Raw genomic sequence first — 121,896 nt, forward strand, 5'->3', positions numbered from 1 at the left:
CCTTTCCAGAGCTATTTTTATGTTTCCATGACAACTCTTTTGCAGATACACTTTTTCATTGTATCAAGGCATCAGGGTACTCTAAGGTGACTCATGGAAGCAGTTTTTGGGGGTTTGACACTTAACGCCCACATGTGAATTGCTAATAACAGCTTTTCCCTAGACTGATCCTCCTATTAATTATTTGAGGGCACTTTCATATAAATCTGTCGTGAAACCATTTCCATCATATTTGCATCCTCCTGTTGAGATTCAGCCAAGGACGGAGTGACAGCAGTGAGATTGCATCCATGTTTACTAGGGCAGAGAGGAAAGAGTAACATTTCCTGTAGTCACTGCTAAAGGAAGTTCTTTTAAGCAAGATTTTCCAGCTGGAATTTGCCCAGGTATACCAGAGCTCACACCATTGCTTTTGTAAAAGCACCATTATAAGAAATGGCCAGAGAGAATTTGAATTTGCATTGCCTGGCCCAGATGGGACTGCACAGCTGCAGCCTGGGGAAGGGGTCTAAGGAGAGACTAGATGTAGTGCAGAACCAGTGCAGAAGATGACGCCAGTTTGAACATACTGGAAAGGAAACGAACGAAGAAGCTGCAAACCGTGAGATTGCAAATCAGCCTGGACTGCTAAAGAAGCACTCAATAAGCAAATATTCTGATTTTGCTAGGGAATGGGCTCTTACAAGAGATTTCCACAGCAACACTAACATAGAAGATGAAAACAGCTATCAAGTGACAGCAAGCTGGCGGCACAAGAGCGGAGGGTGAGGTCAGATACAGCAGGTGAGATGGGGGAAATTCATGTTGCCTTTTAGAGGCAAGCTTTAATTTTCCTCCCTAACTGGTATTCTACACCCTCCTTATGTAGCTGTAGGAAAATGTTAGTTAAACAGACTCTGGACTGTTACCCTGAGCAATCTCTTAACCAGCCTGGCAGGCAGCTTGGCAATTGCCTAGGATTCAAAAGCCTGGATGGAAAACTCTGAAACAGAAGCTCTTGCCATGAAGCACATTGGCATCCTGTCGAAAAGACCTTGGCCTGGGACCAGGTACTTCTGAGTAACAAAATGAACCCCTAGGACAAGCTAGCATGGAGATTTTTTAATTGTAATTTACACTCTGCTTAAAAAATGTTAGTCAGTGACAGATATACAAGAGTAATAAGACCACACACCTACACAGACATGAAGGCAGCAATTACAGAGTGATGTTACTCACCTGTTAAAAAAACAACCCCTTGCCTCTCCCTCCCTCCAAACTGCTTTTATTTATTTTTTTCCTTTTGTTGCACACCATCCCACTTCATTTTCACATGACATTCCCACAGGGCCAATCCAGGCCATGTGCCCACAGGGGGGATGTGCTGGTCCCCCAATATCTATCCAATGCCCCTTCACAGACCTTCTCTCCTGGAGGTGCAGCCAGCCATCGATAGTGAAAGCTGTGCCACGTGGGCCAGGCAAGGCATCTCACCCGTGGCTGGTCTTGTTAAACCAGAAGGCAACAGGAACATAACAAGGAGCTGGGCTAGATGCACATCCCGCTGGACTAGTATTTAAGTTGGGAATATATTGGTGTGCAGCTGCAGTGAGTGAGATCAAAGTGAGCTCTCATGCACAGAAGGAAATACAGAGTGGAGGCAGCTCTAGGTCAAAGTCATAGGAAAGGCGCTGTGATGCTTAATTGCATTTATAGCTGCCCTATACATTATATCATACATCGTGTTCTTCCTGCTCCTGCAGTCAACCAGCAACCCAGGACTAAGTTGCTGAGGAAATGGCCTTTAGTTCTTCCATCTGTCCCCTGTGTGGCTTATGGAGGGCCTCTCCATCCCTCTGGGAGCATGCAGGACACGGGCTGGGACAGCTGGCATTGCTGCACGTAGTCAACATATTTAACTGCTAAAAAACTCTTCTGGCATCCAAGTAAAATAAGGAAGGTGAAAACGCAATAGGTTAAAAGGAACTGCTGGGTCCTTCATAGCAGTGTGTGGAAATGAGATGAAGATGCATCACTTTTATTTTTATTATCATGCAATCCTTTCACCACATGGAACAACATCCAGGCAGCAGAAAGGGTTCTCTGACCGTGCTTCTCAGTATTACCAAGAGTGGATGATTCTAACTGTAACTCTAGCTCCTTCAGATTAAGTATCTGGTCTAAGGGATTTGTTTTGATTCCTTCTGTAGTCAACAGATATAGAAAGGCAGCTGCAAAGGGGTGATTCACCCTGCCCTAAAATGGATGGAATGAGTCATCCCCAGACAGGCTTATCTCCTTCCACTGATTAGGGAGAGGAACCAGACAAATAGCTTAGGTGAGATGCCATGGCTTTTAGATGGCTAAAATTAAATGAGTGATATCTCACTGTGTAATCACAAAGGTCTTTAGGTTTCCTGGACCAATGATTTTGCTAAGAGATAGAAGGGTTTCCCTCTTTCACTTATGATAAAATGATACTAAGCATTCTTGTCTATTTGGAAAAGTGTGGTCCAAAGAGAGGTCTCAGCTCCCAGCATGATTAACAGAAATTTCAGAGGAGGATAAAAAGGACTCCAGGCAGCTGGACCAAAAGAAAATCCAGGCTAAGTTATGAGTGCTCCATAGTCTCTTTAGAAAATGGCAAATGTTTATTATTAGAAAAATGCATTTTGTGGTCCCCTAGCACCGCTTACTCTCATGGTTAAACAAACACACCATGAGATGCTTTCTGCAGATACTGAACAAGGAACCTAACTGAAATGGTGGAAAATGAGAAGATGCCTAAATCCAAGCCTTCTTTTGCAGGCATGTTGTGTAGAGTCTGTACCCTAGCCACTCTCCTCTCGACAGCGCACATGTGAAGAAATCTCCTGACCTCCTGCCAGAGAAGAGGAGCAAGGTTTACCACAGCAGGTACTGTGTACCTTCTTAAAGATTCGACATATTTTACAGAAAAATAAATAATGGCCCATTGCCTAGCTCAGGGCAAAACTGCTAAAAACAAGTGAAGTCAGTTTTGCTGTATAAGGTATGGAACAGGACAGCTAGGAGGGCAAAATGTCACAGCCCAGAAAATATGGAGGTGGTGGGATGGAGGGAAAGAACAGAGCTCCTGGACCAAGTCAGAGAGCAGAACGATGTCTTCACACTGCCAAGCACATTTCCTGCAGCATCGGTATTTGCTTTGGTTGCATTTTCCACATGACATATGCCAAGCTGGCAGAGCTGCAGAAGGATAAAGCCTGTGGACAGTGGCGGTTTCTCTGAAGCCTGTCATGGAAATTGAAACATCCCAGTGTAAGCAAAAGGCCCGTGATTCATTTTGCAAGTGACACAGTGTGGATATAATAGACTAAGAACCCAGGTAACAAGGGTGAGCTGCTGATTGGGAGTGTCTGGAGCACAAACCAAAGCAAAACGATTTCAGCACAGATGTGTTGAAACTGGGGAGATCATATAGCTAAAATCTCTAACAGCTGCCAGGGCCTGATCATTTCTGGAACAGCTACAATGATTTAAAGGTGTTACCTCCTGTGATGAGGGAGGTCTCCATCCCTCTTAAGAAAAGGAAGAGTTAAATAACACCATCCCATGGTCCCAGAGCTACCTGACTTGGGCGGCTTAGACCACCTGGTAGGTAGTTACACAAGGGAGCAATCCACTGACCAGTTGCTAGTATGGAGTTAAAATCCTCACTTCCTCTTTCTTTAGACAAATAAATCTTTCTGTGGTTGCCTTGAAGGAAAAGCAGGCTGTGGTATGTGGACCTCTGGGAGAGATTCAGGCCACCCTTTGTGGCGGGGGAAGAGACCAGTGTGGTGAGGCTGCTGCAGGCCACCTCCCGCCCCATGCTTCTTGCTGGAGTTTGGCAGTGGCTGTTCAGCTGCCTGCTCCTGCTGTGGCTGCACTGGGATGCAATGTCCCCCAGCAGCCCACATCTGAGGGAGGTGGGCTTGTCCAAGCTAGGTTATTCTGTACTTACCTTCCTGTCCCTGAAGTCTGTGGCTTGCTGGGAAAATAGGTCACTGAAAAACCTCATGGAACAAGAATACAGGACCCATGAAAAAAACCCAGCAGAATAATGGAATGAGTGAGCTAATAGCTCTCGGGGTTCCCTTTCCAGCAATGCTGGGTGGTGCCTTCCTATTTATATTTGACAGTGTTTTTCTCACACCATAAGGACAAGTAGCACAGACTTTGCTCCGTGTGGACCCCAGCAGAGTCAGACCCCATGGAACTGCTTACAGGAGACCACACTTTCTGACAAGAGGTCCCCATCTGAGTGGTCTCCCTGTATGTCTCCTACCAAGTCTCCAGAGGCAAAGCAACAGAAGAACACTCTGTGCTAACTCTTCAATGCAGAGCTGTTCCGGAAACTGTTGTCCCTGCCAAGTGTAAAAAAAGGCATTTTACCTAAAGGAAATGACTCCTGCCAGACAATGAGCTATCAGATCCTTTCCAGATGGAATTTGTACTTTGAAGCAACACTGTGCTCTGAGGAACTACATTACGGAGCAGGAGGCACCGACCTTGGAGGAAGCAGAAAGATTTGTGTGGCTCCTGCACGCCTGCTGTGGATCAGACCTGAGGATTCTTTTAATGGATGCAAAAAAATTTCATGGACAGGGTCAATGGCAATACAATGATAGGTATGAAAAGATGCATGGGAGAAGGCACTGGAGAGCTCAGTGCTTTTGGAGGTCATCTGGTTTCTCCCAAGATGAAACAAGGCACACAGGGAGGAGTCCCAGATGCAGAGGCAACATATAACGGGGCAGTAACTGCAATTCCAAATGCAATGAAACCCAGAAATATCAAAGTGATGCCACAAATAGCTTTATGCAGCGGGCTGTGGCATTACATGGCCTGACTACCTCAGAGCTGGAGTCATGTCTGGCACTCATCCCTCTTCCCTGCAAAGAGCTAGAGCACAGCAGAACTGCCTGCATGCTATGGAGCCTCAGAGTGGGTTTATGCCGTTTTCAAGAGGGATGTAGGAAAAAAAGCCATCATACATGGTAAGCTGTGCTGTGGAGCAATAGTGCCAGGGACATGTCTTCATTTCCTAGGTAAATCATATCATAAGGGAGTGGAAGGCTTGTGACTGTCCAAGAGGCACAGATGCACAGCCATCCCTGACCCTTACTGCCTCTTTGTCAAAGACCGGTGGTATCACGCTACGAGGTGAATCATAGCAGTGGTTTCCCTTGTTTTTATGAAATATGTAAGTGGTATTGCCCATGGGTGTTACATGATCTGCTTCCTCTTTAAAATGTTCTTCCAAGAACAACATTCCTTCTCCATTATCTTCTCTTTTCTCTCCTCTCCCCTTCTTCCTAATCCCTTCTCTACAGACTGGTCATTTGTCATTGTTTTCTCAGACTAAATTCCTCATGAAAACCTCCTGCACCAGAGGTGGAGAAAAGGGGCTGCAAGTGTGCTGCATACCAGTCCTCAAGGCTTCGCAATGCTTGCACAGACCAGCCACAGCTGCCTGCTTCGAAACTTTCTGTAGTCCCTCCTGTCTTGAATGACATATCTCAGGGTATTAGGTGGGCAGTACAGTGACTTGTAAATGCCAAGAAAACTTAGTATGGGATGCTTGGGGAGCAGTGAAGGATCTTGTTCTGCTCTTCTCTGTCCGTCACTTACCCAGACTTGCCACACACTGAGCAGCTGGCAGCTTTTTAATCAAAGCAAACACCTCACAACCTCTATATGGTTTTGGTTTTGCAGGACTAAAATTACCAGCAGGATGCTGTGAATAGGCTCATGTAATTCTTACAGGAGGTCAGGTACATGGCCAACTAATTTTGACAAACTTGATCACACACATTTAATTCAAGCACTTTACTACAGGTTTTTATATAGGTGTTTTCAAACAGCTGAAGGCAGGGAGTTCAGGGGAGCCTCCTCTACCTGAGCTTCAGGTCAGCCTCAGGGTAGGGCAATTTGTCAAGGAAAAGAGCGCAGGGAGAGAAGGGAAACCAGACTGTACACAGTCTAGTCCTGCTGTGGTTTTGGTCTCTTAGGATTAATTAACTTCATTGAGAGCAGCCAAAAAAGAGCTCTAATGTACACTGCAGCTGCAAGCAATGCAGGCATAGCATGAGGAACAAGGAGTTGCCACTAGTTCTTGGTAGTCTCATGCCTGAAACCAGTTGCCATTGCTCATGGCTAATGTCTAGACTGTGCTTTCACTTGTCTCCCTCTGAAAACTGCCACCAGCAGCTAAGAACTGTCCTCGTGCAGGGCGTGGAGGAAAAAAGCCAAAGGCTCTTGCTTAAACCAGTTCTGTGCTTGCGATTGCTTCAGAGGAGTCACCCCAACCATTGCTCACAAACCAGAGAACAAAGTTTTAGACCCTCAGGACTGGATCCCATTTCCTGAGAAGTCAGTGACTAATCTCCCAGGAATGGCTGCGGTGGGGGATTGCTGCTGCCTCACAGCTTGCCCCATGGTGGGCTGAACTAGACTCTTGAGGAACAGCTGAGGAGCTCCACAATAAGCACACTTCTTTGTGCCACCCAGTAACTGCGCAAGCATCAATTGTTTCTCATACTGAACCTTCCCATCCACCCTTGCCAGCCTGAGCACCACACCTCTGGCTCAAATGATTAAGATGCTGGGTGAAGAATGGTCAGAGAGATGACGGAAAAAGATGGATTGAGCTCTCCCGGCAATTAAATTTGACATTTCCTTTTCAAGAGAGTCCTAACTTTATCCCGGGGGAGAACTGGCCATCAGGAGCTGCACACTTTCTGTGGTGGGAAGAGCTGAGACCCTGAACTGACCTGCTTTAAGGTATGAGAAATGAATGCAGAAAAGTGGGAAGACAAAACTTGCTTCATACTGTCTTTCATACTCTTCATACCCAAGGACCTAAATTAATCTAAACCAGGGATTTAAAGCTCACATTTCACCTCCTGGGAGAGGGTCAGGCTAAAACATCCACCCCTTTTAGCCTTCCTTCTGAGTCAGTGTCGGAAATAAAAGTCTGCATGACGGAAAGCCCCTTGTGCTCCAGCAGTGACAGCAAAATCTGAAAAACTTCCTCATTCCTGGAAATTCCCTGTCAGATCCATCAGCCCCAGGCTGAAGTGAGCCAGAAAAGACCAGCATTCCACTCCTGGAAAGCCCAACCAGGCTGAGGAGCCAGGCAGGGTCTGCAGAGACCGTTGCAGTCAGTGGGGCAGATTCATGCATCCTGCAAAACAGCAAGACTGGGTGCTATAGGGTAGTGAAGGACAGCAGGATAGGGTGGAGGAAAGGAACCTGGCCTTTTTCAGCCAGGCGTAATCCAGGAAGATGAGGATGACTGAGGAGATTTTTTCTTCCTCCCCCAGCCTCTGGTGTGTGACAGGAGTTACTAGGGGTCAGCTGAAACTTGGGCAGACAGACCATCATCTGCTTCCTCTGCATTTTCACCTTGTTTATATATACATATATATTATTTCCTGGAGGAAATGTCTTCAGCATTCCAGACAGGGATAATGAAGTCCATTCAGGGCATGGGGAATGGAGATGGCAGGTAAGGCATCCCAGGCAGCCCAAGACAAGGCCTTGGTTGCGCACAGACAAGAGTTCAGTGGTTCTACATGATTGCTGTACACCCTTTACACCCAGGCATCTGCTCTTCTTAGCCTCCTCCTCCTTCCTGCCACTGCCCCTTCTGTTCCCCGCCATCCGGTTCCTGAGGGAACAAAAGTGCACTTAGGAAGACGCAACTCATCAGCCTGGGACTTGCTCAGAAAATTCAAAATCTCGTTCTCTTTAGGGTTTTTCACATCACATTGGTTTGATAAACATTTTGACCTCTGCATACCACTTGATAAACTATGAAGGCTGCTCCCCTCCTCCTTCTACTCTTACTGTAAATATCTTGCAGATGCTCTGTTCGTTTTTCTTCTATTATAGCCAGCTGGCAACTATGTTGGCATGCCACAAAGAATTCTGGTCCTTGTAGCAAAGCAACCTTTTAGTCTTTAACTCTGGACATTTTCTCACCAATATGCCAATCAGTTGATATTCTTCAGATCTATCTAATTTTGCCATTAGACCACTGGACAGAAAGTGTCATCAAGAATGAGAATCTTCGGAAAATGTTGTCCATCAGAATGAGAATATTAAACAGATGCAGCTGAGAAGCATTATGGGAAGGGCCAAGTGAATTTCACAGAAATTTTTTGTACCTTTTTGTACAAAAGGTTTAAACCAGTCTATAGAAATTTATAATAAGGATATAATTTTCTATTCAATTCCTTAGGTGGGGCTAAACATTCACTGGAAGGTTCTCATTCAGTATTGAATTTTCATTTGTCCTTCACACGTTGACATCCTTGTCTCCAAACTGGAGAGACAAGGATTTGATGGATGGACCACTGTGAATACGGAATTGGCTGGATGGTCACGCTCAAAGGGTTGCTGTCAACAGCTCCATGTTCAAGTGGAGACTGGTGAGGAGCGGTGTTCCTCTGGAATTGATATTGGGACTGGTGCTGTCCAACATCTTTGTTGGTGACATGGACACTGGGATTGAGTGCACCATCAGCAAGTTTGCCAATGGCACCAAGCTGTGTGGTGCTGTTGACATGTTGGAGGGAAGGGGTGCCAGAGGGACCCCAACAAGCACTGAGAGGTGGGCCTGAGTGAACCTCATGAAGTTCAACAAGGCCAACCAAGGTCAGGGCAATCCCAAGCACAAATACAGGCTGGGCAGAGAATGGATTGAGAGCAGCCCTGAGGAGAAGGATTTGATGGTGCTGGTTGATGAGAAGCTCAGCATGAGCCAGCAAAGTGTACTTGAAGGCCAGAAAGCCAGCCATATCCTGGACTGCGTCAAAAGCAGTGTGGCCAGCAGGCTGAGGGAGGCGGTTCTGCCCCTCTACTCTGCTCTCATGAGACCTCACCTGGAGTTCAGCTCTGGAGCCCCGAGCATAAGGACATGGATCTGTTGGAGCAAGTCCATAGAAGGGCCACAAAGATGATCAGAGGCCTGGAGCACCTGTCCTGTGAAGACAGGCTGAGGTTGCTCAGCCATAAGAAGAGAAGGCTCCAGGGAGACCTTACTGCAGCCCTTCAGTACTTAAGGGGGACTTACAAGAAAGATGGGGACAGACTTTTTAGTAGGGACTGTTGTGATAGAATGAGGGTCAGTGGTTTTAAACTAGAAGAGGGTAGGTTTAGATTAGATATTAGGAAGAAATCATTCACTGTGAAGGTGGTGAGGCACTGGAACAGGTTACTCAGAGAAGCTGTGGATGCCCCATCCCTGGCAGTGGTCAAGGCCAGGCTGGATGGGGCTTTGAGCAACCTGGTCTGGTGGAAGGTGTCCCTGCCCATGGCAGGGGCGTTGGAACTAGACGATCTTTAAGATTCCTTCCAACTCAAACCATTCTATGATTCTGTAATTCTATGATTGTTAGGTATATCCCAGACATTTCCGACCTTGTTTCTATATAATACTGTTCTTTTCATCCCTATTAAATGCTAAATGCTTTTCCATAGAAGAAGAAGCAAAGCAGCTAGCAGAATCTGCTAGGTAGTAGCACTGTAGGCATCAGCATGCCCAAATTGCGTTAAGTCCATGAGGCTGACATCTGAGGAATGCACACAAAATCACAGGAAAAATGTGCTGGAGACAGTTGAGTTGGAGCCCCTGTGGTGCTGTGCACTGCGGAGGAAGAGAGCCAGCAAGAAATTCAGTTCTGTCCATGTCAGTGGTGAGAAGAACAGACAAAGTGCAGGGGAGGGGGGTTTGAGGATGATTCAGTATAACCTGTCTTTAATGGACCTCATTTGTTTGGACCCTGGGCCACACAAACCCAGTCACACACCCTGTGGGCAGCCCCAAGCACGGGCAAGGCTCACTCACGTACACCACACAGGCAGATGCCCAGAGCAACCAGCTTGTCTGAAAGAAGCCAAGTTAAGCCTGTGGTTTTCAAGCACTCCCAGCACTCATTCCTCTCCCATTGCCGCCCCCATGTAATTCCCACACAGCAGCCTGAGGAGCGATGAAGGGAATTGCAATGGGCAATACCTTTTTCTCCTTCTCCACACACACACTTTTATCTTACAGCAGTTTGTTGACCTGCTCCAACATGTAACATCAGATGTGGCACCATAAACAGTTGTTTTAGCATGAGTAACAGGGAGGCATGAAGATGACACAGCTGGGAGTGTGGGTACAAACTGGTTAGGCAGGTGTAGCTGTTGGGAAAAGCATCTGCAAAGTTTGGCTCAGAATTGGAGAGGCTTGTCTGTGGGTAAGTGGGGGAAAGACAGAAGGGGTAATAACATAAAGACCAGCCCAATACAGCACAGAAGTCAAAGACAGGAACCCACAGAACAAAAGTGGAAAATCAGGGAGGCTTGAGGAATGTCAGGAGAAGATGGAGCAGTGAAACTGAGGAAGAACAGCATTTTGAGGATTGGAGTGTATTTTGACAGTGGAGTGGAAGGAGCAGAAGCCAAGATTGATGGCATCTCAGACAGTCCTGCAAGAGACAAACCTGAAATGCAGTTACGGATTCTGCTTCTGAGCCAGAGGTGATTGATTTGTGCATCACCATTATTTTTATCCAGCCTACCAAATGAAAGGTTGATAGCTGTCACAGCATGATTCAAGCATTTTCAAGGATCGGATCTGGAAGACACATTTAAATACATTGAACATTTGTGCCTAACTCACTTGAACGGATGCACTGGTAGAAAATCCAACACTGTCTTAAAATATTTATGGATGCTCAAGTAACAACTTCTTGTGCCCCTGTTCCCTGCACTCATGATATTCCTCCTTCTCCTTTCCCCTCCAAATCCCCTCTTTTCCTTTGGCTTGTGTTCTGGATAAAGAGGCAATCACAGCCAGTCAGGAGACCGAGAGATACAGGAAATCTGACTGACCAGCTGCCTACTGACTCTTAGCAAGTAAGGTTAAACGAATGGATTCACAGGCCACGTGCAAAGTGGGACTGAAACACAGCCGAGTTACTTGCTTCCCCTAGCTAAGCCCCACCTCTGAACCACAGCCCAATTCATCAGCTCCTGACAATGGACAGACTACCTCTCAACACTCCTGGGATTAATCTGAGGCCTGCCCAGTGTTGGCATGCAGCCACCCTGCCTGTCCCCGCTAGCATCAGCCCTAACCCTTTGCAGGCCCTTGGGATGAGTCCCATCACAGTCTAATAAGCTTGATCAGACTTCCCCCTTCCCTTCACAACTACTGTCAAATACAGTCACGGTCTGCGAGCTTGAAGTTCAGAGCTCCACCATCACCTAACTTTGTCCATCAGACCATCCAGACTTTAATGCAGAGATGCCTTTCCCCCAGGTCTAATCACACAGCTCTGCCTTAGTCCTTTCCTATGCTCTCCTTCCAGACCCACTGCTAACTGGGTAATGGACTCTCAATCAGCTTGAACCTGAGTCCTTTGCAGTGACCTCTTCACCTGTGGTGCAGAGAAGTCCTGCAGCTCACAGCAAGCTGGGGCAGAGGCTGTTCAGTCAATGTGCCCAGTGGCCTGACCTGCCCTACGGGTGTGAGATCTCCCATAGCAGACCAAAACCACTGAACAAAATAGAAGTGTTTTACAGTGAATACACAGCACAATGAGAAGGATTCTCCCATGTATATTGTGCTGCCTGGAGAAGGAGGAGTTGGAGAAAAATGCAGCACAGTGGCCTTTCTAACTGGGAAGGACAGGCAGGACAGGAGCCAGGATCCCTACAGGACTTGAATACCACAGTCCTGATTAAGCCATGGACCTTTTCCATGGGCATGAAGAGGCCAACACAGCCAGGGCGCTGTAGCTGGCAGTGCAGAAGGGAAACTTGGGTGTCATTGGATCATCTAGTTGCAGAGGCAGGGGATGCCAGGCACGCATGCCCCAGCATCTGCAGGAAAAAGCAGGCCAGAGGAATCACAAGGGACAGGCCAGTGAAGCGTGAAGATTTCTTCTTTTGTTTACTTATTGGAACTTTGTTTCCAGCCTTGTAGTGCAAAGCCAGATCCTATTTCTTCCTGAGTAAATTCTTACTCTCACTTTATCCTTACATTGCTCTGCAGCTGGAGGTGGTCCAAGTGGGAGTCTTGGATTCAGTGGCTCTTTTTTGTTTAAGATAACTAATGCAAACAAAGCTTTGTGTACCATCCCTGTCTTGGGTGTTTGCACTGTGACATCTGTTTAGCTTCATAAAATACAAGGACCCTCCCCCTTGAAGCCTTCAAGCTGAGTGAAATGGAAGGTTGACGTCATGGCAAACAAGTTAGAGAAAACCATGACTGTATATACACATATATACCCAGTCAGAGGCCTCATGCATTGGGACTTGGTCCTTATCAGTCAATGGTCACAAAATCAGGAAGTCTGAGAAGTAGCTGGGACATAGACACACAACTGCAATACCTGCAAATGTTGTTTGGTGGTTACATGACTGTGAAATTGCACCTGTAGTTACTGAAAACCTGATTAGCAAATATGAGGTTCAGTTTGGCATAGATCTACAGTATGTGTATAAAAAAGCCTAACCTGCACACATATGTAAATCAGGCTCTCAGACCACATATTTGAGTCTGTAATACAGGTGTTACTATAGACAGCTTTAATCTTTTGACACTTTGCTCCACTATGTTGGGCCCAACAGTTAGTTCATTCCCAAAAGAAGGAGCTTTGTGTGGAGCAAGAGTTGAATTACTTCAGTGAATGATGGTCTGCATCTCTCTGCACTTCCCATGTTTCTTACCCCACCAGGTCCTCAGAAGCCAATGACAGATTTAACCTGTACTGGCCAGCAATGATCCCCACAAAGAAATTGAGGTGGTTGTGGAGACTGCTGATGCAGCTACCGTCCAGATATGCCTACTTGTCCCCAGTAAGGCAAAGCATAATAAAAGTCCTGTGAAAGTTATTCTGCTTTCATTTAGGCAACAGTCTTCAGAAAGAAATCCGTATCTCTTCTAAATCCCTGTAACTTACAAAGGGAAAAGGGAAGCTTAAAGCTAAGATACATTTAAATGACCTGGATATGGGCCTCATCAGGAAAATCTAAAATGCTTCTGTGGTCACAAGAACGATTTTCACTCCATGTTTCTGGACTTCATAACACACCACCAAAAGCACTCAGCATTGGGAAAGTAAGATCTCTTAGTGGAAATATTATAGACTTGTAATTTGCTTAGGCAGCAGTTTCTGTAAAAAGATTTCTTACTATTCTGAGGAAATGAAAAACGTATGTTTTGTGTTCATATAAAAAGCACAGCCATTAACAGAGAAACGCCAGTAAACAGCAAGAGTTACAGCAAAATTCTTGGTACAGTGCTATTTTAAGGACAGTTGGAAGCAAGTACAGACTGCTCTGCTGAAAAACTGTAACAGACCTTTATGGACAAGTTGTTTAGCTTGAAATGTAATGGACAGCATAAATAATATTAAATAAGTATTGAAACTGGTTTAATTTTAAGAAGGACTTCACTTTGGGCTTGAGTTCTGTTGCCATTTACGCAAAGGTAGTTTCGTTGTCATCAGAGTTTTAATTCAGAAGGTGCAAATCAGAACAAAATTTATCTTGGGCCATGCTCAATTGTTATGATACCATCAGACCAGCTGCAGAGGGACATTACCTTCACCCTACCCAGCTTGCCAGATGCTGCTGCAGGCCAAAGGAACATTTTACCAAAATGGTAAGTGGCTTGTTTTTTCCAGGACACCCTCTGGATTAGTAACCAAAGGCTCAGGCTGCCAGAATGTGGGGACAGCTACATGCTTATAGGATTTACTTAGTACATATTGAAGTCTAAAACCTCAGCAGACAATTCTGAGTGAATTATACAGTTTGTATTGCTGGCAAAGTTGTAAAGCAGAAGCATAGAGCTGTACACATTGAATTAGGTTTCCAAATACTTTGAAGTGTGCCAAATGAGCTAATATATACAGAATTGCCATTCTTCTGTTATTAAATCCATTAGTTATCTGTGAAACAATGACTTTCAAGCAGGTCCTGGCCAGCATTAAACAGTTCTATGGAAGAAAAGGTATTTAAACAGTGGTAAGTGATTTGAGGTATAGATCTTTCTAAAATAACTGGATGTTCAAAATGTTCTAAGCAACTATATTAAAAAAACCGAGATCATCGACTTCATCTCATATCCAACACCCCAAAACTGGAGTCACCCAAAGTCACTATGTTATAATGATAAACTTGGTTTCAGCTCTTTGCAAACTCAAGCTATGTTGTTAGACCTGAAACTGAACCCCTTTGCAGTTTTGGCATGTCCAGATCAAGGGTTTAGGTCTGGTCTTCTTTCTAGAAAGTGGCTCAGATGAACTGCTTTGGAAATAGTTGAAATATGCCCGAGGTCAAAGTGTTGGTGAGGATCCAGGTTTCTGATTCTGGCTCCTCTCTAATTTAAACCATCTATTTGATGAATTTGCTCAGAACAACAAAGGCTGAAGACTAAATGGGCCTGTTGTCGTGCCTGGAAAGCATAAGTTTTGGTGTTTTTTTTTTTCGTGAAGGATTTATATTCATCATACTGGGAATTTAGACTGACTTCCATCATTTTTAAGTACTACTGTGTCAAAGAAATGGAACAAGCTGAGAATTGTACTGTATGTCTAATAAAGGATATCTGACAACTGAAAATCAGCTTAAGCAGGGATTATCTGACTGTAATATTCTCAGTTAATAGTGAGTACAGTCATGTTAGACAGCTAATGGTTTTAAACAGCGACTCACTTGCACACCCACACAGCCCTAAGCAGTGTTTTGGCACACCTTCTGGCATGTCTGCAATCCTGCCAGGGCTTCACTGACAATGAGTTTCCCAGTTCACAAATGCATGGTGCCTGGCTGAAGCAATGCAGGACAAGCTGACCTGCTGTGTGAACTTACCACGGTTGTTTCTGTGATGTCTGGCCCCTGTGGAATGTGAAAGTTTCCTGTTTCATCAGTGTACCATGACTTGCATTTTAGGCAGAGAAACATGTAAACATAATTAAATGGCTGGCAGCTAAAATTCCCTTTGAAAATGCAATCAAGTTCTGTGGCTTTCATTTCTATTTTATTTGGGATGGATTAATCTGGTATTGCTTGAGACTAACTTGCCTATTGTCTTAAGAATTTGGGAGCTTTCCAGCACATGGTTTTATGGGTTGTGTGTGCCTGTCTGTCCAGAGTAAAGGCAAAGCAAAAACTGTTTGATTTTCTCAAGTCTGGCACTCTTGATTGTACACAATCAGAAGATGTGATGTCGCACCTAGCTTCTTTCTGGTTTTCTTCCCAAGTATCAAGATACACAGCTTTTAAATACTCACCAGCAGCAGGATCTAGGCTTTCATAACTCAAAAAACATGTGTATTTCCCAGCTGAGGGTGATGGGCTGAAAACAGTTACTAAGCTCCCAAAGCAGCCTTCTCCTCTGTCAGTGCTCCTGTTATCTGTGGTGAGGCTGAACTGAATCAATGTAAGGCCAATACATTATTGATCATCTACTGGGTAGGCGTGACAAGATGCAGAGCCTCAGGGGCTGTAGAAAAAAGAAAAAGGGACTGACAAAGGGCAAAGTCTGTAGCTGAAGGTCAGCAAATCCCTCCTGTAACTACGCAGACACATAAATAAATGATTTTTGCTAGAAACTACAGGCAAGGAACTCCCTTTTCACCCACCTCCCCCATGGTTGGGTAGGAAATGCAGACTCCTGGTGTCACTGCCTTTTACACCTCTCATGATATGAGGACACTGGAACTTGTAAGGTGTCTAAAAGCAGTTCTCCACTGCATGTCCCTGGAACCAAATCAGGATTAACTGCACTGTCTGTGATGGTGGAGGAGTATCACAGGCAGATTGATTTCAATGCATCAGGAATTTCTGTCTATTGGAGACTGTGATTGCATTGAATGGACAGAGACACTTTTCTAAATTGCTTTTCCAGGCCATCAAGAAAGACTGTTAAAAACTAATATGCACAATGAGGATATACTAATTTATCTTCAGTCTCTTGCAACACACCCACAGGTGAGCTCTAGAAGCCAGTCTGTGAGAACTGCTTGATGGCTGGTGCCAAGGATGTACATTGACACCCACACAACCCACAAAGAACAACCTTCTCAATTTTTTTCTTACAATGCATAACACTTTCCCTTTTTATGTCAATATATTCAGTAGAAATTCTGTGTCTACTGTTTTACTTAAACTTCAAAATCCATTTTCTTCTTTCCATTTGTCAATTCTGTATGCATATTATGTCTGCAATCCCTTTGTCTTAATGCTTACTATGGGTAATTGATCAGTTCCAGCCTGCTCATTAATTTGGGAATCTGTACAGTTACAGGCTATGGCCAAGGTTATTTGCTCAAGCAATTACTGAACACCAAGAAACACTTATGGGTGAAATAGCACTAAAAATCTTTTGACCTCATCAAGTATACATTACAGGAGTATGTTTAAGAAAAAAAAAACCAAACCAACCACAAACAAAACCAAAGCAGAAACTAGTTGCTCTAAAAAGTCTGTAACAAAGGTCTATGGCAGACTGTGCTCACCCTTATGCAGGCATCAGCATCAAGCGGCTACCACTGCCAGCCAGCAGCTTGGCCATTAGCTGTTTCGGGAATGAGAGAAATTAGAGGAGGAAAAGGAGAAAATTGGACAGTGTGTAAGAAAAATATGCAAGAAAGGGACAAGGAGCCAGAAAGAAAAGCCATGAAATATGATTAGGGAGAAAAAGAAGGAAAATTTTGAAAGGGACCATTTAAAAAAACAGAACAACAGCAACAAGAAGTAATAAATGCTGAATTTGTGTTCAATGCACACATATGAACTGAGATGTCCTTTATATTCAAGAGTAATATTCGTTCATTCACACCCAGTAAACAGTCTCCCACACCGACTTTGTAATATATTCTCAATGCTAGCTGGATATGGTTATACCCACAAACAGGCTGCAATAAATTTCTGTTTATGTATGCACATGAAAGAATTTTTTTTTTATATTGCTGTAAATTTTCTGATTTTGCTAACCTGCTTAAATGTTAAGGAGGTTAAAAACTATTAACACAAACTATACATTTACAGCCTTCTTTCCTGCCCCTTTCCTTTGCCCCAAAATTTGTGTTGCAAATTTTCATTTAAAGTTCAGGTTGACCATGCTCCGTTCATAAACCAGACATAACCACAACCCAAAAATACACAGGTTGATTTTTAGGGCACAGTTATACATCTTCCCTATTTTTCCTTGGTGGCAAGACCAGCATAAAAAGCCTCCATGCACACTCCACCCTGGGACATGGGCTTACATCTTCCCCAGCTAAGCTGATTATGATTCCTTGGGAGGCCACACTTGGCACATTTTTCCAGTATTTATGGAAGTGACCTAGGTAAAATCCTCCCTGCTTTTAAAAGGCAGAATGCTTTTCAGTCCAATGTGGCAGTTTTGCTGAGGTATGACCTCTGCATTTTTATTACTGATCCAGATCAGGGTTATCATTACCTTAAGGGTTTCCAAACACACTCTCCCACCCTCTTCTCCTCCTCCTAGGCCACTAGCAGTCTGCAGAACCTGCTAACAGCCACAGAGGGATCTTTTATTTGAGGCTGTGCAGGAGAATTTTGTGAAGCAGCCCCTAGCTAGTATCATACCCATTCTTCTTATCTACTCAGGATGATGACTTTAGGAAATCCCAGTCTAGACCTCAGTTCCTAAGAAACTTCTTTTTGTTGACAGAAAAAGAAACCACATTTGAGTGATGTCTTTATAGCAGTAAAAGAGGTTTTCCAGGGTTATCTGCTGTTACTTGCACACTTTTATTATTGCTTTTTAAAACATTTATAGAGCATTCAGACCATAATCACACACTTATCAAGTATTCTTATCTCCCTGATGGTTACTCCTCAGAGCCAGAGGAGGCTGGCGTGGAAGGATAGAGGCAGATCTCAGCCAAATGGAAAGGACCAGGAGTTGTACCTCACAGAGTAAGATAAACAGAGCACTTGTATAACAATGATTTTTATTAGTGACCTGAGTATGAGCATGAAATTTCTGTTCAAAATTGGCTTTGGAAACATCAGAGTTTATAAGTACAAAGCAAGGTTATAAAGCTCAAACTAACAATCTCTCACACAATTTTTCCTCCTATTAAAAACCTTATTCATGATTTTCTGTATGAAACCTGTTCAAAGCTAACAAGCAAACCAAGCAAAGAACATTACTTTATTCTTTATTCTCCTAGCTTTGCAAAAATGCTGTATCTTTTAGAGTTGTTTGCAAACAAACGGAAGATAAATATCTACAGAAAAGTATGTGTAGGTGGATGGGGTTTTATGATTATAAGTGATCACCATGACCATTCAGTCTCATCACAGGTGTAGCCTGTATCACAGGATTTCACTCAGTTAATCTTTCATCCAGTCCCTTAATCTGCAACAGCTAAAATTGAAAATTGCTTTCTGATTTTGTGCTGCATTCCAGAGGCCAGCAACCACTTTCTTCTAATGCCCCATCGCATCAGTCTGAGATGATGTAATTTACAGCCACTCAGAGGTCCCCTTTCATTGGCAGAGCAACATAAAGAATGTTTAATATGAATGCAACTGAGTTCCAAATGCAAGTGTACATGAGGTCAGCTATAGCTACTGGATGAGCTGGTGGGGAGGCCCAGTGGCAAACTGTTCTGTTCAGTCCTGGAAATCATGCCCACTTTGGCTTGATAGATAATGGGAATCTCTCATCACATTTGGGATTTTGTTCACATTTATTTGACTTTCAGGACATGTGTCCTTCTGCTTTCCTAGGTAATTAATGGTGGAAAGCAAGGAGATCTGGGCTCCAGGACAGTAGTACAGTCTGGGAAGGTCGTATGTTTTGAGCAGTGATAACTTGGATAATTAGTCAAATTTATTGATAGACAGAAGCCTTCTTTTTTTCTGGTTGTCTGCTTTGCAACATAATGATTCTCATTGTAGTACTCGGGCTTAGGTATAAATCTACATACATTGATTAAAACATCGTCTTTAAAAAGATCGATCCATGATCAGCAGCTGCAGTAAAACTGAATCTCACCACTAAGGCTGCCCTCTCTGACACAGTACCTGGAAAGAAAGGATGGGTGAAGGGAGAGAGAATGGGGGAGGAGAAAGACAGAGTGTTAAAAGAAGAGTGGGAGAAACAGACGCAAACAGAGGGAGGAGAACCACACAGGGAAAAGAAAACACAGGTTATGGAAGAAGGCAAAGGGGTGAAGGGGAGGTGTAAAGGAAAAAATCCAGACAAAGAGAGAGCAAATAGGCTGGAGATTGAAAGACAAAAGGTGTGGGGGAGGGGGAAGGGAGAGGAGGAACTAGAGGAAACTTATCAATTATTGTCACTACTAAAGGAAGTGTTAAAAAAAAAAAAAATATGGATGCTGGGTCTTCTGAAAAAATTACACATGTAGCATGGGAAGGTTTTGAATGGAGAGCATCTCTTTACATAGGTGACTATATAACCCAAATTGTCCTGTGATAGTGAAGGGAACTGTCAGTGTAAATGATGTTTAATAGCTGGTCTTGACATTAGTAAGGATTTCTTGCACACTTGATTTATAGCCCCAAGGAGATAAGTCTATGGAAGAATCTTATACACTGAATTTTCAATTTAATAGACACTGCTCCAATATTCAATAGAAGCATTTAATGTTCTCATTCTTTTTTTATGGATTTCAACTCATCTCAGAGCACTAAAATCATAGGATATGTTCCTACCAATTAAAATTTAAATTAAACATAAATTAATTTTATTGATTAGCTGATCTACAGAGTCTCAGCCTGCTGCTACCTGGAGATTTGATGAGAAGCATTCACTTTTCTTTGCACATCTTCAGATCACTTTTGTAACAGGGAGAGGAAAAGCTTAGACCGGTACATTTTAATGAAATAAGAAGATTGAAGAATACAACTATGTGTTGGAGTGCTTTCAGCTAGACATAATACACATACTACTACAGGGTTTAGCTATTTTTCTGACATTCATAAATTTAATCCCTTTCTTATATCTGTAATCTGTTTCATTTTAATAGAACTATTTGCGTGAGAAGAAAATATCTGAGTAAGTAAATGTTTCCAGGATTGGCCTGTAACTGCTTTTAGTACGGTTATCAACTCCAGCCATCTGTGTCTTTTCATTTTAATTCTGCAAATGAATCTTGCCTTTTGAGAATTTCAAGAACCAGGAAGCAGCAATAAACCTCTTCTGCAGCTCCAGACTGAATACTCCAACAACTATTAGTTGATGGGACATGCAGGGAAAAGAATTCATTTTGACAGTACAATTTATAAGCATAATGTCTTTTTGCTAGCAATTATTATAACTTTTCTGTGCAAAGATGTGGCTGGCTTAGCTGTGTGCTTAACCAGTTTGGAGCTGGTTTTGTGTGATGCAACCTAACCCAAAGAGCAAGTACATAATCAGCTAAGTAGTTCTGTGTTAATGGCACATCCTGATTTTGTATTTTTAGAGTTTCCACTTAATTTTATTTTGTTTTAGAGACTGTAAATTCCAAGGGTGTATTTTGCAGTTGGTAAGTAAGGAGAATTAAAAACCTACAACTAATGAAAAGAAGCAGTTCAATCTGCCATCTATACTGGTATGGCTGGAATGTTGGTAAAGGACATAGTCATGATCTTATGATTCAGAGCTTACTTAGCTTTTGTTAACACTACCATAATTCGTTTTAGTAATGACATAATACCTAAGGATCCAATCTTTATACTGGTTTAATGTTACTGGGAGCTGTAAGCATGTAGATGGAAGCAGATCTGGCTCCAGGACCAGGTGCCTACTTAATATTAACTGAAGGAAAGAACAGAGCATATGGATAGGTTCTTGTTTACACTAAGGCAAGTAAAACAGTGAAAATGTAATTGGATCCAATTTAAGGGAACTCAACATGCAATAAGCAACATAAATCGTCCTTATAAATGTAAATGAGAGGACAGTCTATTGTATTAGATTAAATTGGCACAAAATTAATATTTGCAATTTTTCAGAAAGTTATTTACTAATAAACATCCTCATGAAATAAAAAGGTTGATGTTAATAAATGCAGTTCCCACATACAGCAAGAGGCCCACAAAGCAGAACTTTATGCTAATGTTCTTACACTGAATCTGAGCACCAACTGACAGTAAACTGAAGAGACTGTTCTCTAACCACACACAACAGAAAAAAGTGCAACCCCCACCCCAAGCATAAAGAGTGATGAGTTGTAGCATTTTTTCTTACTGATTTTGGTATTAGTTGCAACATAGTTAAGGATTTTCTTAAGCAAATGATCCTATTAGCTCAATTACGCCTTTTATGAGGAACATCACATTCTTTGCTAACCTTCTGGACTAGTGAAGTATGAAGCCATTCCTGGTGGACAAATGCTTCTTTGGATACCAATTGTATGAGACAATACATGCTACTTTGTAGATCAGATTCTGCTAAATTCCGATGGCAATCTCATTCCTCCATGAATTGAACTGAGATTTAAAGGCCTATTGGCATGGCATGGATGCCATTTAATTTGATACAGCTTTCATACATAAATAGGTATCATGCAATCCTACCTCCTGACATGCAGAGAGGCAATTTGGACAGGCATTTGCTAGCATGTAGCAAGATAAAAGGGCTGTCCTGGTTCTGGTTCCTAAATCAAGTAAAAAAAATTTTAAAAAGTCAAGAAGCTTTGACTGTGAGACACATTAACATTTTGTTTTGGCCTGGCTTGAGAGTCAATCTCCCTTCATGTTTGTCTTGCAGGGCACCTTTGGTGCATATGAATTAGATTCAGAAGCTCCATCCCAGACACCCATTAAACATGCTCCAACTGCTTGGAGGGTGGGAATGTATATGGATCAACAATTTGCACTTTGGATATCTTTGATTGACCTGCCTTGTGGACACTTTGCTCAGAGAACAAGACTGAACATTGTCTGAAGGAAAAATTCACAACTGGGGTAGTGTAAATAAGGGGGCCTAAGCTCCAAATGGCTTGCTAAAGCAGTCATAGGCTGTCATCAGCCTGGCTTGAAAGACACCTTTCACCGAGCCCTTCTATTCACTTGTATAATATTCATTCCTTACTGAGAAAAAAGGTCTGATCTGATATATTCTGGAGGATGTTAGGTGGGACACTCAGGTTCCTGGAACTGACAGCAGAGTCTTGGAAAGGAATGATGCTAAGAAAGAGAGGTGAAGGGAAGTTCAAAAGTTGCATGAAAGCTCTGTCAGATATAAAAATGAAAATGAAATTCAAAGGCAAGACTGCCATTCCCAAGGGAATTTCTCATTCCATGAATTACATTGATAAAGACTCTCAAAGCAAATGGACCTCTTTGCTTTCTTCAGAAAATGCAGGGCTGTAAACAAATCTCATAACGTACTGAACATGTCGAAGGATGAAGTTGTTACCAGAGACTGTCTTCTTCACCAGTCAACATCTCATTGCAACCAGCTACCACCTCACTGCAGCCTTTGAAGAACACATTTCCAGACATAATCATTGTGAACATGATTGCAATTTCCTTTTACATACTAATTCATAAGCAAACTGGATTTAAAACATCCAGAGGAGCAAAGTGAAACATATACAGGATTCTGGAATAAATACCAAGGCTGAATTTAAGAGTGATCTAATGAAATTGTAAGTGATGTGCTTCGAGCTGAATTGAAACTTGTTGTAGACATAATGAGACAAAAAGAGGTATACAAAAGTTGTTCCAAAACTCAGAATAGCAGAGGCTAATGTTTTTGCCCAGCAGGAATTAAATTCTGTATAGAGAACAGGTACAGGCCCAGCTAATGACATAAAATACAAATACATCCAAATGCAAAAGTTTTGGCATCTTCATTTAAAATATTTACAATTAATAACTTTAATATACCATTTAGCAATCTGGTCACTCAGGGATATCTCAGAAAATGATGTTGTTGCAGAGTTTGGAATGCAAAACTGGCTCATTTGATAAAAGGGAGAAGGTGACCTAGTCCTTTTTGATAAAATGACATAAAATGATGGTTTACAAGCCATTCTGCGAGCCTCTGTATGCACAAATGTTCTCAGGATTCTTCCTTTCTTTGAATTTTCTACACAGAAGACTCTTGGTTTCACAAATGGTTGAAGAAACAAATGCTGAGAAAAGGCAATAAAAATTATTTTAAGGTACTTGGTATTTGCTTCATTCCAACAAACACCAACTACCTAATGTTCATAGAAAAAATGTTTGCTGTACCCATCTGTCTCCACGCTTCAGTATCCAATTGCGGCTATACTTCTGCTATTCAACAACTTAAAATGGAATTGATAACAACCTTACTGTTAATATGTATGCACTGTTTATTTGCAAAACAGAAATTTTGTGTTTTAAAATTGCAGAGTGAAATAAAATGGCAAGCAAGTACCCAAGTGAACAATGCTACCTTAATTACTTTCTTTGCTTTATTATTGCATTTTATTGTAAACAGTTCCATTCCTTCCAGTAATAATTTCAACCTGAGGCTATAGTTTCTTTGGTTTTATTTTTAAATGGACTTGAAAGTTGATTAATGAAGTATATCCATATCTCTCAGTAGTTGTATTCTGCCTTCCAGGGCCTCAGAAGGAAATAACTAGCAAATAACTAGAAACAAATGTTCATTTTTTTTTTATATTAAATGATCTTTATTAAACCTGAAACCTAAAGAAAATGGAGGTGGCACCAGACTGTCAGCCAGGCTGTCTCTGTCACAGCCTGCAAGAACAGACTCCTGTGCCCAGGGCAAAAGCTAACAGGTTCCAGAGTCAGGCTCCATATTTCATCAGAGGCTGGTACCACTAAACCCCTTTGTTAGATCAGGCCTTTCTGCCTAAGTTGGCACTTTGCAAAAAAGGTGCTCTATTCTTTCTTGGGCAGCAGTTCAAACTCAAGAAAAGCTTGGAACTGAAAGAACTGGTATGACCTAACTGAAATCTGTACCTTCTGTTTATTGGAAGACAGCAGTATTGAAAGACACTCCAAGACGTTGCTGATCCCAAACAGAAGCTGGAGATAACAGTCTTACTTCTAAGAACTCTGCATACTGTCACATAGCAGCCCACGGTTTCAAGGTAATTATTAGCGGATTTCTGCATGGCTAGGCACCTCCCAGCACAAACGTGATCTGCCTTAAATCTGAGCTCATCTAACCTGGCATCAGATCAGCACAGTCACCACATGGTGTTTACATTGATGTGCACAAGGAGTGCATTGCTGGGTATCACTTTTATACCCACTTAGCTGGCTAACGCACTCTGGAAAGGCTCCAAGCCTGCAGCAGGTTGCTGGCTCCCTCCCACAGTCATGACCATTCATGTTGTTAGGTCCTTTTGCATTCTTTCAGCTCCCAAATTCTCACCAACAGTGAAGAAAATGGTTACTGCTTTAGTGTCTTCGCTTCCAGGTGCCAGCTTTCTAAGCAAAAGAATGAAAGTAGTTCATGTACCAAGTCCTGGGAAACAAACCCCTCCTCTCCTTCTTACCAGACACAGTCTGTTTGGTGGGACAACCTTGGTGACAGCCAGATCTGTCTGCCCCAGCTCTCCACCTGGAAGGGGAGGAGAGACAGGCAAGCAAGTCCTAATGTTTCCTAGAAAATAAAGTCTCATGTTTGGATTTGTGGTGACAGCATTTTGGGACTTCTGTTGCATGTGTTTCTCTGACTGGGAGAGAAGGCTGAGATTTGGCCTAGACTCAGTCACAAACACTTGAATCCCCAGCTAGTCATGAAGGATGGATAAGTGTGTGGGAATGAGAAGGTGGGATGACCCTGTGGGTGTTCACTGACCTTTTGACACAACCTCACGCAGGATGATGTGATCCTGTGAGTTGTTCCACGGCAGCAAAATTATTTCTTCCCTTAAGGCCAGAGGAACCTGCTAAACAGATGGATTGAGGCTACTTTTGTGGTAGGCAACAAGATGTCTGAGACTGAACATTCAAGCAAAAGAGCAAATGCACACTTGTAGAACTGTGAGAATGGAGGACATTTCAGCCATGACGCTGTACAGACACATCATATTCCATGTGGGGAAAATTCTACTAGACAGGAGAAATAACTTGAAAGAAATCCCTTCAAAAAATATGAGTTATTTTTACTGAGTGGAGTGAATTTATACTGGTTCACCCTTGTGAATGTGGCTTTGGTTTTTTTTAACCTTGATAATGCCAAACCCAGATCTCATCACTTCATGAAACTCTGCCCTTAGGTCCATATATATTATATTCTATGTACAATTGCATTCCTCTGTGATGTTTTGGTTTGTCACAATCTCTAAGAACTGGTGCAGCATATCAAAGATTTAGTCTCACTCTTTTGTTTGCTACATATTTGGTGGTAATTAGGTGCTTCATTTGTAGAAGTCCTTATGCAAAGCCTCTCTGCTGGAGCAGGATTATATAAGATTTATATCTGTTCTTGTGCAATGTGCAGAAATCTCCAAGGTCTCCACACTAAATCACAGTCTTAACCTTGGATCTCATCCCACTTTCCAACCCTTTGATATTTTTTCTTGTGATCCAGGACAAATGCTATAGCCATTTCTGAGAAGCAAAAAGGAAGGTCTGACACTCATTTACACTAACCCCAACAGAGGCAGGGGGCTTTGCATGCAAATACGAATCAGACCCAAACAAATCGCTAGTTTGATTATAGTGATACAGTGGAAAGAAAACTTGGGATTTCCTTCCTTTTTTTAATAGATTTTGATTTATACATACAAAAGAAAGATCCTAAAGCCTCAAGGTAGATGAAGACTCATAGAAGGAAAAATACAGTCTGAAAGTCTCTGTATCAGAGGAAGCATTTTAAAAAACAAAACAGATCACTGATACAGTGAGATTTGGTTCTTCTGGAGATGTAAGGAAACTTCCTTTCCAATAGCTGGAAAAGTGACAACAAAGATAGAATGCACAGGGGATTTTACACCTCTGCAAAAAAATCAGCCACAGAAATTGTGCTGTGGGAATATAGCATGGGAGAGAACTGAAGTTTCAGCTTGCAGAGGCCATGTACATGAAGAAAACTTCTAAGAAGCAAAGGCAAAAAAATAAGCAGTTTGAAATCCCATTGCAAGGTGCTTGGCTTCTCTGTAATGCAAATAGTCATATAAAATATGCAGGAATGTGAATTTCTTGGGTTTGAATGGGAAGAGGAAATTGATTTACAGATTCTGAATGGAATAGAAACCTTAGAGTGAGAATAGAGACAAAGCAACTCCCTGCATTATGTGGCATGTAACTGCCTCTTCCTGTGGGAATTGCTTTGACTTCTGTGCTATTACAACATAATCACAAGGTGCTCTCTCATGTAATTGAAAACGAGGGATTTTACTCTTTAGTGATCCTCAGATTAGCATAATCTACTTCTTGGTTGTTCTTGGGAACTGGCGTTTCAGGACTTTCAGTGGTGTGCCTTCAAAGAATCCTTTATATTTGCAGGGGGCGGAAAGCAGCTTTCCACAAGGTGTGCTCTGCTTGGCCTCTGGTAGTCTGGTGGCCTCACACAGATGTTCCCATCAGGCTTTTGAGAAGTTTCAACCTTCAAGATTGCAGGGAGGCCTCTAGGTTGTGGAGGGGCTAGGAAGCAAAGGATTTTCTCTGGAGTGATCTTGGTCCCCAGCTGTATCTGTGGGGCCAAGCAGAGAGAAAATCTTCCACTCACTTATGGAAGAGTGGAGAAAACGTGAGCAAACCAAAATGCACAGAATTCCCAAGGTGCTGTGCAGGAGTGGCTGTGCAGGTCAGAATGAAGCATTCTTATTAGAAAAATAAAGCAGAGGATGCTACACAACAACAATCCATTCATGATACAGAGACCTGAAATATGCCCTGATGGTTCTGGGATAGGCTTTTAACAAAGCTTTGTTCTTTACCTCCAAATGTCTTCTTGCCTATTTGGACAGTTGCCTTTCTGCTTGCTGAGCTTTTCTGTAAGAAGAAATGAGGCACTTTATCCTTTTTAAATTATTCACATAGACGCACTGCTATTTCAGGCACAATCTGTGTAAGTAGTGGGTAATCCACTTCTGTTGTTTTCATGGACTTGTGCTTTTAAAATAATTTAAGAATTAAATATGTTATGGAATAATTCTGAAGGTGACTCTCTATAGGAAAGTTGCATTAGATCACCAAGCCCACTTCCTTGCAGCTCCAAGCTCTGGTTGCCACAGGGAGGACATACAAGATAAACTTATTTTACACTGGATGTTAGTGAAAAGGCCAAGCAATTATTTTTCTCCTGGTTAAACTTACAGAAAGCACATTCATATCAAAGACACTAACATGCAAGCACAGATTTCTGTAATAATGTGAGAAAGTGAAAGGAAAAAAGATGATGATTTTTGGTCTTTGTAGTCAAAAGAAATTGCATTAATTCCTTTTGTATATCCCAGTAGCTACAAACTAAAATGAAAATTATATGCAGCAGTAGGTAATGCCTTCCCTGTCATAGGGAGAGAAGAGTAAGCTACATTTCTGGAGGACTGTTCTCTTTCCTAACTGGAACTGATCTGTTCAGTCCCACCCAGGTAAGGCTTCTGTCTGAGGCAGGCTCCCCAAGGTCCAGCTGATCTCTGTTGCGAAATCCCTGAAGGATTTTGCCAAGAGTGACTGGCCTGGCCTACTCCTTCAGCTCCTGATTTCTGTTCCTGTGGCAGAGGAGGAATATTCAGATTTATGGGGCCCAGTTGAAGGTGGCTCAGCCTCATAGTGTCTCTTGTGGCCATGGCAAAGCTGGGCCTTGTGGTGCAGGAAGAGTCACAAGAGCAAAACAACTGTTTTTTTCTGGAGCTTCCCTAGAAATGTCACCTGGGACTGTGAAGAGACCAAACAAATTATAGACTGGGATTCCATGCAGAAAGGTGTGAAGAAGAGTGTGTAGATGTAAAAACCATGAGGAAGAAGGAAGGTTGGTGGAGGCAGAAGGAATACTCATCTAGCAAGTGAAAGCTGAAATAACCTAGACAATTCCCTGCAACCATTACTGGATTTTTCCTTCAGCTTTTGAAAGATCAATCCAAAGTAAAAGAAGTCCCTAGGCAGGCTTTCCTCTCTAAGATTTTGCCTCAGTAAAGAGCCCTATCTGAGCAGCTGCCATTGTTGACTTTCTTCAGTTTTTAGTATTTTCCTATCATGACCATCAGGCCCGCTGCTGTTGCTACACAAACAGCACAGAAACAGTAAAGGAGAAAAATTCCCAACCAAGTTTTCTGAAACATGCCATATTGTGAAGAGGCATCAAGCACCTCCTTTCTGTGGTAACAAGTTATTGAAAAAAGAAAGCGCTCCAGTGGGAGCAGATATAAATAACACTTTTTAACTCTCCCACTTGTTACCACAGAGATTCCTGCATTTATGGGGTGCATCTGCTGCAAAAAGTTAAAAAAAAATAAATTTACTGTAGGCAAAGAACAGCCCGTGAACAAAATTATGTCTCAAAATCTAAACACAAACTTTATTTAAATTGTCCTTCAGCAGAAAATAACAGGCAGGATTAGCAAAACAAACTATATTCATATTGGAAATAATCAGACCAGAACAAGTCCAACAAGGGAAGAGAGAATGTGGCAATTATAACTCATAGAACAGGTTTAAGCTGCTTGAAGGATAGCAGGGAAGCGATCAGCAAGCTCAGGAGGGTGATTTCCTTTGCAAATTGTTTCTTAGTGAAGATGTGACCAGTGCTTTGTGTTCTGCAGAAGGCAGTAGCCAGCAGCAGCAGAAAAAAAAATATATAAAAAAAATAACAACTAGCCAGAAGCAGCAGAAAAAAACCACCAATGTCAAGCTAATTAGCAGATGCTATCAAGACAGTGCAACAGAGTGATAAGCTGTGATTAAAGACTTCTCTTTAAGCCACTTGTAGGCCTTTCTCTTCTGGAGAAGTAGTTAGGAATGTGTGGGTGGTTTTATTACATCCTCACCATCGGCAGCTGCTCAAAGTCAAAACTGGCTGCAACCCCCCAGCGTTTCCAGAAGACAGCCAAAGAGGATTATCTCTTCCTCTCCCATCCTCACCTCATGTCTGTTGTACTAAGGAATGGAAAGGCGTTATACTGTCAACATGCTAGTACTTTGATTTTGAGAGAAGCTGCTTGATTGGAGGTACTCCACCTTCTGCCTCTTGCAGATGAGGTTCTTTCAGTTTTACTAGTAACTTCTGTTGGCTCACGCTGAGCATTTAATAAAACTCTCAAAGAGTTCTTCTCGCCCCATAGATACCTAGTAGAAGCACAGATGCAAAAACATGAGTATCACGGAGTCATACAGCACACTGAGGGCAAAATTAGAAATAGAGCTGAGATATCCTGACTCCTAATCTTGTGGTCTGCCTGCAGAGGCTTCGGCCACAAAATTACATAGGCGTGTTTTTAATGACAGGCAATGCCCTGCTCTTGGAGATGGACCCAAAAGGCGGCTCAGAAGACACCAAAAGACAGTTTTCCATGCAAGAAGACTAACCTAGAGGGCAATCAGGTCCTGTCAGACCCATGAGGTTGGTTTAATGCATTGTCTTGGTTTAACGCTGGCTGGCAACTAAGCTGCTCGCTCACTCCCCCCATGTTGGGATGAGGGAGAGAATCACAGAAGAGTGAAAGCGATGAAACTCGTGGGTTGAGTTAAAGAGTTTAATAGGTAAAGCAAAAGGCACGCACGCAAGCAAAGTAACACAAGGAATTCATTCACTACCTCGCATCAGCAGGCTGATGTTTAGCCATCTCCAGGAAAGCAGGGCTCCATCATGTGTGATGGTTGCTTGAGAAGACAAATACCATAATGCCGAACATCCCCCCTTTCCTTCTTATTCCCCCAGCTTTATATGCTGAGCATGAGGTCATATGGTCTGGAAGATCCTTGTGGTCAGTTGGGGTCAGCTGTCCCGGCTGCGTTTCCTCCCAGCTTCTTGTGGACCTCCAGCCTGTTCGTTTGGTGGGATGGTGTGAGAAGCAGAAAAGGCCTTGATGCTCTATAAGCATGGCTCAACTGTAACTGAAAGATCCCTGTGTTATCAACACTTTCCTCAGCACAAATCCAGAACACAGCCCCACAGCAGCTACTATGAAGAAAATTAACTCCATCCCAGCCCAAATCAGCAAATGCATTTAAACTAGCTGCCATGACAAAGCCCAAAGCCTTTAGCCTGGCCCACAGTTTACAAGACGATGAACTACTTCTCTGAAAACTAGTAAATACGGCATTTCCCAGTTCTCAAGAATGGACTATTTTATAATGACATAGCCAAAATGTACTGTTTGTTATTCATGTGTCATTATATGTGATCAACCCATATAAACATACCCAAACCCCATCTTTACGATATGCTGGCATTGAGAATGGAAATAAAAATTCTACATGGTCAAACTACCCAAAATGAAAGAGATAGTACTTGCATAGTAAATCATTTTCATGTTAGTCACACATGATTACACAGAATTTTGCTGGTTGGAAGAGGTAGGCAGGTGACTTTCTAGCCATACTGTACACACATATTTGGCTTTTAAAAATAACTGGAATTTAAAATAATTATGTAACAATTGCAACGTGTTTTGTAGCTGCTGAGCTAGCATTGCAGGGAAAGTTTAATTTTCCTGGGTTTACCGGTCTTGTGCAAATTAAATTCTCAGCATTAGCTATATTAGATTAACATTTGTTTGTCTCTTTTATAAGAAAAAAAGAGAGGAAACAGTCCTGGCACAGTGATGGCTATTCTCAAAAGTAAAACACATGCGAAACAAATTAGCCAAGGTAAGGACTGCAGATTAGCAGAGGAAAGTATGCTTCTGGTGATAACCAAGTGTATTTGTTTAATAACAATACTTGTCACTATTACAATAATGACCTGAAGTTTTGAAGTGCTCATTTCCTCCCTGCACTGTTTGCCACTTTAGAAGGTGTGTATATGGTTGAGAACAGAGAAGATAAGAGTGATCACAGAGATTGAAGGAGAGTTTCTGAGGCTGGGACACGGTTGTGGTGAGTGAGACCGGTAGATGGGCATGGCACGATGGGATGATGACTAGCAGCTCTAACAGGACTGTCGTGCTGGGACAGTACGCAGAGGCTCACCAACTCACTCAAAGGACAATTTGCAGACAGTCAGTGTTCAGTTCCTTGCACAGGTGAAGGCAACTGTGATTTTTTTTAGCAATGTACCAAGGTGGTTTGCCACCAGCTTGCTGGGAGACTCAAGAAAGGGTGCTCTAGAGGTTCAACTTTGAGAAGACCGGTTTGGCTTACAATGAAAAGAGACTTGTGGAGCATACCCAGTGAAGCACAACCTTGACACAGCTGTAAAGCCCCAGCCTTTAAAGTCCTGTACAACCAAACACTAGACTGGTCATTAATGCAGATATTAAACAAGAAGTACCTCCCTTCTCTTTCTCCTCAAGCAGTCCTTCCTACCTAAGAGGTCTGAGAAAGGGGAACCTGACACACGGGGAAACTTTGGTGAGAACTGAAGTGCTGGACTTCTTTCATGTGCTGAAGCACTTGCACTCCTTTAAAAAATTGATGTATTTTTTGCCACCACCACCCCCCAACTTTCTCCTGAGGAGGCCAGCAGGCGTCCAGAGGCAGAGAGGATCTGGCACCCCCTCCTCCCCACATACCCTTCAAGGAGCAGGGGTGAACTCCACCAACAGCACGCTGGGTGACGACTCCACGTTTCCCGCCCTTCCCCTCACAGACCCGCTCCTCATGGCGAGAGCCCAGCCCCGCGCCACAGACGGGGGGTGGGGGTGGGGGTGGGGGGCTGCGCTCGCCGCCGCCACGTGACCCCCCCCTCCGCGAGCGCGGGGCTCCGGCTCCCCGCCGTCACGTGGCCGCGGAGTGATGCCACGCCCCCCCCCTCCGCCCTATCCGCGCGGAGCGGCCGAGTGTCCCGGGGCGCGCGGCGGCGCCGCCCCGCCCTCCCTGCAGCAGCGGCGCGGACGGGTGCGCGGCTGCCGGCGGCGGGCACGGTCGTAGCGGGACGCGTTCGCTCCATGAGGTGAGCGCGGCTCGGCACCGGGCGGTGTGTGAGGGGGGGTGGGGGTTGCGTGCAGGCACGCACGGCGGCGGCGGGCGTTGTGAATAAGGGCTTTGTGTGCGGCGCCCACCTGCCCCCGCCTCCGCCACCGGTCGCGGGGGGCTGCTGCCGCCGGGCGCCGCTTCGCCGGCGGAGCCTGAGGAGAGAATCCCGGTGCGGGGCGCAACTGGAGGAAACTTCTCCCTTCTCTCCCTCCGGCGCTGCCGGAGAGCCCCGTTTCGCCGGTGTAGGCGAGTGGAGAGCATCGCGGGGGCGCGCAGCCCGTGAGTCGCTGCCGCTTGGCTGTTTATTTACTTTGTTTATAGTTTTATGGGGTTTTTTCCGCTCTTCCCGGTGCGTGGCGGGGCGTGACAGCTGCCCGCGGGGGCGAGTGGGAGCACCCCGGCACGGTCAGCCCAGTGCCGCTTCGCCTTCCCGCACCCCCGCCCGCCCGCCCGCCGGTGGGTCTCGGCGGGTCCCGCAGCGCCGAGCGGTGCCGCGAGGGCCGTCCCCGTCGCCTCAGGGCGGGGGTCGCCCGCTCGCCGACAGCGCGGGTCGGGTTGAGCCCCGGGGGCAGCAGTGCCGCCGCCGCGCCCCCTCCCCCGGGGGGCCCCGACGGGAGTTAAACCCGCCCGCGGTGGGGGGACCCTCGGATTGCCTCGCTCCGACAGAAATGGTGGCCCCAGGGACGGTGGCCTCTCGGCGGTGGTGCGGGGGGTCGTCCCCAGGGCGCTCTGGGGAGCTCGGGGGCGGGCGGGCCGGCTGCCGGCTCCCCGGCGGGCGGCAGCTGGAGCGGCTCCGCTGCGTCCCCTCCTGCCCCGCCGGCACGGCCGGGGACTGCGCCTGCCCCCGGCCGCGGGGCCTGAAGCATCAGAATTTTCTGTAGCTGATTGAAAAAGTTAAATAGTCTGCTTTATGAATCGCATCGAGTTTAACCAGGAACTTGTGCTCCTGACTTCCAAAAAAGCACGCGAAGGGTTTGGCTTTCTCTTGCACAGCGTTTGGCAGCACAAGCCTTCCGCAGTCTGCTGTTGCCACTTGTGACATTCTTAAGTTTCTCCCTGAGAAGACTAGTTATAAATTCTGCTTTATCAGCATTGCAGAATCTTAACAAATTCTCCCGTTTGTTCCTATAGTGAGTGTGAGCATGCTTATTACAGAACTGATAGAAAACACTTGCAGTCTAGTGCCACTTTAGGAGAAGCTGTAGTGTCTTCTTTCTTCCAGTGGGTTGCAGGTTAGTGTGTGTTATTAAAAAAAAATAAAAATCAAACGCCATAAACTACACATAACGTCATTTTTGAAAGGCCTTCTGATGTCCTTGATTAACTAGAAGTTAATGAATTTGGTAAATATCTATCAGTGACCTGCTTGGCTCTTGTCTTGGGCACTCATGGAAAGCTGTCAATGAGATTTTATTTACTAATAGAAGAATTGCATAACAGCCATATGAACCAGACTGAAAGAGCATTTGAATAGAACGAGGCTTGGTATGAGCTCAGGGTTTCTCTCGAGTTGAAGCCAAGTTCAGTGCCAGTAAGTCACTATGCAGTAGCAGACGTCTGTCATTCCAGTCTCTAAAAACATTGGCCCTGTGCTGTTCCCTCTTCCAAGAGTGCATCTGCTAGCAAAGCAATAAAATGCTACCCCCTCCGTTTTCCTTTCCCGAACCAAGAGAAGGATAACATCAAGCGGAGAAGAAGTTAGGCGGAAGGCTACTCATCTCATGAAGCGATGTAAGCGTTTCACAAGAGGGTTCACTCGCTTGCCTCATGCCTTTCTTTTTTTATATGTTCCTGACGGTGTTACTTTTCTTCTACCCCTCTCTGTTAAGGAGGTTGTGCCTCTTCTGAGAGGGAAGCAGTGCTTGGAAAAACATTAAGAACTTAGCCTTGTGTGAGATGTTGGCAATTTCTAAATTCTACTGCAACAATAACCTAATCACATTCCTTTTAAGAGCTGATTATGGGCTTGTTCTTTTTGCACAGGGATAATGCTGGAAATAACTACGGAGAAAAACCAAGCAAAACTAGAACAAATCAGTTTGAAGCTTTTAGAGCCTTGCTTAGCGACTGAGACAGTGGACTACTGAAAATCCCAAGGTGTGGGCGTAGCAATCCATAACATCTTCTGGGGCTATAGATTCAAGTAACTGGCCCTCCTGCTGTGTGCATGCTTCATGCCTGAGAAGCCTGTTCACTTGCTTGCATTCCTTGGAGTTGCTGTCTAGGTGCCTGTGAATGCACGCAAGCAATAATAGCTCTGCATTTGAGGTGGCTTGGGGCTTGTTTTCAGAGATGTCAGTCCTTGCTGCTTCTTACATCTTGGGGGTCATCTAACAATTTGCTTTTAGGGTACAGAGAAAGTAGTGCAAATAGCTGTAATTCAGGTAATACATTAGAGCAGAGCTTATCAGAGTCAAACGACCAGAGACAAATGCAAGTCTGGTGTAGTGTGGAAACAACTGAAGATGTCCACTGGCACTTAGGACTAGCTAACAGTCTAGGTACTTGCTGAGGGCTGCTGTAGTTAGAGTACATAGCAGTGAAAGAAAGCATCCTTCCCTTGTGTTGAGATCCAGAATGGGATGGCCAGTAATGCTTGGAGGTGATGGTTGTAGTCAATGTGCTGAACTTGAGACCATCTCTGAAGGAGAAAACCTCCAGCGTAATGGATGGTACGTTTGTCTGGGAAGTGTTACATCTTGACTCAAGTCCTTCCTCTGCAGGCTGGTCTTGCATTATTAGATGAATGCTGTAATAACTTACGTATTTTTTCTAAAGCTACCATAGCCTCCTTTTGCATTTGTGCCTGGAAGCCATCAGTGGTATTCAAAATACTGTAAAATAAGATGTGTGGGTTTTTTTCACCTAAATCTATGGCGGGGGGTGGGAGGGCTGGGATGTCTAAAGTGGAGAGCTGCGTTTATTCAGTCATTACGATAGAAAAAGAATTTGTATGTTGGTTAGTCTGTGACTGTATATTCAGTAGCTGAGGATGTTCCACTTCCTTCCTCATAATGGCCAAGAGGCAGGGAGCTGTTGTTGATTATTGCAGATGTCTGGATTCCCAAAGGTACTGGGACACCATGCAATGTCTCTAGGGAGTTTGACAGGCGAGTGCTTTCTGATGGCCTTGTTTACAAGGACTTGCCTGAGACACCAGCATGATAACTCCAAGGGAGATGTGAAGCTTGGTAGGTCTCTGAAGGCTAGGAGAAGTACCATAAACATGTGATGATCTTCTCTAATATTTGTACAGCATCCAGTGCTGCTGCTATTGAATATAAGTTTCAGCAACTTGAATCAAATCAGTTAAAAATCACTTACTTACTGCTAAGATGTGGGTGTTAATCTTGCTGATGTTCCGCTTGTTTATAGCATTGATAGTTTTCCAGGATAGAAAATACCTGAATTCCTAGTACTTCTGTTGTTGTTGTTTCCTTTGTTGTTGTTGAGTGGAAACACACCCAACTCTTTTTCCATTTTTGGGTAATGTTTAGAAAGGTACCAGCTTTCTAATGTTTGCCAGCTAAAATACTTTCCCTACCCAGAAACTTGGAAGCTGAATAGGGGAGCCATGTTATCAGCACAGTCTCTGAAAGTATTTCTAGATTATAGGAGTTTTCAGCAGGATGCCCTTCCAAGACCTTTCAAAAGCGTAAGGGCAGAGTTTATGGGAGTGGGGCTTGGCAGTGTCTTAGAGAAGTTAAATTGATGTTCCTGTCTTCCTAACTCCTGCCTTAACAGATGATTGTTCTGCCTTAGGGCTATTTCAAAATATTAATCCCTAAAGTAATAGATTTAACGTTGCATCTGTATGGATTGTCACGTTTGCCCATTCTGAGGAGCATCTAGTTGAATGGTTGATATAGAATAATTAAGAAGGGAGGAAATATAAGCAAGTATTAGCTGTTGTTATCCATGTGGGCTTCTCATTTAAGAACTGGCATTTTACAAGTGGGAGTCTGCATAATTTTTCTCTATTTCTAGTTGTAACTGGATGCTTCAATTCCAATCTAGCTCTGTTGTACTAAGCACTGAACATGGAAAAGTCTTCAGGACTGCAATGTATCTTATGTATGATCAAACCAGAGAATATGGCCTCAAAACTGAGGGGCACACAAGGGGATTGGGGGTGGGTGGGGTGTGTTTCTGTTTTAGAGATGGGGAAATTGAAAGCAGAGAAGAGTAGTGATATATCCCAGTCCATGCAGCGGGTCTTGTCTCTTTCACTGTGCTTTTCAGTGAGCTGGATGTGTGTTGACAGATACTTTCAGACAAAAGAACTGGAGTAAGACCAGAGTAAAGTTGTGTGTAATGGTTGAATGACAAATTTGCCTGGACTTCACTTGAGCTAGAATTTTGCCTGGAGTGCTGTCTAATATGCCAAGTAAACAAATCAGGGCAATGTCACATTTTGATTTTCTTCTAATCTTCTCCTGTAATTCACTGCGTCTAAGGTCTTGTTGATGCAACATTTCGCCTAACTGTCTAGAACTGTTTCTGAAAATGCTGTAACAAACTGCACATACTGACACTCTTGCCTGAGTTTGTAGTGGCTGTATAACATCCACAGAGGCTGGTACTGCTTCAGCTGAATCCATTAAAAATTGTCTTAACTTGTGCAAATTCTGAATATTGAAAGGAAGTTTGAGTAGAGAGTTGATGCAAAGCATTCTGGAGTGGGGAGCAACAGCTGTAGATTTGTTACTGATGCGTTATCTACAGAGCTGTAACTTTTGGGCTCAAATGCTTAAATTTGTACAGTTCAGCACATCCTTGCCAGTGATTTGTGAACAGATAGAGGGATTGTACTGTTACTCAAGGCCTTTGCTATCTTTGATGTCTTGATTCTGTTTAGAGCGGGATTAACTGTATATATATCACTCCCACTCTTGTGTAGTGCTTGGGCTTCTCAGTGCATTTTTCAGTGTGTTTTCGTTAGTAAGTAATAGCAGATTAACCAACCCAAGGATTATTTGGCTTTATAGGTGACATTAAGTTTAAAAAAATTCTGTTCCATTTGACTTTTCCTATGATAGGAGGATGGGTTACTCAAGATGGAAAAACTGAACTGTGCTGTTACAGAGTGGGGAAATGTTCCAGTTGCTTTTGGTCACTTCATACAGGCTTTTCTGCTTTGGCCTGAGAAATAGAAGAACATGCTCGGCTGGGTGGAAATGAGAAGGTAGTCAGAGATGAAGTGTTTGGTGGAATTTTTTTTAAGACATCATGGGCTTGCTGCGGTTATATGCAAGCAACTAAAGAGGCTGGGCAATGGCTAATGCCTCCAGGTGGTCCTGTGGCTTTGGCAATGCTAAGGAGATGCTCAGGTTTGGGCATGTTCTTGGTATTGGATAGTAGGTCAGGGGAGCTTAGGCACGTGAAGCGTTTGAGAAGTTGGGTACTGAATGTGGGCAGCAGAAGGGATGCTAGTAGTGTGGATGCCTCTGGCTGCTCTGCAGTGCTGGCTGCTGCAGAGGCTCTTGTGATTCAGAAAGTAATTATCCAGAGAATAAATGGTGGTGTGTACTTTGGGAGAAGGTGCTTCTGAAGCCCCTTTATTTTCCCCTGTGGCTGTAGATGTATTCACACAAAGGAGATGTAAGTGTATGGTGGCAATGGTATTCTTGCAGACCTTTGTTTGATTTTTTTTTTTTTCTTCTTATGTTGCCAGATCTTGCATGGAGTCTTTAGTTCTTTTCTGTAACCTCACAAGGTTAAAAAACTGCATTAAAGTATTTTTGGGAGGGGAAGGGGAAATTAGTTGATGTCATGAATCATGCTTTGATGCAGAAGAGCACTGTCTGAGATGGAGGCTTCTCAGGGTATTCTGAAAGAGGTGCAAGATTTTTGACACCTAAATTAACTGAATTCTGCACTTACCAATAAAGGGTAACTCATTAGCATGAACAGTGTGCATAGTGTGCAGTTTTACTGTAAACTGGTAGTTTTGCTTAATAAAGCTAAAGCTGTTTTACTGTTGTATCACTGGATCTTCGGCCATTCAAGGAGTTAATTTAACATTGTTTGAAAGGCCTTGCTCTGATTTTAATGCAATTTAATGAAAGGAAACAAATATGGCAGTGTTGTTGTTTACTGTGGTTTGCATGAATCTCACTGTAAATCAATGGGGGATATTACCCTAATCTGTTTTCTATATTTAAACCTAAAGACTGTATTGTGTGTTAAAACACAGTTTCAATGAAATTATTGAGGCCAAAGATTACCACCACTTCAGCGTTGCTTCTTCCTTCTAGGTAGGTTTACCACCAACCTAAGGATGTTTAGTGTGGCTTGTATTCCTGAAAACAATTGTTTAACATTAAGTTGAAGGAAGATGAGGACTAGATACTTAATTTTGGAGCTAATGGTTAAAAGCATGTGACTTGCGTTAGCTTTTGAGAATCCTTGAGGTTAAGCACTTCTCTACAGCTAACTTGCTGCAGCTGCGAAATGGCAGTGCTTAGTATTTATTATCACATTTGTTCTGGAAGTGGAAAAATGCCACTGCTCGTAGAAATTTCTCGTTAATACCTGTGATTCATTGCAGAAATACTTTTTTGAGATGTCTTGATGCTCCCTAGTGAATTTCTAGCAGTGATTTCCTGTTACAAAACAGGATTGTATTAATGGTACTTCCTTTATCCCTACTCTGGCAAATGAACATTTGTCATAAAGCTCTGCTGAATCAGGATACTGACCTTTTTTTTTTTTGCATCAGTTCCAATAATTGCACCCTTTGAGGGGTGACTTCCTCCTTTAAACAGTGCTAGGAAAAGGCAGCCCTCATCACTTCATGGGTTTTTATCTCTACAGCTGAAGGATTATGGGCATTGCAATGCACAAGCTGCAGTCTTAATGTTTGTGTTTAGCTATCTCTTACGGAAAAAATTGAGATGTGACACACACTAAACTTGGTAATGCTGCTTTTGTGTGCTTGTGTGTGCTTTTTTAATTACACTGAGGACTTGAGTTTCACATTCAATGTATAAAATGCACTTACGCAAGAGGTGAAGTATCCTGTGGGAAAAATAAGTTGGCTTCTAACACAAACACAGCTCACCTCCCTTCTTCCTTCCTCAAAAGGGGGAAAAGTAGTGTATTAGGAGTGCTTGCAGAGCTTGTTAATTAGACTCTTGTTAAAGGTTTCTTACAGAAGAGAATCCAGCTTTGCAGCTCTTTTATGCATATACCTACAAGGAGTTGTCATCTCCCCCATAGCCCTGGCGTTCAGTACTTTATCTTCCATGGGAGCTATAACAAATCTTTCATTTATGGGAGCCAAAAATGATGAGGGGGTGGGAAGAGGAAAGACTGCCTATAGTAGACAATTTTTTGGCAATCTGTATTATGAGGAAAGTTTTCTTGTTTTCAATTCCGCATTCTCAGGATTTCTTTGTATTTTATTAACTGGTCTACTTAAATAAACTTTACCTGTTCTTAGTCTTAAAATAAAAAGTTGTGTTAAGTTTTGGATTTTGTGGGATGTATGATGTTTCTCAGCTTTTGAAGTTCCTTTAAAATGTGGTGGTGTTTTGTATTTCCCAGAAGTTTTAAAAACAGTTTGGGGTTTTGCCCTCCATTTTCTTTCTTTCTATATATATTTTTTTTTTTTTAACATACCTCTAGCATGGTATGTAAAGAAGGCCAGGTAGGTGTAATGGCATTTGTCTTGTCTATACCCTGGCATTTCTGGTCTTTGCAATGGTCATCATCCTTGGTGTTGCTAGAGAATGATTTAGGAGACTATCAGGCTCTTGTCGAGTCCTTTCCAGTGCATGTTGTGACAGCTGTTGTGCAATTTAAACACTTTCTCCAAAGTTTGAGGAGGTGTAGCGGAAGTGGTATGTTTCTCTCAGGGCAACCTAAAAGAATTCCTTCTTTTTGGTTGTTCAAAACTTGCCTTTTTGTTTGTTTCTGTTTTGGGTTTTTTTTGGGTTACTATTTTACAAACACTCTGTTTAGCCCAGGAAAAAGCTAAGAAATTGTCACTTAAGTCAGGGAGTGAAAAGCCTCGGCAAAATATTTTTTCTTTTCCTTTTGCACACTAAAGAATTAAAATGCCACAAGCCCATTCTCTCTGAGATGAAAAGCAAGAACTATGAAAGAAACCCCTCGTTCATATACATGAAAGCAGTCAGGAATCTGGTATGACTTCAAAATGACTGTTTAATTAGACTTGAGTCATTTAATTAGATTTAATGATATTTTAACAGCCTACAGAATTACCCCATTCAGATTACCTACTGGAGGTGTGTGTTCTGTGGGGAAGGGTATTTATGTATATATAGTGTATGGAGTTTTTTTGGTTGTTTGGGGTTTTTTGAAGAAATATACTTGTGTTTGTCTTAAATGGCTCTCAGATAAATATGGGGTTGAACTAAATGACATATATACTAGCACTAATTGCTATTCCTGAATGGTACTTGGTGTTGTATTTTGTGGAAGCATTCATATATATTCTACCAAGAGTATACTGTGTAGTTGCATTTTAAAACTCTTCATAGAGTGATCATGTAGAACATAGCAACTTGTTTCATAATAATGAGACTTTCTTTTATGAAACAACTGAATTTCACTTTGCTTCTCAAACTAATCTGCTCTTTCTTAAGAGTGATGTGAAACATTAATGACCTTGCATGACCTATTTGAATTCATGCTCCAGCCCTCATTTCAGTTATTTATTTATCTGGCTAGACTTGTAATATTTTTTTCTCCTTTTTCTTTTTTTCTAGGGTGGAAGGAGGAAGTTTATACAGCTGAACATCCTTTACTTTAAACTGTTCCTTCAGAAGGAATTTGTAGAGCAGCTAAAACTTGTAGAAGAGAGTGACTGGCTATTCCAGTAAGCACACTGTAAAACTAGTAATTTGAAACATTTTTGCATAGATGGCTTTGGCCGGTCTAGATGTATGCTGCTCTTTCGTTAAGTTTTTCTGCTGTGCTCTAGGCAAAAGCCCATTGCCATCCTACTTTAATGCTGTTTGCTGATACATTTCCCTTGGATTGGTAGTATGTGGTACACAGAAGCTGTCTGTAGGAAACTGCTCTAGGCTCCCTGTTCCTCTGTGAGAGCTTGCAGCTTGTCTGTAACATTAGTTGTATATGTTTGTGTAACTGCTGCGTTTCTGTGCTTGAAAGGGAGGAAGGGGGAACATGACTGTGATAGTACATTGCCAAATTAAAAGCAGCTATGACTCCAGGAATACACATATAGTTTCTTACCGGGAAGAGTATAAAACAATTCTTCCAGTGACAGCCTTTGTCCTTGCTCAGGTGGTTCTATCTGCTGTGTTGTGTTGAGCTGTCCTGGTATGTCATGTATGGTTTAAGTATAATTTTTAAGTATAATAAGTATAATTTTGAGTTTGGTTAGTGGTTAGACTTGTGCATACAACTTCAGCTACTCAGTGCAGACCCATGGCTGTAGGATAGTGAAGTTTTAATGGATGACTTTGCATACTTATTTCTGCTTTTCCCACTTTATAAATGGCTGCCCTGATGATGATGTTAAAATTAGGCAGTGGGCAGAGAAATTGCTACATGTATGAACGTGTTGGTGATCTAATTATGCTAAGAGGTAGCTAGTGTAACATGATACACACTTGAATTTTTGGTAAAGATTTTCTCTATTTTTCTGTGGTCAGACTTAGGCTTGTTTTTAAGTTTGGAGAAACAAACTTTCCCTTAGCTGGCTGTTAATCTTTCTTAGAGCTTGAGGGCTAAATCCTCAAAGGGTGTTACAGGTATGCAAATTCAATTCAGACTTGGCTGCCAGTGAACAGAATGGTATCAAGTTGGAATCTTATTTTTCTTTCTTTTTTTGTTTAGATATTGAAGAAGGATAAGAAGCTCCTCAAAGGTTTGGAAGGTTGAATGTGATCAGCATGAAGAGCTTAAAAGCAAAGTTCAGGAAGAGTGACGTAAGTATTTTTGCAGTTTGACTGCTGGTTCCCATTCTGGAAACAAGTTCTTCACTCCCACCTTGATAAGGTTGTAGGTTAATGAATTACAGAGAAGAAAACCTTTCTACAAACACAAAGGCAACAGCTGACTATGGTATGGAGTAGGCTGTTTCTGTTTGGAGTGCAAATTTCTGTTATGCAAACTAGTAGTATTTCACCGCCTTGCTCCCCCTGAGTCCTGTACATGTGTGGGGTCTGCAGAACTTCTGTTAGGTTGTGCTGGTGCCCAGGTTGAGACTTTGTTCCAGGTATAGGGTTAAGCCTAGTACCCAATCACATTTCTGTCTAAGCATAACACCATTCTTATCAGTGTGGTGTTTGAGCACTTAACAAAATGTCGCTGCAGTCTGTGGCAAGGTTTCTTTGTCAGCAAGAATACAGGAACCAGCTGTGTAGTTAGGGCAGCTGTGGCTTATCAGTTCTAGTATAACAGCAGAGTTGGATATGAGGCTTGAGCAGTGAGGGTGACAGACATACATATAGAGGTCCTACAGGAGACTCTTCAGAACTGCATTTAGAAAAACGTTAGGCTGCACATCATATATTGCCTCTTGCTACTAGTAGTAGTAGTAGTACTGTTGGTAGAGACCCAAGCTTCAGCTTGTTTAGTAAGCATACTTTCACTGGAGCAGAACTGCTGTAGTCCAGTCCTGTTCTCGTCTTTTTACTGCTACTCACTCCAACATTTTGTCACACACTAATGTTAAATTCTTATTTGATAGTGCGGTGACCAGGTGTGAAATAGGTGACTTTGTGTTTAATTGTCTTTCCAGATTTTGTGTGGAATTTGTAACAAATCTTCATGATCTGTGAAGAGTTACATAATCTTCCATCCTTCATCTTAAATTTGTGTGCTGCTTTGAAAGAAGTGGCGTATTGTTGTTTGTCATGGCCAGATTCACACAGCGTCCTAGAGCAGCCATATTTGGTGAAGACGCTTTAAGTTTGAAAATGGACCTTCTTCAGAAGTTTTGATGTTCAGGAATAAAATTACACACTGCCCTCAGGCTGTGCTTTTACGTAGAGATGGTCTTACAGCACACCATTGGAGTGGTTTCTTTAGCCAAGTTGTAATGCACTTCAGCAGCTGTGAAGAAGATAGAGAAGGTCTGGTGGTGTAATCTACAGATGTGCTTGTTACTGGTTAGAGAGTCTTTTGAGCTATGTGTTAGCACTTAGTGCAGCTGCTGTATTGGCTTCCTAGCAGCACTCTACTCCTTCAATTTAGCAAGACCTTTTTCTAAAAAGGCTACCTCTATAAGCAAGATAAATATGTCAACCAACCTTTGGGAGGAGAGGGAAACACTTCTAACTGCTTAAGCCGTGTTAGGCTTTTGTTAGCCACTGGACTGAATCAACCAGTGGCAAGTGTCTTGTGCCACTTCACAACAAATAAAAATAACGTCTGGTGTCTCATCTAACTGAATATGCCATTCAGTTTTGAACTGCTAGAATTTTGTGGTCAGACATTGTTGCTTCTCTTGCAATGAGTAGCAGCAGTTGCTATTTTGAGTTCACCTACACCAGTAAAATTTTTTATAGGCATCTGCTTGAGTAATGAGAACAGTCCCTTGGCTAATATATGAACATACTTGGTATTATGGAATTGAGGTGTGCCTGTGTGTTAGGATGACTTCATTCACACTTTTATACTAGTTGGCTGAGCTGCTGCTGTAGAGCAAAGGCTATGACATGCGTGATGCAACTAGATCTTGCTGTAGCAAGTCCACCCACTGTTATAAATTGCACTGGTTCATTTATTCCTTCATATCTATCCTTGATAACTCACTTATGCCTTTCCCCAAAACCAAGTGGAGTCTGAAAGTAATTGCTGTTTTGATACTGGTGCTGTCTACTGGCCTGAGACAAACTTGACCAGAAAGGATTTTTCAGATAACCTAAAATTTAGATATGCAACTCTTAAGAGCACAGTAGTCTAAATCTGTGACAGTCTGGTTTGCTCTGTTTTGAAGCCAAACTTGAAGGGCATAATTCAAAACAGTCAACAGGAGCTGTTCTATATTTTGTGCAAGATACAAGGAAATTTTACTTCTTTTTAGTTTCCAGAAGCTGCTCTCAGCTATAATTTGTGAGGAGGAGGAAGAGGAGGTGGTTTTAATTGGAATTAGTCTTATTTGTATCTCAATTTATAAGATACAGTAACTGCTTTTGGATTGAAGATAAGGGTAAAGTCAGCAGGGGTGGAGGGATTCTTTTTTCTCATCCCACTTCCTTTGTGTTTCTTTCTGGATTAAATCTTTAATTTGTTGTTTTTTAGACCTGAAGGTATCTTGGGGTAAGGAACAGTACTGTTCTCTGTAGTCTCACTGTTAGCATAAAAAAATAGGAAGAGAGGGAGGAGTAGGAATAAGTCTTCAAGGTGTGCCTGAGAAACAGGAGTTCCACAGACACTTCTTCTGCAGTAAGGCTGATAACAAAAAACTCTATGCTAGAATAGAGACCACGCAGGAAACTTCACTGATGTATCGAAGCTCTCTAGGCTGTTCTGAAGTAGCTGAATTGAAAGTGGGCACAATGGCTGATATTCATAAATATGTTTCTGTATCCCTGCTGTGGAGTTTTGCTTCAGTGCAATAACTATACCAATCTAGCACCCTCCTCCCACTTCTTTCATCTCTGCTCTTCTAGTCTTGAGGGTATCTGACCCTGTGGTGAGCCAGTTCAGGGACATAAAGTGATGGAAAATTACTTTTGTGGGGTGAGTTTTAGCTGGTTAACTCCCTGCTCTGTCTCACTGTAGGGTCGGCCCTGAGAGGAATGGTGAAAGTAGGAGGAGCAGCAGGACATCCCTTTCTGCAGTTGTTGCAAGGCTTTGCATTGTCAAATCACACCTTGAGATTATTGGCCTAAAAGCACAGGGGTGGGCGTGCCAGCACAGGAGTTGCAAGAACACAAGTAAATAAGCCTACTAATTCTGATATATAACAAAATCAATATAGTTCACAGCTGAGAGATGGGAGCATGACTCTTAGGTGGGAGAGTGCCTCCTCACTTCATGCTTTTGCTGCTCAGTTCCCTTGCACCTCACCTGATTCACTCTGTACGTGCAGGCAACTCCATTAACTGGAGGATTTTTTTTTCCTTGACACACTTAACAGCTGTGAAGTCTTTTCTTGCGGTGAATGTTGCCTGTGAACATGCGTATTTGGAGTGAATGAGATTTATCATTGTCACAAATGTGTATTGTTAAATTGTCATATATAGTTACAGGAGGAGGCTTGTAGACTAGAAATCTGTGAACAGTATGCCTAGGCGGGAGCAAATGCAGGGACTGGAAGCTAAGTAGTGGTTGTGCACACTTCAAGAGTCTGTAGGCAAAACAGAAATTGCACTTAAGTCTTGCCAAAGTGACTAGCCTCTTATGTCTGAGAAGCTGTATTTTCTCCACTTTTTCCTCAGGTCCCTATTATCAAACTCAAAACCTACTATTAGTAACATCTAAAAGCTGACAACCTAAGAGGATGAGTTGAATTGTTGCAAGAGACTATTACATGTAACACTTGAAAAAGTTGGTTTGGTAATTTTGGGAGCTACCACTTCAGAGCTTGAATTTGTTTATAAACTATCTGTTGTTTATTCATATGGTGGAGAGCGAGCATCTCTACCTAGTAAGACAGAAGACTTTCACTGGTTTTGCTTGGAAAAGCAGAGTTTGAAATAAACCTGTTAAAACAAAAACAATGCTACTAATATCTTACTAGACTTCTTACTAATACTTGAGATTGGAGTGTTTTCCGTAGTATCCAGTTATTGTGGCCTGACTTCAAAAGCGTCTTGAATCTTAACCGGGTGCATTAGGGGTGAGTGGATTTTCAAACAGGCAAAGATACTAAGCCTGTCTAAACATGTTTTGTCTGCTATGACAAGATGCTGATCAACTTTTTTAGGCACCTACACACATTTAAATCCCTAGATCCCTAGCTCTTTGATACTACGATGTTATAGGAACCTAGGTGATCTATTTAGGTAGATTTGTTTTTGTGTTCTTGTTACTCTAGAAAAGGCATATTGTGTGAAGGCTGTGATGGTGCTGGATTTTCATTCTCTGATTTTTATCTCTGGGCAAAACCTGAAAACTTTTAGGACCGTTTGAGTATTGAAGATCAGTTGAAAAACCTATCTTGCAATTTGGCAACAGACCAATTTTCTTCTAATTGCTAGCTTGTTGATTGGATAAGACAAAGATTAGAATTTACATTTTTTTCCAAATATATTCAATACTGAATGATTAAAATAGTAAAATAACTTTTAAAATTTAAAATTGGCTGTGCAGTTCAGCAGAAAAAGTAGCTATTGTCAAAAGCAGAGCCAAGACAGCCTGGGATTTCCCAATGCTAATTGCCAGCTCTAACTTCTGGTATTTCTCTAGTATTTCTGGAAATGCCTATTTGTTGTACTGTCATGCAGGGGTTGAAAAGTTTGCAGTTCTTATGTAAATTTCTGCTTTTTGGCCTGTGGTGTAGTCGTTGTTCCATAAATCTCAAAATGATGAGGCAGTTAGGTATGTTGTACTATAAAATCTCAAGTCTTAATCTAGCCACTATGCTAATTAAGGCTTGGCACTTCTTTTTAATGCCCAATGTTCTAAGTAGTAGGCTCCCGTTCAACAGTTTTTAAAGTATAAAAAGCTATGTGGAGGTCTGGAATGGAAAGATTGCTGGGATACATTCCACTGAAATCACTGTGCTCCCATGTGCTCTGGACTGCATGTGTGCAAGAACAAAATTTGGGTGGGACAACTTTAAAAGTTATAAAGCAGGATCTGCTTTAAACAGCTGTAAAATTACTGTATTCGCTGAATGCTACAATTAACCTAAAAAAGCAGCATGGGATTGTTGAAAATTGTACTACCCACTCTGTGTACATGTGCTGCTTTCTTTTAGAGTTCACTTTGGCTAAAAATAAATAGCAATGCTGTCTGACCACTTTACCCAATTATTGAGAAAATGAACTACTGAAACTTGCTTTTATTTAGTGTCCTTCTTTTATTGGGTGTTGAATTAAGTCAGCCTCAAACAAATTATCATGATTGTAGCTTTGCCTTGGTTTACTGTGTTCTTCAGTAATAATTTTTGATTCTACTATTTGGTGTGCAGGGAAAGACTTGATCTCTGGAATGTATGGATTGTCCTTAACCACCTCATCTTGGGAAAGGACTATTTAGCTTCCTCTTGTTCTTGAAAAGGTTCTCTGGCTTCTGCTTCTGCCTCCCTCTGTCACAGGAGTCAAGGGCTTCTACCCCATTGTCTGCTCCAGAGCTGCTTGGGTTCGTGCCTCCAGTTCTGGACAGCATAAGGCTGTGCTCTAGTGAGCTTGCTGTCCCAGCCAAGGCTCAAATGCTTTATGCAGGGAAGAAGTTAAACATGTTCCAAGTGCTATGGTATGTAGAGCAGGACCTGCTGTGTTTGCAGTCAGTTCAACATGAACCTCTTGCCATCAATTGGTGTCTTTTCTTCATTATTGACAATAGGAATGTGCTCAGAGTACTTCTAAGATTACCTTATTCAGATGAAGTGTAATTCTGCTGCACTTGAGCCATCTGTGAGCCATCTGTGAGGGGGGCAATATCAGCCCATAAGTTATGTAGCATCTCTTTTAATGGTGGAAGGAAAATATAATGGAGAAAGCAAGCAGAGACAGATAAGGGTAGGTGGAAAACAGAAGGGAAAAATAAAAGGTGTGAAGGCAAGGGGAGAGGGGGACAGTTGAAGCTGTAGGGTCAGAGTTACTATTTTGGTAAGTGCTCTGTGAGAATGAATAACTGGGCTCTTGGGGGATGGCTGCTGATCAGCTGTCTCTGGGTGGGAAGGTACATAGCTTTGGCAGGGTGTTTGAGGCTAGGTAACTTGCAGATATTCTAGAAACAACCTGAAGCATCTCCAGATAGTTGGGACAGAAAGGAGAGGGAGTAGGTTAAATGAGAACTGTGCTGTGGTGTTTGGAATTATGGTAGAGGAATCTGGGTTGGAGTTGGCTTGCTTTGAGTTATTTCCTAAAACAGGATTATAGTTGGAGTATAGCAGAGAATGTCATGGTTGGGTTCCCAGACAGTCTTTGTCAGTCTGTAGTAAAATGTTATTGTCAGTTGTAAATTCACGATTCCTTCCTCTGGTGCTAGTCCCATGTCTGTTAAGCGTGCAGTGTTCATCCACAAATTGAGTGGGTCACAGACAGTTGCAGTAGCGGTCCTAATCAGCCAGCCTTACAGTGTAGTTGCATGGCAAGTGCAATGCTATTAAATACTGTGTTTGAAGTCAGAAGCAGCTTTGGGGATGAATGAGTGTGAGGTCAGACCTGCAGGGCTGACCTTGCTCACTCATTTGTAGTTTCTCTGTCCTGTTGGTAGTACATTGCACTCATCTGGGCTCTGCTTTCCACACCCGTGTGTGTTGCAGAACCACTGCCATAAGGCAGTGACACAGCTCCTGCACTGCTTTCCTTTTGGCTTCTACCTCCACTCATGCTTGTGCTCCAAATTAGGTGAGGAATAATATCTCCCATTATTACTGGCCCTAGAGTCACATTCTTACCCACACAGAATGACATGGGTTTAATGATTCTTCTGTAAATATAGGTTGGGGAAAAGGAAAGGTGTCTCTTGTTCCCAGGTGCTGCGTGCCCAGGCCTGTCGACTGTGTTATCTTGGACTTCTTGCTTGCTCACCCATCTAAAGCTGGAGGAAGGATTGGAGGCTGCGTGAAAGGAAACATTGATTAGTCAGTGGTTGGCTACAAACACTGATCTGCCCTGCCAGCCTAAACAGTGCCTGGCAAACTGAATGCTTTGCATCTGTGTTTTGATCATGCCAAGAGGGCTGGTTTGGCCGTTCTCATGTGATCCCTCATTAAAAGGAATATATGTAAAGCATTTGCAAAGATGAAGAGGAACCCTCCCTTACAAAATTGTTTTAAATGGAGTTAAACCCTGTAGTATTATGGACAGCAATATACAAAATTGTAGTGGAGATGTGCAGAAGAACCCCAACTAGCCAGTTTGTTGACAGTTCATTACTAAATGAAATACCAGAATTAAGCAGCATGAAGTGGGGTGGGTAGGAAGAAGAAAGGCGAACTGGCATATACAAGCTGGAAAAAGTTAGCATTTTGAAATATATTTGTAACCAGAAAGGAATCTTTGTTGTGTAGAAACATTTCTTTTGTGTCCCTTTAAACAGAGCACAAAAGTTCAAAGGCCTGAGTTTGGCATAGTAGGGGAAAAGGCAATTGTGATTTTTTCATGTATTTGTTTATCTTCACTAAGATTTAAATGTAAAGTAAAATAAATTAAAAATACAATAAATGAGCAGTCTGTGTGTTCTTACTGTGGTACACGATACCCTCTCTTCCTTTTTGGCATTACTTGTGTCTAATCTGATTAAAAAAAAATATCTTTCCAGCTGTCACAGTTGTCAGTTAAAACTCATGTAAAGGAGAGGATTTAATGAATGGTCCAGTGTTTGAAGACTCTTGTCTTTACTAAGACCTAAAACCAATTTGCTGTAAATAGGTGCTGTAGCATTATCTAAAGACTGTAACATTCATATATTTTATTTTATTGAAGATTTGAGCCTTTTTCATCCTATTCTTGTATTTTGGGAGCCCATGAATGTTACAAGGAGGCAGCAAACTCCAAGGAGTTAAGCTGAAATAGATGTATTATTAGCCTTATTCCAGCAATATTTTCTAGCCCTATTCTGCAAGAAGCTGTTCTGATTAAGTCCAAGCAAATGCCCAGCATTAGGGACATGTCAAGCCCTTTGCTGCTCCTTTGCTTGTCACACTTGCATTTCCTTGAGGTTCATGCCATGCATGTTCTGAAAATCTGTGAAAGTCAAGTACAGAGGAGAATGAAGGTGTCAGTGGCTGTTCTTTTCAGGAAAGGGAGAGTCGTGGCAGTTAAACTGCCAGCACCTCATTGAAGGTACCTGTTGTTCAAAGGTCAAGTTACTGAAGCACTGCATGAGGCAGGCAGGTCAAAGGAATGAGAATGAAAAGGCCTTCCTCTACTGTAGTTGTATAAGAGTTGCTCTATTCTTTTCAACACAGCTGTAAGGAGGTTCTCTCTGTTGGCTGAAGGCAGATTTAGTGGACAAAGGGATGACTATGGGTGATGTTTGGGCTTGACCACTTTGTGTTGGCTACAGTGACTAAGGGAGTGTTTAAAAACTGCAGATCTATGTAGAAAAAAAACACAAATAGAAGGCTGAAAGCTAACAAAGTTTTTTGCTAGTGAGAAAAGCTATAATGCCACAGTGTCTGTCTTACTGTTAGGACAGTTTATATGTATGCTGTAGCTCAGTGGTACAAGTGTTTTATGAACAACTGCTCAAGTTTTATTAACAGATGGTCATACTCTAATAAACTTCTGGAATATTACTGTTCAATGTATTGCTTTGTTGGGAATCGATGCAAGGCTAATAATTTGATCATTCATACGTGGCTGTACTTTGGTTGTGTAAATAGTCAAAACCTGACTGGCAAGGCTCTGAGCGACATGGTATAGTTGACTCTCCTTTGAGCAGACTAGACTCATCCAAACAGACCATTCTGTGATTCTGTATAAAGATTAATATCTTGAAAGACATCATGTAGGAAGATTGCAGTCATGCTGAAATATACAAAGAGCTTTTAAAAAATTATGGATATTTTATTCTAGGCTCTCAGCTGCCTGAAAAACCTTGAGGCTTATCCCCAGGAAAAGCTATGATGTTCTTGCCCATACAGTAGTATAGCTGCCTGGACTTCTGTAGTTGTTCTGACATGTGAAAAGCTATTTAATGAGCTCGTTTTCCTACCTATAGACCTGAACTATCTAGAAGTAGCTGCAGCCTTAAGCTTTTAAAAGTAGTTAACTTTGTGCCTAGGAAAGCCGTCATGGTTGAATGTCTTGTAACTACAGCTGCAGGGTGGCTTCATCTCTTAGACGTGCAGCTTGTATTAACATGTGTGTTGCCAAAGGTACTCCTTCTTTTCCTGTATTTTGCTTATTATATGAACTTCCTGTAAGTAAAGCTTTGTGTTGGACTTCATGTTAGTAAAGCCTTTGACAGTCTCCCACAGCATTCTCCTGGAGACAGTGGCTGCTCATGGCTTGTGTGGGTGTGCTCTGTGCTGGGTTAAAAGCTGGCTGGGTGGCCAAGCCTGAAGAGTGGTGGGGAATGGAGTTAACATCTGGCTGGCGGGTCCCCAGGGCCTCAGTACTGGAGCCAGTTCTGTTTCATATCTTAATCGACGATCTGGATGAGGGGACCGAGTGCCCCCTCACCAAGTTCACAGGTGACCCCCAGCTGGGGGGAGCGTTGATCTGCGGGAGGGCAGGAGGCTCTGCAGGGGGGTCTGGGCAGGCTGGAGCGATGGGCCCAGGCCAGTTGTGTGAGGGTCAACCAGGCTCAGTGCCGGGTCCTGCCCGTGGGTCACACCAGCCCCCGCAGCGCTGCGGGCTGGGGGCAGGGGGCTGGGAACTGCCTGGGGGGAAAGGGCCTGGGGGGGCTGGTCGGCAGCCGGCTGGGCATGAGCCCCCCGTGTGCCCAGGTGGCCAAGGAGGCCAGCAGCATCCTGGCTGGTGCCGGGAACAGCGTGGCCAGCAGGGCCAGGGCAGTGCTGTCCCCCTGCACTGGGCACTGGCGAGGCCGCCCCTCGACTCCTGTGTTCAGGTTGGGCCCCTCACTGCCAGGGGGACGCAGAGGGGCTGCAGCGTGTCCAGAGACGGGCAGGGGGCTGGTGCCGGGGCTGGGGCACAGGGCTGGTGGGGAGCGGCTGGGGGAACTGGGGGGGGTCAGCCTGGAGAGGAGGAGGCTCGGGGGCACCTTGTGGCTCCCTGCAGCTGCCTGACAGGAGGGTGTAGGCAGGGGGGTCGGTCTCTTCTCCCAGGTGACAAGTGACAGGGCAAGAGGAGACGGCCTCAGTCTGTGCCGGGGAGGTTTAGGTTGGGTGTTGGGAAAAACTTCTCCACCCAATGGCTGCCCAGGGAGGTGGTGGAATTGCCATCTTTGGAGGTGTTTAAAAAACACATAGGTGGGGAGCTTAGTGACATGGTTTATTGGTGGACTTGGCAGTCCTGGGTTAATGGTGGGACTTGATGATCTTGAAGGTCTTTTCCAACCTAAATGTTCTGATCCATACTTTACTTTGAAGTATCTTGAGGTGAGAACCTCTTTCAGTGCTGTTCTGGTGCAACACCTAACAGTAGTGCTACTTTATACTATTTGGGTTTTTGGGAGGTGACATAATAAGACTAGCAAAACATAACCTGAAACTTAAGCTAAATTTATTGCTCTACAGCTGTCTGAGGAGTCTCACTTCCCAAATATGCTGCATGTGCATGTCTCAGATGAGATACAGTTAACTGACCAGAACACTTGTATTGACTTGATGATGATGATAGAAGCAAAGGTGTTTTAATAACTTTGCAAACAATGTGGTTACCAATGCATATGTATGTCTGACATGCCTATTTTGCTCTGTTCGTGGGTGCGTACCTCTTCTCTTTCATCTTTGCTTCTTTGCTGTGTGTGGTGGAAATCTCTTAGAAATCTTGTAAACTTGGGTAATCTGTCTGCTCATCCAGAGACAGAAACAGTGCCCTTTGAAGTCAGAAGAAAGATTTCAGTCTGCTTGACTGAGCTTTGAATCAAGAACCAAAACCCAAATGCTGGCTCCGGGGAAACATGTGAGCTCCAGTGAGGCATGGATTTCCCATGAATCTGTCACAGAAATACACGTGGCTGTTGAGAATGCTCAGATTGGTAGATCATCTAACAGTGGCTCCTTTTTAGGATCTAGAGTGTATTGGGTGTTTCGTCGTGTTTTTTTTCCTTTTTTTTTTTTTCCTTTGGAGTACATGATTGCTTATGATACAATGTGATTCTGTTCAACAGGAACAATGGCAACCCTTCAGTGATCTTGTCCTTTTTGATATGTATTTCAGATATAATTATATATAATATATACAATCTATAATTTGTAGATGTACAAGAATTCAAAGTGAAACGCGCTGCTTGCGATGTACGTGAACTCAGGGATCTTCCAGGAAGTAAGCAATAGTCTGAGCTTATGGAGACTTAGTCAGTTTGCTGTTTGTGAGCAATTTTATTGCACACCTTGCAAACAGATTGCTGCATTTCAATATTAGAGGAAACTGCGTCATGCACAAGCACTTTATTAATCATTAATAAAAGCTATGTGGTAGGTCAGTGATGAGAAGAGGGTACACTGTCAGGTTCATGTCTTCAGTTGTTTTGCCGTTGTTGCTTCTTGTCAACATGTGCAAAATGGGGAAAGACATTGTGTAGTAATGCAATCAGGTTTGAAATTATAAATCTGGATATAGCCCTTTCAAGGGAAGTGAGGGGACTTGTTTGAAGACAGTGATTTGTGAATACATTTGTGAAGATGTAGAAGCTGTTTAATCTGTAAATGTTTACTTGATTTGGAGGTTGATTCTTAAAGAGGTCTTTGTAATGTCACAGAATCATGGAATATTTGGAGTTGGAAGGGACATTTAAAGATTATTTAGACCAACCCTCCTGCAATCAGCAGGGACATCTTCAACTAGATCAGGTTGCTCCAAGCCCTGTTCAACCTCACCTTGAATGTTTGCATGGATGGGGCACCTACCACCTCTCTCTGGGCAACCTGTTCCAGTTCTCCACCACCCTCACTGTAAAAAATGTCTTCCTTCTGTCTAGTTTAAATCTACCCTCTTATAGTTTAAAACCATTACCCTTTGTCCTATTGCAAGAGACCCTACTAAAAAGTCTGTCAGTCTGTCCCCATATTTCTTACAAGCCCCCTTTATGTACTGAAAGGCTGCAACAGGGTCTCCCTGGAGCTGCCTCTTCAGGAGAAACAACCTCAACTCTCTCCACCTGTCCTTATAGAAGAGGTGTTCCACCCCTTTGATCATTTTTGTGGCCTTCCTCTGGACCCACTCCAACAGGTCCATGTCTTTCCTGTGCTTAGGACTCCAGGGCTGGATACAGTACCCCAGGCAGGGTTTCATGAGAGCAAGAGTAGAGGGGAGAGTCACGTCCCTTGAGGTGCTTCTTTTGATGCATCCCAGGATATAGTTAGCTTTCTGGGTTGTGAGTGCACATTGCTGGCTCATGTCCAGCTTTTCATCCACCAGCACCCCCAAGTCCTCTTCTGCAGAGCTGCTCTCAATCCCTTCATCCCCTAGCCTGTATTGATACTGGGGGTTGCCCCGACCCAGGTACAGGACCTTGCACTTGGCCTTGTTGAACCTCATGAGATGCACGTGGGCCCACTTCTTGAGTGTGTCCAGGTCCCTCTGGATGGCATCCTGTCCCTTAGATGTGTCAACGGCACCATTTGGCTTGGTGTCATCTGCAAAACTGCTGAGGCTGCACTTGTTCCCACTGTCTATGTCATTGATAAAAATATTAAACGGGACTGGTCCCAGTATGGACCGCTGGGGGACACTACTCATCACTGATCTCCATCTGGACATAGAACCGTTGACCACTACTCTCTGGGTGCAACCATCCAGCCATATCTCTCCAATTTAGAGAGAAGGATGTTGTACAGGGCTGTGTGTTGACCACTTTATTTCTGTATGTTTATAGGGGAGGAAGCTGGATGCTTTTCTTTAATTCTTCTAGCTGTTGCTAAGGGAACGTGAACAGGATGTCATAGGCTTATGTGTCATGTAGTTGTTCCAGAAGGACTGCAACTTCCAGCTGTTTTGGAGAGTGTTAACTGCATTTACAGGCACAGTGATAGGATACTTAAGGGTGGGAATTTTGTGGATTTCTTTTTGCCCGCCTAGTTATGTTCCTGTCCCACTTCTCTTGGTACAAGCAGCCTGTTGCTCTCTGCTTTTGCTGGATTTGTCTCACAGCTGTCTCCCATGATGTGTCAAAAGTGTGGCAAGTACAACAAGCAGTGGGTGTGCATCCTTGCAGTTATGTTGGAATTGGTGTTGCAAACAGGACTATGCGTGTGTGAAGTGCTGTATGGCAAGAAGCTGCCCTAGGCTTTGTGTTGAGCAGCAACTTTTTCCAGTACTGAATACCACTTCTTAATGCATATGTTGTTTGCTTGTAAACTTGGAAGTTGCTGAGGGTGTTTTGATTTTGTTATTCGTAGTGTGGGTTCCTTGTTTGCAAGCCAGGTCTCGCTTCAGCTGGATTGCTGTGCTGGTTATTTAGCATGTTGTGCTCTCAGGAAGAAGGTTATGTTATCCATGTGTTTGTGAGGACCATCAGCTCAGATTAATGTCACAGCAAAAAGTTCTTGAAAAATTCCTGTTGTGTGCTTCAGCTATTTGCTTTTACTTGGATGATGGTAAGATGCATGAGGTCACATGAAGGCTGGATTTTTTAATGTTTGTGAGTAGTGTTGCTTTGCTTAAAGGATCATTTGAGGGAGAAAGCCCTTTATATTATATTTATATTACTTGCTTAATTGTAATATAGCAAAGGGATGTGGCAAACATGAGCAGTGTGTGTGGGCTACTGGGAAGTTTCTTCAGAGCTGTTGAAGGATGACCATCAGTTTCTGTTACATTGACTAGGACTTTGGGATAACGTATGGTATGATTTTTCTCATTTTTAAATGTGGATGCTTTCTCAGTCATTATGCATTAGGTGGAAAACATGAAACTTGCTTTATTTTTTTTTCTTTTAATTCAAGCTAGCTGGGGGAATTTGGGACTATCCTGTGGCCATAGAAGTTTTTTTCCGTGCTCTTCTCATTCACTAACTCTTTGCACAGTTTTGGGAAGATAAGCAGCTATGGTCTCTGTTTCAGCCTGTGAAAAACTTAGTATCTTAGTACTTTGTGTAGCTGTGCGGTGTTGTGGAAGGGAGAGCACCAAGTCAAATCTGAGATTTTCTGATACGAAATGGAAGAACATTAAGTGTTCTTCAGGGACCAGGAAGGTGAATGTAGTAAGTTAACATGTAGCTGAAATGTACTTGGCATTTTTTAGTGTTTTTCTTCTGGTAGCATAAGAATGTAAATGTTCTGCCATGGTGTATTTTTCCCAATCCCTACAAGGGAGTTTCCATGCCTGGAATTCAGATTTATAATCTTACCTTCCCACCCCCAGAAATGTATCCTGATACTTCAAGATTAAGGTTGAGTCACCTTGTAATTTATTCTTGAAATGCTAAGTTGCCTGTTTCCTGCAATGGTGATTTGGTTGTGTCTGTCTATAAACTAACAGAAAAAAGTCTGCTCTTTAGAAATTATACATAAATGTTACTTAATGACAGATTTCTTCCCGCTCTTCTGCAATAGCAAATCTTGCAGTCACTCCCCTCTGCCAGCTCCTGGGATAGCGCTCGGTTTAATAACTGCATTCAAAGCAACATTTCAATTTTCTTAGATTTATGTTTCTAACACTAACAGTTCTGTTTTTTCACTGGTCTGTAAATTACTTATATTGTGCTTAGTAGCTTCAGAATGTAGGATTGTTTCGGCGCTCTGTACATACAGCAAAGCCAATTATGAAATGATGTTCTTTGACATAAGAAAACAAATGAACCATTTTAAAGTAGCTTGTACATGCACTGAAGTGGCTGCAAACAAACTTAATGCAGTCTTATTTAGAGGGAGGGGAATGAATACTGTAAATATTACCACTGAAATTGATTTAAGCTTCTAGTAACTGCTCAACTGGTGCAGTAAAGGAAAGGTTAGAAGATTGGAAGAAGGACTCAGTCCCTCATCTTTCAATGCAAATTTCTGTGATCTTGTGCAGGAGCTTGTTATCCCACTTTCACATCTTTAAAATAAGGGAGAGGTGTGTAAGAATCTTTATATGGGGTAATTGTAGTGGATAGAAAAGTAATTCTGCAGTGTTTAAATATTGTGGAAACATGGAGGCTGCATAAATCCTCTTTAAGGAGAGACAATCAGTTTCTACCATGCCCAGTTTAACTTCTTTCTCAGCTTTATGTAGCTTGAGACCCCTCAGACTGTTTTGACTTTGGTATGTCTGCTGGTTGCTGTAAACTTCTGTCTCAGGAGTTTCCTGCTGTTTAAAGTCTGTGAGTAGTTAGCTGAGGTGTTGCTGGAGATTCCTAACCTTCCTTGCAGGGCACTTAAGTTTGTCCGAAATGTATGTGATAGGACTCCGTGAGGTTTATGGGGATGCTTCCATCAGTAAGACTGAGGAGTGATTTTAAATATGGAAGCTGTAAATGGCCCTGACGATGGTCTCCTTTAATGGACTTTTCTTAATAGTGACCTATGATCCTGGTGACAAAGTGCTCAGGACCTTGTAGGACCAGATCTTTCACATTTTAATAGCTTAGTTGTTTTCAGTAGGATTGCTCCCAGTTTTTGTTGATGCATGATCACAGTCTGACCTGGAACATGCCTCCTTCTCTGTTTTTGGTATGTGCGGGGGATTGTGGATGAATTGTCAGTTTTCACACACAGCTGAAAGGCATCTTCTTTTCAAGTATGTTTTAGTAATCCATAGTGATAAAGCAAAACAAGTAGGAAGGAATGTACTCTTGCTATATGCCATGATTGTAATGACCTCCTCTTTGAAATAAATCAGTTGTTTGTCAGAGGACTCATGTCTGCATAAGCACATGGCATTGCTGTAGACAGGAAGTGCCCTAGTCTGTTGACCTTGTCTCCCAGGGAAAATCAAAGCTATCATTAAATTAAAATAAAGAAAAGGAATAAGAAACCAACTCGTCTTAGGGGAAGACAGAGGCAATAATATGTATAAACTTTTTTATAGTTTATAAATGTGCAATCTGATATTGAGATTCCTTTTAAAACTTTTTTTATGCAGCTGAAAAGTGAGGTCAGATATATTTTCTTAGGGCTATATTACACTCCACAAGGGTGAACAGGAAATGGTTTAAAGGAATGCCAAGAAGCCCCTATTCCCTAACGAATTCCCTTGTCCTGTTTTAACCAGCTCTGTTTCGCATTGCATGCTTCAGCTGTTGTGAGCATTTCTGGGTTGAGACTAGGGGGAGGTTTCAGTGTGTTCTAAAGTTACATCATCCGAGTTCCTTTGCCTGCAATTTAAAGAAGAAAAGTGGCTGGATTTTAAATACAGCTATATACAGACCAGGTGTTGGGAAACTGAGATTTTGCTGTATGCATCTCTCATCTGTTAGAAGTGGCGGGAGTGCTGTCTTATTAACACTAGAAATGGGGATAATTCAATGTGATGAGAATATTCATGGCAATTTCCAATCATTACCGCTGTTTCAGGAGATTCCAACTTGAATTTATGCAGTACAATCCCTATTTATTCACTTTATTCCATTAATTCTAATTTTTCTGTTCTAGCTAGGTTTTTATTCCAGGCAGCTTTTTTTTCCCTTCAGGCCTCCTGCTGCAAAAGGAAGCAAGTCTAAGATTGAAAAATAACCCCAACGAAACAGCTTAAATATTGCCAAGTCCATGGTCTTACGCGCTATTAAAAACATAACAATTAACAGAATAACCAAACCCTGATTTCTCTGAAGTGTTTCTGTACAGTACACTCACTGAAATATTTAAGACTATGTTTATATCTGGCTTTGCTTGTCACCTTGAATATCCAGGTAAGGAACATCTCCTTGTAAAGATAAATTGGAAGTAAATATTTCAAAGAGCTGCAGGGGGAACAGCTTGCTCTCTGGAGGTGTAGTGACCTGTACACAACATGATCTTGGACTTCCTGATACTCATAGGTAAGGCAAGTCCCTTGCTCTAGAAAGTAACCTGCCCCGTAGAGGAGTGTCACCTCTTTCTGAGGCTTTGAACAGATTTAATGAACACTGTCCTAACACCTGACTTCTAGTCTAAAAGTTCATAAATCTTTTCATACCACATGTGGCTGTTACTAATGGTGTGTGTGATGGTTTTATCTATTGGCTTGTTAATAGAGCAACTCTTGCAAATATCTACAATGTTTGCTAGAGTGCTGCCACACTGAACATGCAAGGCTAAACCAGAAATGTACTAAATTCCTTCACAGAGTGTGATGTGTATTTTTTATAGCCTTGTCTTCTCATGAGTCATTTCAAACACATACACATAAGTGTAAGTTCCAAAACTAACCAACTGCTTATCTTAAAATATCCTTAAATAGTCACATTAGACATTATCCTGTGCTCTTTCAAACTTGGATATCAACCCAAGATGTCTGAAGTATGACAAAACTAGATAAGGTGACTAGTAGTATTAGTACACATTCATGAGCTTAAACTTAGTAATGTTTGGTGTCTGTCTTACTTAGAAGATGCAGTTGTAACTTCCGTAGCTGTTGAACACAGTGACTGGGCTTTCCGGAGTTCAGCAGCTTTGCTGACTGCCTAGCTTAAATAATCTCTTGTAACAGTGTTTACAGAACTCAAATATTTTCACAACAGTAACTACTGAAGAGGACTAGGAGCTCTGGTTATGAAATCCAACACCTATAATAATTAACACTGAAGGCTGCATGGGAGACATGCAGTATGCTAATAATCTGCAATTAGGACTGAGTGCTGCTACATGACATCAAAACCTTGGTTATTGAATACTGTAACTCAGGCATATGAGCAAGTAGAGGGTCTTCGCCAGTCTTTCTGATATTTGTAATTCTAGGCTGAATTGGCTTTTCATTGAATTAATCCTTATCATATGTGTGATTTGTTGCAGCTTTGGATTAAAAGTAAGGGTAGACTCAGAATCATAGAACTCCTGGTGTTACAACCTTCCCTCCCCCTGCATTTCTGTTCAGTTTTCTCTTTATTTCTGGGCTGTCTTGGTAGGGGAAGACCTTGAGAGGAGAGAGCCTACTGTTTTTCTTTCTATTTCAGGACTCCTCTGGCAAAGTCTGTTTGAGGGCCTTAGCTGGATCTTTTATACTGCTTGCCTCCCGCAGAGGTGGGGAGGTCACTTCAGTCTGCTTTTGTGGGAAAAGGGTTGGGACGTACAAGATCTTCTGCCACTGCTGAGCCCTGGAGAAAAGTTCTTGGTTGGAAGCAAAACATCTAACCTGCCCCCCACCCCCCCCACCCCCCCTAAAGCCCTAAAACACCACCCCCACCCCCACTAAAAAAAAAAGGAAAAGAAAATATCTATTGACATGAACCCTGAGTTTTATTTGAAATAGAAAAACATGAGCTTGCACTGACGTGAGTCATCATTGATGTTCTGTTCCTTGTTTTCAGCTGATAGTGGGTGGAGTTCTGAATTATTTCAAGCTAAACTAACTTCAGAAGATGCTAACTTGGGAGAGAGTTGCCATCAGCCTGGGCCTTCATTGTCCTACTGCAGCTTTGAGGATGTTTCTGGCATTTCTTTATGTGGCTTTTTCACACTGCCCTTGAGGCATTGTGCTTACCAGTAGATCTTAGTTGTTACTGCTATAATGAAAAGCATCATTGCTAAGCTATGCCTTCTTCCCTTTTTCCATATCCCTTTGCTGTTCCCTGCAAACTTATTATGTGTCTGTGCTGCAGAAAGCTAGTAGTGGGCCAGGATCTTGCTGTGCTTAGCAGTGTTATTTTTATTCTGTCTTCTTGCCCTTGCAGTTTGAGGGGTTCTTCTCTTACAAAGTTTCATTTGAAAATGAAAGCCACATTTCTCTCTCATAAAACACCAAATGCAGTTGATCATACCTAAAAGAGACACCATACTTGTTTGTGGAGCAGCAGGTAAACATAATTTGTGCTATGCAGGCTTGCTGAGCATTAATAAATACCAATCACGCAAGTTGATGAAAGGCACACATTATCTGTTTCTGGCAAGAATTATATTGCATCTAATTAGGCCCAACCTTAGAACACAGCATTTCATGAGGAAAGTTAATTACAATGTTCTTAGTCTTTGTTACAAGAATGCCTAGTGGTGAGGAAAATCAGCAGTTGATGTTAATTTGGGTTCTCTTACTTAATGGTTAACTGTCTCAGTCTTTTAGTATGTAGGCTTGCCAGACCTGCCATGCACTGCAGTTGCTGGGGAGAACATAATTTCAGCTGATGAGAATGACAGGGAGAGAATCTTATTTCCAGTAGTGGAAAGCACTATAGCATTCATGCAGTTCTTCATCTTCAGTGACTTGAGAGTGATTTTTTAAGGGAGTTAATAAACTGATTTCTTTTTGTATGCAAGATGATAGGGTGGAGTTCCTGTGGTTGGTGTTCAGGTCTCAAACGCATTCCTTTTGTGGTCTCGCTTACCTTCCTACTCTGTCCTCAAATCTAAACCCACTTTCCTAGTAAAAAGTCTACCCGATTTGTGTTGTAAATACGCCAACATATTCTGTAAAAGCTGTAAGAAAATAAAGTGACCCTATTAAGAAATACCATATGAGCATATTGCAATGTTTCTTGAGGTTAGGCAGTCAGTGTGAGATCTCTTAAATTTCACTTAAGTCCTTTGTGAGCAGTAGAACTAGCAAAGCCTGGCTTCCGTGAATGCTTGTTTTGTACTCCTCCTTCACCTCATCATAGTAGCTGTGGCTTTTCCACTCTGACCTTCAGTGTCTGCCCTTCCTGCTCTTTCTCTGACACATGTGTAAAGGCAGCTGTCTCCCATGTCCCTCAGTGTGGCTTCCAGGCATCAGGCAATGTCTGCTGGGGCAGTTCCAAATCGCTAAAGCTGGTAGTGCAGTTAGCTGTTCAGCATTTGACATCAAACAAAACAGCTAAGCTCATGCTGCAGCCTTTGGTGGAAGCACTGTATTATTCTTGTTGACATAATCACTGTTTTTCACAAAACTTGCCTGAGCTTATTTGTCTTGGAGACTGCTTCCTGGCTTTTGGTAATCTTGGAGTGGGTATACTGGTATAGAATGATTGCATAAATCTCTTGGTGGGGTGGGGAGGAGGGGTAGGAACTGACACCAAATTGAATGTTATTTCAAAGGAAGTAATTCTGGAAAAGGAACAGAACCCTCAAACCTGTATTGCTGAGTTGGCTAAAACTAGCCTTACCAAGGGCTATAGGCTCTTGTGACCCTTTGGTCACAAATACCAGTAGTGCTAACAGAAGGAAGGCTACCAGCTGGGACTGGTTTTTGAAGCTCACAATTTATATTCAGGAATAGGGATGTGGTTTCTCTCTGTGCTAAATAAACTTCTTAGAAGATCTGATTCCACTCTGTAAAATAGATGGAACTTTAAAAGTAGTGTTGCATTGAACTTGTTTAATAAAGCTACTTAGCATGCCTGTTCTGGAGAGTGTCTTCATCTCAGCCTGCATCTGGCTACACTTGCAGTTTGAGAATAAGCAAGGGTAGATTGTTTTCTTTAGTTAGCTTTTTGCAGTGGCAGTTTCAAATGTTGCTGGGGCCCTGAAATGTTAGGACAACTTGAACTCTGAAATGCATATAACTGCACGGTTTCTTGTAAAATAAATAGATCTCAACCTTTTGCTACGTTGCAGTATTATTTTTTCTACCTGACATTGTGCATGTTATGTTGATGCATGTTATGTAACTGCCCAAAGCGTACAGACATATTCTGTCACTATCATTGTTTTGAGGTCTTAAATAGTACACCTCTTACATCCTATATTTTGCTACTTTTACACTGTTGATGCAGACAAGAAATGAAAGAGTTAAATAGGGTATTCTGTCATTATCATAGTCGTGCTTTGTTGTATGATGTAAAATTTCCTGCTTCACTTTTCAGAGATGGAGATTATTGACTCATGTCTGAAGATCCAAGTGTCTCACACATGCATCAAATTGGGCAGCTTTCAGGAATGCTCTTTGCCTGGTGTCTACTCTGTCCAGGTTGCCGCCTCCTTCAACCCGTCAGAGCAGCAGAAGTTTTAGGGGAAAAACGTATTGAGATGCCTTATCTTGGGAGACATTGCCTAAAACCAGGCAGTGATTACACCACTTACATGCAAAATCTGCATGTTCTATATGGGAGGTGTGTAGCATTCTTGCTGGGTTCCTCAGGAGCTTTTCCCAAGAGCTTATTACCTGAACAAGATGCAGTAATCTAGTGAACAGTCAAGTTGTGCTACTCTATTAACAAGTCTCCCAGACTGATTCCTGCATCTTAGACAAATATGAGTGACGGATGGACAAATTCTGCAAAACAAATTCTCTTGAATAGCTTGGGGGATGCTCTTTCTGTGAGAATGAACTCTGGTCTTGTTTCCCTTCCTTTGGCTTCCCATCCATCTTCTGAAGGATCAGCAGTTAAAGATGTTCCACTACAGGGTATTGGCATTGATATTGTACAGATGCAGTGACTTTCATAATCTTTCTCTCTTAAGCACATACATGAGTCTTAAGCACAAAAAAGGATTGTTTAGAGAAGACAAACCAAAACAGTTGTGGGACTAGTTGCAAAGAGATTTCACACTCTTCTGTGGGAATGCGTTGGGACTTGTAGCAAAATGCATAACCACAATCTGCATAGCTTTGAGCAATAGAATACATTGTTGTGATACCATCTCATTTGAGCTGTGCTGTTTCTACTTGTGGTGTTTCAATAGTGCAGTTGTATTGTAGGCCTGGGATGCTCTCTGGGATGATATAGACCCTGTGATTGCAAATAGAGTCATCCGTGGCAGTGCAAAGGCTGGAGCCGGAAAGTATGTTCTAAAGCAAATCTTGAAAACTTGCTTTCAGTGGTAAAAACAGGACTTTGCAATGCTGCCATTTGTAACAAGCAGTCGGTGACCTCTTCATTAGTATACTTAAATGCCTGATGCAGGACACTACAAAGACCTTACTGCACAGACTCCTTTGTCTTTTCATTACTGGAAAGCTGAGTTGGGTTTGCAAGAAAAAACTCTGGTTCCCATTTTCATCTGAAATATGAACTCTGCTTTACATTCCTGACCCGTACCAAAGCTATTCCAAAAACATGCTTTTCTCCACCAAAGCAGCATGTGTTGAGTTATAATGGCCCATCCTGCAATGCAGACATTTAATTTTCAACAGGCATGAACTTCTGCAAGGGGGTGAAAGTTCAGGGTGAGGAGGGGGGAGGCTAACTCAGAAAATATGAACAGAAATATGCTCCTTTCCCAACCCCCTTTAGAGCATTCTCACTAAAAGAAATTAAAACCAGAAAGACTTTTAAAACAATTTTTATCTTGAGAAGAACTTGATGCCTGTTTGAGGTTTTGGAATGTAAGGCATGAATTAAATACCTTCTCAGGTTTGTGTACAACTTCACAGTATTTAGATAGTGGGGGGAAAATACACCTTTTTTTGAGGCTAAAATTAGGTCTGTAATTATGTATAATAAGCAAAGATAACTGTCTTGCTTAGTCTTTTGGCATTTTGGTCTAGAGGAAGGGGAGCCTTCTGCCATCAGTGTTTTCCATTGGAAATACTGACATTCTTCATGCTTTGTTAAGCATGTTGTCTGCAAGTTGTGTGCATGTTGTGGAGCTGGTTAATTTCAGCTCCTGCTCTATGTGTTGCTCACTGCACTCTGGCTCTATTCCAAGCAGAAGCTGAGCCATTTGCCTAATGGGATATGAAGTCCATGCTGGTGCGATCTGGTTACAGCTTTCTGTAGCTCAGGGATCGAGCAGCCTTAGAGGTAGCTGCTGTAGTAATAGAGGTACAAATTGTGGTGTACTTCTGAAAAAACTTCAGGGTAGAGAGTTTGAGGGGCAAATTAGGTGTGAGTAGCTGAAGAGTTTAAATTGTGGTGATGGTTGGATCATTGTAGAGTGTTAGAAACCTGTGCTTGCCTTCCCCAGAGATGAGCATCCATTTTTTGGAAAAGCATATCCACCTTGATGTACATGTTACTGGAATAATGCTATGTGTCATTAGAGCAGTAGAGTTGGCATGTGTCACTTCTTATACATCCTCAGGGAGTCTTATGAAGCAGGAGGGTGTTATGTATACTAACATAATAGGGAACGCATCTTTGTTGAAAGGATCTAGAAGTCCTGTTTGACAACATTGCGTACAGAATTAAAGCAAGGCAGTGGAGCTGTCTGTTTTCCTAGAGTCTGATTTATGCAGGAATTCATTTCTGACAGAAGATTCCTTTGCTGTTAAAAAAAAAAAAGTGCAAGTACCTCATGTTTTGATTTGTGAGTAGGTGAGCTGAGTAGATGCAGTGAGAAAAGGCAGAAACTTAAATTTGTATCAATGTTTGTGCCTTTCATCAGAAATGCTAGTAGGAGGAAATTGTAAAATCGATGCAAGGAATTCTAAACAAATGATGCTTTCCTTGTCCTGACCACCCTGTAGCTTCTGTTGACCTTGTTACTCTGGCTTATTGATCGTCCCTGAGATGTACAGGGATGCATGTACCTTAGTACTGCGTGAAGTTTGTGCTCAGTCTCCCTGTGGCAGTTTCAAAATATACATGTGGAAATGTGTGCCTTTTTTTTTTTTTAATTGAGTGGTTATAAATTTCCCTTTCTCCTATCTGTGTTCATAGAGTGACTATAGAGTGGATGCTTTGAAAAAAATTAATCTTTTTAGATTTTTGAAGACTACTTGTGGCTGACCCAGCTGTATGGAATACAGGTACAGATAATACAGCTAAGTCTAGCTGATTGTGAAACAGGTTGCCATGATAACATGCTCCATCCTCCCACTTAAACAGTTAAGGAAACTGGAATGCTTTAACCATGCAAATCAGATAAATTGTACTCTTTGAATGGATTCTTTGCCTTTTTTTTCAGCTGTTGGTACAAGAAATGCCCTTTTGTGCTGTCTTCAGAAACAGAACAAAAGTATTCTTGAATACTGTGCATCATCGTATATGGGCTGAGCTCCTTTTTCATAGCTCTCTCCAGTTCTCATGTGACTGTTCATTTCGGGGCTCCACTGTATTTCCCAGATACAAATGATTTCAGGCTCAGATTAGAGGGAGTGATTTCAAGATGAGTCTGCTGTTCTATTATTTTAAAAATAAACATGAATATTTGTCCCACGCATTTTCCTAAATGCCAGCTCTCTCCGTCCCTGAGATTGTATTAAACCAGTGAAATAATTGGTATATTTTCTACATTGGTTGGGGAGAAAACCTACTTAGATTAATATTTTCAGTATGATACGTACTTGTTATCTGTATAATCCATAACAAAAGCAAATAAACAAAACATCGCCTTTGTGAGTAGTAGGATCCTATTGAACTATGATGTTAAAACACCCATAGGTGTTAAAACACCCTAGGTATACTAGGATCTGGACATAATTATTTTCTCTTTTATGTTGAAATTCTAGCTATGCTGGGAGTGTAGTTTAAGTACTAACTACTTTGTTGTTTGTTTTGTGTCATGTTTTGTTGAAGTGTATAGAAATTGACTGACTGTATCCAACAGAGAGATGCATTTTGGTAAAATGCATCTTGTGAGTTCTGCCAGAGCTGCCTGGGAGTGGTCTCCAAGGTAACCAGGCTTTTCCCAGCATAACTCAATAGCTCTGTCAAAAATAAGTGCTGGTTGTGGCTGCCTTAGTGCAGAAGCTAGAAACTAATCATTTTTTATTGGACACAAGTAATTAGTGCTCTCCTTATGGACCAGTGTTTTATGTAGAGATCATTCATGTGAGACAGGCTGTGTCACCTCTCTGAAAGGGTTCAGAGTTCAGTCCCAAGCTCCCAGAGGTGGAAGAGACCACATGTTGAATGAAGCATGTTCCAGCTTCTGGGGTTGAGAGTAAATCTTTCTGTGCTTGTCTCCCTAGCGATTTCTCCTTCAGCCAACTAAAAACCAGTATTGGCTTCCCCTGGTGGGAGGTGCATAAGCAGACAGTGAAAGATATAATGAAACTTGAAGGACTTACATGCTTTTTTTTTTTTTTTGGTCAGACTAAATAAATCCTTCTTAAACATAATAATTTTTTATGGCTTAAAATAATTAAAATCTTGCACTAAAACACCTTACTTTTCTAGGTCTACTGAAATGCATGGATTTTTTTAAAATTGCCTTTTTATTGTGTTGCAGTCTCATGCAAACAACATACGGATCATAAACATTGAAGTATGTTGTTTTGGACTTTACAATGAAATTCTATCGTTTCAGTTTGCCTAATATGATGTCTCTTAAAATAGCAGTGGCATGACTGGTTATAGTGTTTGCAGTAACTCGGAGCACGTATAGTGTGTCAGGATGTATGGAGCGTGTTGATAAAGCTCAGTGAGACTGGCTGTCATCCACTTTCCACTTCAGTTTTCCTGTTTAACATTAAATGTTTGGAAAACTTCTTGCATAGGCATAGAAATAAGAGTGACGCATTCTGAAGTTAAACAAAACTAAGGAAGTGGCTAGCTCCTCGTGAAGCTTAATATTAATCTAAAACTTCTAATTTATTTTCAAATAGTGTAATATTCTTAAAGCGTTTTACATTTGCCAAAATGTTTGTTGCTTTCATTAAACAACACCCCAAAACCAAAACAACAAACCAAATGCAAAAACCCCACACCAAAACAGAACCCCAAAACAAAACTGAATTGGAATAGCTGAATTATCTGTCCCCACATTTATACCTGATGTTCTTTGCTTGAATTTCCAGTGCAAAAAGCTAGTGTGTAAAAGCCTTCCAACTCTCTGACACACCATGGAGGCTGCAGGTCACCTTCCTGCAGTTGTGAAGCCTTGGCCCAGTGTTTGATGTCTTGTGCCATCGATGGCATTTGTGCTAAAAGAAAGTGACACTGGAGATGCTCAGCCTGTAGTGAGCATAACAGCCCAGTTTATTTAAAGGGGAGCACAGTAAAACCAGTTCATTGGCTGGGCAGGCATTCAGCAAGAAGCCTGAGGCAACGGTTGTGTCAGGGACTGGGTACAAAGCCTTGGACAGCTGCAGCACAGAGGTTTAATTTATAGTGACATCGCAGAGTGTGTGCCAAAACTTTCCTCACTCCTAGGGAAACACTTTCTAGTGCATAATCGTTCAGCCTTGTAGAGTTCTTTGGAGATGCTGAGGAGTATTTTGTTTTTTGGGTTTTTTTTTCTCAAGCAGACAGTGGTGTTCTGTGGTGAGATTGTGGAGGACTTTCCTGTTCATGCTTCACTATAATTTCTGTAGTCACTGCAGTAATATTACTCCCATATTTTGCTAATTGCAGTATCTTCACTGTAACCTTTTCTGGAAAAGTAAAGTGAAATCAACCTCCTGTTCTTAGCTTAGTCAGTCTCTTCCCATTCAAGCAGCATACTAGGCCAAAAATCTTTAAAACTTGATCCCTCAGAAGTAAGTGCAGGGCTGTTGTGAAATACGATGTGATGTTTTCCGAATAGAAGTCCTTGATTTTTTGATACTTTTTTTTAGTGAAGTGCAAGGTTTTTGAAGAATAAAACAAAACTAATATGTGGTAGCTGATACTTCACCAGTTTTAAAAAAATATATTTTTTTTTTGCTAGCATGCAACCCAGGTTCTTGAGAGCTTTCTTTTCAAATCCATACTTAGGTACATAAACAAGATATTTAACTTTCAAAATGGCCGATTCAACAAAGAGTTCACTATTTCTATAGTGGGATATACATGATATAAAATATACTTAATGCAGGACATGATAGTCCACTGAAGTTGTATCCTTCAATAGTAAAGATGTGTCCTCAGCCTCTGTCAGAACGACGGTTTTGTCTGTCCTTAGGTTTTGTTCAAACCCTCAATTAGTGTGGCTGTAGCCTGTTGCTGGTTTAGACTTAAACCTTTAATTTGAGTTATCATTAAAAGCTTTTGCCAGAAGATTGTAGGAAGTGGTGGCTGGGGTACAAGAATACCGTACAATCAAAAGTATTCTAGCTTTCTGCCTGAGTGGTTAAGGCAGCATAGCCAAATCTGGTGGCTTTGAACCATTTTTGTTCAGCAGTCATGTAAAAAATGTTGGGCTGGTGATACGGAGCTGGCCTGTTGAGTCCAAGACTACTGTCTTGCTTTTCTTAATTGCCTTTGGATACTTGAGAAGGAGCTAAAAGATTACTAGGGATCTATAGCATACAGGTTGCTTGAGCACAAGGACTCCTTTCTTAGGAATATGCTTGTTGGTGAGGTGAAACACAGATGTGGGGTAGCAATGCTGGTTTTTTTCTTTCTACTTTATATCTTCCTACTGAAGAATAGCAGTGTCATCATGTGTGGTTAGCAGCTAAGACAGCGTTTCTAGCGTGACCTGGTGCCTGTCAGGCTGTATGTACACCACTATGTCAATGATTTCTGTTCTGCAGAGCAGGAGAGGGAATAGGAGCTGTGGTATAAAAAGCACCAGGGCTGAACAGATTTCTGTTAAGAACAGAGCAGTCAGATTGACAGTCCCTGGTCTTTTGATTCCGGTAGTGCCTTTCAGTGCATATCTAGGGAAGAGCAACCACTGAGCAAGTGTGTATGACAATTCTCCATAATACTTTCATACCTGATGACTGTTTTCAGCTCATGCAGTTTCCTGAACGTGGAAATTGATTCCTTGTGGTTTGAATGAATCTCTCTTCCAAATCTCTATTGAAACTTTCTACCTAATATGTTATCTGTCCCTCCTTGAACCCACATAAACTTGTGTCCACAACATCCTTTCGAAGGAATTCCACAAGTCTACTATCGACTTCCTTTGGTTTGGTTTTGACTTGGTTCCGCTTTCAGGTGATGGTCCCTTACTGTGCTGGATAAGGCACTGAATGGCTCATCACTGTCCATCTGCCCCATATTATTATTGTTTTTTGTCAATTTTGTATCCCTCTTAACTTTCCTGTTTTGAGGCTGAAGCACCCTAGCCTATTCATTCTTCATGTGGATGCTGGTTTGGATCATCTTTGTGCTTCTGAAACTTTTCCAGCTCTAATGCCATTTTAGAGAAAGAGACCAATATTGCACATTGGTGAACAGCTTGAATGTATAGTGTGTGTAGTTATTCTGTTTTCTTCTTTATGCTTTAACTGATGATTGGTGACACTTTGATTTCATATGGATTGGACTGGGAGTTGGGAAACACTGATGCTTTTTCCCAGCTCACTTATGTAGTCACTTGGCTTGTTGGTTTCTGCTGCTTCTCTAAATTTTTACATTGATGTGGTTAAGTGTGCATGCTCTTATGGAAAAGAATACTCGGTGTGTGCTCTTTTAGTGGCTGTTGGGGCCCTGTCTTTATTGAGGAGTGAGGTATTATTACGTAGGGAATTGTAACATGGTGGTTTTAGAAAGGCTTTGGAGCAGTTATATCTCAGTCCATTCCCAGTAATCTTACCTTGCTAGTTTTATCACTGTGAGAAATGAAACTCTTGCTGCTTGTCATTTTTCCTTTTCTTGCTGGAATCAATCTGTTTTTCTGGTAGCCTGACTTCAGTTGTGGGTGGCTTTAAACTACCTAAAATAAAAAGTAGAGGTATTTTATAGAACTGTTAGACCTTACATGTTTAGTTAAGGTATCTGTGCGTACCTTCTTAAATGGCACCCTGAACTTAATGAGGACCAATATGATAACAATGTACTGAACTGTTACCATTAATTCCAAGTGATTGTGTGAAATATTTGAATAACTGAGGAATTCATGACTCCTGTTGTGCATATTTGGGTAATTAATGAATTGAAGAGTATTTTACCTGTTACAGCTGATGGCTCCAATTTCCGTGTCAGCAGTTTTTTTCATTCAACATTTACGTAATGTAGAAAATAGCATTCTTTGCCACTTACCATATGCATATTCTTAGTTGATGTGTACTCTTCTCTCTTCCCTAAATACTTTTTAAAGGAAGCTTCTTTTGATTTGCAAACAGTCCTTTAAACTTTTTTTCCTAGCATTTTTATGTTAATTAACTGTGAAGTAGTAATAACCACAGATGGATTTCAAAGTTTATAAAGACAGACTTTTTTAAAGCTGCATTGCTGGAGAAAGGTGTAACAATTAAGTAGTCCATTATACCTATTTAGCTGAGCAGTGTTTGTAACAATAATGGTTGATGCATTAATGTAGATTTTAGGAGCAATACCCATTTCTTTTCCAAGAGAAAGCATAGGAGTATTTATCTTGGGGACTTATAAAAACCCTACTTATTTAGTCATACCTTTTTAAAATAGCTAGCCAGATGGATCCAGGGAATGCTTGTGTATGTCACACATGTCTAATGCCTTTCTTTCTCCTGGGACCAAACTACATTACATCATATTTTGTGATTACAAGACAGAATTTCAGTGGAACTTGGCCATATGGTTGAGTCATCTGTTCTCTTCAGTTTTGGAAGGATTATACTAACGTCTTCAAAAGACTGTTAAATTTATTGGCTTTTTTTAACCCATAAAATTTGGAAGCCTGCTGTCTCTGGCAATGAAAACTACCCCATTTTCAGCTTATTATTTATATAATCCTGTGCAGTTAGTTATTAACTGAACCTGTTAAAGGTGCTGTTACAGGATGCAAAAAAGAGGCTTGTATGGTATTTTGGGTTTCCCATCTCATGAGATGGAAGGGAACCCCAAAGTTATGTGATGTGGATTCCTAAAAGAAATGAGAAAACCCCAGCAAACACACATTCTTTGCATTTTGTTCGTGACTCACAAAGCTCTTGGGTGTTATCTCTTCCCTGAAGACTTGAAACCTGTTACAAATCCTTGTTCTCCCTCTCTCACTCCACCCTTTCATATAAATTATTGAAAAGCATGTTTTGAAAATGTTGAGATTTACCTCCCTGCTGACTGGCCATTTGCTCCTGGGAACAGTCTGAATTCAGCAGTTATTCGTTCATAGTTGTTTCATTAGATATACTTCACAGAATCCAGCATAGCCTTGTTGTACAGTCTCAATCTTCAAAACGTATGTCAGGTAGTGATGGGGAGTCTGACTAGGGGTATTTGTCAGGTCACTCTATTTCTAAATTTCAAAGGGCTAGGGTGGCTTTAGGGAAACGTTTTGTAAGATTTGTATCATTACTAGGCATTTCTTATGTCGGCCCCTCCACAGACCCTGATGAAGAAGCTGTGGCTGTAACAGGGATGTTTTTGATGACAGGAAGGGGGCCGGTAGCACAGCAAGCCCACTTACTTAACATGGGATTGTGTGCTTTGTGTCCAGAGAGACTCTGGGCATTGTACTGCCCTTCAGGATTTTATGCTTTCTGCGTCTTTTTATTGCTGATTTTTAATTTTCAGTGGCTTTTTACTGGGAAGGTGAAAATCTCAAGGTTGTTTAGCTGCTGAGCTCTCCTATTATAGAAATGTGTATGGATCTTGTGAATAAATTGGAATATAAGCTAGACAACTCAAAGTAGGGTTTCTTGATGTGGCAGCAACAGTGTTGCTCACAGAGGGGGATCAAGACTATAACAGACAAACCATCAGCAGCTCTTACCTCTGGTAAGAGAAGAGTAACTGGATGGCTGTGGCATGCAAATATAATCCAGCCTAGAAGTAATTAATAGGAGCCAATCAAATCTTTAATTAAAAAAGAAAAAGGGTGTCTGTTTGTGACTCTTGTCATCTTGTGTGCATAATGCTAGCATGTTTGGTGAGGTGCAGGGTATCCAGATTAGCAAGAGTACTGTAGCGATAGCACTTAGCACTCTGGTAAATCACATATGGATACGAATAGTCAGATGAGAATGGGAGGGTTATTTACTAGTCCATTAATACTGAGCTGGGGTGGTTGCACCAGGCAGCAGATAGCTCAGTCACTGTTTAAACAGGCAAGAGTTAAACCCCAGCTTGAGGCAGTGGAACCAGCTGCCTGGAGGATGCTATGCCTTGCTTTGGCCATGGGCAGGTGAAAGGTGAAGCCATCCATGCCTGCTGAACAGAAAATCTGTGTAAGGGCTGTGCATGTTATTACTCATCCCTGTAGAGAAACAGAGCTCCTTCTGCAGGTGAGGCCTAAGGGAAGGAGCCAGGCTGAGTGCCTGCTTGCTCTTTCTCTCCTTTTACTTAAGGCCTGCCATGTGTGGGCAGTTGATGTTCCGCATACAGAGAGCCTGGCGCATAAAAGACTTGTCTGATTCTCAGTGCATGTGATGTGAAGGATAAACAATGTGGGAAGATATGGTGGTGTGAAATCTCACGTGCTGTTCTCTGGCTGCTGAAGTGTATTTTATCTTTATGCACGACAATTGCTTACTTTTATGCACAACAATCTCTTAAATCTAACTGGGAGTGTTTCTTAGGTGTAACCTTCCTATGACTCTTGGATTATCCTTCTTGCACCCATGGAAGTAAAAGCAGATAAGCTTAGATTGCTGCTTTAGTATTTGATTCTGGAGACTGACAAATATTAGATCTAAAGATCAACCCATGACACAAACATCTAGCAGTGGCCTCGTGAAGATCAGACAGTGAATCTTCTTTGCCTTCTTTTGTGGTTGTGAAGTACTTTTGGAGATTGGGTTGAGCCCTTAAAGACTCCAAACAAAATAACTTCTTGGAATAGGGTTTTGTCTCAATGTATGCACTGTTTTGTTTGGATTTGTTGTGGGTTTCAGAATAGAAGGCTATAACCCTGTAACAGTGGATATATCTTTTACAAGAATGACAAATTCAACTATAAATAGATTGTTTTTCTACTCTGAGTAGTTTTGAGATTTTAATACATATTTTGTTACAAATTTTGAAATTGTATTGCTTCCTACAATGGCATAAAATGGTGTATATATATAAAAACTATTTTAGAAACAAGCATCTAAGATGTTTCCTGGTGCTTATAGAGAATACTAAGATGGTGGAGCTTTGTCAAGATATCTACTTTAGTCTTGCTAGTAGAGGAAAAAAGAAAAAGGAAACAGCTTTCATTGTGAGCTGTTACGTCATGTAAACATCTGTAACACAAAAATAAGGTGCCATGATGGCTTGTTACCTTATGAATACATCTCACAGCAGTGGTAATTCTGTTCAATTAATGCAGTTCTGGACTGTGTGCAATTCTGCTTGGTGCTGAGGTGGGTTTTGTTTGTCTGCAGGGTTCATAATTAGCTTTTATTCCCTTTTGCAGAATAATGGGGATGAAAAAAGGGCAGCAGCTCTAAACTTCATGAAAACCATCTTACAATGCAGAAGTGGCAAGATGGAGAAGTTTTGCTGTAGACATGAGGAAAGATGGAGCCATGGGTCTAAAGCACCAGTCCTAGTGATTGAAGTACTGGTGTATTTGAGTGGGTTCCAGCACGGTGGATGTCCATTTGCTCATCTGGAAACAAAAAGATCCATCAAGTACCTGTGTTCTCAGACTAACTAGTCAACAGAAATTAAAATCTGGGTAGATGTAGTCAGCTCAAATACTCATACACAATAGCTGAATAAACAAACTTTGCTTGCATAGTTGGCATTGTCCCTGTTTCTTACAGCCTGCTTACCATGGAAATACACTTACTAGATAAAAGGAAAGATTAAATTGTCCAGCAATTTCATTTTAATTCTTTTGATTTCACTTGTTCCCAACTGACCGTGAAGCAGATGTGCAGCAGAAATCCTGAAAACTTGGGAAATCTTACGTGCATTGCTATTTGACCTTGATAGATAGCTAAGATCTGTTGATTCAGTAGTTCTTCAGTCTTAAAACTAGAAAGTAGTCATTAGAAAGTAGCCTTTTCCATGTATCATATGCTGGTGATCAGTATCTTGTTTATATATATTTTTATTTTTAAGTGTAAAGAATACTTGAGGATCCTTAGTGTTCCATGGATAATCATTTGAGAAATGTTGGAGTATTTTAAGTTTGTGTTTTGATATCTCATGGATTTTTTTGAAGGAAAGAGCTGCCATGTGTCCAGCAGTAAACAGTAGTCCATTAGGTGTGTTTTAGTTTTAGTAACATTTACTGAGTAATTTCAAGATGAGAGGAACAGTCATCTGAGTTCATAGTAGCTCAAATCTTTAGAGCTATGAGAAAAGACAGACGAATGGGATATGGTCACTTCAAGCAGGATTGATTTAGCTTTTTTATCTTTAAAAACTCTCTTGTGTTTTGTTCTTGTGTTAAGACAAACATTGTTTCATTTATACAAATATACAAAATTAATTCTTGGGGGGGGGGTGTCTCTGTATTAGTGAGAATGATTGGTTGCATATGGTGTGGTTACTGCTACATCCTTTGCTATCTGAAAGTAAAGATTAATCTCCAGTTGCTGTATTGGTGATGTGTGAGGTGATAAACAATGGGCAGTAGCTGGACTTACTGCCAATGCTCTGGCTGTACATTACTAATGATTTAAATGTAGTTTTTCTTATTTTGTCGTAGTGCCTTGCATTTTGTGACCTTTTGCTCATCACTTTTTCTTTGTTTCTGCCAGAATGAAATTGGTTATGTGAAAACGTCAGTCGTTGCTTATAGGAAAATAGAAGCCCTGAGGTACTTAGATGTGATGTTAATAGGAACTCTTGCTGTTCCTCAAATGCAAAGATTGATTTCTTTTATCTTGTTAAAAGACTTAAAAGTAGTATCTGTAGGAAAAATACATTGTCGCCTTTACTAGGAAGTAAAATGAGCAGCACATGTGAGCTCTGTGCCTCCCAACCCACACAGAAAAAACCAAAACAACAAACCGAACAACTCCCCAAAAAACCTACCAAAAACCCCCAAAATAAACAAGAAACAAGTATCTCGGCAAAACAGCGAAGTCGTAAGTGTGTTTCTTTCCATTTCCTTTTCCCTCTTAATTGTTCTTGGAGCACAGTTCACAGCCTGCTGCAAATTCCAGTTGTTATTTAAGCGAAGACCACCCTAACTATTTTTTACAACCCTCACCACCCCCAGCTTGGAGTCTCAGATGACCATTTCAGTCAGGTCATCTTTTCCCTTCTCTGCTGGTGAAAGACTCTTTCATTTCACAGCTTGTAGTCCCCTTTTGCTAGGAAAGTTTCTGGGCAGCCTCCCTGGCTGATAGAAGCACCCTGCTGAGTGACTTGCTGTTCAGTTGCATTATTCTGGGGTTCAGCATGAAAAAATGGTTTGCTTGGATAATAATCACTTCTTTATCTACAGAAGCTACCCAGTGAATGGGTAATTATCAAGGTTTACTGACAATCTACCATTAGTCTTTTGTTATCGTTCCTTGTTCATTCACTTCAACTGCTTCCTGTCTTCCCCGTGGTGCTTTTTTTTCTGTGGTTCAAATGGAATTCATGATCTGACACAAATACAGTCTCCAGTGTCAAACAGACCTCACGCACTTTGTGTGGACAGTTACCCCAAGCCTGGCACAGTAGCTCAAGAAGCAAGAGGGTGGCAACAGACTAACACTTCTGTTTGTAAAATGTTATTTGCATTGTTGCTGCTGTTTCCACCTTTAAAGAAATGCATGTGTAAGCTCTGTGAGCTGCAAACGTTTTGTCTTGTTATGTAAGCATAATTAATATTGTTAGCCACCAGTCACCTAACATAGGGAACATGCGTGGCCAAGTGAAGCTGGAAAAGGTTATTTCTGTTGCAGCAGTTAGTGACATTTAGATAATATCACTATTAATTACTTTCAAGCCCATTGTCATGCTTTGTGTTTTTGACAACTTAATTAGAGGTCAAGACTTCTGTGGTAAAGTTAATGAACATAGCATCTTTTGGTATGGCCTTAAGGGTGCTGCCTCCGTGGTGCAATAGAGGTCAGCTTGCATTGCCACTGGTGCTATATACACACTACCGGCAGACTTCAAGAAAGAGCTGGAGCTACAGCAGTTGAAAGGGGCCTGGAAGGCAGCATCTGCTGGCATCTGCTGAGCTCTGAAGTCCTAGGAGCTGCTGCCACAGACTAGGGTAAACTGTTTCTGATAAACCCAACAACATCCTGCCCCTCTGCAAGGAAGATTTCCATTCCCACCACGCAAGTTTGCTACTGGGAAATACAGTCTCTAAATCAGGGGTGGAGGGCAGGGAGAGGTGTAGGCTGCTTACTCACATACCAGTGACTCCTAGGTTATAATGTTTCAAGATAAGCCATTCTTTTGAGAAAAGCCATTGTCTGTTGTTTTGTTGTTTTAACTTTGCGGGATGTTTTGTCTAGTGAATGCTCTCCCTACAATAGGATTGTTCTACTTTTTAAGACACTCTTGGGAAGTCCAGCACATGTGGACTTTTGTGGATGACCTTGTGATGTTCAGTGTCTTTGCCATGTGATTGTTCGTGACGCCAGTCTTTAAGTATTCCTTTCCTTTTCAGACAGTGAGTTGCTGAGTTTGAAATTATCAGGAATTTCAATTTGTTACTCAGCTTCCCTGCAGTTCTGATTTCAGTGGTGATAACATAACTCAGTCTCCAGTAGGTTTGCAACAATGCAAGGTCACTTAAATCATCTCCCGTAGGCTGCATGCCAAAGATAAAGGAACAAAGTTGTTGTCCTGTTAATATTTGCTCAGGTCTTTGCACATGGAAAACACTGTGTACAAGTGCTAAGTAGAACTATCACCTCTAACATGTTATTTCTTGCATGACATTTACTGGTAATCTTGAAGGCAACTGAGCTTAAGATCCTGGTGTGTTGATGAAAAAGAATGGGTACGTTTTTGAAACATAGTTTTCAATTCTTGAGCATCTCTTGTAAAAAGGAAGATGTTCACTTTGTGATGGAAAATTATGTGTAAAATACGTAGTACAAGCTTTAACTATAAAAAATAAGCTTTGAGATGAAGGTTTCTCTTTGGACTCAAAACAGTGTGTCAGCTTGTCACTACACTGAGCAGTTTCAGCCCCAAGAGTATGGTAACTATACCTTGTTAATATCTTGCAACCATAGAACTATCTCTTGGTTTTCAGAGGAAATAACCTGTGCGTAGAGGAAGCTTGGCGGAGACACAGTCAACTGTCAGTACAGTTAACTGCCAGTAACTGCTGCCGAGTGTGTGTCTGTGGCTGATGGAGCTGCAGTTTTGAGAGTTCAGCCTATCTTGATGGTGATTATTGAAGGTGTTGTGAGCCCTCTGCATTTGGCTTGAGTATCATGCCCTTTTTAAACACCAATCATAACTGATGGTGTAAATTGAGTCAATCAGTTCTGTCCTGCCCTCAGCCTCACTTCGTTAACCTTGACCAGACAGTGCCCTGTGCAGGAGTGGTTTTCCATTCTAAGCATGGCTAGCTTTCCTGCCCGCTTCTTTCTCAGCTTCCTAAATACAGAAAACACATAACTGTTGCCAGAGAGATGTTTCTGAGTGAGGCCATATAGCACAGCTTCTTATCTGAAAATTTAAAATTAAGATTAAGGAACATGATTGAGATGAATGTTAAATTTCAATCAGAAATTTTAACCCAGCTCTGCAATGTGGTGTTTGGATTTTGGTTTACCATCATTTCAACTGTCATTGTGTTGTATTTGTGTTTTCTTGCTTCAGTATTGCAGGTGATCGTAGCGGTTAGGATTTATTAGGGATGGTGGATTATCTGATCTCCTGCCTAACTATGCTACTGTTAATAGGAAAAGAATGACTATTTTTAGGCATGACTAAAAATGCCTTCTTTTATCCAAAAACTTGCACTTCCTGTGCTTCGATCAATTTTATTCTGTCTCTTCATTCAATATGCCTGTTATTGCTACCTAAATTGAACAGTATGCAAATGTTTTTTAAAAACTGGGTATTAGGAAAAACTTATTCACTGAAGGGGTGGCAAAGCATTGGAACAGGCTGCCCAGGGAGGTGGTGGAATCGCCATCCCTGGAAGCATTTAAAGAACGCATAGATGTGGTGCTTATGAGACATGGTTTAGTGGTAGACTTGGCAGTCCTGGATTAATGGTTGGACTTGATGATCTTGAAGGTCTTTTCCAACCTAAATGATTCTATAATTTTCCTGAAGACCCTGCTACTACTCTGTGTCAACCTTCGGTTTGATGTGCCCTACATGGGTTTGCTCAGGATGTTACATGTCTAGGCGTCTCTGACATAAAAGGAAACATTCATTTATATTACTTGAAAGAGTGGTAGTAACAGGACTGAAACTTCCCAAGGGGTATTTGGTGGATGGTGCCATGCTACTTGGATGTAACTTGAAAGTTGAGACAGTGCATGTAGATAAAAGCTTGGGGGGGTGGGAAGTGCTGAGGAACATTGTGATAGAGGCAGCAGGATGTGGCATTGGGGGAGCTGAAGAAGGGGCCTTAGAGAAATGTTTGCGCAGCCTGGATAAGTGGATTGGGATGGTTTGTGGGGTTGTGGTGAAGGAAGCTTGATGCAGCAGGTTTATGAAGTTAAGATCTCCAGTTATGCTGGCCATCTCAGTCCTTCCAATACTCTTGGCAGAAGAGAGCATCTTTCATGTGCATGCTTTCCAGGAGAAACAAATGCTGGTATTGTATGATAAACGCCAGTTCAAGGTATTTTTTACACTGAACAGTATTAACTGTAGCTGGGAGTGCTCATGGTTTGCATTATCCCACCAGAGGTTACCACCCAAGTCTTTGGTGGATAGTTGATGATAAGTGTGACTTGTGGGGTAAAAACCAGGCTCATACTACAGGGGATTCAGAAATTATAAGTAATGCAATAATCGCTGCCTCTGTTCAGAGGTCTGCATTTTCTGATGTGCTTGGTGGCTGCGCTGTACTTGAATACATGAGGCACTGTGAGAGCCCTACTGACTTAAATGCCTCCTACTTGCTTGCCAAGTCCTGGGCACAGTGTCTTTGTGGGTGGTATTCTCGCTCCTTCTAGATTTTTTTTTTTTTTCCTGAAGAAGATGGTTGGTAGGGCTACGGTTCCCTTTTGGAATGGATGTTTTTGAGAGGCCACTGCATGCCATTTGTTACATTAGCTGTACCTTTAACTTCTGGAATGCATTGTGCAATGCTGCTGTTTTGAACACAGGATTGACCTGTTTTTTTCTTACCCACTGTCAGAGGAATACTTGACCAGACATTGATGCCTGATAGTTGTTTCTTTTCTGTGTGGACAGATATATCCCTAATTTCATTTTGAAAATAAAATTAGGTCTATAAATAGATTTACATAACTTGCATTATAGTTAAATATGTATAATTTTGAGACAGCTTGAATATAAAATCGACATTTCAGCTACAGTAATGACATGTTTATTGGTGCCCTAGAGTGGAATTTGTATTGCTTTAATGCAAAGATCCATTACTTTTAGAAGGGCAATATAGAATGATGGCTTTTAAGCACCTTACGTAGAACACAGCAATTTTAGTTTATAAATGAGTATAACTGCTGCACAGTGATGAGGGGAAACTGTATCATTTTGTTTTCCAAGAGCAAAACAAAATTGCTGATACAGTGGTCTTAAAGATGTTATAGCGTCAGTAAGGAAATTTGAAAACATGCAATTGGAAGAAGTAATGTAAGTAGATTAGGTATGTGGCAATCTCTGTTCATTGCTTTAGTAACTCTCAGTCACAGCACTTAGAAGAAGACGCACTAATTAGATATAGAACTAAAATCAGGGGTCTAAAATTACTACCAAATACAGATCTAGTGTTCAGCCTCTACCACTTTCCACTAAGCAGGAAAAAGAATTACCAGCTTTGTCTGAAAAATAAGGAAATGTACACTGACAGGCTTTCCTTGACACTGAGATGAATCTGATAAAACTGAGTGTTTTCAGGGTCCCTGTGACAGACTGCACTCCTTAACAGTTTGTCCAAGTTCAGTTCTGTTTAGTTCTTAAATATGAGGGAATTTGTTTAGCTGTACAGTTAAGCAGGAAGAAAATTTTTAAGTGAGGCATTGTTAAATCTTTCTTTAAGTGTGTGTGGGTGAATGGAGGGGTGTGGGGGGTTAAGGATATGGTTTATAATTACACTAAAGATTCATTACACTTTCTGTTCATGTAACAGACTAATACCATATGTCATAAAATGTTTTGCTTCTAACATAGACATGGCATCATTCTGCAACATCACATTCACTTTCAGAACACTCCAGGCCTCCCCATTCATTATCTCTCTGTCTTCTAGGCGCAGCTTCAACACTAGGTAAACACTGAGGAGTAATTTTGGACCGAGCTGTGTTAGTTTCTCTTGGGTGTGGGATGTTAATGGTAATGTAATAATAGACAGGGATATCCTTATCACAGCAGCTTCTCAAAGGGGAAATTGACTCTTGATCTCAGTTCTTTCTTAAATTTGGGAGTTGGCATTAGTGTGCTTGCTTGCTTATACCAGAATACTGGATATTGGATTATATGTCAGTAATGTTTCAATTTAATGGCTGAATATTGAAGGAATATTCATGAAAATGCTTCTTGAAGACATAGTTGTTTTTGTACTACAAATCTGAATGCTCTTCTGAAACCTGTTCTGCCAAGCATTTTCAGAAGGCCTTGATGTTAACATTTTCTTGTGGCTTATTCTACTTCATGTTTCAGAAGCAAACTGGTTATTTCAGGTCATAAGAAAATCTTAAATTAGGTGTTGCATTTCTTTTTCAAAGTATGCATTAGTATTGGGTTAGGGGTGTGTGTGTGGTGTTTGTAGATTAGCATGTTACCTGCCGTCTCATTTCTTTTCCGAGATTTAAAAAAACCAAAACACAAAAAAACCCAAAGTGCAGGAGTGAGGTACTACCCATGCTTTACAGTCATCTTGGTGATTTGTGGGTTAATGTAATTTATCAAATATCCTATATTTAAATATTTTACATGACTGAATAATAAAAACCAGAAAACAGGACAAACTCCAAAACAGACGGCATTATATGCTGTCAAACAAACAGTGTTAACTGTAAAGGGTTTTATTTACAAGAAAGATACGATTTTTAATTATTAGTTAATTTTTAAAACTGCTTTTAATTATTAAATTAATTAAAAGTATGTTTTTAATAATAGGCTGCCTTTAAAGCATGAAATTCCCTGAAAGAAGACCATGTAACGAGTTTCATTTCAGGTGGAGCCTGCTGCTTGGCTGGCCACTTGCTGTCATGGAGTCTAAATACTGCTAGGAAATTATTTTTATTTTTTTCTCTGATGTAGGTAATGCTATAGAGTCTACTGAGGTTTATTCCAGTGCTATAAGAATAAAGAATATAACCTGCTTAATGTGCATTTACCCATCAGTCATACCACTGCCATAACAGACTACGATTGCTCTTTGTCTTCTGCATGCCATTTCCTTTGGCAGAGCTACCGTTCATACTCTTGGTTCCAGGTGGTGTTCCTTCAACTCCTGTCTGCTCTCCTGCTCAGACTGCAGTCTCCCTGATGTTTTTTTATTTGTTTTTTTTAAATAACTAGTAATCTGGAACACTTTCCTCCTGTTCTGGTTTTCAAGGTGTGCACAGACTGTGAAGCTAGTTCCTATCTGCATGCACTTCATACACTTCTCCTCACAAGTCCAGACAGAGAAGTGTAGAATTTTTTGTTCAGCTGGGGGCAAAAACATCTGTATAGAGCATCAGGACAAAGTGGTTTTTTTGATGTTGTTTGGGTTTTGTTCTTTTAAGTTGGGTATTTCTCAAGGAGCTTATTACTATGTATTTAGATATTCTGAAAGTTGTATAGAATTTGAGTGCTAATGAAGGCAGTCATGCTGGAGATGAGCTGCCTGATGTCAAAGAGAAAGCCATAGTCTGTTGAAGATAACTTCCCTGAGTGTAGCAGGGTGCTAACACTAATCCAAACGCAGCTTTTAATTGCGCTAGATTGCTCTTACTGAAAACTGAACCCTGTTGTTAGTCCTTACTAGAAGACACGGATGCAACTTCCACACCTTTTCAAGAGCTTGTTTTACTGTGATCAGATGGGATGCAGAGAGTTCACTGCCCTCTGTTTTCTTAGTATCTTGCTAGGTGCACCTTGGAGGACTGGTAGAGGAAATAGGCCATGTCCTGACAATTCAGAGGAGAATGGAGAATCAACACATTAGGAAGTAATGTCCTTTCCATGATTCAGCTGATGAGAAGGAGCAACAAGATGTAGTGGATTAAGTTTGGAAATATTTAAATTAGGGATGTGCCATCTATGAGTCGTTGATTTGTTTGTTTTAAAGAAAAATGTAGGGGTTAAAAGCTCAGTAAAGCTAGTTACCACCTGCAAAAGGCAATCTTTTAACCTGTTACTCTCTACAAAGTGGAAGCTGGGAAAAGCCTGAAATATGGAAAGTTTTGGCTGGCCTCTGTTGTTAGGGTGGGGTGTAAATCAGCTGAGACACCTCATTGCTTATCTACATGATGTATGTGACAAAGGTCCCATGGGGCCAGTGCAGCTCCAAAATAGAAACCAGGATGAGACAAAGGAAGGATAACTTTTATATACAGTAAGAACAAACAGATTTTTTTTTACTGCATTACTTTACAGAGTTTCCGTGTTAGACATCATGTTCAGTGATTGCTTATCCCCTGGCTTGAGCCATTAAGCCCTTGGGAACCTGTGCTGCACAGCTTGCAAATTACTTTTATGCAGCTTTCTGTGTACCATTTCTTTGGGATGGGCTTTTGTTTCAGCTTTCAATGGTGATAAATGTGTGCAGGATCATTGAGGAGAGCCTGCACACAGTGCTGATATTAATGTTATTTCTCCCTTCTTTTTCTTTTACTCCAGACCAATGAGTGGAATAAGAATGATGATCGGCTGCTGCAGGCAGTGGAGAATGGCGATCTTGAGAAAGTGGCTTCATTGCTGGGTAAAAAGGGAGCCAGTGCCACCAAACAAGATAGTGAGGGCAAAACTGCGTAAGTCCAACTTAAACTTGTGATTTAAGCACAAGGAGAGGAAAAAACAGCCTTGAATGTGTATGCTACTTACATGACTTAAGAGCCAGAGGGCATCCTGAAAATGAAGTTTTCTTTTTCATCTGAAGCACAGTACATTCCAGAAAGCTCCGTTAACGTAGTCCATATTTGTAATTCTACATTTAAAATGCAATTTCAGGATCACAAATCCATTGAGGTAACTTGAAGTTACCCTTGCTGGGTAGATTGGGGTACCCATTTTAGGACAGGGTGTTTTGAGACTCTGGGAATTTCATGACACTCTACAGATTGCACACTCCAAAAAACATGAATCTCTGGGGCTATTTTTCCCATAGTCATCAGTTTAATGACATAGAAATTAAGATAAATCTTCTTTCTAATGGGTTAGTTTGAACTGAAACTATGGTAACTGAGTTTTAAAACCTTGCAGATGTTAGTGATTTGTGCAACTGTTCCTTGTTTTGATTGAAGTTTGGCAATGAAAGTTTTGTGTGAACGAGATTCCTTTTGCAGTCTCCAATATATTACATGTACAGCATTTTCTTCTATTCTTTCTCTTGTTCTCCTTTGAACATTCTGAATTGTGGAAGATAAGAGATTCCAGTAAGAAAATTACAGTGAAGAGACTGCTGTCCTTAAAATTTCTTTCTCGTGGTATAGAAAGGTGATTCAATGGATAAATGAGAAATACGCATCTTGTGACAGAACCAAAGCTTTCATAAAAATCTGGATAGATGGGGAGAAAGGAAAACAGTTTGTAGTCTTGGAAGAGGCAGCACAAGACAGTTTATACCAAATAGTAATTTCTAATTAATTACTTCTGTGTTATGTTTATTGAGTCACACTCTGCTCCTTGCTTGGTCTGTTTCAGTTTCCCTCGTCTGCTCTGTATCTGATCTGCATCTGAGAGAACTGAATGATAGCAGTGACTCATAATGACCTGCAACTTCTTACTGCAGAAGTCCAGGTCCTCTAATTACTTCAAGTGGGCTTTCTCCACAGTTTAATATGTTTTTAATTTTAAAATTAAGTTGCATAGGCATGTTTTTCTTTCTCATAATCAAAGCATGACTTCCATTGAATCTTCTGAATTACAGCTATGTTTAACGTCATGTTTTTACAGTCATTATAACTTAAGAGCTAGATTCTTAAGCTGCACTGTATCCAGTGTAACACCTAGTTTGCAAATTTCATATATCATTTGATACTATGGATTTTCCTAGGGAGCCAACCAAGACTGAAATTATGATCAGTGAGTACATACAAGCCTCTTAACATATGATTGTTGTAACTGTAGGGATCTGGTGCAACGATTTTCAGCTTTACAAGGATACATGACAAAATTCCCCTTCCCCCTGCCCCCCCTTATTTGCAACTACAAGTAACTCAGTGACCATGTATTTATATCAATGATGCTGTAACCAATAATGCAGACAGAAGTACTTCTTTTAATTGCTTGTGTTGTGGTTTAACCCCAGCCAGCAACTAAGAAGCACACAGCAGCTCACTCGTACCGTGTGGTGGGATGGGGGAAAAGATTGGAAGAGTAACAGTGACAAAACTCATGGATTGAGAGAAAGACAGTTTAATAGGTAAAGCAAAAGCCACACATGCAAACAAAGCAAAGCAAGGAATCCATTCACCGTTTCCCATCGGCAGGCAGGTGTTCAGCCATCTCCAGGAAAGCAGGGCTCCATCATGCGTAATGGTTACTTGGGAAGACAAATACTAGAGGTTCAGAGTCCCCCCTTTGTTCTTTTCCCCCCAGCTTTATATGCTGAGCATGAGGTCATATGGTCTGGAATATCTTTGTGGTCAGTTGGGGTCAGCTGTCCCTGCTGTGTCCTCTCCAAGCTTCTTGTGTGCCCCCAGACTGCTCGCTGGTAGAGTGATACGAGAGGCAGAAAAAGCCTTGACTCTGTGTAAGCACTGCTTAGCAGGAACTAAAACATCCCTGTGTTGCCAACACTGTTGTCAGCACAAATCCTGAACACAGCCCCATACCAGCTACTATGAAGAAAATTAGCTCTACCCTAGCCAAAACCAGCACAGCTTGGAACAAATGTTTCAGTGCTATGGAGATCTCTGCTTCTGCTTGTTCCATATGCTCACTTAATTATTGTTTACTTTTTTTTAGTTATTGCTGTGTACTGGTTTAAAAGAAAGCTTGAGAGAGAATGATGAAAACTACTATTGCTGTAGTACAGAATACAGTGTATCAACTTTCATTCTGTTTTCAGTGCTTTGGGATACTTAGCAAAGGTGCTCGGGTTATTGTATCTGTCTCAATTTTGAAAGATAGAGACTGACAGGTGGAAACAATGACACTGATCTGGAGAGGCATAGCTACCAAAGACTTAGCATGACTCAGATCTCCAGTATGGCTTATTAATGATGGGCAGTGTCTTGTTTGTGTTTTTCCCACTTCGGAGTCTTCTTTTTTTTTTAATGTGTGAGAAATGAAGTACAACCACCACTTCTATATAAGTAGACATTTTTCTTGTGTGCGTGCAGTGTGATGCCAGGACTTCATTCCTGCACAGTGATTCTGGGTGCCTAACATAACTGTTCTGACCTATCTCGGAAGCTGTGCTTAGAGGCATAGACCATGCTGCAGCCCAGCCCTGAGGTCTGTTAGTGTCCCACAGAAGCATGGTGCTAGTTTGTCAGCTACCTCATCTGAGACTCTAGTGCTGGGAAATTGCAATCCAGAGAGGTCTTTTGGGGACAGCTGGCCATGATGGTGCTCAGATTTCATTGGTTACGTTTTAGAAAGTGGTCTGCAGTGTTATGTAGGAAGGGAGCTCTTTAGATGAGTGGTCTATTGATCCCTGGGAGTATTTATTGATGTATTTGTTTGCTAATTTGGCTGAAGGTGACTAACCAGAAGAACGTGGTGGATTCAATTATATAACAATGTGCATAATGTGATTAAAAACTTTGGAATGTGCTTGAAAGCAAAAAAAGAGAAACAATTACATGTTGCAATACAGGTTTGTTAGGTCTGTCATTGTCTGTTCCCTTAAGGTGTGATATGTTTTTTTTCAGATCTTTTCCTTTTCATTCTTTTTGTTAATAACCCTACAAACAAAATTACTGATACTGCCCAGATCTTTATTTGAAGTCCAGTAATAGTACATTATTTTAAACAGAAGGTGGAAAGGACTCAGATTTTTCATGCTTAGAAGGGATGCCTCTAAGTTTTTGCTTTATAATGAAATAGCTTCTTAATATAAAATGCTTGAACTGAGAGAAACAGAGACCAGAACCCAGCATTTTCTCTACTGGTCTTGTTGAGTACTGTATGCATCATTCTCCTGAGTCCTGCTACAATGCGCTTCAGCTCTCGTTCAGTCTTGGACGTAACCATCTATGTTTCACCTGTGTCCTACTTTGCTTCATCCTATCAGTTCTTTTCTTTGTAGCTTGCTGACATGCAGTAAAATAGAGATGCTTAAATTAATGAGGTCTAGGTACCAGTAAATTTCTTACGGGTAATATTTGCAGATTTTTACCAGGAGCTTCAACTCTCTAGCAGTACTTCTGTAAAAAAGTTATTAAAAAATATTGCCAGAGTAATGAAATGAGTTTTTTAAGACTTGCCTGACTTTCCACACTACCGCCCTACCTCTGACTTAGTCCTTTCTATAAACAATCAATTTTAAGGCCATGGAGCAAATCCACCTCTGGCATAAGTTGACACAACCCCATTGTTGTCCCCACTTACACAGCACAGACTATTGCCAAGCACACTTGTAACAGAACCTATCTGGAAATCTGACTCTGCCATTGTAGTCTTATTCTGCCAGATAGGTTTTTTTGTTTGTTTTATTTTGGGTTTTTTTTCCCCAGGTTCCTTAAACAACAAAACAGTGCTTTCCAGTTTGGAATTTGATCATTTAGATCTTACTTAAACTAACAAAAAAGGGATTTTCAAAGAAAGCCTTTTCAGGAGAGGATAGGATCCTTTCATGTACTGCACTTTCCACAAGAGCAAGTGGGCTGTTATTTAAAGAAGCAGCTGCTATTATTGAAGTTGGGGGCACAGGGAAAGAATTTTTGAAAGGATTCAGTGTATAAATGGCAGCACTTCCTTGTCCTAAAGTTATTTTGTCTGTGTGCCAGTCCATCACTGCCATGTTTGCATGTTTCTGCAAGGTACTGAACTAGAATTAAATGCTTATGGCTGTTAAATGAAACAATAGGTGTCTGTAATTTTTTTTAACTACAATTGAATCAGCTGTTCAATAAAGTGAGTCTGACAATGGTACAAAAAAGCTTTAGAAACCTCCACAAATTTACTCTTTAAGGACTCTTACAAAACTATTGTCAATAGCAGTTAGTAGAAATTTTTGTTTGAACCAGAATGTTCATGCTTTGGCTGCTGAATGAAAAATAAATTTTTGGAGCATATTCCAACCCCAAATCCTTTATATTTATCATGTACATAGTATTCATTTTTCTTTTCTTTCTTTTGGATCCTATAGAATAAGGAGGTGGGGTAGGTGGCATGAAGGACATCACTGTTCAAAAAGTAAATCAGGTTTTAATTACCTTTGAGAGAGTCTTTCCTTGTGTGTAATAATATTTATCTTAAAGGAAGCTGCTGGAAGAATACAGACTTACTGCAGTTGTTAATACTCTTTTAGATGAAGAAAAAAACCCACAGAAAATGGTTTAGACAGCTGATCTTCAAAATCGGAGAAGTCATTGAGCCCAGTGCCTATGAAATGAAGAATTGTGTTATCCTCCCTTACTTGATTACGAATTGCTATAAATCCTCTAGGAGACCTTTGAAATTCAGACAGTCTCTATTTTCTTGTGCATGTGTCAAAGGTACTCAGTCTAACATGATGTTCTAGAAGATTTCTTTTGTAGAGTCTGTGTCATATCTTAGAATTGCCTACACACTTCAGTAGAAGAGCATACTACCTTTTGAAAGGATCTTTTGAAAATTGTACCAGGGCAGGTGCTGCAAGAAGGGTCTCTAGTGCCTGAGGATTGTCACCTCTCCAGGAATGAATGGAGTTTGTTGTTGTTCCAGTGGCCTGATATGATCCCTGACAGAATATTTTTTAATTTACTTTTATCACAATATTTAATTTGTGATGGTCCAGACGGTCACAAAAATGTCTAGGTTTCAGAGCATGGACAAAATAAGGAAGACTACAGTAATCTTCAACTGTGTTTTATCTCTAGCCAACAGATGGCTGAAATCTGGTTCTTATTCAAAATTTCCTGTAAAGTTTGTTTCCATGGGAGATTTGGGGTGTAAAAGCTTTTATCTCTCCAGAACTCTCCTGAAGTTCTTTTCACATTCAAATCCTGATTGTTCTTTTTTGCTCCCCCTCTCTCGTGCTTCATTGTTATGAATATAATTAAATAAAGATGTCGATACTAAGTTTCTTGAAAAATGGCTTTCTACTTTAGACTAACAGTTAGAAATGTTAATGAAACGCCCAGGCATGTGTCATAGTTTAACCCCCGCTGGGGGGATGGGGAGGAGAACTGGAAAAAGGTAAAACGCGTGGGTTGGTGTAACAACAACTTAATAATTGAAATAAAGTAAAACGTAACTATAACCACAACAAAACCAACAACAATTGTAATGGAAAGGAGAGAGAAAGGAATGAAAAACCCAAGCAATGCGCGATGCAGTTGCTCACCACCCGCTGACTGATGCCCAGGCAGTCCCCGAGCAGCGATCGGCAGCTCCCAGCCAGCTCCCCCCCAGTTTATACACTGAGCATGACGTTCTGTGGTGTGGAATAGTTTGGGTCGGCTGTTCTGCTGTGCTCCCTCCCGGCTTCTTCCACACCTGCTCCCTGGCAGAGCATGGAAAACTGAAAAGTGCTTGATTTAGAGTAAGCGCTACTTAGCAACAACTGAAAACATCAGTGTGTGATCAGTGTTATTCTCACACCAAATCCAAACGACAGTGTACCAGCTACTAAGAAGAAAATAAACTCTGTCTCGGTTGAAACCAGGACAGCGTGGTTGAGCAAAGCTGTTCCCTGCCAGGATACCAAATTGGACTAATTAACTTTCCATTATGTTCATTATAAGTCAATTGTTAATGTACAGTGAGAGGAAATGCTCTTACCTCCATAACAGAGGAGCAGCACTTAACTTGGATTTTATAATTTGACAATACATGAAAAAATCTACATTTCATACAAACATTATTGTATTGTTTATCGTGGGCTTTTAAATGAGATCCACGGGGTGGAATTCATATTAATGGTTTGTTCCAGGCTCTTGACTGAAAATGTGTTAGATAATTTTGGATGGTTTTGAGTATATGACCCCTGATTTAGACTTGGAGACTTCATGATCCAGTGTTTAGGCCTTAACTATACTTTTGACAGGACTTGAAATCAACAGCATTCAGGTTCTGTCATATGCATTTTTAAAGTAATATTTAATAAGAATTTGTCATATTTTTATACATTTATATTATTAAAAAAACTGGAGGCCATCTTCAGAACAGACAAAAATTAACGTTCTTTAGTTTGATTTCAATTACAAAGATCTTAAGCTTCCCTTCTGAAAAGCTGAAGCTTTTAACTTTCTTTCTTTAGTGATTTCTTATATTATAAGCCAAACAAATTCCACTTATTTAAAGAACAAACTCCCTGTTTCCCATAAAGTACTTTGAGCACCAAGAAACTTCCCAATGGGTTTTACATCTTACATGTACAGGACTTCCTGCAGGTGATAGACTGTTTCCTCTGAACTCTAGCTATAATTTCTGGGACCCATCTTGTGTCTTCTGTTTTATACTTGTTTTGTTCATGCAGGCTGATAGGATGGCTGTTCCTAATAAACTGCTGCATTTCATTATCTATTAGTAGGACTGTCATTTTAGAAAAGGCAAGTCATCTTCCGAAGGGCCCCTGTACACGTTTGGATATCCTGCAAGCCCCCTGTTCTGCTCCTGCTCATGGGCAGGATTGGCCAAACCTGTAATGCAGCATCACGCAGCAGCCGGAATTCCCTGTAAAGCAGCTCCATTCACAGAGTTGCCAAATAACCAGATTTTACCAGACCTGGCCATATTTCGAGAAGTTTGTCAGTTGCTTGGATCAGAGCATAACCAGGATGGCTGGAAGTTTTCATATGCCTGGCTTGAAACAGCTGCATTTCGGCTCTGATGGAGGCAGGACCTCTACTGCCCCACTTACGCATGAGGAATGCTGTGGCTGCTCCTGGCTCTCATTTTACGTGAGCTGGCAGGGGAGCGCAAGGGTAGCATGTCTCTCATGGGTTGGGCCAGAACCAGGCTTTCTACGGCTGGAGGGGACAGGGCTAAGGCTGCAGTTGTTTTTCTGATTTATATCTACATAATGGGCTGCGGTTGTTTTACATGTTTTTCAAAGACTTAGGCAACCAAATGAGCTGTATGTGTAGATTTTAATTACAGCAACTAGTTAGTTTATTTTTTTAGCTTCAAAATGAGGTCTCAGACAATAGACTATGCTGGTGGCTGCTTATTTATTGGGCTTACATATATCACTCTGCATTTTCTGCTGCCTGCTTTACAGATGCATTTTGTGTTAGGGAAGTACTAACTGCAAAATGTAGGAAAACTCTGAATTTGCCTTTTCCTGCATGCGTCTGTGTTCCAGTCCCTAGTCCTCTTCAGAAATGTGGACTTCTAATAGATTTAGTATTACATCTATTCTGAAATGCAAAATAAAAATACATTGCCATAATTGTTTAAAGAGTCTATAAAAACAAATGTTAAGAGGTCATCTTAGCCTCTAAGGTCTCTGAAGAATGTGTTACTAGTAGATTAATCACCGTAAGTACATATTACTGCACTTGGTTTGCAATTCCCCTCTGTAGTAAGAGAAGTTTACTTTATACAGTTTAATAATAAAAAAATACAAATAGCTCTGCTTCAAATCTGAAGAGGTGAAGTATTTTAAGAGGAAAAGGCACAGAAACTTCAAAAACAGCATATAACCTCAAGCTATGCTTTTGATGGTGTCCCTCATGTCGCACAAGGATACCCATACTCTGTGGTTCTTGGAGCACTATATGCAGTTCTTAATCCTTGCTGGATTTTCATGCAACAAAAATATTTTCCTTAGATTAACTTTTACTCAGTTGTTCTCAGCCTTCCATCTTTTTCCTGGCCTCTTTTTATGCTAACATGATTTGGGATTTCCTTGCTCTAATTCCATGCCTTTTCAGGTACCGAGGTGGTTATTAGCATTTGGTGGCCCATAAGCAGCGATAGCAAGGGGGTCATGTGGGAGGATGAAGGTCAAGGCAGATACTAGGCATTGCTCTTACTGTTGGTCTTAATTTTAACTTTGCACTCTGTTCTTGCCTTGTAAGAGAGCTCAGAAGATGGCTAGCAGATTTTACATAGCTCAGGAAGAAAGTTATCTGGGCACATCCATGGTGTCCTTGGGGATTTCACCCTATGCTAAAGAGTGGCATATATGTTGAGAAGCTAACTGTGCACCCCTTTGGGCTTTAGATGTGGGATGTGTTTTTAAAGAAACTGGCAGAGGGAATCTTCCTTACTCCTCTGTCTTCCTCCATCCTTCTGAACTTGGCTTTAGAGGCACAGGCGACACTGCTGTCATTTCTAGGCTCTTTAAGCTTTTTGAGACTTTGTTTTTTGTTGTACTTTTGTCCATTTTACTAGCCTACAACACAAAAAATAACAGTAGTATTTCAAAACTTCAGACTTTTTGTCAAGATCTAGGAGTGCACTGAAGCTTGCCCCTGGCAGAATCATTGTTGCAATTTGCTGACGTTAGTTACTGAGGGACTTAAAAAATGGACATTCTGCAGGAAACTTCACATGATAAATCTAAATTGTGAACACTTATGTTTACAATTAACAGTACATGGAAAAAAAAGTCTATATGTTTCAGACTTGAAATGGAAGTTAGGGTTAATGTGGTAAGTGTTTGCCAAAGAAAACTGTGTATGAAAATGGAACTGCTGGAACACAACCTGAGAATGAAAAATATAAAGCTGCTGGGGATCCCAGAAGTCTCTCTGAAGAGCAACAGGGTAGGTATTTTTGCTTAGTTTGAAGGCTAAAGTCAGGAGTCTGTAGCTTGCCAGCTCCTGTGTTGCATGATGCAATTGCTCCTTTCCTATTAAGAAAACAGCTGGTTGAGCAGGCTTGCCTTTTATTAATGTCCTGTACCTTGAGGTGTGTATGATTGAAACAAGACTTTTTGTGCTATAAGGGAAAGCCTGAAACTTTATATAAAAACTGCATTTGAGGTTTTTTTGGTAGGTGTTTTTGTTTTGAGTATTTTTTGGAGGGTGGTGGGATGATTTTGGGGGTGGTGTTCTTTTTTCTTCTGTTTGTTTGTTTGTTTTTGTTGTTTTTAAAAACAAACAAACAAACAAAACTGTTCCAGAATATATGCTAACACAGAAGGGGCACATAGGGTTTTTTGGCGGAGGTTTTTGTGTGTATTGGGGGAGGGCAGATGCCATCTCATATTTAAATAGAAGATAGGAGAACATAGGCTGAGTGCACCCTTCTTTGCAGGGCTGGTGCTAGGGAGGGCAGAGGGGGAAGTCTCCCACAGCTCCTAGTAAATCCGTGCCTGCCTGTGTCAACTTTTTAAAATATTAACCTGCCTAAACTCCAGAAGATACTAGTATGAACTCATTGACTGAATGTCTTAAAGCTGGGAATACTTAACTTTGTCCATTTGTAATGGTGCAAGCTCTGGCTTGAAAACAAAATATACTTTATGTAACTGTTTTTTCTAAGCTGATTTTTGCAGTATTGTGGCTGCATGCATTTGTGTGACAGGATCACATTTATTACATTTACTCTTAAGGGGAGATGAAATGGGTGCAGTGCAAAGCTATGACTTTTATTTGTTTTAAAAAATAATAAAACCCTAAAGAACTAGTAAGTATTGATAGTGGTACCTGTAGATGTCTGATTTTTCCTTTAAGGCAGTCTGATTTGCCAAACATCTGGATGGTTCTTTCTTAATAAAATGGCTGTTCCTGAGATGTGTATTGTCTCAGATGAGTGACTATCTCTTAATGCAGTCAGGAAAAGATAAATATTCTGTGGCTTTCGCAGGGAAGCACTCAGGGTTCAATCTTAGTTTTTAGGTTTACGGTGAAATTCTATGTCTCATTCCTTCCTTTGCACTGACAGGGTGCATGCACCTGTGACTGTGTGATGAAACAGTAGGAGGCAACGTTGGTATTCAACTCGTGTTCCCTGTATCAGCTCACCAGCCACGTAGGTACCTACTTACACATGCTGGAACAAGAACCAGGCATGTGCTGAGCTTGCTGGAACAGTTAGTTACTACTTTGCTGAAAGCCGCATCTGGGTTGGCAGAGGAAGGCAGAAAACACCTCCAGTTTCAGGACCAGTTTCTGGAACTTCCCCAGTCTTTAAATCTGAAGGTGATAATATTTCTTTGAATTAGATTCAGGATCTGCCAAAAATGTGTTTAAAAGACTTATTCTCATCATTGTTTTTACAGGAATAAAATCTCAAGCCATTCACAGAAAAGTAAACTGTATTATTTTGTAATTACTGGGCATGATGCTACATGGGAGGGGAGGCCACACTGGATTTCTTCCCGAGTGACAGTGGGCACTTCCTTCACACACAGAATGTGCTGCTGTAGTGGTACTCACAGCCCTTTCTCCTCCAGTTCAGGTCTCGGGCACTCTAGCACTTGTGCCACTCAACGTGTGGTGGAAAACATTCAAAAGCCAGATACTATCTAATGTATTTATTTTTGCTGTTGTTGAAGGGGGAACTGAGGCTTTGAGGGTTAACAGACACTGTAAGCTAGATATAAAGCTAAAGTGTAAAAGCTGAAGTCAGTGCAGAAGATCAGCCAGGTTATCAATGGGTCTCTTTCTGACTGCGATAGCTGGCAAAATCGCTTGTCTGTCAGATCTGGTAGCAGCAAAATTTGAATGTCTTGTTTATATATATATTAGTCGGCATTACAAAGGCCCCGAGCAGTTCTGTGTCTTTATTTTATCCATCTTGTTTGTTTGTGTCAGGATATTGGTTGGTAAACTATAAATCATCAAGCTGTTGGCAGACAAATCAGACTTTTTAAAAGGCAACAAAGAGTTGATGTACATCAGAAAATGAAGAAGAGTGATCTGCCTTGAGGAGGGATGTTTTCACTCAAACCTTGACAGTGAGTGTATGTCGGTTCATAGTGTATTTCAAACATTCTTGCACTTAAAATATTTTCAGAGCACTCAGATTAAAATCGCAGAGAACAATAGTATTATATGCTTGTATGTAAGTTTGACTTTGTTTCATGTTAGTCGTAATAGAAAACAGCAAATACAATATTCACTTAGCATCTGTAATTCAGCCATGTTCCTTACTCGCTTTGGATTTTGGTAAGTAATTTGTTGGACTGCTTACAGGCCCTGGAGAAAGTCTGCTAATTCCACCCCAGAAAAACTTCTGGAGCGTGACCTTGCCAAACAGAGATAACAACCCCTTGGTTGGTTGTTAATTTTTCTGTTATGGTTTTGGGGTTTTTTTCACATCTGAAAATTTCCTAGTTGGAAGGTTACTGTCTGAAATTAAGACTTCATATTTATTTTTTCTTATTTTATCATGTTCCACTCTACTTTTGTGGTATTTTCCGTAGATACATGGACCACCCAGTTGTTTTAAGCCAGCTGTCAAAATAACTTTCAGTAAGAGGATTGTGCTTAGTTTTGCAGGATGTAGCTGTACAAATGGTTAATGTGTGTCCAGAGAGCCTGGATATGGCAGACCCATGTCTTAAAACTAACACCACCTTAGAAGGCTCAATTAGCTCAGTTAGCTCTATTTTTACAAGTCTAATCTCTACATGTGGATGGATTTTGTAAATTATTTGTAAAGAAATGTTTTACGTGACCTAACTAGTAAAAATCACAGACTTTTTCTGTTTGAGTTAGACTGTCCGGCATTTAAATAATTTCTGGAAATGCTCATTCTCACCTTTTTAGCAGAGACTGGCTTTACCTGAACTCTTGTGCTCAGTCTGTCAGACATTGATCAAATAAGTCTCCATTCCCTTGCTACCTTGACTTTATAACCAAAATGTGGTCCTTTGTCCTGAATAAGGAATGGGCTAGTTTAGGACAGTTGTAAGTGCTTTCTTCTATCTGTAACAAATCTGCTATTTAAAACTAACACAGGAAAGTCATACGCAACTGTCCACTCTGTTCAGTCACCAAGCATTCATAAAAAGCGTCACGCTCTCGGTGTATTTTAAAATGTTATTTGTGTAACGTTGCTAGTCAGGAAATTTTAGGTCCTGACAGGACTTGGAGGTGGTGGTCTTGTAGCTGTTCTCCAGTTGACCCTGAATCTGATGAAATGTTGCTGTGTATTCACTCTTATTCTCAAGGCTTGTTTACTCCAGCTTTGTGTTCCTCCCAAACAGCATAAATTTTTACTTTATCTTGTTAAGGGCTGAGTAGTTACGAGATGTGTACGTTCCCAGTAGAAAAAAGCAGTGTCAACCAATTGATCTTTATCAGCTGCTGCAGAAGTGGGTCTTGAATACTGATTTGCTTCATTTCTGGATCCAATGAGAAAACCACTGGGAAGGGTAGCTGCTCCTCTGCTGCACTGAAAGGTCTGGAAACAACAATAAAAGACCATTCTGCCCCTCAGGAAGAATAGAAATGTTTTACAGCAATAAAAGAAATCCGTCTCAAGTGAGTGCCAGGGGTGGTGTCAAGTGTGGCTCTACGTGGTACTCAGGACGGTAGGGAATGTGCTGATGTTTGGTTTAGTATTAGGCAGTCCTGCAAGGAGCAGGGACTTGGTGATGCTTATGGGTCCCTTCTAACCTGAGATCTTCTGTGATTCTGTGTAACGAGATTTTAGGCTGAATGAGAATCTAACTCTCACTGTGGCCCTTTCTCCCAAGTCAAGCATTACATGTTTGTTTTTGTTTGCCTAAGTCATTGCACAACCAGGAAGCGGGAGGGTAAGTTGTTTGCTTTCATATGAAGGGAAGTTTATTCGTGAAAGATGCAAGTAAAATGCACCACTGCATAAGGCTTCCAGATGATGAGAACTCCGGTGTTTGGAAACCTTCAGCTTTTGCCTCAAATATTTTAGGAAATTTTATGTAGCTTGTAAAGAATTATTCTGTACTGAAATGAATTTCTATAGGCTTCTTTGTTTCAAGAGCCTTCCTTACTATATAGGACCCCTCAGTATCTATTACTAAAGTGTTCAGGTTTTGCTTGGGGTTTTTTTGTGGTTTTTTTTCTTGTTTTTCTTTGTTGGTTTGGTGTTGGGTTTTTTGTTTTGTGTTTTTGTTTTGGTTGTGGGTTTTTTTGTGTTGGTTTTTTTTTTTTTAAGCAGGGGCTATTAACTTTAAAACCAGTTAGAATTACTTGTCAAAGAGAAGGTTTTGCCCAGCGCTCTGTAAACACTCTGACTTAAATATGACTGTGATAGGTTCATCCCAGTCTAGAGTTATTTCCTCTGTCTTGAGCAGGGTTGATTTCCTGGTAAATCAGTTCAGTCTACTAAACCAGGAGCTAACTAACCACGTCCCCCATTCCCCTCACAACTGCTTTTAGATGATTAAGAAAAAAGGTCTCACTGCAGGGTTCTGTGAGGGATGGTAGCAGTACAAGGACATTGGGAGGGGAGGGAGCTGTAGCAGCCCAGCGCTATTAGGCTTAGGTCACTGCATAAATGAGTGAGAGTTAAAATTTATCATCCTCTCTTTTCATGGGACTCTCCACATAGCTTCTATATTTTTGTTCTCATTAGGTCTTTACATCCTTCATACATGTTCTCTAATCTTTCACACCACCTATACTGCTTAAGATGATGTCTATTTCATCACATCAATTTGGGAGAAAAAATATTTTTAATCAGGCCTTTCTTGAAAATATTTTTGGATGCATGAAACAAAGCATCTCTGTGTGTGACAACTTGTTGAGAACTGCCATGGGAATTGTTTGCCTTGGTGGGAATTATGTGTTCATAGATCCATAGCCTGAAAGGGGTTAAGTTTTGCTTCTTTCTGTTACTTCCTTTGTAGTCTGATTTTACTTAAATAAAACTTCTTTTGCGCTTGCATATTCATGATGCATTTGGCACCATCCCACATGGTCTGTCCATAAAACCTCAGTGTCCCAGGTTTAGGCAAGTTATTATTATTCAGGTATTTATTGTTCTTACGAATGTTGTCAAATGTGAGCCAAGTGCATTCTTCACAGCCTTCCTAATATTTAAGTGACTTTGATTGTATTGTGTGTCTACACAAATGTATCTGAACGCACTTCAGTATTCACTGGTATGTTGTGCCAGCTAAATTAGAGGTGTTGGAATTTGTCAGATTCCTTTTGTGTCCCTCCCCCAACCATTTTTCCAGAGCCTGAGAAACCTATTCTTCTGAAGAAGAATGTTTACACAACTTTGCATTGGTCACCAAGTACATGAAGCTTTGATTCTGAAGGACTAGAGAACAGCCAAGCAGCAGTGCTTTTTATGCTCTTGGCAGTGTTAACTCTTCAGTTTATTTATGGTAGTAGTAAGCATAAGGATGAGCACACAGGATATTTTTATATTTGCAGAGGATGGTTCAAAGCTAAAGTACTGCTTGTCTGCCATTTGCAATCAGCAGCAGCCAGTGTGGAAGAAGGACTCCCTGTAGGAAGTGAGGTAGTTGCTGTAGTTGATAGAGGACTCTGTTCCAGGAGCTGTCTTGTTCGGATTAATTCTCTGCCTGTTGCCAGATCTTGTCTGTAGGTCTTTTTCTTGAGTTTTCAAGAAGGCTGCAAAGAAGCTACAGCTTTCAGAAACACAGCATTGCAGTTCACATGCTACGTGCCAGAAGTATGTTTCATTTCTGCCCCTTACTTCCAGTATCCCTGGTTTGCAGGCTGACCTTTCAGTGAAGCAGTTGTTCAAAATGTGAATTCTTAAATACAGTAGTTGGTGTGGCTACATTGTTTGGACATTCCCTTTAGATTCCAGCAGAAAATCCCCTGAACACAGCTATGCATGATGTTAAAAATTAACATCGCCTTTAAAAGATACTGGAAAATATTCTGGGAGCACTGGCTTTTTTAGTTTGGGGCATGCTGATGGATATGTCACATTTTCACACAGAATTTAATAGTAATTGGAAGTGTTTTGTCTTGAAGTTTTTTTTTACATTACTCCCACTAGAAAACAGCTCTCAATATCATGCTGATTGGTGGGATCTGTGAGGAAACAGTATGTCTGCTTGTACTGTGCCTGTATCTTCAGGCTTGCAGATGTTGGCATGCTATGCATCAGCAGGATATAAACTGTTTTCAGAAGCTTTTCCTTCATTTTTGCTTCCCAGCGAAATTAAGTCAGCAGCATATATATAGGACTGCTTCTGTGAATCTTGAGACGCCAAGGATGTCAAATGTGAACCTTCAACTGTAAAAAGGCTTGAATTCAATATAACTTCTTTGGTTTGTTTTGTAATTATATCTTTGGTAATTGATACTCTTAAGTGTGTCCTGCCATGGTGTGGTTGGTAACCTCTGCAGTTTCCCACTGTTCAAACAAGCAGGTGCTTGAGTTGAAAAGCAAAACTTGTTCCAGTGCTTGACAACCCTTTCAGTGAAGAAATTTTTCCTAATATCCAATCTAAACCTGTCCTAGCACAGCTTAAGGCCATTTCTTGTTGTCCTATTACTTGTTACTTGAGAAAAGAGACCAACACCCCCCTCACTACAACCTCCTTTCAGGCAGCTCCAGAGAGCAATAAGGTCCTCCCCTGAGCCTCCTTTTCTACAGACTAAACGACCCCAGTTCCTTCAGGTGATCCTTGTAACGAGAGCCTTCACCAGATTCACTGCCCTTCTTTGGACCTGCTCCAGCACCTCAATGTCTTTCTTGTAGTGAGGGACCCAAAACTGAACACAGCATTTGAGGTGTGGCATAGAAGTATGACTACAAAAATTTTTTTGATGTGCCTTCTCACTTTCAGAGCTATTGTGTTCTTGGGAGGCAGTGGAAGGATGCCAAAAGATCTAAGGACAGGGAGGGGAGAACTTGCCAGTACTTGGTTTGTGAATGAAAGAGAAATGAGGTTTTAATAAAAGGAAAGTGACATGTAAATGCTTTCTTCCAGTTTTCACCTGGCGGCAACGAAAGGGCATGCAGAGTGCCTCAGGATTATGGTGACACATGGTGCAGATGTGGCAGCCCAGGATGGTGCAGGTATGCCTCTGTGAACCTACACATACAGCATAGTACACTCAGTTTGCCTATATAGTTCTTGATGTGCGCAGTGCAGCTACAGATTTGACAACACTGCTTTTCCCCACGCATCGTGTGTAGGAAAAGCAGTTGTAACATTTGCAGGTTTAGGCATACTTGTTTTTCTGCACATAAGATTCAGATCCTAGAGCCCTTAAAAACTTTTGCCCTAATACTGTAAATGTCAGCATTTATAGTGGAATCCAGATGTGAAATAGCTGTTAAATTTTTATCTTATTTATTTTTAAATTAAAAAAAAAAAATCCCACTCCACCAACTCTTTCTGTTAACCTCATTTGAGGCTTTTTATAGGTCAAATCAAGGTCTTTGGTGTTGCTTTTATGTGTATCAAAGCTATTAACCCCATTAATTGTACAGGAGTTGCAGTAAGACATTTCCTCAGGGTTATGATATAGTGCAAAGAGCTGATACAGGCCAAAACAGAGCTGAGAGCTATTAAGTATGTTGTTTCACCCCTCAAAAGTCCTGTACCTTAATTACTACTCCACTAGAAGAATGATGGGAGCTGAATTCGCAACTGCCAAAATCTTCTTAATAGATTTCAGTTGACATGTCTCTGGAATCCATGCCTAGCATTTTCTCTGGCTGGCTAGAGTTGCCTGAGTAAGGTGTCAGCATTCTGTCTCTTCAGTAATGATCTATAAATGTTAGTCTCACGGGTTCTGTTTTGGCCACCAATTGCAGCCTGAAGGAATTTCTGTCATACATGGAAATTATTTGCCTCTATAAGGAAACATCTGTGATAGCGGAAGAAGTGTTCAGATTATATATAATGATAAGAGAATATATGTACCTGTTACAGACTATTATTCAGAATTCATACTTCATCTTGCCTCAGGATTTATTAGTTATTTGGATAATAAGAGGTTGCCTGCTGTCACCTGAGAGTGTTGACCCAGTATGCATTAGGGAAAGCCTTGTCTGTAATAGTCACATTATTTACAGTGAGATTCTACTGTCACAAGTGCCTCTGTCTATATTGGGTACTATATCTTGGCTCCTTTTCATAGTTACATGGATAATTTATTCTTTTGCTATCTTGCTTCTTTAATTTTTCGAATGCTCTGTAGGATGAAACTAGAGGAGAGACTGCAGTCTTTCATCATAAATCTATAATCAGTAAATCACTGTATTGCATAGATAAATATGAGCTCACAGTTGCCAAATAAATTAACAGAAAAGGGAATCTACAAGATGCAAACCGAAGCCAGCCTGTGTTCTGAGTCCTCTTCTATGAGCACTCCGCGGCTGATACAGATTCAACGTAGGGGTTTGTCGGGGCTGGTTTTGCTCTTGGTGCTGGGTTCCTTTTACATTGCCAAGTGGGAGAAGTCATGAAGACACTTGGCAGACATCTCTCTGCAAGGGAGGCTGAGTAATACAGGCAAATTGTTTTTTAAGAAACAAAACATAACTGCACAATCTGAGACTTACTTCTGCCAAGGTATAGCCTGATACCATGTTTGTGTCATTCCTTTATATGAAGCTAGACATTAAGATTGTTGTATTAACTGCTTGAACAACTGTCTGTTGTGAATACATGCTGCTTGATGTAGGTATTTGTTTTATATCCTCTCTCTACTTTTCATGTGTCATGATAGGAACAAGATGGATAATTCAAAATTCTGCTTTTGTCATAGAAGTGTTTATTCCTATGCTTTGACATGATTGAATAATTTGCTTTGGTTTCATTCATCTAGGGCACAGTGCTTTACATCTTGCAGCAAAGAACAGCCACCCTGATTGCATTAAGAGATTACTTCAGGTAAAGTAACAAATTGATTTTGATTTTTTTAAGTTTTCCTTTTGTTTCTCTAGATTGGTTCCACCAGATATGGACACGTTTCCTGCTAATAATCTGCATCACACTCCTATACTGTTGTCCTGTGTCCTTGCAATCAAGAGGGGTGCTTGAGTTTAAAGACCTTTAGGCACTGTGAATGGATGATAAAAAAACAATGTGGTGTCTTCCCTGAGTGGTCCACAATTAGCAATTTTCAATGTGCAGCCGATCTGACATAGCAGGGTTGGGTTTCAAGCAGGTTGCAGCTTCTGTCTACCTTCCTGTGTCTTGTCTGTGTGGTTGGATGGCTTGGAAGTAGATGGGTTAAGAGGTGCTGGGAAAAGGGTCTTTCACTTCTTGGGGGGATGGGGGGTTGGTACTGTTCCGCTGGAATACTTTCTGTCTGGTGATGACCATAGAAATGTCTGTCCTGTTTAAAGTCAATGGGAGAAGAAACCAAAGTAGTTTAGATGCTAAAATATGGAAATACCTGAGTCCTTGATGAAATGGGGTAAAGGACAGTGAGGGGTTAAAGGGAGTAGAATGGGGAAGGAAGATGAGAAACTTAAGATTCTCTTGGTATTGAGGCTGAAGATGTTCATTGGTAAGTGAGGAGAAACGTAGTCTATCTCAGCTCCATTTCAGAAAGCCAGGTGAGTTTTGGTGGAGGCAATCAGAGGAATGGGACAGATTTTTAGGAGTTTGGAGTTATCATTAAGACTGAGGCTCATACTACTGATGAGATAATGAAATAATGACTAATTCTGCTCAAGCACAGTGGTGCAGAGAGAGAATGGATCTCGTATCCCAGCCTCCAAATTGCTTTTCCCTGGTTACCTCAGGCTCTCCAATTGTCCTGTGACTGACCCCTGTCAATGTCTCTGACAGTACTGGGTCCAGTCCCCATGCTTGTTGCAAGCTGACTTGTTTCTCCACTCCTGGCAAGGGTTGTCTTTAACCACTGAGCCTCCCCTCTTCAGGATTTCTTTGTGAATATCTACGACTTCTAATGCAAACCCATTTACAGCATAAACGGTGACATCAAGCTGTCACTGATGGTATCACATGCAGCAGCATGATCAACTGCAACTAGATGTGTGTTTAATACCAAATATCTGCTGTCCCTTCACTTACTAGATACAACCACAGAGTGCTTTTGGTGATATTTTCCTAATTTTATTGCAATATGCAAATTTCTAAATATGTTTGTTAGTGCAAATACATTGTTATTATTCTCCAGTAATTCATGTTCTTTGGATTGCTTTCTTGGTGATACAAACTGTACATGTGAAGAATGTCTAATCTTGACATGCTAGAGTTGAATTAAAACAGGCTAAATATTTTATACAGGCAGAATCTTGATGTTTCTGTTATAGAATGTGGTAATCTATGTGAACCTGTTTTCCTAGAAAATTGTAGAAGTGTTGGAGGCACTGCTACGTTTGAAAGGCAAAAGCTCTAATGTTTGGTTTTTAGAAGCCAAATATTTCAGGGTCTCATCTGCTCATGTCCAAAGAAGGGCAGTGAAGCTGGTGAAGGCTCTAGAGCACAAGTCTTACGAGGATCACCTGAAGGAACTGGGGTCGTTTAGTCTGTAGAAAAGGAGGCTCTGGGGGGACCTTATTGCTCTCTGGAGCTGCCTGAAAGGAGGTTGTAGTGAGGAGGGTGTTGGTCTCTTTTCTCGAGTAACAAGTGGTAGGATAAGAGGAAATGGCTTTAAGTTGTGCCAGACAGGTTTAGTTTGGATATTAGGAAAAGTTTCTTCACTGAAAGGGTTGCCAGGTGTGGTTGAGTCAACATCCCTGGAAGTGTATGACGTTTAGGGACATGGTTTAGTGGTGGGGTGCACTTGGCAGTGCTAGGTTAACAGTTGGATTTAGAGATCTTGAAGGCCTTTTTCCAACTTAAATGATTATATGATTCTTTCTTTGATGTTAACTAAAGCTAAAATTTTCTGTAACCAAAACCAAGTCTTGATAAATATTTGAATTTTACTTTTTTTTTTTTTTTTTTTTTTTTTTTAGTTTTTATAATTTATTACTTTGAAGTCTAGACTGATCAGTAGTAATAGGTGGCTTATAATACCACAAAACATTACTGGATTGATAATGCTTAAGTTTTTACAAATGCAAATGAAGCCGTATTGCCTTCAACAGAAATCACGCAAGACTAATTGCCTTAGGACATGGTTGCTTTAGCTCTTCTGTAATGTAAGAAAAAATCATGAAGCTTTTCTGAGGCAAAAAAGAGCATTTCTTTCCTTTTTTTTTTTCTTTCCTAATTTAAATTGTTCTAAAACTATAACATTTTTTAGGGCTATCTCTTTCACCGTATTTCCTATGGCTTCAATGTAAGCTGGTACCAAGAAAGGAGAGACCAGACTGACAAAGAGAGGGAAACTGTGCCTTTCTTCAATATTCTTTTCTGGAGCAGCTCATAAAACTTTTGTCAAACATGTTCAGTACCCTGTCTTTAGCATCAAACATATGTTTTGTTTTCTTGGTGTTTCTCTAATTGCTTTTTTCCCTTTTCCTTGGTGAACTGTGCAGAGTAAATGTCCAACAGACAGCACTGACAATTCTGGGAAAACAGCTTTACATTACGCAGGTAACTTCTTTGTTGAAAGCTTCTACTATCTCTTTTGTCATGCTTGATATTCCAAGTTCTTCAGCCTCATGGAGCTCTTTAGGTTCTAATTACATAAATGTAATGACTGCATCTGGTGATTTGCAAATTTCAGGTGTTTTTTTAGATAAATACTGTGACTACCGAATTTCAGATAATTACAGTTAAGAAGCTTAACTTACAAGTGCAGAGCAGTAGGAATATTTAAGATTAGGTTGATTTTGATTTGAGGCTAAAGATTATATCTTCTCATGCTAATTTCAGCCATGAATATTGGTTATATTTCTGCATGCAGCTTGCTGTTCATCCTTTTAATGTTTCTCTCCTTCCTTCTTAAAACAAAATAGTTTCATTTGTTTTTTCTTGGACCCCACTGTAATGCTGCAGTATTGCTAGTGAAAGCAGAGAACACAAATTTTGAAAATGGGGTTTAATGGACTTTCATGCTTGTTGGTTAGTTTGTTTGTTTGTTTGTTTTTTAGCTGTGTGTGGTTGTCTTCAGGCAGTTCAGCTTCTGTGTGAACACAAATGTCCCATTAACATCAAAGATTTGGTACGTACCACTTCTGTTTCTGTACTTCAGATACTTCAGGGCTTTTACCACCCTCCTCTCCAATCTATCTCAGGTGTAGCAGTTCAAAGCAATACTAGGCTTATATTTGTCTTGGATTTCTCTGGTGGAGGAGGTTCCTTTTGCAGCTTGCCATTGCAGAGGTGGGGAAGTACTTCACAATCTAATACAGTAGTGGCAGGATTTACTGCTGGTTAAGTTGCGGCATTGATACAAGTAGGTAGAATCAGTTCTGATACATGCAAAACATGATTAAAAGTCTTTCCATTGACTCCAGTAGGCTTTGGAAAAGGCCCATTATGTGACAGAGTGCTGTGGCATGCTCACAAAGCCCAAGCAGAGTATGATAAGCCTGAGGAGAAAAATTCTATTTCGTGTAGTCTAAAGGCTCAGGGACACTACATTCACTGCTAGGACATGTCTACAACCAGGCAGGTCTATTTTGGGGAATGATGATATGTAGAATCTGATGATAAAGGCAGGGGACCTGACCGAAATGAGGCACAAAAGAAAAAGAAAAAAAAAAAAACCAAAGTCATGAAAGTATTTTAATTTGTTTGTTTGTTTGTTTTTGACTTGGATCTATCTCCTCCTTATCTGGTCCTTCTAATAAAAAAATCTCGTTAAAAGGTTAGACCAAAAATTTCAGCAGATGCATTTTAAAGGTAGAAAAGGTTTGTTTAGTCTTAAGAAGAGATGTCTTCAGCTACATCATAGTTGATCATAGAGAAAAAGGAGCCAGACCAGCCTCAGAGGTACATGACAAAATGTTAAGCAGTGGTCAGAATTTGGCGGGGGGACCTAATTGGGAAATTCTAGTTAGGTACTAGGAAAAATAATCTCACCGTGAAGGTAGTCAGACACTGGAACCCAGAGACAGCATGGTGTCTCTGCCTTTGGAGATACTTAAAACTTGACTGGACAACTCTCTGAGCAATGTTCTGTGACTTAAAGTTTGCCTGGCTTTGGATTGAGAGCAAAGAGGGAGAAACCCCAGATGACCTTTAAGGGTGTCTTTCAACTAAGTTATTCTGTGGTTGTATGTATTTTTTTCCCTTGTACTTAGCCTAAAATAATTTTTGTTGTGGAGCTACTTAAAGGTATTGTGTAGTTCCAAAATCATCATGTTGTAGCTTTAAGCAAACACCAAAGGGTGTACAAACATCAAAAAGCATTCCTACTCCTAATGATTTGCATCCCCAGTGCTCAAGAAAGGAATTAAAGTAAACCCAGCGACATTACGGTACACAAGAAAAATGTACTAATGGCATGTCATTTGTGCTATATAGAAGTAAACTTCATAGCTGACCTTTAAATCTAAGAGTGATATTTGTAAGTGAATGGCTTGTTGATAGTTTCTTTGAACATGTTCCTAGGATGGAAACATACCTCTGCTGCTTGCAGTACAAAATGGTCATATGGAAGTCTGCAAATACCTTCTGGATCACGGAGCAGACATCAACACGAGGGATAAAAGTGGAAGGTACAGCAAGTTAACTTGTTAATTCTTCCCCAAGACTGACTGTCAAATGATGCTTCCTTCTCAAATCCTTCCCAAAATAGTTGTTAGGTGAATAATGCCTTCTGTACTAGACAGCATATCCCAATTGTTGAGAAGGCTTACAGAATTCTGCCTGAAGGGAAAGGTGAAACAGAAACCATGCAACTATAAATCTAGATGTGCCTGTAAGATTTCCCTTGGGCTACTAGAGCAGTAAACCCTGTTTTTAAACAATTCCTACAAGAATCTGATTGATAGCACTTACCCACACATCAGTTTGTACATGTCCCAGTTTTAAATGCTGCTCTTTTCTTGGCGTGAATTAGTTTCTCCAACTTAAATCCTAAAACTGTTACTTGGGAGTAACTTCTGTGCAGGGTTCTGTTTTCTACCATAATGCAGCCACAGCAGAAAGAGGAAAATACAGTGAAGCTATATAGTGGAGTTGCTGTCACCTTAGAAGGTGCAATTTGGATATTTGTTGCATTAATAGTGTGTATGTCAGAAAATTGTTTTTGTAAAGCAACATCGTTGTTGTGAAAAAATACACTTTTTGGATTATACTTATGAAGGTCAAGAGTCTTCAGAAATCATGGACTGTTTTATGAACAGTTGATTAAACTGTGAAGGTAAAGCACGGCGCTCCAAAGACTTGGCACTTATGCTTGATAGCTATCCTTATCATTGTATGTGATACAATGCTCTTATTGTTCTTGGGCAGCACCTGGGAAGGTAAGACTGGGCCCTAACTTGTATTTTATTAGTGCAAAGTTTATTAGAGCACTCTTTGTTGTAAGTTGTCTAAAGAAAACCCCTTTGTCATCTTGGTTGGTTTGAATGGCCTCATCAGTGCTTTGAACTTGAGGTGCGGCCCACTGTGAGACCTCTGCCTTCTCCTCACTCTTTTAGTGTTCAATTAACAGACAGTGTAAAGAGTTGCTAGTTTAATTGGATGAAGGCAATTCTGTCATAGATAGGACAGACTTGCATTTTTATATTTTCTTTTTCAAGAAAGTACTGTGTGTAGAAGCAAGAAAATGATACGATGTGGAAAATACAATTTTACTTCAGGCTTTCCTTCTGGTGAGAAAAGTGCCTGCTCTGGCATGTCATGTTCACAAAAGTGGTTAAGTTTTTGCTGAAAAAGGAGAAGCCTTATTGGGAGAGGAAGGGATACCTTTGAAAATGGCATCTCCAATTTCCTATCTTGTACAGACTAAGGGAATTATTTTGGTAATCTAAAACCATCCCTGTGACTCTGGAGTTGTTATCCAAGTGGCCTCTCACACTAGTTCTTAGCACAGCGCTGCAACAGCCGTCACTTCTCCAGGGCTCACCCATTACAGGGAGTATATTTAATTCCTCAGTGAAATGACTGTCTTTAGTATCTAGCAAATATTATCATTGTAATAACTTTTCAGTTTTATATCTGCACTGAGAAATGTGTTTGCCAGTGAATTTGGCCAACCTGTTAGGCACGTTTTCATGTTGAGAAGGGAGAATTATGCCCAAGAAGGAAACCAGTATTGGAGCATGCATGAAAGGTGGGCTTCTCTGTGTCTTTGTAATTATTCTGTGAATCTCTTGTGACTCCTTCAAATAATTGAGAAAAACTGGTACAACCTGTTGGGAAAACACTTCTTTGGTATGCCACCCTCACTGTAGGATCTGGCACTCTGTCTAGCTGCCCTGTGTTGGAGAGAAAATTGATTGTGCTCTAATGAATTTTATTATTTTTTTAACTGAAAGTAGATCAGGATTTGAAGCCAAACCCAAAGAAGAGCCTTGAGATTTATGAGATTTGTTTAGCTTTTTGGTTGAAAACTATTTGTCTACTTTGTCTTAAAAGTGACATATGAAGGAGAACAGCAATGAAATAAATGCTTTTGTGTTGTACCATCCCTTGTAGAGCTGTAACTGGAGTGTGGCAGTGAGATTTAATAGTCTGTCTTTACCCTGGAGCCATTTCTATGTACAACTATTCTTTTAGCTTCAGCTACCCATTTTCAGAAATGTTTGGAGACCTGTGCAAAGCAAGCCAGGCCTTTGCAGAAGATACAGCTGGAAAGTATGGGGAAGAGGAGGAGGGGCAGGCAGGTGTTTGTGAAGAGAAAAAACAGTTACATGTATGTGTTGATACACATGTTGATAAAGTCTTGAATTTTATTGCACAATAACAGTCAAACTATTTTTTCCTTAAAAAATGAGCTGCTGCTTAAAGAGTACATGCTTGACACTTATCCTGTGTGTGTTTTGTTTTGTCCAGAACTGCTTTGATGATGGCTTGTGAAGCTGGTAGCCTTAACATGGTGGAAGCCTTGCTTAGGAAAGGTGCAGATTTCAGTTTAGTAGATGTCTTTGGACAGAATGCCCTGCATTATTCCAAGCTCTCTGAGAATACAGGGATCCAGAATCTCCTATCATCAAAGTTCTCTCAGGATGTGGGTACGTAAGAGACACTGATCTGCAGTTTGTCACTTCTTGAACCAGCTACATGTATGTTTAGCAGTGAAAAAATCTACTTCATTGAAAAGTTTCAGAAGCCAGCTTCAAGACGGTCTGTCTGGCTGAGTCTTCCCAAATGCAGGAACATGTGGCCTTTGCTATAGATGGTAATATTCAGCAGAGGATAAAGCACTGAGCCGGGCAAAAAGAGGTGTTTTGGAGAAAAAAAGTAAGCTGATGTAGCAGCATTGTGAAGTCTTGCATACAGTTTGGAATAGATCCTTTTTTGTTACAGGAAAGAATATGTGGAACGTATAGCTCCTCAGTAGAGGGGTTGGAGAAGGAACTAATGCAGGCAGAGGGTTTTATTGTCAAGCTAAGACAAATTTCTAAAGTAGGAAGCTAATATGCAAGATTGGTACAAGACTATAGTAGAATAAGAATTGTCACAATCCTTCAAACTTCATCTCAGAATGAAACTCCAAAAGCAGTAGAGAAAGGACATAGTTCAAATGGAATTTCAAATTTGAAATATGTTTCTCAGGTTTCAGACAGGAACTCAAAAGCCAAAAAAAGTATTTATGGTGTGGGAATTAGAGCTGAGAGATGGGTTAGGAACGGTTTTCTTTGGTAGTTGTTCCTAATTCCACTTTTCTTCTTCACAGATACAAAGTCCTTGACAAAAGCAAAGCAGGTATTTGTCCTTTTGGTTTTAAAAATGCTTAGGCTCTATAGACTTGTAGCTTAAGAAAGAATAGTAACTGACATAACTAGAAGCACTAGTAGATGTCACTGTGAGATGCACTGCCATTGACTACTCTGTAATGTGAAAGGTTTTTGTTGCTTATTGAAGTAATGTGTTTCAGGAACATAGCTTTTAAACTTAGTTTCTCTCTGTAACAGCAGCCAGCGTCCTCAGTGAGAAAAGGGAGAGAGTGTGTGCATGTGCATGTGTGTGCCTGGAAGACAGGCCACTTTTCTCATGTGTAAGTGCAGGAGCTTGGCTTTTGCACTCCTTATCTGTTTAAAACGTAAAGATAATCTAGAAAAGCTCCCTTTTAAAGGGAAGTTTCTGAAACATAATTGAAGGTTATCCCTGGTTACATCTTACTCGAGACCCCCACCTGTGAGTATCCCAGCAGATTTAGGCAATTAGATTAGTTTGTTGCACCCCAAGATATGGTATTAAACCAATGTAAGTAGACCTTGTAGACCTGATGGCGACTGGAAAGGGGATGAGGGTGTAGTGCATTGGTTCATTCCTTCTCTTGAGTGGAGAGAGATGTTTTTCAGGGAGCTCAGGCATAAGCTGGTGGAAAGGGAAAGATGCAGCTGTTAAGAATGGCATGACTGGCCTGTGTATGAATGGAAATACTTAGATCACTAGTGCTAAACCTATTGTCAGCTTCTGCTTTTTCACTAAATCTTGTTTGTTTTCACTGAAGCATGGATTACAAGGGGGCAGATTCTTGTTGTCAGGCATGTTTAATATCTTTGTGTTAGTGGACACGTAGTCTTTACATAGAAAAAAATAAGGCACTGCATGATCTGCTAAAGTTGATATTAATGTGGGATTTTATTTTTCATTTTTTATAAAAAAACTTACTCAGACTTTACTAACCAAACTAACAAACCTACCTTTTCTGGCTGGTGAAACTTTCAGCATGATCAAGGCTCTAAACTAAGTTCAGAAAGAAGTGGAACTCCAAAAAAACGCAAAGCCCCACCTCCTCCTATCAGTCCTATTCAGGTAAAGAAAAGACCAATTTTGAGATGCTTTTAGGGGGTGAGAAGTGTTTTGAATATTATGTGAACGATGTGGGCTGGATTTGCTCTGCCACTGTTATTTTATGTGCCTGTCTTACCATGAGTGCTTTTCCTGACATTAGGATGACACCATGAAAGCACATGTCAGTTAGGTTAACTAAGCAAAATTGCTTGAAATACAGGATGGTCTAAGATAGAACTGTAAAAACTTTACTGTACAACTGCTTCTTCCATCTACAATTAAAGGTCTCCTGGTTTTGCGACTTCCATAAGTAAATAATCATGTATATTTTAATTATATGTATATATGTGCACATTAGTGAGTGTGTGTGTATATATATATGAAAGTAAAATACTTGGATTCATATAGTATCAAAATGTAGCTTTCCAGTTAGGTTTAATGTTAAACTGGAATGTTACCTGTGTAACAGCTACAGTGCATATGTAATACTGACTCAGAAGAGCGCTAAATAATTAGATGTATTCTTTGACACTAACCTGTTGTTGTGACTTATGTTAGTGCAGGCAAAAATACTTTTGTGTGTGTGTCTGTGTATGGGCAGATATTAGAGAGGTAGGTATATGTACATGTATGTATACATATCTATTTATATAAAATCTTTTACAGCTTAGTGATCTGTCCTCTTCACACTCATCAACTTCCACTCCCATGACTGGAAAAGGGCAGGCTTTCTTTGCTGATCAAGTGTGCAAGGTACCAGTTTTCTGTTCTTATGAAGCTTAGGGAAGGAGAGTATAGTATCTTCATAATCTGTTTTGCTGACTGCAAAGTACCCTGTGAATTGGCTGAGTTTTAGGAACAAAAAGGAATGCTAATCTATTTGTGTGATTTATAAAGCCAGTGTGGATTACTTTAAAGTTTACTGAATATGTAAATGGAATTAGTCATAAATTAGTTAGTATTTAGGAATATGGTTATGAAAGTATTAATGCTGTGAGAGCTCATTACTTAATACCAGTAAAGTGCATAGCATTGTGCAATGCAAAAAGTAGAAACTCTTTCACCAAAAGACATCAGGGAAATGGTTGAGTGTGTTCTGTCTGATCTTTACTTAATGATACTGAAGATTATTTTTTTTTTTTTTTTTTAATACATGACAGAATATTGCTATTAATTATCACGGGGCCTGCAGGCTTCCAAACTATCCGTAAGACAGTTGCCCATATTGCATTAATATTTAGAGAGAACTGGTCAATGGAATGTGAATGCTTTTAGCAGATTTTGAAAATACTGGCCCCATGCTACAATTAAACAAGACCTCAGAAATAAAAGAAACACTCTTTGCCAGGCTTTATCAAGCGACATCTATACTGTCTATACTTCCCAGCTTTACATCTGCTTTCTGTGAAAGTGTTTTCTTTTGGTGTCTCAGCAGGAAGAATTCATCTCCTTGCATCGAGATAATAAAGATGGACTGACTGACAGCACAACAGGTATACAATAACACTTAATCCTTACTTTTGTATTTGGTGATGTGTTTTACGTGGTATGAAATGTTGAAATCTGGTCAGAAGTCCTCTTGTGCCTTTCCGCTTAGACTGTGAGACACAATAGGTATTGGTAGTAAAGTTTAGTAATTCCACTAGCAGCTTGCTAGCAAAAACCTCCTGTTCCTGTTCTGTGATATTAACACATTTTTGGGGAAAGAGTTTCTAGGGAACGGTTTGCTTGCTAACTACGCTTAGTAGTCATGGGAACAAACTATTTAATTTGAAAGGTTAGAATAACTAACTAGCTAGCATTTCAGCTTTTTGAAAGGTTTTGAGTCTTTTGTTTGTTTGTTTGTTTGTTTTCTCCAAAGGCACTGATAGTTTGTTGGATGCGAGTTCTGAAGCTGACCAGCAAGATCTACTTCTGTTGATGCAAGCAAAAATTGCTTCTCTGACATTGCACAATAAGGAGCTGCAGGACAAATTACAGGTGGCAAATTTTTGTGCTGTTCTAGTGCTCTCTTAATCTACTAGCAGAACAAAGAACTGCTTACCATTTTAAAGAGATGTACTGTGAAGATAATTTAATAAGCTTGTTGGTGGTAAGGTCATGGAAATACTCTGCCCCAAAGGATTAAATAAGTGTTTTGATCTTCCCACTTTTCCCATAAATTACTGAATAATTTTGTTTATTATGATAACCACATTCTAAAAGATGATGTTAACAGTTGTGTTAGCAGAACTTTAATTTGCATAGCTTTGATTATTAGCTTATGGAGGTCAGCCCAGACTTTCAGAGGAGTTTGGCACTTACTGTCTTCTCTCACTGCAGATGACTAAGTGGGAGCAGCTGGGTTTTGAATTTTTCTTCCATGGAACTTTAATTGTCTGTCTCTGTAGGATGTGGCAAGATTTCCTTGCTTACTCTATTCTGAAAAATATAATCCTGTACTTGCTTTCCTTGTCCAATTGTTTGCGTTTCTTTTTGCACAGGAGAGAACGCCTAAAGAAGTGGATTCAACTGTGGCATCTTATCATTCAACCCAAACAGAGTTTGAGCAAACAGCAGATCGACAAAATGAGTTCTCAGCTGAGGAGCTGAAGTCTGCATCAAATGCCATGCAAATTCATGAAAAATTGACAAGCCCCAGTGAAGTAAAAATGAAGTACCTCCAGGAAGACTTAAAGGATGGGCAGAGGAAATCTGAGACTGTTGAAGCCAAAAGAAAGCACATAGAAGCTCATGTCCAATCTAGAGTCCCAGAAACAGATAATTTAAATAGCACAGACATTTCAGAAAATGGTTCTAATCTTAACCTTAAGTTCCAAGAAACTCAGAACACCTATGAAGAAGCTGTGAAGGAGGTTTTCAATTTACAAAGGCAAGTGAAACTGGGTCTTGTTTCTTCCGAAAGTGAAGAAATATGTTCTGATTCAAGTAGGTTGAAGGTTACATGTGGAGAAGTTGAAATGCTTAAGCAAGAATTGAAGAGAGTGTTGGAGGAAAGTGAAAGACAAAAAGAGAAAGTGAGAGCACTGCAGAAGAAGTTTGAAGAAAGAGAGCAGAACACGGCAAGCAGATTGTCTGTGGAAGAGTGTGAGGAAATGAAGAATTCATATTGTTCAGTTATTGATAACATTAATCAAGAGAAAGCATTGTTGATTGAGAGGTACAAAGAAGGGCAGGAGGAAATTAAAAGGTTACAGGACAAACTGACAAATCAGACACAGCTGGAACCTAGTGCTGAAGCTGGGGAAGTGAGAGATGTGATGCACAGAATGGTAGATGAGCTCAACAGACAACTTAGTGAATTGTCGCAGTTGTACAAAGAAGCACAAACAGAGCTTGAAGACTATAAAAAGAGAAAAACTCCAGATGATATAGCTTTGGACTACATTCCTAGAGATGAACACGAGAAACTGATGCAGGTAACCAATTCTTTGAAATACAAAGCAGAGAATGAGTTATCAGAAATGAAATCCCAGTACACAAAAGTATTAGATGAAGCAGAAGAACTAAAGCAACTGTTAGACACTCAGAAACAAAACTCTTTGCCACTTACTGAACACCATCAGGTGATGAATGCACTCAGAAATACTGTAAAGGAAATGGAGAAAGAAATAAATGAGCTGAAAGGACTGCTTACCAACAAGGAAAGTGAAGTAAGAAACTTACAGAAGGAATTACTGGAAGAAAAAGCTGCAATTAATGAAGCAATGGTACCCAAGACTACATATGAAAAGCTCCAGTCATCACTAGAGGGTGAAGTGAGTGTTTTGTCATCTAAACTGAAGGATGTAATCCAAGAGAAGGAAAACGCTTCCTTAGATGTTATGCAACTGAGAAATGAAGTTTTGCACTTGAAAGAAGAGAAAGAAGGTATACATACTCTGCTTGAAGCAAAGGAACGGGAGGTGACTGGTCTTCAGCAAAAGTACCATCAAGCTCAAGAAGATCTTCTTGAAATGAAAAGATATTCTGAAAGCTCATCAAAACTAGAAGAGGATAAAGATAAAAAGGTTAGTGATTCACTGCAGTGGAGGGGTAGTACATGAGTTCATACTGCAAATCATGTTGGATGGTGCATGGTGACCTAATAGTGGTGACTCTGTATCAGGTGTTACAGAGTGGAGGAACTTCTGAGTGCATTTGCCCATCTGAAAAAATCAAAGTCAAAGAAGTTTTAGTATGTTTAAATTTACAGCTGGTTTCCCTCCCCCCCTGGGAGATATGCATGATCTTTCAGTTTATCTCTTTTAAGTTCTGCTTAGATTGGGTTCATGCTATTCAGGCAACTTAAGTCAAAGGGGATTTACAGCAGGAAGAGATTCCAGAAGAGACAAAAACCAAAAGATCAGAAAGGATCAAAAACTTGCTGTGATGATTTTACTATATTATCTCAACCATAGCATGACTTGACTATTCTTCCTCTGCAGCTACTGTATCTGTCACTACAAATTTATTTATAAAAAGCTATGTATTTTGCTAGGTGTGAATAGCTGGCATATGCTTTGTATGTTTCTGTCTTGTATTCAGCAGCAGTATTTGTAAAGGTGTAAATGCAATCCTTGTTTGTAAATATTGCTGGCATTCAGAACAAGGAATGCATTTCGAATTGACTGGACTAGGAGGGGGGTAGAGAAGCATTGTAACCCTTTGCTTACATGATATCTTTGTTTGTCCTTTGAGCTTATTTACATCTTGGTTTTACGTCATCTTAAATCTAAGTCACAAATAACCTCAAGACGAGAGCCATGAAAACCTTGCAGCTTTTCACGAAAACTATTTTTGCCTCCCTAGATCAATGAAATGTCCAAGGAAGTTAGCAAATTAAAAGAAGCATTGAACAGTCTTTCTCAGCTTTCCTACTCAACCAGTGCCCCCAAAAGACAAAGCCAGCAGCTGGAGGTGTTACAACAACAAGTGAAGCAGTTGCAAAACCAGCTGACTGTAAGTATGATAATTTGTAAACCCACTATTATTCCCAGTTCTCTGAGGATATGCATGCCATCCATCACTCTGCCTTATTTAAAAAGGAGCACAGTCATTGAGTACAAGGAGAGGAATTTTCATCCAGAAGTTCTGAAATTTCTCTGTTTCTCTGAAACGTTTAAGAATCTGCAAGTCACAAGTTGCTGCTTAGAAATGTGCGAAGTAAAGCAAACTGTTTTCCCCAATATATTTCCTCAGATCAATAGTTGAGCAAAGTTCCTGTACTTGCTATGTAATGTAGTGACCAGACCACCTGCTGAGATCCTAATTTTTGTAAAGTATGGCCAGTGTGCTGTAGATTTGTATGTTTTCTCAGGAACATTCATCAGCCAAAGTGGTTTTGGTTTTTAAGCTAAAATAAGTTTGACTTTCTGGAAGAAAGTAGTCACTTGAAGGCATGAAGTTTCAAGTAAAGCAAATCCATCTGTTTATAAGGAGCACAGTTTATTCCCTGAAATTCTGACCTGCTTAAAGAAAATTTTTTAATTGCATTTGTTTGTGCATGAAAGGCCCAGTCTTGTAAGCTAGGTGGAGTCGTAACTTCTATTTCCGAGAGCTTGCCTGTCCAAAGGAGCGCTTTAATTCACTGCTGAGGCTGAAAAGAAGGTGCTGCCTACCAGAGCCATTTCTTGAGAACTCTGGAGTGCCTCTGAAAGGAGAATCTGCAGCTTGACATGCTAAATGGCTTACCTGGTGTCTGCTTTCCTACAGAGTGGGGGGAAATAAGTAGGCAGTTAAATACTGTCAGTTAAAAGTCCAGACTGTTTCTTATCGCTCTCCACCAAGTCTGAAAGATTCCTTCATCTCCCACTGCTTAAGGACCAGCAAAGTAGTGTAAGATGTGAAGATATGCAATACATTAAGAAAGCGGGTAGGATTTAAAACGGGACAGAAGCAATCTTTCCTTCTGGTAGGCTACCTTTCCTAACAGCTTCATGTTTATTTAGAAAGATAGCTTCTGGGATGTGGCAGTCTGTGACCATGAAAAAGGAGGCTGGCTTTCCTTGTTAGAATGTCTGCTAAGTAACTGAGGATTTCATGGATTAAGGCCTTTGTAAGCACCTCCCTCTTCCCTGGGAAGGCATTAGCTGACAGGTCGCTGACTTCAGGGAAGAGCTCAGCTGCAGTTAGGGGCTAATTTGTCAGATTATTGTTGGCTTTTCTCGGTTCTGCTTGCTTATAAGGTCAGAAGTAGAGTTATGTGCACATTCCACATCTCTGCAGCTCAGTGCTTCTTACGACTGATGTCATCTCATCAGCTTTTTTACTGAGATAGGTAGAATTACAGTTTCTGTGGACCACACTTCCAAGAAAATTATGTTTTGGTTGGCTAGTGCCACAGTACTGTCTGAGCTGGTTTTCCATGCATGCATAAGATATGGCTCGTAATTCACCAGACCTCTCTAAGTCTAGTTGGGGTGTTCTGAGTTCAACAGTTCTGAATGCTCTGTGACTTTCTGCCTGTTTTCTAGGAAACAAAGAAACAACATCAGGAAATTGTCTCAGTTTACAGGATGCATCTTCTCTATGCTGTGCAGGTATCATTGTGTATTGTCTGTTAGACGCTGTTGGTGTTTTAATGAGAGATGATTCTCCTGCAGATCTAGTAAGAACTTTGCATGTTTTATCTAAGACATTCTGCCCAAAAGGTATGACTGTTTAAGCACAAATTTAACACTGTTTCCTTTTAGGAAATTGATCTAATTACTGTACCTCAAAAATAGTTTGTAAATCTTCTTAAAGCGTAGAGACATGCTTGAATTCAGTCATCTTTTCTTCTTTCTCCCCTTGTCTAGGGTCAAATGGATGAAGATGTCCAGAAAGTGCTTAAACAAATTCTGTCGATGTGTAAAAGCCAATCGCAGAAAAAGTAAACAAAAAAGCCAAGGAAAACTTCCCATTTTTATTAATCCTGTTATGGGTGATTATCTAGATTTGCCTTAACATAAGATTTAAAATTGGCAATTTGCTGCTTTTGTGTTGTGTGCTGTTTGTGAGGTGGATTTGTTTGTCTGTCTCTACCACCTTCCTTGTGTGTTTGCGTGTGCAGTAACTAAACACGTGCCTGCTTTTCATATCCAAAGCGCAAGTATGTTCTTCAGGCTTTCTCCTTAGGCCACTCCCTGTCATGTTTACCCTGAAAGTATTTTCTAGTTTCCTCCAGTAGAGGGAGGTTAATCTGGAGTAAAGCACTCATGTTGCCTGGGTAAAGGTGAAACTCTCCATAAAGTCTTTTGTACTGTTTATAAGCTGTATCTTGTTATTGGGGATTTAACTTAGTTGATGTTGTAGCACTCAGATTCCTGACATTTTGCCATATGCAGTCTTTGGCAGAGCAGAAGTGAGCCTTCCAGCAGTGAGCAGAAGTAGGTATTTGTGTGAAGCCAGAACGTCAGACAGCTACTTAATGTTATTTAAGATTAACACACCGTAAGGTAGCTGTCCCAACCCATCCAATGCACTGAGTACACAAAAATCATACCATGCTTCATAGTTTCCTTGAACTGCCTGGTAGTGGAATGAAACTATTTCAAAAGGTAAAATCATTAGTTCATTGAAGTTCTGTTCAAAGCAGTACAGAAATGTCTGTATGAAACAACCCTTTATGATAGGTTTAGCTATCTATGCAAGTGTTGGCCATGAAGCTCAGGAACAAAACCAGAACATACACTTTAGACAAGGGATTCTAGTGAGCACAGGATGTTTACAGTGAATGTCAATGCCTCGTATTTCCTAACCTCACTTTTGTAAAGATCTTCTCTTCAGTATATTTTTATTGGCCCTCTAATGATTTTTTTGTAACTAAATCATTTTTTCTACATAATGTTTGCATTAAGCTTATTAACAAATATTTTTAGGTAATCGTGTTTCAGAGTTTCTGTTTATGCCCCCAAATATTCAGTAACAGTGAAGCATAGTGAAATGTGTTCAGTTTGTAAAAGATTTGTATGGAATAATAGACCTGTCTGTTAGTGTGATCCAGAGCAGTGAAGTGCAAACTGCAGTTCAGCCTGCTCTTCCAAAAAATGTAGAAATGATAGGGAAAGAACAGCAAAAGGTGTCAAAAATTTCTGCATGTTGTTTGTAGAGGCTAGGGGCATCAGTAAAAGCTTTGTCAGCACTTTTAAATTTTAAAGTCAAATAAAAATGCCTGATGTGGTATAGTATGAAATTATGGAAAAATTATTCTAAGCACACACTGCACTTGAGGGGATAACCATTCTAACTACCTTGCAGCTTCACTATCGTATTTTTTGTATTCCTGTTAGTGGATATGTCTCTAATAGAGAAATCTTCCAGAGCTGTATAATCTATGAAGTTTATAGAGTCATAATATGACAAGAGTCGGCGGTGTTTCAGGCTGACTGGACTCACAGTGCACATATATCAGATAATTCCTAACCCTGGCAAAAATAAATGGATTTTAAAAGCAAAAAGAAAAACCACACCTTTGCCTCAGTTAGACCTTGGTGTTACTTTTTTGGGTGGTTTAACTAATGCCTGCTAGTTTTGAACAGTATTTTATAGGAAGATGGTTTTGAAAATGTTCCAAAGAAATGTGAAAAGAATTTCGCTGCAGCACTTCAAAATGAACAACAAAATTTTAAGCATGCTGATGCTGCAAAGTATAAAACTTGATGAACCGTTCAGTAGGTTGCCTGATGGATTTAGTAGTCTACTTTGTTTTCTTTTGTATATTTATTACAATTATCTTTGTGGAATATTGAAAATTATATACTACAGCATAGCAAGTTTCTTTATATGTAATTTACAAGAAATTTCCTTATGCAGCAAATAAACTATTTCCACTTTTTTCATCTTTGGTCTTTTTGTGCCTTCATTTAGGTTTTGTATTGAGGGAAATCTCACTATGCTTTTGATGCAGTGCAAATATGTTTTATATCTCATATTTAGATAGCTGTCAGATGTACTGGGTTTTCGTCCCTGAAATTGCAACTTGATTATTGATTTTATTCATCTGTCAGGTAGAACAGAATGCACTCCAAACCTCTTGCAAGCACTATGGCAGATTATGCCTTCTATCCGATTGGTAAGTTCAGAGACATTTCTCATGTGGAAATCCTGCTAGAGGTGATACACGTTTCCCATCCATCACTCGATGCATTCCAACTAAGTTTAACACTACATCAGAGCAGTAGCACAGATTGGTGAGCTCCTACAGGTTTTCAAAACTGCAGTTTTCTATCACTTAGCACTTCACACACAGAAATACAGTGAAAGTATATATATGTGTATATGCATATGGATATCTATAATTCTCTTTAAACTTAGCAATAGTTAGACAGTCAGCCCTGTTGCCTTTTATCATCTCTCCATCTTCTGAGTTTTATTTGAGAAACTAGCTTTTCAGTAACTTATTTGCTAATAATATCTTCCTGTCTGGGGGTGGAACACACAAACGGCAGGAATTGCTCCTCTTTGGGTTACATCCTGGGGGTCAAGTAACTCTTCGGTCTCTTGCAGAAAATTTCTGTGAGCTACTCAGTACTGGGTTTCCTTTGAAGAAGGCTACTGACAAAGTGGTATGTAGAATCTGTTCATGGTGAAATCGCCTGGCAGAGAAGATCACATCTGCTTTGATGGGGATTTTGGGTTTTTTTCTGCACAGTCCTACTTCTGGAGAACGGAGAGCATGACTAATAAGTGTCGTTTGCCTGAGGTTGGCTTTTTAGAGGAACAGGAGACAGAGTAAACCAGTTGCCAGGTGGTTTATTCAGGTACCTCCATAGGTAGAGGTATGAGGTAAGAAGCTACAGTTTCCTCATGCTGGCTGAGCAGCAGGCTCAGTGATGGCAGAAAGACCTGCTGGTTTCCCTGCTACCGCTTCTCAGGTCAGCTAAGTGGCGATGTGGCTATGTGTCAGCACAAGACAGCAAAAGCCGAGGGAAGGCCACGGCACTGCGTGCTGAGTGAGCCATAACACGGTGCCCTGGGAGAAGCGACCAAGAGAGGACCAGTGGAGAAGCTGGCAGGAGATCACCTGGCAGATGGTACATTGCTGCGTGGAGCTGCGATGTCGTTTCAAAGCCCGCTTCATCTTATGTGAGTTTTCCTGAGCAATAGCTGGCTGGAGGAAGGAAGTAGGTGGTGTGTAGATTTCACTGCTCTGAGTGTTCCAGAGCTAAAATAAATTGCTGTTGCTTGACATAGGCTGTGTTTAGACTGTAACAGCTGGTCTTGGGAGGCTTTGGTAGTGGGGGTGGGGTACCAGCCTAGAGTGCGCAGGAGGGAGGAGGATGAGCAAAGAGGCTGGAGGTCCATGTGGGCCACAGGAGGAGAGCTGCCTGACAGCGGTGGGGCAGGGATGTCCATGTGAGCCTTTCCCTGTCTGACCTGCCCCCAGGGAGGCTCTGGCTTGGGTTGGGCCAGCCAAAGTGACCTGAGGCTTTCTCCGTGCTGATGCCAGCCCTCATCGGAGCAAAATGCAGACATGAAAGGCTGAAGCAATCTGCCTTTAAGCACAGCAGAGACCCATGTGCTGGAGGGAAGAATCACTGGCTGGAGCAGTGTGGTCAGGCCTCCCAGTACAGGGCAGGTCCTGGAGCAGGGGCAGCCTCTTGTGGCTTCAGCTGTCTGTGGGTCCGGGGCCTCAGCCTGCTGCTGTGGGAGGTCTCGGGATCTAGCTGCAAAGCAGCTGCACAGTGGGCCACGGCATGTTGAATAAAATAATGGAAAAGCTCCCGAAGGAGTGAGGTGTTGAGGTTTCAGAGCAGCGGCATAAGCAGACGTGATATCACCCGGCACATACTCTGCAGGCACAAGCATAATCCAGCAATTACTTTTTTTTTTCCCAAACAAATAGGAACAGGTGCAAGCCTTACAGCACAGGTCAGTGATTTAAATCCTCTATTCACTGCGGTTTCAGCCTGACACAGGGAGTACTAAAAGTGCTCCCAAATTTTATGTCAAGTCACAGCTCAAGAGTTTGCCCAAGTACCGAAACCTTCATCTATAGCAACACTGCCTGGTTCTGTAAAGACGGGCCACTGGGAGTGCCTGTGGGCACAAGCCAACTCTCAGCAAAATGTTTCATAGAAGTGAAGTTTCCAAATGCTTTTCTTCATCCCTGCCTCCTCCTCCTCCTCCTCCTTTTCTTCTTCCTCCTCCTCTTCCTCCTCTATGTGGATCTTTCACTGATCTTTTTGAAAATAAGTAACGCAGACACTATGAACCAACTAGAACCATACTTTATCTTAGTTTTATGTCTATATTCTTGTCAGGGCAGTATAAATTAATTATCCTCATGTTAGCAGTCATTTCCTTAAACCCTCTGTCTTGGAATTATATACAGTGGTGAACTGCAGCTGAAGTGAATTAAAATCTGTGATTTAATAGGTTTCTACTTATTTGAGGAAGCCTGAGATAATGCAGCTATGAAATAGTCCTACCAGCAGACCCTGCTGCTGGTGAGAAAGCTGTGTGCTTTGCCTGACACCTTAAAAGTGTTGGGTTCCCCAGGCTATGATAGCGTGTGACAGAACATTTTCTAGGAGAAATGATGG

At 41.0% G+C, this 121,896-nt stretch overlaps 1 protein-coding gene and 1 long non-coding RNA gene across 10 annotated transcripts; one reads left to right on the plus strand and one right to left on the minus strand.

Annotated features, from left to right (window-relative positions):
* Positions 1-28,457: 28,457 nt before the first annotated feature.
* LOC114016872 (uncharacterized) lies at positions 28,458-31,813 on the minus strand. Its single transcript, XR_003561616.2, has 3 exons — positions 31,626-31,813; positions 29,707-30,006; positions 28,458-29,238 (listed from the first exon to the last, which is right to left on the minus strand). It is a non-coding gene; the product is annotated as an uncharacterized LOC114016872 (long non-coding RNA).
* Positions 31,814-31,876: 63 nt separating this feature from the next.
* On the plus strand, positions 31,877-119,190 carry RAI14 (retinoic acid induced 14). Of its 9 annotated transcripts, XM_055698503.1 has the most exons (19): positions 31,919-32,005; positions 40,764-40,873; positions 41,860-41,951; positions 83,308-83,438; positions 99,587-99,675; positions 101,436-101,500; positions 104,068-104,125; positions 104,626-104,696; positions 106,091-106,197; positions 108,482-108,660; positions 109,326-109,354; positions 110,324-110,410; positions 111,056-111,142; positions 111,822-111,882; positions 112,251-112,369; positions 112,873-114,399; positions 115,181-115,330; positions 116,845-116,910; positions 117,169-119,190. In XM_055698503.1, exons 3-19 carry the CDS (start codon positions 41,916-41,918, stop codon positions 117,244-117,246), a joined length of 2,940 nt encoding a protein of 979 aa, XP_055554478.1. In that variant the 5' UTR covers positions 31,919-32,005; positions 40,764-40,873; positions 41,860-41,915; the 3' UTR covers positions 117,247-119,190. The 9 variants fall into 9 exon arrangements, with proteins under 9 accessions (XP_055554479.1, XP_055554478.1, XP_055554481.1 ...); XM_055698504.1 differs by lacking the exon at positions 40,764-40,873 and having other exon boundaries at positions 31,877-32,005; XM_055698506.1 differs by lacking the exon at positions 110,324-110,410.
* Positions 119,191-121,896: the final 2,706 nt, after the last annotated feature.

This window comes from Falco cherrug, chromosome Z (genome assembly GCF_023634085.1).
Source record: "Falco cherrug isolate bFalChe1 chromosome Z, bFalChe1.pri, whole genome shotgun sequence".
NCBI lineage: Eukaryota > Metazoa > Chordata > Aves > Falconiformes > Falconidae > Falco > Falco cherrug.

Bases quoted from the DNA above. Each gene is read 5' to 3' on its own strand.
- RAI14 (XM_014283378.3), top strand. From the start codon at position 79,022: ATGCTGGCCATCTCAGTCCTTCCAATACTCTTGGCAGAAGAGAGCATC. The intron at 111,143-111,821 runs GTACCAGTTTTC...TTGGTGTCTCAG, and splicing joins TTGCTGATCAAGTGTGCAAG to CAGGAAGAATTCATCTCCTT. The intron at 115,331-116,844 runs GTAAGTATGATA...CCTGTTTTCTAG, and splicing joins AGTTGCAAAACCAGCTGACT to GAAACAAAGAAACAACATCA.